At 41.8% G+C, this 128481-nt stretch overlaps 2 protein-coding genes and 1 long non-coding RNA gene across 13 annotated transcripts; all 3 read right to left on the minus strand.

Annotated features, from left to right (window-relative positions):
* Window positions 1–4344: 4344 nt before the first annotated feature.
* On the minus strand, window positions 4345–8221 carry znf511 (zinc finger protein 511). 6 transcript variants are annotated; one of them, XM_021580107.2, is made up of 7 exons: window positions 7106–7628; window positions 6456–6529; window positions 5548–5749; window positions 5291–5424; window positions 5001–5140; window positions 4859–4911; window positions 4345–4520 (listed from the first exon to the last, which is right to left on the minus strand). In XM_021580107.2, exons 1-7 carry the CDS (start codon window positions 7298–7300, stop codon window positions 4512–4514), a joined length of 807 nt encoding a protein of 268 aa, XP_021435782.2. In that variant the 5' UTR covers window positions 7301–7628; the 3' UTR covers window positions 4345–4511. The 6 variants fall into 6 exon arrangements, with proteins under 6 accessions (XP_021435782.2, XP_036815941.1, XP_021435781.2 ...); XM_036960046.1 differs by adding an exon at window positions 8180–8221 and having other exon boundaries at window positions 4859–5140; window positions 5291–5749; window positions 7106–7219; XM_021580106.2 differs by having other exon boundaries at window positions 4859–5140; window positions 5291–5418.
* Window positions 8222–24575: 16354 nt separating this feature from the next.
* LOC110502230 (serum response factor) lies at window positions 24576–85425 on the minus strand. Of its 6 annotated transcripts, none has more exons than XM_021580101.2 (8): window positions 84305–85424; window positions 54396–54629; window positions 30730–30973; window positions 27582–27734; window positions 26847–26948; window positions 26372–26593; window positions 25895–25971; window positions 24576–24974 (listed from the first exon to the last, which is right to left on the minus strand). In XM_021580101.2, the coding sequence occupies exons 1-8, from the start codon at window positions 84935–84937 to the stop codon at window positions 24879–24881; spliced, it is 1761 nt and encodes a 586-aa protein (XP_021435776.1). In that variant the 5' UTR covers window positions 84938–85424; the 3' UTR covers window positions 24576–24878. The 6 variants fall into 6 exon arrangements, with proteins under 6 accessions (XP_021435776.1, XP_021435775.1, XP_021435777.1 ...); XM_021580100.2 differs by having other exon boundaries at window positions 54363–54629; window positions 84305–85420; XM_021580102.2 differs by having other exon boundaries at window positions 26414–26593; window positions 54363–54629; window positions 84305–85418.
* A 5589-nt stretch (window positions 85426–91014) lies between these two features.
* On the minus strand, window positions 91015–115139 carry LOC110502229. Its single transcript, XR_002470304.2, has 3 exons — window positions 113430–115139; window positions 108624–108854; window positions 91015–92952 (listed from the first exon to the last, which is right to left on the minus strand). It is a non-coding gene; the product is annotated as an uncharacterized LOC110502229 (long non-coding RNA).
* Window positions 115140–128481: the final 13342 nt, after the last annotated feature.

The raw sequence follows: 128481 nt of genomic DNA on the forward strand, positions 1-128481 counted from the left end.
CCCGGTTGTTTGTTAGGGTCGTTGTCCTGTTGGAAGGTGAACCTTCGCCCCAGTCTGAGGTCCTGAGCACGTTTTCATCAAAGATCTCTCTGTACTTTACTCCATTAATCTGTACCTCGACTGGTCTCCCAGTCCCTGCCATTAAAAAAATCCTGACAGCATGATGCTGCCACCACCATGCTTCACCGTAGGGAAGATGCCAGGTTTCCTCCAGACGTGACGCTTGGCATTCAGGCCAAAGAGTTCATTCTTGGTTTCATCAGACCAGATAATATTTTCTCATGGTCAGAGTCCTTTAGGTGCCTTTTGGCAAACTCCAAGCGGGCTGTCACGTGCCTTTTACTGAGGAGTAGCTTCCGTCTGGCCACTCTACCATAAAGTCCTGATTGGTGGAGTGCTGCATAAATGGTTGTCCTTTCTGGAAGGTTATCCAATCTCCACAGAGGAACTCTAGAGCTGTGTCAGACTGACCATTGGGTTCTTGGTCACCTTCCTGACTAAGGCCTTTCTCCCGCGACTGCTTAGTTTGCCGGGCAGACAGCTCTAGGAAGAGTCTTGGTGGTTCCAAACTTCTTCCATTTTAAGAATAAATGGAGGCCACTGTGTTCTTGGGGACCTTCAATGCTCTAGAAATGTTTTAGTACCCTTCCCCAGATCTGTGCCTCGTCACAATCCTGTCTCGGAGCTCTACAGACAATTCCTTTGACCTCACTGCTTGTATTTTTTCTCTGACATGCACTGTCAAATGTGGGACCTTATATAGACAGGTGTGTGTCTTTCCAAATCATGTCCAATCAATATAATTTACCATAGGTGGACTCCAATCAAGTTGTAGAAACATCAAGGATGATCAATGGAAACAGGATGCACCTGAGCTCAATTTCGAGTCTCATAGCAAAGGGTCTGAATACGTATGTATGTAAATATAATAATATATGTACAGTGCCTTGCGAAAGTATTCGGCCCCCTTGAACTTTGCGACCTTTTGCCACATTTCAGGCTTCAAACATAAAGATATAAAACTGTATTTTTTTGTGAAGAATCAACAACAAGTGGGACACAATCATGAAGTGGAACGACATTTATTGGATATTTCAAACTTTTTTAACAAATCAAAAACTGAAAAATTGGGCGTGCAAAATTATTCAGCCCCTTTACTTTCAGTGCAGCAAACTCTCTCCAGAAGTTCAGTGAGGATCTCTGAATGATCCAATGTTGACCTAAATGACTAATGATGATAAATACAATCCACCTGTGTGTAATCAAGTCTCCGTATAAATGCACCTGCACTGTGATAGTCTCAGAGGTCCGTTAAAAGCGCAGAGAGCATCATGAAGAACAAGGAACACACCAGGCAGGTCCGAGATACTGTTGTGAAGAAGTTTAAAGCCGGATTTGGATACAAAAAGATTTCCCAAGCTTTAAACATCCCAAGGAGCACTGTGCAAGCGATACTATTGAAATGGAAGGAGTATCAGACCACTGCAAATCTACCAAGACCTGGCCGTCCCTCTAAACTTTCAGCTCATACAAGGAGAAGACTGATCAGAGATGCAGCAAAGAGGCCCATGATCACTCTGGATGAACTGCAGAGATCTACAGCTGAGGTGGGAGACTCTGTCCATAGGACAACAATCAGTCGTATATTGCACAAATCTGGCCTTTATGGAAGAGTGGCAAGAAGAAAGCCATTTCTTAAAGATATCCATAAAAAGTGTTGTTTAAAGTTTGCCACAAGCCACCTGGGAGACACACCAAACATGTGGAAGAAGGTGCTCTGGTCAGATGAAACCAAAATTGAACTTTTTGGCAACAATGCAAAATGTTATGTTTGGCGTAAAAGCAACACAGCTGAACACACCATCCCCACTGTCAAACATGGTGGTGGCAGCATCATGGTTTGGGCCTGCTTTTCTTCAGCAGGGACAGGGAAGATGGTTAAAATTGATGGGAAGATGGATGGAGCCAAATACAGGACCATTCTGGAAGAAAACCTGATGGAGTCTGCAAAAGACCTGAGACTGGGACGGAGACTTGTCTTCCAACAAGACAATGATCCAAAACATAAAGCAAAATCTACAATGGAATGGTTCAAAAATTAACATATCCAGGTGTTAGAATGGCCAAGTCAAAGTCCAGAACCTGAATCCAATCGAGAATCTGTGGAAAGAACTGAAAACTGCTGTTCACAAATGCTCTCCATCCAACCTCACTGTCAGTCTCTCGATGTGCAAAACTGATAGAGACATACCCCAAGCGACTTACAGCTGTAATCGGAGCAAAAGGTGGCGCTACAAAGTATTAACTTAAGGGGGCTGAATAATTTTGCAAACCTTTTTCAGCTAAACCTAGGGTGAGCTTCAACTTTATTTTTATGAAGTTGAAGCTCATTTACTGCATTTCTATACAATGTAAAAACTAATAGTATTTGGATTACAAAAACAAGCTACATTTACTCCAAACATTACGTTAGCTGCTGTAGCTTCATTCAACTCAAGTCGATAGGGGACTTAACATTCTACAAACGTCATAAAGCAATTAGCTGCTACGCACTAGCTCAGCACCGGGATAAAAAACTGTTTAGGTTCATGCTATGTCAAACAGCAGTTACCAAGACATCTACAGCCATCTCCACCTCTGCACTGTTTTGAGAGATAAGTTTTGCTCTTCATTGCAGCTGCATCCATGTACTCTCCATAGTCCTAAAGCCAGCCAGGCATACAGCCTTCCCACCTGCTCCGAGGAGTCCACATGGTCTTAAAACATACTCTCTACTACCGCTAAACAGCCTGCCCTTCAGCATGGTCCTAAAGCAAGCCTCTAGTAACACTAATCGCAGACCTGACAGCACTGTCAAACTTTTTAGAGTACCAGACGCACAGGGTAAATTGGAGATTCATGTGCTTAGACATTATGGATCACACCTGGTTCAGATCAGTCCTCTGAAAAGCTATTTACAGAACATAAATAACAGATTCATACTGATGAGTACAGAACAGAATACAGTACAGTACAGAATACATTTATGTTTTGTGGAATTAACAGACTGTCTATGTTTAATCCATTACATGTACAGTGTAGAATGGAGATAAGAAAAACATTGTAGATAATTAGCACATGCCCCTAAGTTTAGTCTCTATAGTAGAGGAACGCATTGTCACCTCTCAAACAGGGCCAACCACTAGGGCCAGCTCACAAGTATTGGCTTTTTAGACACGGTTCCTAATCAACACTAAAAGCTAAATCATTTTTGGGGAAAAATAAATAAATAATTAAAAAAGAAAATTAAACATTGCATCGACACAGACCACAAACTGGCTACACAAAGCTTAAGTAGGCTACTGCAAAGGGAATCTGAACACTGTTCACTAGAAGAGTCTGATGCTTCAGCCTATGTAAAGGTGCCTAATTGTATTTCTTTGCTGCATATACATCATTTCAGATTTTCGAAATTGATCTCAAATCTAGTACAAAGGCATTTTAGAAGCATTGCCTCTATAGCTAACACCGGACACTCATTCATTCTTCATCGCCCATTCTTCTAAACTCCCGACTCCATTTAATGCCATGATGTTTACATTTATTTTTGATTATACTTTTGTAATGCTTTTTGTGACGTGGATCACAGTTAGTCTATCAGGTTGCGTGATCCTCAAAATGTTATGTGGAAAATACAACTAATGGGACACAGAATTAAATGTATATCACACTCACACAAATGCGACCAGTTCTTTTTCATATTTGCATTTAATTTCTTTCACTAACAAATGTGAGTGAATTGCTGGCACTTTAGAGCCCACTGAATGTCCATCTTATGTTCGCTAACTTTAGCTTGAAGCAATTAGTGTTTACCTTTCCACAACACACAGAGTCGAAAAGGGATTTGTCCATGTGTTTACGTACAGCTGACAGTCGGCAAACCTGGCATCACAACAAACAGGAGGGGCAGACACGGGGTAGCTACGTCGAGTAATGATGTATTAATCTCCATGTCCGTTGACACAAACTCCGTACATGTCTGTGTGTTGCAGCTCGAGAATCGTGATGTTAGATTTACTCAGTGGATTTATTTTTTATGAATTTTGTTTTTACAAAAAGGTACACATTTAAAAAAAAATAATAATAATCTGACTGTATTCATTTCTGCGTACTTTTAACTTGGATCTCGTACCTGCATACATGGACAGAGAATTGCGTAGCTGGTACGCAAAATGCGTGTATGTTGGCAGGTCTGTAATCGCTTTTGCCTTTTCAATCTGGATTGGAATGATTTTAGTAGCTTATTTTAAATTGGTGTAGAGCTAGCTAGGGTATTACCAGTGCTATAACATTTGACACATCACCTTGAGTTAAACAAACATGATTTATTGTATTATTTTTAAAACACACGCCAGACCAGACCGATGCAAGGGTCGCATCCTGTCTGAGACTCATCACCTTTAAAGATTCTCTAAATCCTCCTGCCATGACCTCTGAACCCTTGGACAGAACCCTGGCCGAAACACACCGTCCTAGGAACCCTGGTGGAACAGAACACAGTCCACTAAACATACACAGTCCGTTCCTGAGAAGTGCACTACCGTGTCCCACGACAGTGTTTATGTAGATCCAGCTATACCCCTCCCATTGTCGTGGGACTTGGCTTCATTTTGCATAGTCTGCAATTTTTGTTATATTTTTTTTAACTATGTAAAGGCATTGCAGTTCACCAGTCCCACTTGAAATATATTATTCTATATTCATGTATGCATTCAGGGTCATTACACATCGACTGTAGGTCTAAGGGAAATACATTAGAATCATGTTGTGCACCATGTAGGAAATAGTGTGCCATTTGAGATTTGAAGTGAATACCGACCTGTAGGAATGTCTCTCTCTGTTGTGCTGTGGTCTCTGTTGGTTTGTGGTGGGCTGGATGGTGACAGAGAGGATTGGGGCAGTATCATGATCTGTGGACAGCTCTACTGTGTTAATTGGGTTACTGGCAGGGTCCAGGATACCTGGTTCGAGAGAGTGATTTATCTCCATATATTCCTCTTCCTCTGGTTGGTCAGACAACACCTCACACACACCCTCAGGTTCACTCACACTCATGGACACCTCCATACTTGTGCCTTTCTGCAGCATATTATTCTTTGCTCTGTAAGAAAGAGGGGAATGTTTTATCCTCTACACACACATACTTCATTCACAGATTTTACCCAGTCCTGAATGCTGAGAGATGACTCATTCTGACACGTTTCCACCACCTGTTGGACACAGTGAGAACAACCCTTGAATTTGTGTTTACATTTTGATATTCTTGATCCTCTTCACCTTGTCGAACATGAAGTCAGAAGGGTACTTATGGATCTTGATCACATGGTCTTTCCTCTGTTCTCTGGTTCTGAACTTCGAACCACACCCCTCCACTAGACACTGGTACTTGGGGGGGGGGGGGAAGAGAGAGTGAGAAACAGTGTGCATAGACTGGTCCAAGTCCAGGCCAGAGTGAGCAACATAGTGAGTGTGTGTGCACATGCGTTTGTGTGCATGTATGTTAGCTACCATGTCCTGCCTTTCAGCCAGAATGCTGAAAAGCGAGTCATGCCACTCCTGGATGTGGATGTCGAGCAGGCGAGCGGAGGGCAGCGACCTCTGGCAGGAAGAACACACGTGTCTGTGGAGCGTGTTATAGTGATGCTCATAGTCCTCCACAGTACTGAACACCTGGCTACAGCCAGATATATAACACCTGAACTCACACTGCCTGAGAGAAAAAAAAGGAGGGGGGGGGGGTGAAATACAGAAAAGTCAACATGAGGGTTATTCTAATGACTTCAACGCCAAATCTGGTAACCTAACTAAAAACTGTCTGAAGTACTATGTCAGTGTTTCTCCAGATATCACAGAACACAGTCTCATGATTCCCTCCACAATTTAACCTTGAACTAATTTAAACTGCTGATCTGTATTCTGGACACCATGGAACAGAAATAAAAAGTAGTTGAAGTCAAAATATTATTTTGGTTCCATGTGAGAAGGCAGAAGCTGAAGATAAGCTCTCTATCAATTAGGCCTAATGCCATTTAGCAGAAACTAGACACTGACAATACATGTATGTTTTGTGCCAGGAAGACATTGAAAAATCAAGACTGAGGAAGCCATCATATCTTGAATGTGACTTGTCTTAGCATCTTGAATTTGTGAATGTGACTGCATGCACCCAGAACACTGTGTTAAAGCTGCTACTTCAACCGTGCCTCTTGACTTTCTTAAAACTTTTTTTTAACTGACTCAAGTCTATCACCTGACTAAGTAAACTTATCTGAAAATACTGCTCTTTAACAGTCATCAGCTATTTGTAACATTAAGCCACATACATAATTATTTCCCATGCCCCACTGTATTACCATGTGAATGGGTTACACTGTGAAATCTGTTGTTGATCACCATGGTGATGATAATATTGTTACCTGGCTGTAGGTGAGTCATGAGCTGGGCAGGTAGAGAGGTTCTGGAGGTACAGGTGTCTATGTATGTCCCCATCCTAACACACACACACACACACGTCAGTATTTTCAGTTACACTGCTGTAGCTTCTCTGCATGTGACTATAACACTGCTTGTGGTGGTAATGATGGTGTATTACCACACTGTAATTTTTTGTTTTGTTTTAGTTATTATAAACATACATTTTATTACCCCGAACAGCCCATCTTATATAGCATATAATACAATTACTATGGTCACATAAGACAGATTGATACCCTTCCCCTAACCTGAACTATTTTAGAGTTTAGCCTGGCTAAAGTTAGCCAGCTAGCCACCTAACTAGAATCTGAACATATCATACGTTTAGCAAATACTTAAAATATTGAACGTTTTGAAAATTCGTAACATAATGGGAATTTGTTACATATACGAAATGAGTGATGGGCATCCACAAATGAATACAATACTACTTTAAATGGACAGAATAATATGAAACGCTCTTAAGACCTGGTTGCATTTCCTTATCTGCGGTCATCAAAATGCTAAAGAGAACATTGGTGAATAACACAGAACACATAGTCTACATTCAATTTTTCAGCAGTTATAGATTTAGCAGCAGCAGCTAGATTACCTCAAACAACTCGTGGTCCTTGTTGAGCAGTATTTGTTGTGGAATGAACGTTAACTTCGCCTCCCCGTCCTGTGATCTGAACGAACTGAAGAAACTCCCCGGTCTAAAGCCCACCTGCAATTTAGGAATTGCGTCGATTCGTAAATCAGCCAAATCACTCGCTGTCAAAAGCTGTATCAATCCAGGCTGCAGCATTGTAGCTAGTTTGCGAAAGAGGATTTTATGTCACTACCAAGTTCTCGGACATTACAAACAGATAAAGACAAAAATGGGTTGTTTTGAACGTCATGGCAGTGTAAATGCCAAGGCACAGTTGCCGCGTTCAAAACAACTGGGAACTCGTAAAGTAGGAAGTCAAATAAAAAGAAAGAGGCCCGGTTGGAATTCGGAGTTGGATGACCGTACAAAATTATTTTTCCCAGACTGAGTTGTTTTTCCCGAGCTCCCAGTTGTTTTGAAGTGAACTGAAGTCGGAGCTTCACGAGTACCTCGTTCCCAGTTGTTCTGAACGCGGAAAGTGCCTCCGCGTCACAACGGCCATGACGTTCAAAACGTGCGACAGTTCAACCGTTACCTACTTAGTCGACAACAAACGTTCGTCGTTATCAGTTAGAAATTGACATAAAATATATTTAAAGGTCCGTGTACTTTTTGGCCAATTAGTATTTCATATTAGACATGATACAAAACGATCGTTCTTTGTTTATTTGATTTGAATCTGAAGTCAAACAACACGAACAATTTAGTTTTTGTTTAAATTAAAGGAAATATTAAATTACGAGAAACTGAATAATGGTTTGATTATTCAAATATATTGTTTTTAATTATAAGTTCTGGTTCAACCCATGCACCACACGTTTTGGCAAATTAATAGTTGTGACTTTCTAACTACACAAATTGTAAATGGGTTCTTCATGATTTTTATCTTACGTATTATGTAATCGAATAAACAGGTAAAGATTATTTATTATTCAATATTATCGCTTGCACAGTGCTCCTTGGGATGTTTAAAGCTTGGGAAATATTTTTGTATCCAAATCCGGCTTTAAACTTCTTCACAACAGTATCTCGGACCTGCCTGGTGTGTTCCTTGTTCTTCATGATGCTCTTTGCGCTTTTAACAGACCTCTGAGACTATCACAGTGCAGGTGCATTTATACGGAGACTTGATTACACACAGGTGGATTGTATTTATCATCATTAGTCATTTAGGTCAACATTGGATCATTCAGAGATCCTCACTGAACTTCTGGAGAGAGTTTGCTGCACTGAAAATAAAGGGGCAGAATAATTTTGCACGCCCAATTTTTCAGTTTTTGATTTGTTAAAAAAGTTTGAAATATCCAATAAATGTCGTTCCACTTCATGATTGTGTCCCACTTGTTGTTGATTCTTCACAAAAAAATACAGTTTTATATCTTTATGTTTGAAGCCTGAAATGTGGCAAAAGGTCGCAAAGTTCAAGGGGGCCGAATACTTTCGCAAGGCACTGTATGTGTTGACTGAATATAATCAAAGGATGTCTGCTAAATAATCAAGTTGATGGCGCAGTCATATAGCCCCCGCACCTACATAAAGCTGAGTGACTCAGCTTTGGATCAAAATAAATAAGTACCAACATTCTTTCTGATACTCTTTAATAAAGAAATTTTTTGGTTATTTTCATAGCCCATTATGGGTTATTAGCAGGACAATAGACTCTTTCCAACACCCCTCTGTATTGTGATACTTTGTGCAAGGCAATTGATCAGCGTTAAAAACTTTGAAATCATCTCCACAATATCACTATGGTTTTAAACAAGCCATAGAAAGTTGCTTGCAATTTCAGTTTAGTCCACCAGAAAAGACAGAACAAATAATATAACAAATATTGTGGTTAAACTCAAATAAATATACTAATTGGTTAAAACAAAACATTGGCTGTACTAGATTTTCCGTTCATCCTGAAGGCCCTAATCTGCTCACTTAAATTAATAGAGATCCTGGTCATGTTGCTACAGTGTGCTGTTACAGCATAATCAATGTGAGGACAATCGGCGATCTGCTGTATACTTATGGCCTATTGTCAGCTGAAAGTCACACCTTACCAGTACTCCTCGAGCCGTTTATCTTTAAAAAATGACATTCCAACCAAAGAGAAGAGACGAAATGGACATTGTTTTCATCAAGCCAGCTTCTTTCTATGGTGCTACCCATTCCAGGGTTAGGACCGTAACCACCAGAGGACTTGAAAATGAGCCAGAGCTGAGAGGATCACCAAAACTAAAAGTATTTTGGTTTCAGTGCATTTTCTTAAAAAAAATAAAAGATCAATTTGTAGCCTTACTGTGTAATAAAATTGATAGTTAAATAAAGGTGAAATAAAAAATGATTGCGTACTAAAAACGTGAATGTGTTTTTGCAGATCATACAACCAACCATCCGTGGAGATCAGTGGACAAAAGGGCTGGACAATGGGCCGCACCGAAAAAACGCATGGTTCCCATAAAAAGCTGTTAGTTTTGCTGGATCCTTAAAATGTGTTTCTGTACGCAGCATTTGTGTGTTGGAGTCACTTTTAATTCTTAGTTGATCTACCGTTTCTATCATAGGCCACTAATCGATGGTGGCTCAGGGCGGTACCATTCTGCTCATCTGATGAAGGTGCACATGTATCAGATTCAAACTTTGAAGACCGAGATCGAGTCATTGAAGACAGACCAGCAGAAAGAGAAACATTATCTGAGGGCAGAGATACGAGGGACAGCTGATGCATTGGTCCAGAGCCAGGCAGTATTGGCAGAATGTCACTCGTCATCGACAGAGAGTCTGGCGGCATTGGCGGAGAGTCAGGCGGAGAATGACGCGTTGAAGAGGGCGATTAAGGAGATGGAGTCACAATCCATTAAATGCTTTATTCAAATGTTTAAAGTACATGTGGGCAACCTCATACAACCGCAAAATGTCAGATAAACCATATACTGTACAGTTCTGTATTTCTTCATCAGCATCTTTATGCTTTCGTTAATGAAAAAATACTCTTTCAAAAAGCAAATGTTTATTTCGTTATGGATCCATAACAAATTATTTTATGGGATTAAATATCACTGAATGACAGATTGGAACAAAGTAGGCTAATGAAGGTAAACAAAGTGCTTACTGGAAAATACTCTTTAAATATTAATGGAAGAGACCGCATTCAGAGGTCAAGATATAGCGCTGCTCTGAGACAAGCATGGGGACTGGTCTTGATAAATCAACAAGATTTTTATTTTCACTGTATCTCCGTGTGGGTATTGGTTAGACTACAATTAGGCTGTGGAAATGTTAGGATTATTTTGCTCTTACTGTAGTACTGTAGCCTACTCCCGACCTGTCACATTGTACAGCTCCATTATGTTCTATTAGCAGGACAACAGACTATTGCCAAGAAGGAGGGTATCGTCAAATTTATTTCTTAGTTAAGTTGGCTGTATCACAACCGGTGTAGGCCGTCATTGTAAATAAGAATGTGTTCTTAACTGACTTTCCTTGTTAAATAAAGGTCACGTTGTACAGGGTTTCATTTTTTAGAATTAGAAACACCATAATATGATTCACGTTAATTAATCGTAATTTCTAAAAATCAATCCCATATACTATGTTTTTATAAAAGGTTTTATGAGGTGACAGTGTACTTTTGGTTTATCTTCCTCTAAAAACAGAAATAAATCATTCTAAATAATAAACTGGCTTTATTTACAAATTAGTAAGAATGTCTCACCTCATGTTCAATAATGGCCTTTTTCTCGCTCACTTTTGGTAATTTGAAAACAAAACAATCTCCAAAATATCGTTATTTTTTAAATAAGCCATAGAAATTTGGTTGCAATTTCAGTTTAATCCACCAGAAAAGACTGACTAAATAATACAACAAATATTGTGGTTAAATTCAAATATACTAATTGATAAAAATAAAAAAAACGTTATCAATTGGAACATTTTAACATGTGGAAGGGAGGAAAAGTATTATTAACCATGTTTTTCACAAGCCTAGCAGGCTGTGAATTCTGCAAACAACGTTTCTAGGACAATATATATTGGTGATGGCTCCCGAGTGGCGCAGGCACTGCATCTCAGAGCAAGAGGCGTCAGTACAGTCCCTGGTTCGAATCCAGGCTGTATCCCATCCGACCGTGTTTGGGCGTCCCATTGGGTGATGCACAATTGGCCCAGCGTCGTCCAGTTTAGGGGAGAGTTTACCCGGCCAGGATGACCTTGTCCAAAAAATGGTTGGTTTCTCTCCCTCTAAAAACAGAAATATTTTGGCCTTTATGAATATTATTTTGGCCTTTTATTCAGATTACAATCGTTCACTTTAGGTTATTTGAAAACAAAATAATGTCAAATGTCATTATTTAAAAAATATATAGCAATGGATGTTATAATGGCGCCGATGGAGATGGCAACATCGCGACTAGCTTTTAATCCACCTGGCGTGTCAGATTTCAAAAAAGCTTTTCAGCGAAAGCATACCAAGCGTTTATGTAAGAACATCTCTCTCAGCAGACAAAACATTACAAACAGCTAGCAGCAAAGTAGATTGGTCACTAAAGTCAGAAAAGCAATAAAATGAATCGCTTACTTTTGATGATCTTCGGATGTTTGCACTAACGAGACTCCCAGTTACACAATAAATGTTCCTTTTGTTCCATAAAGATTATTTTTATATCCAAAATACCTCCATTTGGTTGACGTGTTATGTTCAGAAATCCACAGGCTCGAGCGGTCACGACGGGGCAGACGAAAATTCCAAATAGTATCCGTAAAGTTTGTAGAAACATGTCAAATGTTTTTTACAATCAATCCTCAGGTTGTTTTTACAATATATAATCGATAATATTTCAACCGGACTGTAGCTTCTTCAATAGGAGAGAGAGATGGCACCCAGCCATCCAATGATGCGATGTGATCTTTCTCGCTTATTTTTCAAAATAAAAGCCTGAAACTATGTCTAAAGACGGTTCACACCATGTGGAAGCCATAGGAAAAGGAATCTGGTTGATATCCCTTTAAATGGAGGGAAGACATGCAATGGAACAGAGAGGTTTCAGGAAAAACAGAACTTCCTTGTTGGATTTTCCTCAGGTTTTCACCTGCAATATCAGTTCTGTTATACTCACAGACAATATTTTGACAGTTTTGAGTGAGTGAGTGCTACGAAGCGATACTGCCTTTTACTGAGGAGTGGCTTTCATCTGGCCTGATTGGTGGAGTGTTGCATCTACACAGAGGTACTCTAGAGCTCTGTCAGAGCTTTAAAAATGTGTAATACATGTGCACGAAAAAAATATTTTTGCTTTGTCGTTCTGGGGTATTGTGTGTAGATTATCCTTTTTATAATAAGGCTTTAACGTAACAAAATGTGGAAAAAGTCCAGGGGTGTGAATATTTTCTGTAGGCACTGTAAATAAAGGACTCCTTTCCAAAATGAAGCAAAATTATTTTTCAATTGTTTCCTCCGAACAATACCATCATTTTTTCCGTTCTGATCAGCAAAATATAGTTCTGAACCAATTCGAACCCCGAAAAAGTACAGATATATATCATTCCTTTCTGTTTCTTTTTAAACCTCTGAAATCAGCAAAACAAATGTACATCTAGCTCGACATAAAATTACTTCACCAATCAGTGCGGCTAGAGCAGTTTGCTATGGAGCAGGTAAGCGATTTAATCTCTATAGGAAAGTCGTTAAGAGCAAATTGTATTTTGCCTTAACAACATGGTTTAATCATAATAAAAGACAAACAAGCACACACATTGTGCTGCCAATCACAGTGTATGGCGCGAGGTGCAACAGACATTTTTCGGGTGAGGAAAGAGCGAGATAGGCTGGAGGAAGCTTGCCTTGAAGCGCTGGTCATCTTATGACATGCATTGTCTAAATTAGGCCCACAGAATTATACAGTACCTACAGAGGAGTGGCTTCTATGGAGGATCTTTAAACTTCAGAGTTGGTTTAACATTGAACCAGAGCAAATGCTAAGTAGCTAGCTAGCTAATAAGCTTGTGTGTGCAGAAAAAAACATCTTACCTTTTTGTAGTTAATAAATCCAATGTGAAACGTGATAACTATAGTATCCTTAACTAGCGTTAAAAAGGTGAATCCAATCTTCTCTAATTAAACATCTCTCCCTAATTTATAAACCACGCTTGTAACGTTGTCAGTAGGCTTCAGAGGGGGAGGGGCAAGTAGTCTACACACACAAGCACTGGCACTTGGAGTCAAATATTGATATAATGTCGTCCAAAATAGTATCATGATATGTAAGTGTATGTCCCCCGCCATCACTAGGGGAAACAAATATTTTTTTAAATGTTTCTAAATACGAGATTCATAGGCAAATAAGGCACATCTCTCCTTCCATGGGCAATGTGGATCATGGCTGGATAGGCTGCGCTTCCGCTCTCAAAATCCATGGTCTTAAAACTTCCCATTAGCGCTGCATGAAATTGTCACTTTTGCGCTTGTTTGTAAGGACATACTTCAAATATTGCCATTCCTCCCAACTCAGCGAGCTGATGTTAGACGATAAATTGACAAACCTGGCATTTGGGCTGAAAAATGCCAGTGTGCCAGTTTTTACATGATGAAATTGCAAACTAATGTCTCCTAAAGTTGATTCAGCTGTGAGATCGGGGCACCACCAGGCAGCTCAGGAATGGCAGCAGGTAGGTGTGAGTGCATCTGCACGCACACTGAGGCAAAGACTTTTGGAGGATGGCCTGGGTGTCAAGAAGGGCAGCAAAGAAGCCACTTCTCTCCATGAAAAACATCAGGGACAGACTGATATTCTGCAAAAGGTACAGGGATTGGACTGCTGAGGACTGGGGTAAAGTCATTTTCTCTGATGAATCCACTTTCAGATTGTTTGGGGCATCCGGAAAAAAGCTTGTCCGGAGAAGACAAGGTGAGCGCTACCATCAGTCCTGTGTCATGCCAACAGTAAAGCATCCTGAGACCATTTGTGTGTGGGGTTGCTTCTCAGCCAAGGGAGTGGGCTCACTCACAATTTTGCGTAAGAACACAGCCATGAATAAAGAATGGTACCAGCACATCCTCCGAGAGCAACTTCTCCCAACCATCCAGGAACAGTTTGGTGACGAACAATGCCGTTTCCAGCATGATGGAGCACCTTGCCATAAAGGCAAAAGTGATAACTAAGTGGCTCGGGGAACAAAACATCGATATTTTGGGTCCATGGCCAGGATACTCCCCAGACCTGAATCCCATTGGGAACTTGTGGTCAATCATCAAGAGGCAGGTGGACAAACAAAAACCCACAAATTCTGACAAACTTCAAGCATTGATAATGCAAGAATGGGCTGGCATCAGTCAAGATGTGGCCCAGAAGTTAATTGTCAGCATGCCAGAGCAGATTGCAGAGGTCTTGAAAAAGAAGGGTCAACACTGCGAATATTGACCCTTTGCATCAAGTTTATGTAAAAAGCCTTTGACCGTTATGAAATGCTTGTAATTATACTTCAGTATTCCCATAGTAACATCTGACAAATATCTAAAGACACTGAAGCAGCAAACTTTATGGAAATGAATATTTGTGTCATTCTCAAAACTTTTGCCCACGACTATATGTAGAACTTTGTTTCTATTGAACATGCCATACAAATAAAGGCATTTTAATTAATTATATGAAGAGTACCTTCTGACAAAGAGTACATTTTACCAAAGAGTACCTTCTGTCTACCAAAATGTACTATTGTGTACCTTAGTAGCGCTTACCTTCCTCCTTTTTCAATTTGCTCAGCATATGTGGGAACTTCAAGACTGTTGGAAAAGCATTCCAGGTGAAGCTGGTTGAGAGAATTCCAAGTGTGTGCAAAGCTGTCATCAAGGCAAAGGGTGGGTACTTTGAAGTAAATAAAAATGTAGGTGTGTCCAATCTTTTGACTAGTACTGTTAATATGTTTTTAATAAACCCCCCAAAAATTTGGATGTACACTTATATGACCAAAAATATGTGTACAACTGCTGGGTATTAATATGGAGCTCGATTTTATACACCTGTCAGCAACTGGTGCGGCTGAAATGGACATATCCACATATTTTTGTGTATATATAGTGTAGCAGTGACCTTTCTATTTTAATAGAAGAAAAACATTGTCTTAATCATGCACATTTGTTTGTCAACATTTCCAACTTTTCTAGACCTGCTGCTGGGTATAAATGCATGCATATCATTTATAGTAATGAGGAAAGCAGCCTCTACCCTAGCATAGTCCCAGCTCAGTTTGTGCGGTCTGGCCAACTCCTACGGCCATTGTCACGCAAATGACCATAGGAATTGGGAAGACGGGCTAAACAGATCTGGAACCAGGCTCTCTTCCCATCCATAATGATTTCTTAGCTGTCAGCACTGCTCCTCTTCTGAAGACACTGACAGGGAAATAAAACAATGCCTTACTTCACACTGTGGTTCTCAATGACAACATTTAAAAATAGACAATTGTTTCCCTGCTTGGGTTTGTTTGTTACACAGGATGCACTCTTTTGTGTTTGATTTGTGAAGGTATACAGGACTTGTATTTCTTTGTCTGGGCAAGATTCTAGCAGTATTATTATTGCAAAATCTGATGCCAACTTATTTTTTTTCCTTTCCTGTTATGTATCACCTTAGACCTTAAAAAACATCATACCCCATTTCACTCCATGTTAAGCAGCAATGGAGTTAACAATTAAATGCAGCAAAGATTTACTGTATATCTTTGATAAAAAAAAATCTTTGCTGCATTTAATCGTTAAAACCTCCATGGAGTGAAATGGGGTATGATGTTTTTTAAATTGGTTTGATGACCAGTATGATTTATTCAGTGATTAGTGCAATGCTATTTAAATGTAAGAAATTGCATGCTCATTCCTCATCATGCCTCTCGATGCCTATGATCAGTGTCGAAGGTGACTATCTCTGATGGGTGGGTTATTTTCTACAGTTTCTCTCATGCACATCACATCTTTTTCTCACATCTGCCATTTCTGCTTTATGCCTGCTACTTTTCGGTGTGTATTATAAATCATACAGGACATTATGGCTAACATTTTCCATCCCCAATAAAGAGCGCTTTCATCAAGTTGTTTGGTTGTTATTGCTGAATGAAATTGTGGGATTATGGACAAAATACATTCAAAAGGTTTAATTCGGTTTTTATTACAAAAGTTTTGGACATATACATATACATTTAGATTCAAAAGTACTAAAACAAACCATTTATATTTTGCCATGACTGAGTGGACTGCACATTCCATTTATTCATAATCTCCTTTAAAATGCACTATTCTTATGTTTTTAAGAACTATTGGCGGGACCTGAGTATCTGATATAACAAGTGTCAACTTCTAACACACAAGCGACTTTGGACGGGATTCAATCCAAAACCACGCTAAAGCACGCTTGACATTTAAATATTTTCTCCAATTGAGCCGACATCTGCGAACACAGTAAGTGCCTGTAAAATACACATTGTCTTCAAACGCGACCGGATTGGTTCCTGGTCTTTGCAACTTCAGGAAAATAAAATCTAAGCATTGCATGACCCTGCTCAACAGATCTTGTCAGCCCAGTCCATACACAATAAAAAACTGACTTCATAAAGACTCCACTGGTAATTTGTGGTTTGGGAGAAAAACATGACAGTTTCAATATACAGTATAAGGTAAGGGCCAAGGCTCTTGTGATGGTTTGCAGAATAAAGATGTTTAAATTCCCTTCATGTAAACATAAACCCACACTTATGAAAGAGGCATTGTGGTATATAAAAATAAAATGGTGCTTTCACTACACCCAATCCACCATAACTTCTCCAAATAAATACTATGAAATTATGGATATAACCGCTTTCTTTAATACTTGTTTGGGGTTGACAGTAGATGTATAACTTTATGAAGTACTCTTTAAAACATTTTTCCTCAACACAGTTAAGTTAATATGGAGTTGGTCCCCCCTTTGCTGCTATAACAGCCTCCACTCTTCTGGGAAGGCTTTCCACTAGATGTTGGAACATTGATGCAGGGACTTACTTCCATTCAGCCATAAGAGAATTAGTAAGGTCGGGCACTGATGTTGGGCGACAGTCGGCGTTCAAATTCATCCCAAGGTGTTCAATTGGGGTTGAGGTCAGGGCTCTGTTCAGGCCAGTCAAGCTTTTCCACACCGATCTTGACCTTGCTTTGTCCACAAGGGGCATTGTTATGCTGAAACAGGAAAGGGCCTTCCTCGAACTGTTGCCACAATGTTGGAAGCACAGAATCGTCTAGAATGTCATTGGCTATAGCGTTAAGATTTCACTTCACTGGAATTAAGGGGCCTAGCCCGAACCATGAAAAACAGCCCCAGACTATTCCTCCTCCACCAAACTTCACAGTTGGCACTATGCAATCGGGCAGGTAGAGTTCTCTTGGCATCCGCCAAACCCAGATTAGTCTGTCGGACTGCCAGATGTTGAAACGTGATTTATCACTCCAGGGAACGTGTTTCCACTGCTCCAGAGTCCATTGGCGTCGAGCTTTACACCACGCCAGTTGATGCTCAGCATTGCACATGGTGATCCTAGGCCCGTATGTGGCTGCTCAACCATGGAAACCCATTTCATGACCCATTCAGCTCTCGACGAACCGATCTTGTGCTGTGGCAGTTTGGAACTCGGTAGTGAGTATTGCAACTGAGGACAGACGATTTTTATGCGTTACACGCTTCGGCACTCGGAGGTCCCATTCTGTGAGCTTCTGTGACCTACCAATTAGCAACTGAGCCATTGTTGCTCCTAGACTTTTCCACCTTACAATAACAGCACTTACAGTTGACCGGGCAGCTCTAGCAGGGCAGATATTTGATGAATTGACTTGATGGTGCCACGTTGAAAGTCACTGAGCTATTCAATGCGGGCCATTCTACTGCCAATGTTTGTCTATGGAGATCTCATGGCTGTGTGCTCAATTTAATATGCCTTTCAGCAATGGGTGTGTCGGAAATAGTCGAATCCACTATTTTGAAGGGATGTCCACCTACTTTTGGCTATGTAATGTAAATGGTCCAGAGGCAAAAGAATGACAGATTGATTGATTAACCATGTTACTGTATAAGCAGACCTGGGTCCAAACACTATTTGAAGTCATTTTAAATACTTAAGTTGTGCTTGAGTGAGCTTGCCTGTTGCGATGGAACCAATAGAAAAGTCCCATAAGTGCAAAGCACACCCACCTAGCACTCCAGACAGGCTAACGCAAATGCTTAAAGTATTTGAAAGATACTATGTATAATACCTGAACCCTGGTATGGTTAAAAGGACACTAACAAACCCATAATACAGTAGTGACACCTATAGAACGTGGATAGACCCTTTTTATTTCAGTTTATGAGAATAGCAGAAAACCATTGAAAATGACAGCGTTTTATCTTGGCATTATGTCTAACTCTTAAACGGCACAGGAGTAGAGGTCGTCACAGGTCCGTGTGGACCCAATATACCAGAGCCCCGCCCCGGGCCCCATTGGGTTCGGGTCTGAAATTCTAACTTGTCCCTCTGGTCCTGTTTATTTGTTATCGGGTCTATGGAACTACAGCTGATAGATCCGACCACTGCTCTGCATAGCCTATAGCAGTGGTTCCCAACCAGGGGTACAAGGACTCCTGGGGGTACTTGGCCTAGCCACAGGGGGTAGTTGAAAAGACTCACGAGACTATATGCTTACTGGTAAAATGCACATGATGGGGTACTTCAGTGGTACTCCGGTCGGGTCTAGGTTGAGTTGTCCTCTGGTCCATTTGGGTTCAGTCTGATTGTTCTCGTATCCGGGTCCCCATGTATTTTTAATTATCCATTCTGGTCGGTTCGGATTGTCCTCGGGTCCAGGTCCAACTTTTTGGACCTGTGAATACCTCTACACAGGAGCTTGCCAGTGTCCTGCTCACATCTGCCCTGATTAGAGAACATAACAGTATCTTTCAGTAGCCTACATGGCAATACAGGCACCAGTAGACCCAGTCCTTCAGCAAGGCAAGGGGTCATTGTGGATCACTCTAGAAAGAATTCATCACTAGGGAAAATGCATTTCTTCACCACTATCATTGTCAGTTTGGCACAAGCTGGTTTGCATTTCAAAATGCAGGATCATTACATTATCCAACTAGCTCATTATTTAAACATTTTTATCATGCCCGTTTCAAGTTTATCCTACTCAATATTCATGTTTATACTTTAAGATTCATAAATTTATGTAAAAATAGTTATTGAAATCAAAATACTACTCATTACAGATCAAGCAGGAAGTCCAGTAAGTGGCTGTTTCAGACTATTTTATTTAGTGAGGTTTAGCCAACTCGTTAATCCTGCTTTAAGAAATACCCTCAGATGTCAAAATGTAAAACGTCAACAAATATCCAGCATCTTTGCACTGACTTGTAAAGAATACATTGTCCTGGATGTCAATTCCCATCCGCATATATAAATCAACATAATATGCACGAATATTACATTAATTTACATACATAGTGTGTAAATAATTTATGTATATGCAAATTAGTTGCATATACATATATATATATAATATATATATATTATACATATATATATATGTATAATATATATATATGTATATATAATATATATATATATATATATATGTATATATATAATATATATATATATATATTATACATATATATATATTATACATATATATATATTATACATATATATATATTATACATATATATATATTATACATATATATATTATACATATATATATTATACATATATATATATATATATATATTATACATATATATATATATATATTATACATATATATATATATATATATATTATACATATATATATATTATACATATATATATATTATACATATATATATATATATATTATACATATATATATATATATATTATACATATATATATATATATATTATACATATATATATTATACATATATATATATATATATTATACATATATATATATATATTATACATATATATATTATACATATATATATATATTATACATATATATATATATATTATACATATATATATTATACATATATATATATATATTATACATATATATATATATATATATATATATATATATATATATATATATATATATATATATATATATATATATATTATATATATACATATATATATTATATATATATATATTATACATATATATATATATATATATATATATATATATATATATATATATATATATACATACATACATACACACACACACACACACACAAAACAACTAAATAGAAAACAACTACATGCCATCGCACAAACAGGCTAAAAATACAATTTGATTCAATTTAAAAAATAATTATGTACATTTCCAAATGCCTTTAACCTCAATGTCCCGCATTACCCACCCATTTATAAATCCCCCCCACACACACACGCACACACACACGCACACGCACACGCACACACACACACAGACAATTAATGTATCTTTGGCTGACGTGTGAAGCTGCAGCACCTGCAGCACCTGCATCGTGTTCACATGGCAATTACTTACAGATCTTCCAAAAAAAGATAAACAAAAAGAAAAAACACCCAATAGAAAAGGGGATGTAGTGAATACCTCAATTCCTTCCTCTGCTTTAGTGAATGAATACATATATGTTTTTTTCAAACATCTACTAACATACAAGGGTTAACAACACACACCCTTCCGTGCTTGTGTACGGAAATTATTCAGACCCCTTGACTTTTTCCACATTTTGTTACATATTCTAAAATTAATCAAATAAACATTTTCCATCAATCTATAAACAATACCCCATAATGACAAAGCGAAAACAGGTTTTTTGATTTTTTGACTTATTTACCTAAATATGCAGACCCTTTGCTAGGAGACTCGAAATTGAGCTCAGGTGCATCCTGTTAACATTGATCATCCTTGAGATGTTTCTACAACTTGGAGACCTGTGGTAAATTCATTTGATTGGACATGATTTGGAAAGGCACACACCTGTCTATATAAGGTCCCACAGTTTACAGTGAATTATCAGAACAAAAACCAAGCCATGAGGTGGAAGAAATTGTCTGCAGAGCTCTGAGACAGGTCACTCTGTGGAGAGGGGAGAACCTTGCAGAAGGACAACCATCTCTGCAGCACTCCACCAATCAGGCCTTTATGGTGGAATGGCCAGACTGATGTCACTCCTCAGTAAAAGGAACATGACTGCCCACTTGGAGTTTGCCAAATGGCACCCAAAGGACTCTCAGACCATGAGAAACAAGATTCTCTGGTCTGATGAAACGAAGATTGAACTATTTGGCCTGAATGCCAAGTATCACCTCTGGAGGAAACCTGGCACCATCCCTACGATGAAGCATGGTGGTGGCAGCATCTGTGGGGATGTTTTTCAGCGACAGGGACTGGGAGACTATCGAGGCAAAGATAAACAGAGAAAAGTACAGAGAGATTGTTGATGAAAACCTGCTCCAGAGTGTTCAGGACATCAGACTGGGGTGAAGGTTCATCTTCCAACAGGACAACGACCCAAAGCACACAGCCAAGACAACGCAAGAGTGGCTTCGGGACATGTCTCTGAATGTCCTTGAGTGGCCCAGCCAGAGCCCGGACTTGAACCCGATCGAACATCTCTGGAGAGACCTGAAAATAGCTGTGCAGCGACACTCCCCATCCAACCTGACAGAGGTTGGATGAGGAGAATGGGAGGATCTTCAGAGGATCTGTGGGGAGAATGGGAGATACTCTCCAAATACAGGTGTGCCAAGCTTGTAGTGTCATACCCAGGAAGACTCGAGGCTGTAATCACTGCCAAAGATGCTTCAACAAAGTACTGAGTAAAGGTTCTGAATACTTACACTACCATATAAAAGTTTGGGGTCACTGAGAAATGTCCTTGTTTTTGAAAGAAAAGCAAATTTGTTGTCCATTAAAATAACATAAAATTGATCAGAAATACAATGTAGAAATTGTTAATGTTGTAAATGACTATTGTAGCTGGAAACGGCTGATTTTGTACGAAATATCTACATAGCTTGTACAAAGGCCCATGATCAGCAAACATCACTCCTGTGTTCCAATGGCATATTGTGTTAGCTAATCCAAGTGTATCATTTTAAAAGGATAATTGATCATTAGAACACCATTTTGCAATTATGTTAGCACAGCTGAAAACTGTTGTCCTGATTAAAGAAGCAATAAAACTGGCCTTCTTTAGACTAGTTGAGTATCTGGAACATCAGCATTTGTGGGTTCGATCACAGGCTCAAAATGGCCAGAAACAAATAACTTTCTTCTGAAACTCGTCAGTCTGTTCTTGTTCTGAGAAATGAAGGGTAAATTTCCAAGAAACTGAAGATCTCGTACAACGCTGTGTACTACTCCCTTCAGAGTACAGTGCAAACTGTCTCTAACCAGAATAGAAAGAGTGAGAGGCCCCAGTGCACAACTGAGCAAGAGGACAAGTATATTAGAGTGTCTAGTTTGAGAAACAGACACCTCACAAGTCCTCAACTGGCAGATTTATTAAATAGTACCAGCAAAACACCAGTCTCAACATCAACAATGAAGAGGCAACTTCGGGATGCTGGCCTTCTAGGCAAAGTTGCAAAGAAAAAGCAATCTCTCAGACTGGCCAATAAAAAGAAAAGATTAAGGTGGGCAAAATAATACAGACACTGGACAGAGGAAGATTGGAAAAAAGTGTTATAGACAGACAAATCTAAGTTTGAGGTGTTTGGATCACAAAGAACATTCGTGAGATGCAGAAAAAATGAAAAGATGCTGGAGGACTGCTTGACGCCATCTGTCAAGAATGGTGGAGGCAATGTGATGGTTTTCTGGTGCTTTGGTGGTGGTAAAGTGGGAGATTTGTACAGCGTAAAAGGGATCTTGAAGAAGGAAGGCTATCACTCCATTTTGCAATGCCATGCCATACCCTGTGGACCGCGCTTAATTGGAGCCAATTTCCTCCTACAACAGGACAATGACCCAAAGCACAGCTCCAAACCATGCAAGAGCTATTTAAGGGATAAGCAGTCAGTAGTCTGTCTATATTGGATATTATATTCTGGTATTCTGTCTATAATGGAGTGGCAATCACAGTCACCGGATCGCAACCATATTGAGATGTTAACTCTTGGAACTACCCATCCCGGATCTGGGAGAATTGTCATCAACTACACTAATTAGCATAGCGCAGCAGTCAAAAAAATATTACTAGATTCATATTCATGAAATCACAAGTGAAATATAGTGAAACACAGCTTAGCCTTTTGTTAATCACCCTATCATCTCAGATTTTGAAATTATGCTTTACAGCCAAAGCAAGACAAGTGTTTGTGTAAGTTTATCGATAGCCTAGCATAGCATTATGTCCAGCTAGCAGCAGGAAGCTTGGTCACAAAAATCAGAAAAGCAATCAAATTATCTTTGATAATCTTCAAATGTTTTCACTGACGAGACTCCCAGTTAGACAGCAAATGTTCCTTTTGTTCCATAAAGATGATTATTATACCCCAAATTCCTCAGTTTGTTTGTCACGTTATGTTGAGAAATCCACCGGAAATAGAGGTCACGACAACACCGGAAAAAATTCAAATTATATCCATAATATCGACAGAAACATGGCAAACGTTTTTTATAATCAATCCTCAAGGTGTTTTTCAAATATCTATTCGATAATATATCAACCGGGACAATTGGCTTTTCAGTAGGAGCGAGAGGAAAAATGACTCAGCTGGCCACTTACGCAATGTAGTCGTTTACACTCATTCTTCAACATAAAGGCGTGAAACTATGTCACAATGCTGTAGACACCTTAGGGAATAAGTAGAAAAAGGAAACTGGTTGATATCCCTTTCAGTGGCCAAAAGGGGAACACAACGGTTTCAAAACATGAGTCACTTCCTGATTGGATTTTTCTTAGGCTTTCGCCTGCAATATCAGTTCTGTTATACTCACAGACAATATTTTGACAGTTTTGGAAACTTTAGAGTGTTTTCTATCCTAAGCTGTCAATTATATGCATATTCTAGCATCTGGTCCTGAGAAATAGGCAGTTTACTTTGGGAACATTATCTTTCCAAAAATAAAAATAGTGCCCCCTAGTTTCAAGAGGTAGGGAGCGGCTTGACCTTAAGAAGTGCCTATCAAACCAATACAACTTGTGGGAGGTGCATCAGGAAGCATGAGGTGAAATATCCTCAGATTACCTCAACAAATTGACAATTAGAATGCCAAAGGTCTGCAAGACTGTAATTGCTGCAAAAGGAGGATTCTTTGATGAAAGCAAAGTTTGAAGGACACAATTAAAATCATTATTTATAACCGTGTCAACATCTTGACTATATTTCCTATTCATTTTACAACTCATTTCATGTATGTTTTCATGGAAAACAAGGAAATTACTAAGTGACCCCAAACTTTGGATATTTCAGTTTTTAATTTGTAATAAATGTGTAAACATTTCTAAAATCCTGTTTTTGCTTTGTCATTGTGGGCTATTGTGTGTAGATGGAAAAGAAAAAACAACAACAATTGAATCAATTATAGAATAAGGCTGTAATGTAACAAAATGTGGAACAAGTCAAGGGGTCTGAATACTTTCCGAATGGACTGTTTACTTACAGTATTCTACTGTAAAGCAACAGAGGTGTAAAATGAAGTGCTAAGGCGTCAATAAATAGAGAGTCTTGTCTATTTGGCCGGTTTTCATGTGTTTCTCTGTCAGTCGTTCTTAGCGCTCTGTGTGGTGTCCAGGTTGACCATCTGCAGCTCTGTCAGGTTACTGCTGCTGTAGCTCGACTTCTGACTAATCACCATCTGCAACACAACACATCAACGTCAGCATGCGCCACTGAAGACCTCAGTTCCACTTTGCATGCTTTAATTTGTGATTGTTGAGTAACCTTCTGTCACACAATACAAGGTTAGGGTCAACAAGGTTAGGGTCAATTTAATTTCAATTCCATTCCTGTAAATTCATGAATTAAACCAAATTCAAATGACAATTTTTCCTCATTGAAAAGCATTGATACCACCCGCACACACGCCTGCACACATACACACATCCACTGTTTTTTTCGTGCTGTATTTGTACTGTTGCCAGTTTCTTCGGTCTGTGTTGTCCGTTTTGTCTAACATTGTTGTTGTTTTTCAGTCCCTTTTGCCTCTTGCCAGGCCTTCACTGTAAATACGAATTTGATCTTAATTCACTTAATTTATATTTGTTAAGAGAATATCCTGAATTGACTGGAATTGAAATGGAATAGACTCCAACCCTGCTGCCTAAGCACCAAATTATTGACATTAAATTTACTAACTTAAATAATCTCTTTTAGATAAGAAAGCCTTTTCTAAAAGTATCACTTTGCACAAGATTGGTCATTTGTGTTGTTACAGTGTAACTATGTACTCTAACTAGGGCTCTTGAAACACAATGGCTTATATTCTGTTCCTAAACTTTAGTCAATCTGAAATTTCAATCTTGCATGACTTTCTCAATTATAGTAACAAAACCAGTCTTCCAAATAACATATGGTTTTGCTTGTGTCACACGTGTTGTCCAAATGTCATAGGACTATATCATCCACATACAGTAACAGTACAGGAGGCAGGACAAACCCTACCCCTCCACAGTGAGAAGACAGTGCTCTGTCCGGATGCATTAGTGCAGGTCAGTGGCATGCTGGTTGCAGATAGAATATGAAAGTTTCACTTGTAAAATGTAGGTCTTGCCGTACTGGGTGTAGCTGCACTGCCGAGACTGGGATCTGCATGGTGCCCGAGGGTGCCGTAAGGAATACCTGAGGGACAGCACCTAGCCAGAGAGAGACGGACACAAACAACATGAAGAACACAGCACTCTCATCTAAACTAACATTTTATCACTGAATATATACATACACTATGTGCATGGTGTGTAAGGTATACCACCCCACTTTGGGTCATGATCAAACTCACTAGCCTGTCAAAATCAACGTCCTGACTATATAGCTATATTCATACCAGACCTGGGTTCAAATAGGATGCGTTTTCATCCTTTGAGCACTTGATTGAGCCTGCCTGGAATGGGAGCATTTTGAAAGTTCCAAGCTCAATCTGCCCAACTAAAAATATTGGCAAGAAAAAAAATACTTATTGAACCCAGGTCTAATTCATACGTCAATCAACCTCCCCCTCCCTGGTTCCCCATTAGCCCATGACTGATGTAGTCTCACCTGTGTCCCAGCGTAGCCTACTGTAGTCTAGCGTGGTCTCACCTGTGTCCTGGCATTGTCCATGGGACACCTGCATGGCCGAGGGGCCCTGGGAAAAGGTATTGAGCACAGCCAGGCCACCATCGGCCAGCGTGGGCGTGGACGCATACATCACTGTATGGGGGCTGGTGTACATCATGTGACCCGCCATAGATGTGGGCACTGACGATGTGACGATGGTCGCTGGGGGGAGTAGAAAAGAAAGTGTGTGAGACAAAGAAAGATTAGTTTATAAGAGACATTGCCCACCAGATGGCACCACCAGATGGTCCATTCTGTTCAACCTTAGTTGACCCCTCCTAACAGTATTGTAGACTACAACCTTCACCCACTCAGCTCACTCAGAGAGATACGTTAGAGTTAAGTTAGACTATTGCTTCAGCTTCTCACACATAACCAGAGTTGTACAGCCCTGTGTTAATCAAAGGATAGTTACCAGTGGAGACAGAGGAGGTCTGGGATATCTCCGAGCTGCTGTCGTTGGCATGTGTGGTGGGGTGCACCTGGATGGCCTGCAGCTGCTGGGTCATCCCTCCCCCTGGAGGAGAACAGGCAACACCAAACACCTGTTCACTCACCTGTACACTATTCTATCTTAATGTCAGAACACATAAATTATAATAATACTACAATTTCGACCCATACAGTTTTGGACATGGTTTCATACACCTACGTATAATCAACTAAAGTTCATGCCTGCCTCATGCCTGTTATCCATTGTACATCCCCTCTGCAGACAGACAGACTAGTCTCCCTATTTTTTCCCGGAGCACAAATCAGAACATGAGTAACTACATCCGCACAAATGAAAGATAAATACTAGCCATTTATGGAAATATGTAGTAAGGCCTATAACCAATTCCCCCCTATTACAATCACATTTATTTTATAAAGACCTCAAGACATCGGCCTTATCATCCCACGAATCTCAAAAATCACAACTGGGGCAGGGGATGCCCGCTTACCCATTGATATAGGAAGGGGAGAAAAAGGGCTCTGTGTTTCTGTAGCGCACATCTTATACCCAGCACCACACTGACTGGACTGCGCCAGGCTCTAGCAGTGTGCAAGACTTCTCTCTCAACAGACAGACTAGTCTGTGTCTGCCTGTGGAGACTAGTCTATCGACAGACAGACTATTCTCTTTCTTTCTCTCGACAGACGGACTGACCTAGGGAGACTGCAGTGGGGAAGCGGAAGACGGCCTGCTGGCCCTGCTGTGTCAGTTGCGATGAGGTGAGCGTCTGCCCCTGGATGGCCAAGGAGTGCTGGTGCAGCTGGCTAAGAGGAATGGTGGGCGTGCCGGGGGGGAGCGAAGTGCCTGCTGCCGGTTGGAGAGGAGAAAAGGAAGAGTTAAACAGGGGGAGGGTGTTGCATAGACACACTTGGTCATATGGTCCATTGACAGTTTCTTTAGTTGCCCTATTAGGGTTTGAGATTTCAGAGTTTTTTTTGTTTTTTTAAGTTGTTTGTTGTTCCACCTGGCACTGGTCATGTACCAGACAGGTGGTGCAGAGAGAGTGGAGGAAAGGGATAGAGAGGCTCCCAAGCTGCCCTTCAGCCTGCTGTCATAATGGGAGAGTAAAGACAGATGGGAAGAATGATCTGCTACCTCAACTAGCTACAGCTTCAGCCACACTGTCACTACATACAGACTTCACCCAGCAACAACAAGGGTAATACCTTACCATCAGTGACTGTACCACTACATGACATAAGACTTTCTAAGCTTTAAGGTGGTTATTGCCCAGTACTGCATAGTTGTAAGAGACCTGGACCTCCTGTACTGATTTTACCTATTTTAATATCAATATTCCAGTGAGAGTAATACAATGAAATCATGGCAATGCAAATATACAGAATCAAAGATTCCTTTATAAAGGCGACAGCCCCCTTATATTACAGTTTTCACAAATCTGAACCAGAATATATACAAATCAAATCTAAATGTATTAGTCACATGCGCCGTATACAACAGACCTTACAGTGAAATGCTTTCTTACGAGACCCTAACCGACAGTGTAGTTTCAAAAAATACGGATAATAATAAGAGAAATAAAAAAATAACAATATATACAGGGGGTGCCGGTACAGAGTCAATGTGCGGGGGCACCGGTTAGTTGAGGTAGTATGTACATGTAGGTAGAGTTAATTAATTAAAGTGATTGTGCATAGATGAAAAAACAGAGAGTGGCAGTGGCAGTGGTGTGGTGTGGAGAGGGGAGGGGAGGGGGGGGGGCAATGTGAATAGTCTGGGTAGCAATTTGACTAGATGTTCAGGAGCCTTATGGCTTGGGGGTAGAAGCTGTTTAGAAGCCTTGTGGGCCTAGACTTGGCGCTCCAGTACCGCTTGCCGTGTGGTAGCAGAGAGAACAGTCTATAACTAGGGTGGCTGGAGTCTTTGACAATATTTAGGGCCTTCCTCTGACACCGTCTGGTATGCGATATACAGTGCATTTGGAAAGCATTCAGACCCCTTCACTTTTTCCACATTTTGTTACATTACAGCCTTATTCTAAAATTGATTAAATAAACAATTTTCCTCATCAATCAATACACAATACCCTATAATGACAAAGTTATTATGTTGTTTTATTTTTTTTATGAAAAAAAAAAAAAATGAAATACCTTATTTATATAAGTACTTAGGACTTTGTTGAAGCACCTTTGGTAGCAATTATGACCTCAAGGTGGTTCGTTGCAGTAGCGTGACTTGCGTCTCCACATCAACTGTTTACCTTATGGAGCATTTCACATCTCCAGGAAGTCCTCTCAGTTTGGCTATGTTTTACATGTATAACAAAACACCAGTATCCAGGAAGAAAACGTCTACATCTATGGGCTCAGCAGCTCCTGCCTTTGATTTCCATTGTAATAGAGGGATAATTGGAAGGTCCAACACAATGGCCATCGTGGAGAGGGCTGCCGAGCTCTGCCTATAATTAGTAATGAATATTCAATGAATATTGGGCAGCTAGTGCTGAGATTATTATTTAGTCCTACTTCATGGAGCCCCGGCTCAGACAGAGTGTTGAGGAACCAGGCATTACATTACACCCCTCATTACATCACATCGCATCACATCGTGCCAGAAAAGCTACAGTATCCATCTAGAGAGATGGTGTATAAAATGTGCCCCTTGTATAACAGGATTTGCTATACAGTGCATTCGGAAAGTGTTCAGACCCCTTGACTTTTTCCACATTTTGTTACGTTACAGCCTTATTCTAAAATGGATTCAATTATTTTTTCCCCCTCATTAATCTACACACAATACCCCATAATGAAAAAGCAAAAAATAAAAATATGTCGACAACCAGACCTGGATTCAAATACACGCTTATTTAAGTATTTCTATTCTACATATTTATTTTTTGTGTATTTTATTTTTTTTATTTTTTATAATTTAGCAGAATTACATACTTCTATTTGAAGTATTTAGAAATATTTCCTATAAATATTATTTGAAACTATTTTCAAATACTTGTTTCCAAATACAATTGAAATACCCCTAGGACCAAAAAGACCTGGGTTCAAATGCATGGAAGTACTTTAATGTTTGTATTAAAAAATGTACTTGAGTATTTTCAAATACATTGCAATTTACCAAGTGTATTTCCAAATACATTTCCAAATATTCAACTACTTGTATTTTTTAAGAAAAAATATCCAAATACTTACTTTGAAAGATATGTGAAAGTAATTTAGATACTTTAAAAAGTATTTGAACCCAGGTCTGTGAAGAACTAACCCTCTTGAGTGACACACAAGCATGTGTCACCGAGTTGATCCCGGTGAACACCAACTCCATTGTAGAGAAAGATGTCTATGTATCCCAGTAAACAAACAAACTGCAGTAAATGGTATGCGTTTCTCCTTAGAGATGGGTTGTGTTCATTAAGACACAGACAGACCAGTAGGATTGTCGAGCTTCTACTGTCCGAGAGTACTTAGTACCTCTGAACAGAGTGCCAGACATAATTTGCTAACCTAGTGCCAACTAATTCTACATGTAGAAGTGGGCAAAAAGGAAATCCGTCAGTCGTCCACTGGCGGATGGTGCCTATAACACACCGCGCACAGTCAGCAAGCGAACGAACGGCAAACTAATGGCCCCCTACTGTACAGACAAATATTTGGTCTGGTGAGTTTTCTCCTTTAGCCACCAAGCAGAAGAATACAGGCGCTCATTTTCATTTTCTGTTGCAAAAAATGTCAAAACATGACCCTGGATGCTGACCGGTTATGGTATAGTACAGCATAGCATAGTATTTCTTATTAAAGTATAGCATAGCATAGCATAGCATAGCTATAGTTACCTGACATGAAGGTGAAGCCGCTGGGCAGCTGCATGACCTGCCCTCCGGAGGCACCGGTGGTCTTGAGAATGGTGCCGTTGGCATTGACGTTGCTGCTGGCCGAGACGGGCGCCAGGTAGTTGGTAATTGGGAAGGAGGGCCCGCTGCTTACCTGCATGCTGGTAGAGGTGGTGGGGGCCGTGGGCGTGTGGGTACTGGTGGTGCCCGGGAGGCTGGCCACCGTGAACGCAGGCTTTAGCTGGTCCTGGGAAAGAAGGGAAAATATGAATTATGAGTGGGGCTGTCAAAATAGCAGTTTCATGTTTCCATCAGGAAGTGCAAAAATGTTGTATTTTTTGGCTCTTATCCACGGGACTTACTGACTAACTCAATTACTGACAGACATATTTTAATGAACAAACCAAGCCCATGACAGCACTATTCACTAGAGCTAATGGGGTAGAGAGGAAGTTCATAGCCAAGCAATTACTATTGATTTACTCTAGCAGGTAGCCATTTCCACCCTTTAATATATTGTATGTATATGGTTGGAATTGGCTAAACTTTGAACATTGAGATATTAAATGAATGATAGGAAATGAAAGATACTGGGTTATGTTAGAAGTTAATGGTTCTCAGAAGAAAGAAGAAGGCTTTGGAATGTGTTTGATGGAGGAGAGGAGAGCGATGTGTTGAAACAGGGAAGACAGATGTACATCTGTATATTAGATGAAAGAGGGGTTGAGGTCAGGAGGTGAGGACAGATTCTCCTACGAGAGTAATGAATGTTTGGAATTCTGTTACCCTCTTTATTAGCTTCTGTAGAACCATAAAATGTAAGGATTGGAGAAAAAGGCGAGCGTCTTAAGTAGGATGCATATAAACTGCAATAAAATGCAAATTAATTACTTAAAAATCATACAATGTGATTTTCTGGACTTTTGTTTTAGATTCCGTCTCTCACAGTTGAAGTGTACCTATGATAAAAATTAAAGACCTCTACATGCTTTGTAAGTAGGAAAACCTGCAAAATCGGCAGTGTATCAAATACTTGTTCTCCCCACTGTATGTATGTATGTATGTATGTATGTATGTATGTATGTATGTATGTATGTATGTATGTACAGTTGAAGTCGGAAGATTACATACACTTAGGTTGGAGTCATTAAAACTCGTTTTTCAACCACTCCACAAATGTCTTGTTACAAACTATAGTTTTGATAAGTCGGTTAGGACATCTACTTTGCGCATGACACAAGTAATTTTTCCAACAATTGTTTACATACAGATTATTTCACTCAAAATTCACTGTATCACCATCCAGTGGGTCAGAAGTTTACATACACTAAGTTGACTGTGCCTTTAAACAGCTTGGAAAATTCCAGAAAATGATGTCATGGCTTTAGAAGCTTCTGATAGGCTAATTGACGTAATTTTTGTCAATTGGAGGTGTACCTGTGGATGTATTTCAAGGCCTACCTTCAAACTCAGTGCCTCTTTGCTTGACATCATTGGAAAATCAGCCAAGACCTCAGAAAAAGAATTGTAGACCTCTACAGGTCTGGTTCATCCTTGGGAGCAATTTCCAAATGCCTGAAGGTACCACGTTCATCTGTACAAACAATAGTACGCAAGTATAAACACCATGGGACCACGCAGCCGTCATACCGCTCAGGAAGGAGACACGTTCTGTCTCCTAGAGATGAACGTACTTTGTTGCGAAATGTGCAAATCAATCCCAGAGCAACAGCAAAGGACCTTGTGAAGATGCTGGAGGAAACAGGTACAAAGTATCTGTATCCACAGTAAAACCAGTCCTATATCGACATAACCTGAAAGGTCGCTCAGCAAGGAAGAAGTCACTGCTCCAAAACTGCCATAAAAAAAGCCAGACTACGGTTTGCAACTGTATATGGGGACAAAGATTGGACTTTTTGGATAAATGTCCTCTGGTCTGATGAAACAAAAATAGAACTGTTTGGCCATAATGACCATCGTTATGTTTGGAGGAAAAAGGGGGAGGCTTGCAAGCCCAAGAACACCATCCCAACCATGAAGCACGGGGGTGGCAGCATTATGTTCTGGGGTGCGTTGCTGCAGGACGGACTGGTGCACTTCACAAAATAGATGGCTTCATGAGGAGGAAAATTATGTGGATATATTGAAGCAACATCTCAAGACATCAGTCAGAAAGTTAAAGCTTGGTCTCAAATGGGTCTTCTAAATGGACAATGACCCCAAGCATACTCCCAAAAGTTGTGGCAAAATGGTTTAAGGACAACAAAGTCAAGGTTTTGGAGTGGCCATCACAAAGCCTTGACCTCAATCCTATAGAACTTTTGTGGGCAGAACTGAAAAAGCGTGTGCGAGCAAGGAGACCAACAAACCTGACTCAGTTACACCAGCTCTGTCAGGAGGAATGGGCCAAAATTCACCCAACTTATTGTGGGAAGCGTGTGGAAGGCTACCCAAGTTGACCCAAGTTTAAATTGTTTAAGGCAATGCTACCAAATACTAATTCAGTGTATGTAAACTTCTGACACAATGGGAATATGATGAAAGAAATACAAGCTAAAATAAATCACTCTACAATTATTCTGACATTTCACATTCTTAAAATAAAGTGGTGATCCTAACTAACCTAAGACAGGGAATTTTTACAAGGATTAAATGTCAGGAATTGTGAAAAACTGAGTTTAAATATATTTGGCTAAGGTGTATGTAAACTTCCAACTTCAACTGTGTTTGTATGTATATATATATATATATATATTTATGTATATATATATATATATGTGTGTATATACACATATGTGTGTATGTATATATAAATGTATTTGGCTAAGGTGTATGTATATGTATTTATTCTGAAAGTATTCAGACCCCTTGACTATTTCCACATTTTCTTCATTACAGCCTTATTCTAAAATTAAGTCGTTTTTTCCCACCCTTCATCAATCTACACGCAAAACAGGTTATTAGAAATTCTTTACAAATATATTACAAAAAAAACTAAAATATCACATTTACATAAGTACTCAGACCCTTTACTCAGTACTTTGTAGAAGCACCTTTGGCAGCGATTACAGCCTCGAGTCTTCTTGGGTATGACTCTACAAGCTTGGCACACCTCTATTTGGGGAGTTTCTCCCATTCTTCTCTGCAGATCCTCTCAAGCTTTGTCAGGTTGGAAGGGTAGTTTTACTGCACAGCTATGTTCAGGTTTCTCCAGAGATGTTCGATCGGGTTCAAGTCCGGGCTCTGGGTGGACCACTCAAGGACATTCATAGACTTGTTCCGAAGCCACTCTTGCATTGTCTTGACTGTGTGCTTAGGGTCATTGTCCTGTTGAATGGTGAACCTTCATCCCCAGTCTGAGGTTGTGTGTGTTCTGGAGCAGATCTTTCTGTGCTTTTCTCCGTTCATCTTTCCTTGATCCTGACTAGTCTCCCAGTCCCCACAGCATGATGCTGTCACCACCATGCTTCATCGTATGGATGATGCCAGGTTTCCTCCAGACGTGACGCTTGGCCAAAGTGTTCAATCTTGGTTTCATCAGACCAGAGAATCGTGTTTCTCATGGTCTGAGAGTCCTTTAGGTTTCTTTTGGCAAACTCAAGGCCCTTCTGGAAGGTTCTCCCATCTCTACAGAGGAACGAGACGTGGTGTGATCATAACAACATACAGGAACTCAAGTCATTCTGTTCACCTGACTTAGAATTCCTCACAATCAAATGTCGACCGCATTATCTACCAAGGGAATTCTCTTCGATCATAATCACAGGCCTATATATTCCCCCCCACGAAGACACATCGATGGCCCTGAACAAACTTTATTTGACTCTATGTAAACTGGAAACCACATATCCGGAGGCTGCATTCATTGTAGCTGGTGATTTTAACAAGGCTAATCTGAAAACAAGACTCCCTAAATTCTATCAGCATATCGATTGCGCAACCAGGGCTGGTAAAACCCTGGATCATTGTTATTCTAACTTCCGCAACGCATATAAGGCCCTCCCCCGTCCTCCTTTTGGAAAAGCTGACCACGACTCCATTTTGTTGCTTCCAGCCTACAGACAGAAACTTAAACAAGAAGCTCCAGCGCTCAGGTCTGTCCAACGCTGGTCCGACGAATCTGATTCCACGCTTCAAGACTGCTTATATCACGTGGATTGGAATATTTTCCGCATTGCGTCCAACAACAACATTGACGAATACGCTGATTCGGTGAGCGAGTTCATTAGAAAGTGCATTGACGATGTTATACCCATAGGAACGATTAAAACATTCCCAAACAAGAAACCGTGGATTGATGGCAGCATTTGCACGAAACTGAAAGTGCGAACCACTGCTTTTAACCAGGGCAAAGGTGACCGGAAACAAGACCAAATACAAACAGCGTAGCTATTCCCTCTGCAAAGCAATCAAACAAGCTAAACGTCAGTATAGAGACAAAATAGAGTCGCAATTCAACAGCTCAGACACAAGAGGTATGTATGTGGCAGGGTCTACAGTCAATCACGGATTACAAAAAGAAAACCAGCCCCGTCGCGGACCAGGATGTCTTGCTCCCAGACAGACTAAATAACTTTTTTGCTCGCTTTGAGGACAATACAGTGCCACTGAAATGGCCCGCTACCAAAACCTGCAGACTCTCCTTCACTGCAGCCGACGTGAGTAAAACATTTAAACGTGTTAACCCGCGCAAGGCTGCAGGCCCAGACGGCATCCCCAGCAACGTCCTCAGAGCATGCGCAAACCAGCTGGCTGCTGTGTTTACGGACATATTCAATCAATCCTTATCCCAGTCTGCTGTTCCCACATGCTTCAAGAGGGCCACCATTGTCCCTGTTCCCAAGAAAGCTAAGGTAACTGAGCTAAACGACTACCGTCAACACCTCCGTCATCATGAAGTGCTTTGAGAGACTAGTCAAGGACCATATCACCTCCACCCTACCTGACACCCTAGACCCACTCGAATTTGCTTACCGCCCCAATAGGTCCACAGACGACGCAATCGCAACCACACTGTACACTGCCCTAACCCATCTGGACAAGAGGAATACCTATGTGAGAATGCTGTTCATCGACTACAGCTCAGCATTTAACACCATAGTACCCTCCAAACTCGTCATCAAGCTCGAGACCCTGGGTCTCGACCCCGCCCTGAGCAACTGGGTACTGGACTTCCTGACGGGCCGCCCCCAGGTGGTGAGGGTAGGTGACAACAACTCCACCCCGCTGATCCTCAACACTGGGGCTCCACAAGGGTGCGTTCTCAGCCCTCTCCTGTACTCCCTGTTCACCCACGACTGCGTGGCCATGCACGCCTCCAACTCAATCATCAAGTTTACGGACAACACTTCAGTGGTAGGCTTGATTACCAACAATGACGAGACGGCCTACAGGGAGGTGGTGAGGGCCCTCGGAGTGTGGTGTCAGGAAAATAACCTCACACTCAACGTCAACAAAACAAAAGGAGATGATTGTAGACTTCAGGAAACAGCAGAGGGAGCACCCCCCTATCCACATCGACGGGACAGTAGTGGAGAGGGTAGTAAGTTTTAAGTTCCTCGGTGTACACGTCACTGACAAACTGAATTGGTCCACCCACACAGAACCTCAGGAGGCTGAAGAAATTCGGCTTGTCACCAAAAGCACTCACAAACTTCTACAGATGCACAATCGAGAGCATCCTGTCGGGCTGTATCACCGCCTGGTATGGCAACTGCTCCACCCACAACCGTAAGGCTCTCCAGAGGGTAGTGAGGTCTGCACAACGCATCACCGGGGGAAAACTACCTGCCCTCCAGGACACCTACACCACCCGATGTCACAGGAAGGCCATAAAGATAATCAAGGACAACAACCACCCGAGCCACTGCCTGTTCACCCTGCTATCATCCAGAAGGCCAGGTCAGTACAGGTGCATCAAAGCAGGGACCGAGAGACTGAAAAACAGCTTCTATCTCAAGGCCATCAGACTGTTAATAAACAGCCACCACTGACATTGAGTGGCTGCTGCCAATGTCACGCCCTGACCCTAGATTGCTTTGTATGTTTCTATTTTTCGTTTGGTCAGGGTGTAATGTGGGTGGGTATTCTATGTTGTATGTCTAGGCGTTGTATTTATATGTTTAGGCCTGGTATGGTTCCCAATCAGAGGCAGCTGGTTATCGTTGTCTCTGATTGAGAACCATACTTAGGCAGCCTGTTTTCCCACTATGGGTGTGGGTAGTTGTTTTCTGTTTTGTGTGCATCACCTGACAGAACTATATCGTTCTCGTTATTCCTCATTGTTATTTTGTTTAGTGTTCAGTTTTGATCAAATTTACAACATGAACACTTACCACGCTGCACCTTGGTCCTCTCCTTCTACCTATGACAACCGTTACAGCCAACATACTGACTCAACTCCAGCCACTTTAGTAATGGAAATTGATGGACATTTCTGTAAAAATGTATCACTAGCCACTTTAAACAATGCCACTTAATATAATATAATATAATGTTTACATACCCTACATTACTCATCTCATATGTATATGTATATACTGTACTCTATATCATCTACTGCATCTTTATGTAATACATGTATCACTAGCCACTTTAAACTATGCCACTGTGTTTATATACCCTACATTACTCATCTCATATGTATATACTGTACTCGATACCATCTACTGCATCTTGCCTATGCCGTTCTGTACCATCACTCATTCATATATCTTTATGTACATATTCTTTATCCCCTTACACTTGTGTGTATAAGGTAGTAGTTGTGGAATTGTTAGGTTAGATTACTCGTTGGTTATTACTGCATTGTCAGAACTAGAAGCACAAGCATTTCACTACACTCGCATTAACATCTGCTAACCATGTGTATGTGACAAATAAGATTTCATTTGAACTAGAGCTCTGTCAGAGTGACCATCGGGTTCTTGGTCACCTCCCCCGATTGCTATGTTTGGCCAGGCGGCCAGCTTTAGGGAGAATCTTGGTGGTTCCAAACTTATTCCATTTAAGAATGGAGGACACTGTGTTCTCGGGGACTTTCAATGCTTTTTGGTACTCTTCACCAGATCTGTGCCTCAACGCAATCCTGTTTCGGAGCTCTACGGACAATTACTTCAACCTCATGGCTTGGTTTTTTGAAAAAGTCAAGGGGTCTGAATACTTTCCGAAGTCACTGTATATATGGAAAAATACACATTTTAAAATATTGAACAGTCGATTGGTCGAAAGAACAGACTACTCTTGGTCGACCACCATTTTATTTTTAGTCGGAGACAGTCCTAAGATGCATTTACACACCTGAAAATGTCCGTAGCCGAATGTCAGTCAATACAGTTTCATGTACACTCCCCTTGCTTGAACCAATCAAATGCTTGTAAATGCATGGGGGGATTGAACGAGTCCAATACACACATCTCATTAAAGAGAATCGGAACCCAACCACTTACTGCACTTAGGCCTACTGGACATCAATACCACAGCATTTACTCCAGTGTAAACACATGTCAGTGGATGGAAAAGTAGTGTCAAGTACTCCGCTTGTATCAGCATAATAGGACTAATGACATGTTTTAACAGAGCCTTATTGTTTTGCCTTGATTGTCTCTCTGTCCTCAAAATCATCGGAGTGGAATCATACCAATCGAACAACAAACAGAAATAACGAATGCAAATTATTTAACAAAGCTGTGTAATAAGTTGGCAAGAAGTGGTAGTATAGTGTACATCATAATAACATAACATAAGCATGATTATGTGAGGGTACACAATAGGGTCGGGATGATACCTGTATCACAATACTCATTAGTATGCTGGCAAGGAAACAAAACACAAAGATTTAACTCCTTTAGGAAAAGCCCTGATGTTGAAAACAGCCCTAATGTTGGAAACAAACATCATTATGTTTCCATCCAGAGTCACATTTATTTATTTTCCAAATTATAGGACACAATATTTTACATACAGCAGGTTTTTAAAAGGCCCAAAGAGTTATTGTGATGTGTATCGTCACAACCATAGTATACAACAGTAAACATTGTTGTGAGTGGGCTGCAAGGAAAGATTGTCTACATATACAGCAGGTTTTTAAAAGGCCCAAAGAGTTATTGTGATGTGTATCGTCACAACCATAGTATACAACAGTAAACATTGTTGTGAGTGGGCTGCAAGGAAAGATTGTCTACATATCAGACACACACACCCACCCACACACACACCCTGTTGATAGGGCTATTTCAGAAATCCTTAACATCAGTATTATTACAAAACACACTGGTTGGATGGACTGTCATTGTGATCTAGATTATTTTCAACTCTGAGGGAGGGTTTCCCGGACACAGATTAAGCCGAGTCCTGGACTGAATAGCAAACTCAATGGAGAATGCACATGCTTTTTAGTCCAGGACTAGGCTTAATCGGTGTCCAGGAAACTGCCCCCAAAAGTTTGATTTCATACTGCCACTGCCATTCATATAAGACAGACAACACTACCAAAAGACAGGAAAGGCAGAGCAGACTGCACACTGAATGCAGAAGAAATAAATGTCCTATGACAGAAAAAAGCTTTTGGATTTGGATGAAGATTTACACTTCAACAGGTCAGCGGCACAGGACATACTGCTCAACACAGACCAGGCCCTAATCCCCAACACTCGGAAGAGAAACAGACGGCAATATAGAAGCCGATGTGCGGGCACCCTGATGAAACTCGTCTGCTCGTAAATAAACTACCTCTACCCTCTGGTCTATTGGGTCTAGCTAAGGAACCTGGGACTAAACACCTCCTACTGCGACTGGATCCTGGACTTCCTGACGGGCCGCCCCCAGGTGGTAAGGGTAGGCAACAACACGTCTGCCATGCTGATCCTCAACACTAGGGCCCATCAGGGGTGTGTAATTAGTCCCCTCCTGTACTCCCCGTTCACCCACTGCGTGGCCAAACAACTCCAACACCATCATTAAGTTTGCTGACAACACACCGACAACGATGAGAGGTCAGAGAACTAGCAGTGTGGTGCCAGGAAAACAACCTCTCCCTCAAAGGAGCTGATCATGGACTACAGGACAATGCGGGCTGAACAGGCCCCCATTAACATCAACGGGGCTGTAGTGGAGTCGTGAAGGGGGCACGACAAAACCTTTTCCCCCTCAGGAGACTGAAACGATTTGGCATGGGTCCCTAGAGCCTCAATTTTTTTGTTTTTTTTTTACAGCTGCACCATCAAGAGCATCCTGACCAGTTGTATCACCACCTGGTATGGCAACTGCTCGGCATCTGACCGTAAGGTGCTACACAGGGTAGTGTGTACGGCCCAGTACATCACTAGGGCCAAGCTTCCTGTCATCCAGGACCTATATAATAATAATAATTGTCAGACTCCAGTCACCCAAGTCATAGACTATTTTCTTTGCTTCTGCACAGCAAGCGGTACGGGAGCTCCAAGTCTAGGACCAAAAGGCTCCTTAACAGCTTCTACCCCCAAGCCATAAGACTGCTTAACAATTAATAAAATGGCCACCAAACTATTTACATTGACACCCACCCTCCCCCTCCACTTGTTTTGTACATTGCTGCTACTCGCTGTTTATTATCTATGCATCGTCACTTCACCCCTACCTAAATGTACAAATTACCTTGACTAACCTGTACCTCCGCTCCGTACCCCCTGTTTATAGCTTTGTTACTGTTATTTTATTGTGTTACTTTTTATTATTTTTTACTTTCGTTTATTTGGTAAATATTTTCTTAACTCTTCTTGAACTGCACTGTTGGGCTTTTAAGTAAGCATTTCACTGTAAGGTCTACACTTCGGCGCATGTAACAAATAGTTTGATTTGATTTAATCCACAACATCACCCCTGCCAAGACCCAGCGCCCACATCACTCTCAGCCACATGGCCTAAAACAGCACTATTTTTTTCTCTCTGTCGCTTACACACTTTCAACATTTTGATAAAGCATTTGACCATTCCATTGTGTTAAAAATTTAGTATTGGTTAATTTCCAGTTTTTATGTATGCATTATTTCAAGATTGATGAGAAAAGTATCATCCAACCCATCAGTATTTCCCTGCACCCTGATATACCATGTCTTGAAATATGCAGACAGATGGATACAAATTTAATTTACGTTGTAATACTTCTAACAACCAACTTTCGAACTCCACCCATAACTTTTGGACTTTATAGTATTCCCAGAAGGCATGGATTATTGAGTGGTTATTAGTTTTACACTTCAGAAATGACTCTGCCGTTGTGCTGTAGAATGTGAATTTTGTCTCTGTAACGGTTTTCTTGAGGTGATGGAGAGGCGGACCAAAACGCAGCGTGGTGGTTATTCATGGTTCTTTAATATAGACACTATACATGAATAAACTAACAAAACAAGAAACGTGGAAAAACCAAAACAGCCCTATCTGGTGCAAACACAGAGACAGGAACAATCACCCACAAAACCCAACACCAAACAGGCTACCTAAATATGGTTCCCAATCAGAGACAATGACTAACACCTGCCTCTGATTGAGAACCATATCAGGCCAAACATAGAAATAGACAAACTAGACATGTAACATAGAATGCCCACTCAGATCGCACCCTGACCAAACAAAACATAGAAACATACAAAGCAAACTATGGTCAGGGTGTGACAGTCTCGTGTAATATATTTGATACATTCATTTATACTGGATTAAGCGTACATTTTCATGAACTGTAATTTTGTTGGTTATGTTCCAATATCCCATCAATTAGTTATTTTTAAGTCTTGCTTCCAATAGTTTATCATTTTTGTTCTACAATATTGTCTGTTGGATAGACTCTCTGCAAGGTTTTGTATATCTTACTTATCATATGAATATCCTTTTCTAACTCAAATAGGATTCCCTCAAATTTGCTCTGATGTCCAAAAGATTTCAAATAAAAATGTCTTGATATGAAACTTAAGTTGCATCTACTGTATTTAAAAATATCTACATTGGTTAGTCCAAAATGGCTTTTTAATTCTATCATGGAATAAATACAGTTTCTTCAGTTTCCCATGTGGACCAATTTATCTGTGATTTCTGAAAAGCTATCCAAGGATTGTTCCATAGGATTGTGTTTTTAGGTCATCCTAGTTGTTATCGACAATATACCATTACTACCACTATGTCACAGTATTTTTTACTAGGTGTCTTCGGGACTTGCCTCAAATTAATATTAATGATGTACATCAAATTGTTAAATCAGCCTCCGAAACTCCAGCTAGCAAGAATGAAAAGGGATTCAAGATGTATATAGGAAGCTACATAGACAACTATGAAGGTGAGTACCAAGTCAGTGACAGATATAACGTTATCTAGCTACAATCATTAGGTAATTTAACAATTAACTGTAGCTAGCTAGTTACATCGTAAAATGATGTAACGTTGACAGAATCTACCTGAGAATGTGCGTATTTTCGTTAGCTTGGTTAAGTTATGCTTGCTAGCTATATTTGCTAGCTAAAAATAATTGTTATTCATGTCTTCTACACAGTATCTAACAAAGATACGTTGACAGGAGAGATCACCGTGAGGGCTGCCTGTCACAGGTCCATGAGGAAGAGTGAAAAGCCGCACAGCATGAGAGCAGGGAAAGGTTATAGATAGCTACTAGGGAACTTGTTAAACATCTCCTGTGGGACACTGTCATCATGGTCAAAATGTGTTGGAGACAGTGTCAACGTTTAATCTTAGGCTCTATGCATTATACCGCCTCCAACGTTCTAATTTACTTCCGATCGGGTTGATGACTTCCGGAGCGAGATCTGCTATTGTTTTTATCATTAGCTTACTAGCCATTATCGATGCATTTCTGACTGAAATAGTTCGCAATGACTACGTTTAAATTACAGCCCCGCGAAGGAGGTGCTAATGAACATTGTTCAGTGCCTCTGTGTTCAGTTTCTTCCAAATGTAATGGTATTGTGAGCTATCATTATTTCCCGGTATTACCGAGAATAAATATAAAAACTTTAGGAGCCATGCCATTCTGAAGAGATTTATGGAAATATTATTCCATTTAATTAGATCTACTTTCATATTGTTAATTAATGAAATAAAGTTCTTTATATATTTGTTGTCAATTATTAAGCATCCTACGTATTTTATACTTATTTGTGGTCCACTGTAGATCATGAGTTATTATTTTCCCTGTTGATATTATTTACGTTTTTTCCACATTCATTTGATATCCTGAGATTTTAGAGTATTCTGAAAATATTCTTATCAAGGGGGGCATTGCGTTTTCAATATTGGTCAGGTATATCAGGAGATCACCTCAATTAGGTTTAGTTTATATTCATGTTTACCAATACCGGTTATGTTTAGGTCCTGTCTAATTATTTCTGCAAGTGGTTCAATTGCCAGTGCAAACAGGAGGGGTAGAGGAGACATCCCCGACGTGTGCCCCTTTCTAAAGCAATTGCATCAGATAAATTATTTGGTATATTTTTGCTTTAGGAACTGTATTTAATATTTTTTTAATAAAATGTATTATTTCAGCTGGAAAGTAACCTGTTTGGGATAGGGGGCAGCATTTTCACTTTTGGATGTATGGCGTGCTCAGAGTGAACTGCTTCCTACTCTGTCCCAGATGCTAATATATGCATATTATTATTTGTATTGGATAGAAAACACTCTGAAGTTTCTAAAACTATTTGAATGATGTCTGTGAGTATGACAGAACTAATATGGCAGGCGAAAACCTGAGAAACATCCAACCATGAAGTGGGAAATCTGAGGTTTTTAGTTTTTCAAAGCTTGGCCTACCGAATACACAGTGTCTATGGGGTCAAGTTGCACTTCCTAAGGCTTCCACTAGATGTCAACAGTCTTTAGAAACTGGTTTCAGGCTTTTGCAATAAAGGAGGGGGGAATGGGAACTGAATGAGTTAGTGGTCTGGCAGAGTGTCTCAGGCTCGTGAAGCACGCTCCCGACAGACTTAGGTCTCGTTCCAGTGCTTTTCTACAGACAATGGAATTCTCCCGTTGGAACATTATTGAAGTTTTATGTTAAAAACATCCTAAAGATTGATTCCATACATCGTTTGACATGTTTCTATGACCTGTAACGGAAATGTTCGAGTTTTTGTCTGGACATAGTGCTCACGCCTCATGATGATGGATTACTGGGCTGAACACACTGAACAAGTGGCTATTTGGACATAAATTATGGACTTTATGGAACAAATCAGTCATGTATTGGTGAACTGGGATTCCTGGGAGTTTCTATGGCTTCCCTAAGGTGTCAACAGTCTTTAGACATAGTTTCAGGCTTTTATTCTAAAAAATGAGCGTGAAAGATCACATTGCGTAAGTGGATAGCTGGGGGCTCTCTGCGCTAGAGTAAAGCGGCCATTGTTTCTCCCGGTGTTATTGAAAAACCTACACACCCGGTTGATATATTATCGAATATATATATTAAAAACAACATGAGGATTGATTATAAAAAAACGTTTGACATGTTTCTGTGGACATTATGGATATTATTTGGAATATACAGTGGGGCAAAAAAGTATTTAGTCAGCCACCAATTGTGCAAGTTCTCCCACTTAAAAAGATGAGAGGCCTGTAATTTTCATCATAGGTACACTTCAACTATGACAGACAAAATGAGAAAAAAAATCCAGAAAATCACATTGTAGGATTTTTAATGAATTTATTTGCAAATTATGGTGGAAAATAAGTATTACCTCAATTACCTCGTACCCCTGCACATTGACTGGGTACCGGTACTCCTTGTATACTGTAAAGCCTTGTTATTTTTTTGTGTTGATATTTCCTTTTTTTAGTTGCTAATTCTTACTTTTTAACTCTGCATTGTTGGGAAAGGGCATGTACAGTTGAAGTCGGAAGTTTAACATTTAGTTGGCTAAGGTGTATGTAAACTCAGGTTCTCACAATTCCTAACATTTAATCCTAGTATAAATTCCCTGTTTTAGGTCAGTTAGGATCACCACTTTATTTTAAGAATGTGAAATGTCAGAACAATTGTAGAGAGAATGATTTATTTCAGCTTTTATTTCTTTCATCACATTCCTAGTGGGTCAGACGTTTACATACACTCAATTATTATTTGGTAGAATTGCCTTTAAATTGTTTAACTTGTGTCAAACATCTCAGGTAGCCTTCCATGAGCGTCCCACAATAAGTTGGGTGAATTTTGGCACATTCCTTTTCTATAGGATTGAGGTCAGGGCTTTGTGATGACTACTCCAATATCTCAACTTTTTTTGTTGCTCTTAAGCCATTTTGCCACAACTTTGGAAGTATGCTTGGGGTCGTTGTCCAACTGGAAGACCCATTTGCGACCAAGCTTTAGCTTCCTGACTGATGTCTTGAGATGTTGCTTCAATATATCCACATAATTTTTCATAATTCTATTTTGTGAAGTGCACCAGTCCCTCCTGCAGCAAATCACCCCCAAACATGATGCTGCCACCCCTGTGTTTCACGGTTGGGATGGTGTTCTTCGGCTTGCAAGCCTCCCCCTTTTTCCTCCAAACATAACGATGGTCATTATGGCCAAACAGTTCTACTTTTGTTTCATCAGACCAGAGGACATTTCTCCAAAAAGTACGATCTTTGTTCCCATGTGCAGTTGCAATTCGTAGTCTGGCTTTTTTATCATGGTTCTGGAGCAGTGGCTTCTTCCTCGCTGAGCGGCCTCTCAGGTTATGTCAATATAGGACTCGTTTTACTGTGGATATAGATACTTTTGTACCTGTTTCCTTCAGCATCTTCACAAGGTCCTTTGCTGTTGTTCTGGGATTGAATTGCACTTTTCGCACCAAAGTACATTCATCTCTAGGAGACAGAACGCGTCTCCTTCCTGAGCGGTATGACAGACGTGTGGTCCCATGGTGTTTAAACTTGTTCATCTGTACAAACAATAGTACACGTGGTACTTTCATGCGTTTGGAAATGGCTCCCAAGCATGAACCAGACTTTTTTTTCCTGAGGTCTTGGCTGATTTCTTTTGATTTTCCCATGAGGTCAAGCAAAGAGGAACTGAGTTTGAAGGTAGGCCTTGAAATACATCCACAGGTACACCTCCAATTGACAAAAATTACGTCAATTAGCCTATCAGAAGCTTCTAAAGCCATGACATAATTTTCTGGAATTTTCCAAGCTGTTTAAAGGCACTTAACAATTGTTGGAAAAATTACTTGTGTCATGCACAAAGTAGATGTCCTAACTGACTTGCCAAAACTATAGTTTGTAACAAGACATTTGTGGAGTGGTTGAAAAACGAGTTTTAATGACTCCAACCTAAGTGTATGTAATCTTCCGACTTCAACTGTACATACATACATACATACATACATACATACATACATACATACATACATACATACATACAGTGGGGAGAACAAGTATTTGATACACTGCCGATTTTGCAGGTTTTCCTACTTACAAAGCATGTAGAGGTCTGTAATTTTTATCATAGGTACACTTCAACTGTGAGAGACGGAATCTAAAACAAAAGTCCAGAAAATCACATTGTATGATTTTTAAGTAAATAATTTGCATCTGTGTTTGTGTTTGAAAAATGAGTTTAAATGACTCCAACCTAAGTGTTTGTAAACTTCCGACTTCAACTGTAAGTAAGCATCACACTGTAAAGTCATAGACAGTTCTCTCTGCTACCGCACGCGAACCGGTACTACAAGTCTGGAACCAGAAGAACCTAGAACAGCTTCTACCCTCAAGCCATAAGACTGCTAAATAGTTAGTCCGGGTATCTATTTGGTTATCTGCATTGAACCTTTTTGCACTAACTTATCACATACGCTGCTGCTTACTATCTGTCACTTGATTCCTAGATATAACTACCTCAAATATCGTGTACCCCTGCAAATGGATTCGGTACTTGTACCCATTGGAAATATACAAGTTATCATTACTCATTGTGTATCTATTATTACTTTTTTTATTATTATGCGTTTTACTTTTCTATTATTTCTCTTTTTTATTTCTCTCTGCATTGTTGGGAAGGGCCCATAAGTAAGTACGCTTCTCACTGTTAGTCCACATCTATTGTTTACAAAGCATGTGACGAATAACATTTGATTCGTGATCAGTGCAGGCTACTGCAGCAGCAGCAAACCAGAGTAACACCCCTGTTGGTTTTTATATGTGACTGATTGAGTGGGTGAGAGGTACTGGATGCACCATGGACTACAGAAGCTTTACTGATAGGGCCCTCCTCTCACTCACACACACTTGCAACCCCACCAACATAAACCCACAGTCCCATGTCGCAGACAGGAAAATAAGGAAGGCATTTTGGGGCTATCACAAAATAGAGGTAGAGGTTCAATAAATGACATCTACTCTCAAATATTTCCATTGAGAATATAATGTACATACTAAAACGCATAGTATATGAGTCGTGTCCACTACTAGACATTAATAATTTGTAAACATGCTCCTTATCAGAGACTAGACAAATGAGTATTCCTGACTGCCAAACAGACAGAAGGGAGCAGCATAAGCATGGCACAAATGCAAAGCAGAGCAGTGTCCATACTCTCCAAACCTCAAGTCTAATCCACACAGAGAAAGAGAGCTCTACTAGGCCAAGGTCCTTTCCCTCTCTAGTTAAACAGCACAGGGGGGGGGGGCGTGAGATGTGTGTTGTGCTGCTTCTCTACTTGAGAGCTTATCTCGTCTGCAGCCGGCTTGGTAGCAATTGAGCCTGAGGTCGAGAGTGCAAAAATTGGTTAATTTATACATAATTTAGTCTTACCAATATGTGCCATCATATCATGTAATCACAGTTGTGTGTCTATCATATGGCCAATATTTATGTGCATGCATGTCTGTATGTGTGGGATAGGATAGCAGTAGATCTAGACAAAAGAACTCTGTGCCTCTGGTGTTTGGGTTCAATCACATCAAATCAACAGAGATATATCGACCCGAGAGGAATAGCCCAAAATGCACTGAATAACTACTATAGTGCTTCTGCCAGGGGCTAAAAGGAGAGAGTGACAGGGTGAGGACCAGTTGTTAGCCGGCAAGACCACAGGGTGGGAGTGAGGGTGTGAGGAGTGTCTGAGGTATTCAGGAGGGAGGGCCATGAGGGCCAGGGTTGGGACAGGGGACAGAGAGAGGACAAGGGTGAGTGTATGAACAGCTGAGGGGGCAGTAGACAGCTGGTGGGAGGGAGGGGGGGGGGGGGGGGTAACCCAAGCACCTCGGGAGGGGAGTTAACCCTTTCCACACCAGCTGGGTCGACAGGGCAGGAGGCCAGCCGGCGTGAAGAGCCACAGGCACAGCCTGAATAGATGTCATGTCGCAGCCCTTTGGTCTGACATGAGTGGTATGAGAAGACTGCGTTCTTGTGACACTCAAAAGCATCCTTCTTCAGTAGTAGCAGTAAGTAAGCCTTGTCTGAACCATAGGGCAGGAGTGAATCTCCTGTTTCTGAAGTGTGAGGTAGCTTGATGAAGTACATCCCCTGGACAGGACGCTAGTCTGTCTCAGGGCCTTACCCCCAATGCCAAACAGAGAGACATTGGTTCCCAATTTTAAAGTCCACCAACCTTGCAATCTCCGGGCAGACATTGCTTCAGTACAGACCTGGGATTCAAATACCACTAAGTATTTCAATTACTTTCACATAAGTTTCGATGTAAGTATTTTGAAAAAAAATATTTGAAAGTACAAGTAGACGAATATTGGAAACTATTTGGAAATACATTAGGAAAGTATTGGCATGCATTTGAAAATAGTGAAATGCACAGATACAAATATTTAAAAACGTCATGCATTTGAACCCAGGTCTGCTTGGCAGTGTCGTGTTCAATACCACCTAAAGCAAGACCGATTCAAGACCAAACCCGGAGAGGGGTGAGACAGAGTCGAGACCAGGAGGGGAACAAGGGGTCCGAGACCCCTCGCCACCATAATAAGAGTTAAAAATGTCCAGTATTTCTGTGTTCATATTTCAGAAAAACATATGGATTCTTTAGACATTCAGAATGTTGGAAAAATGCATGCTGAGGGAAAATAGAGCCACTCAACAAATTATTACTACCCCTCTTCAGTTTTTGTTTGAAAGGAAAGGGTTAACACTGAAGAGAAAAAAGATCCAATCGGGATTTTTCTTTAGTGGTCTCTGGGAAGATAAATCTAACTAGCATAAGTCAACAATTGGCTTGGCCATCAGAAGCTAGATAGAAGGTGTGTGCCATTCAACTGTATTAGGGCAACAGTTGGAGTGACAGTGGACTCAACCAATGACATTTTGACTTGTAATTGGTGGGACACTTTTTACAAAAAAAACATTGGTCTGTGAGCTGTCCCATGCCAAAACCAGTTGAGAGCTGTGCGCTCTTGATGCCTGCAGATGATGTTCAGCTGAAACTAGGCTATGTGTTGTTTTGCAACTGTGTAGGCTACTTTGTGCATGATTTCTCTATTGTGCTACATAATTGATAAAACGTATACCTCCACCACACTACTTTGATAAGCATCAGTAGGGATTAAGAAGTGCATATACGCAACGCCCATTGATTTTTTGGGGGGTATACGGCACCTGCGTATAGCCTCCACTACGCCACTGGCCCTTTGTGTTTTACAAAAAGTGCACTCTTCTACAGGAGTGTATTGGTATTACCGTTGCTGTACTTTCAGCATCACAAACCTGTCACACACTGAAGGCCTAGGACCAATAGGATCGCTATTGCACAAACATGTCTATAATAGATATAAAGACTGCACGTATTAATGTTTCAAGAAAGGAGTGTATATATTTGACCCAGAGACAAGACCGAGACACTCAAAATGTTGTCTCAAGCCCGGACTCGAGTACTACAACATTGCTGTTTGGTCCTAGGGGTATTTTAAACTTATTTGGAAACAAGGAGGCTATTTGAAAATACTTTGAAATACTTAAAATAGAAGTAGTTGATTTGAAAATACTCAATTTACTATAGGGCAGCTGACCATGCTGTAAGACACATCATTATCAACATTACGTGATCACATTTTCCATAGGCCTTTGTCTGAGCAGGAAACTCCTACAGAAATGGGGGCATTGGACTGAATCGAAGTAAGTCAAATATTGCCACCAGTTGCACTAATACTCTTTCAGTTTAGCCACGCTATCTCTATGGCCAACTTATCATTGTTCCTCAAACATGTTTGTTTGACCATCTCACTCTGCCTCTACTCTCTCCTCTGAAGAGAGGCTTTTTGGCTTTTGGTTCAGACCGACCTGGAAAAAATATGTTAAACCAAGTTTCTTTTCAACATACTGATGTTGAACATCAGTTATAGTTTTGGTTGAAAACACTAAAAAAGTGGTGAAATATACTAATTTGAACCAGATTTCAACCACAGCCTTGCATTAGTCTCTCCCCAAAGCAACGAACTCTGAGGCTGCAAGCCAGGCTAGCAGTGTATTAAATGTAGCCTACCACAGTGCACTCGAGTTACTCCTTCAGTCCGGTGGTACAGAAGAAAACATCTGTCCATGACATAAAGATTCCACTTATGGGAGCCAACTCTACGAGAGCAGCATTACATTTTCTTGAAACTCTCCTCCAGTAGTATTCTCTACCTGAAACCTGTCTCTTTCTGTCATTCAAGCAAACACTACTCATGTCACACAGCTGCATTTATTTATGAAGGGTGCACTATATTCTTTTGTCATTTTTACATAGGACCTTGGTGAGAGAAGCTTAGTCACTAATGGAACCTCAGCCCCCACACCCCCTACTCATTTTTTTTCATCTCCAGCACTGCAACCATCTCTAAGGAAACCAAGACTGACGCAGAGAAAAACACTGACGCAGAGAAACACACCACTTAATATAATGGAGCAGCAACAGGACTTAACAAAGTACGTCCAAATAGATTGTTCGGGGTAAAAAATTAAATAAAAACGTCTGTGCTAGCAACTAGTTGGGACAGGAGTTATGGATGGGCTAATGTATCGATCTGCCCCCTCCAGTGAGAATGCATGTACTTAAATACCCTCTTACATCTGAGGAACAATATTATACTACTTAAGCCAGGAGAGATATTACCAATAATTTTTACACACACAGACATGGTCAAATTTCTACGTAACACACGCACGCACAGCGCACACACATACACACAATGGCCTGTCCTTGTGCTCGTTCTTCTATTTAACTGAGGTGACAATCTATAAGTAATGTTGTGATGATAGATAAAGTGAGGGGAAATGAGAATTCCCCCCCCCCCCCCCCCCATTGGAGGCTTGTGAGATGATTCAGTATTCATGGGAGGTTAAACAAATCTCAAATGAAGGTGACAACTGGCAGCCCACCACTACATCAGATCCTTTTCTGCTTTGAGTGTCCATCGTAGCTAGCTACAACTTCACTGGTAGCTGTCTGTCCCCCTAATAATCTCCCATTTGCTGGCTCAGAAACTCACGCACTGGCACCCTGCCAGCAACATGGAATTCACGGCTCCTTTTGGGGGACTTCTAAAAAAGGCAAGGCAGCCCAAGTGGAGGAGGTGCAGCCAATGGCAGCTGGCCTGTCCACTTGCTCGCTGTAAAATAAAAGGGGGGGTAACATAATGTCACACACAGCCCTCCCTCTCTTGCACAGCGACACATTGCGCTCACCTTCCCCCCATCCACCCACTTCCACTAAATGTGTCACAGACTCCCTATTTAGGAGTAACCTTGTGATAAGGCTACATATCTCAGTAAATTAACTTTCCATTATCTCAATGACACTCAATTGTCACAGAATGCCCCCTGCCCTGCTGCAGCCCTCCACAGCCAAAGCTCACCTTGTGTCCAGAGAGACACAGTGGTACAGTGGTGGGAGAGCAGAAGTAGAAAAACTTAATTTACCTACAGCAGTTTTCCATCAACTGGAATAATATAACAGACCTGATTCATTACTATGGGGAATGAGGACTAAATAGAGAAAATTAAGCTTTAAATGATTTGAATAATGAGAACATTATAATTCAATATTATTAATCCCTGAGTGGCAATTATTGTACAACTGAACTAATTGATCACCAATATCTAGAAAAACAAACATTTTAAATCTTAGTTTGCATTCTCTGGCCTAGTGGTGTCTTTGTGTGGGAGCTCTGGTGAGAAGAATGCAACAATGTTACAACAGTGGTGGTGAGGAAACACGATCTGCGCTAACAACCGCTGCACTAACAACCACCCCAATTACAACTACGACAATACTAGCAGCCAGGCAGAGAGAGCGGGAGGGAGGGAGTGCAAGAGAGGGGGCATGGTGTCACTAGGATGCTACCCTTACACACAGATCTAGGATCAGTTTACCCTCCCCAAATTATAACCATAGCTGTTATGGAGAAAAAAAACACATGCCTTAGATCAGTGTCTTGAGTAACCCCACTAACAGGGAACAGGGAAATACACAGAAAACTAAAGGAGATAGAAGTGACAGATGTAGAGAAAACCTATTGAAAGTAATCATATGATGTACAGTAGTACACACATTAAGCTACGACAGGTTTCCAAATGTCACATGATGTTCGCAGCATGGCTCGACTGCATCTTGTCACGTGGGTGCTGCTGACCTAACTCTTCTGTTTCACCTTGCACCCGTCCCTCCCTTCATCTCCCCCTCTCCCTCCACCAACCAGACCAAAAGGTGAAATGTTTAGACTAGTTTCTACAGTATGTATGACATAGTGTTCTCAAGACCAATGGTATCTAGAGACTTCAGGGAAGCACAAAGCAGCAGCCTTGAAAACTAAAGCAAAGGGATCCAGAGTTCATCATGGCTACAGTAACCATCTGCCAGCGTCTAACAATACAAGTGTTGATCCCCCACATGTATTAAACTTGGATTGCCTTTACAATGAAACCATACTCAAGAGTCTCTCTCTCTCACACACACATTGATCTTCCACACGATAACTGAACTGAGGCCCCATCACCAACCATCCACAGTCTCAATGACAAATGACATCCAAGTGGACATATCACTGATAACAGCCAAATGTTTCCATTCCATTGGTCTTCTTAAATAATATATCCCTATCTACACCCCCCATCCCCCCACTCAAATGTACATACAACCCACCACCACATCACTGTTGCAGGACTCCAAAGACAGCTGCAGCTTATAAGGAATGTGAGGAGCCTCAGCCAAGAGAACAGGCAGGGAAACCATACCATATATGGCCTTGGAGGCAGAATCCATTTTTTTTTTTTTTTTACCAATGAGTGAAGCGGGCATTAGTGACTTAACAACCCAAAGGTTGATCACCATCCTCAAGGTAGACAGCAAGTAACTGGCTTGTGAAAACATGAAATGAGCACATAGTGTATGGTTCTCTTCAAAGGAGGTCCTCTTCAAAGGAGTGTACTTAAATCAAGTCAACAGCGGAGGAAATCCCGGTGGCTAGCACGTGACTATGTAAGCAACAGCACCACAGTGTTCCATTGGGTAATGAAGCACATCTGACTATAAAGAACGTCCAAATGGCTTTAAAACATTGCAATCTCTTTCCACTGCACATCACAAAGCCTACTACCTTTTTAGAACAGTATCAGGTATATCACTGCACAATTAGAATAGCAATATTGAGTTTCTCATGAAAAACCCTTCTTCCACTAATACAGTGAGTAACTACAGTGAAGTGCTCATGCTGAATCAGCATGCAAAAAAACAAAAACTATTATTCTAAAAGGTAAAAAAAGATGTATTGTATTATAGACATTATAGGACGACATGAATAATCATACTGTAAAAAAAAAAACATCCATACATCCATACATACATATACAACCGGCTGTACGCTTCTCATAATACAACCCCGACCTGCCTTGACCTACAGGTTTTTCGTCAGGGGTTTGAGAGCTTTTCTGTGCCAAGTTCAGCGAGGTAGATGAAGATGACTTCTAATCCATTCTGTCGAGTGGTTTCGTGTTCCACTACTTTGGTCTGTCTTTACACCCCTGCTTCCTGCCACAAGAGACGTAACCAGGCTGTTTGAGCCAATAAAAAAATATTTAGTAGATAATCAAACAAAACCGCGAGCAACAAGCCAAAAGAGGTTGCCTTGAGTTTACACAAAGGTTTAAAACAGGTGACAAACCACAGCTCATTCTATACATACCAGTAAGCTCATTCTATACATACCAGTAAGAGTTTCCATAACTGAATGTGAATCTGATGAACTAGTCTAGTTCTCCTCTGCTGTGCTTGGCTATAAAATTCTGGGGGGATTTGACTGAGAATCTATTATAGTAACTCTCTGGTGCAATATCTTTTTTAAGTAAGTGGCTATGTTGACTGCAATTACTGTATTCCTTTAGCATTGAAATACAGACAACAGTTAACAAACAAAAAAATAGCAATGCCATTCTTTGTAAACACTTGGGAACCGGACAGCATGTACAGTACAGGTAAAGTGATAAGCAGAACATGCAGATGTGTTCTGTTTCTGTTCCAAAGCCAGTTTGTTCTGGGTCATTTTCATTAGGGCACTCTGTAGCAAAAAGTTTTGCAACGGAAAATGAAAATGAGGGTTCATGTACCTTGTTTCAGTCCATTTTTTTGTATGTTCGGTGCCTAATGAATACGACCCTGGTCCTTATGGTGAAGAGCAGCAGCAGAACTCACCTTGGTCTCCCCAAGGCTCTCCGACTCAGACACCTGGTAGGTAAGGTCCGTCTCCTCGAAGCCTGTGGCGCTCATACGCTGGTCAGTGGAGGGGTCGTTGCGGGGCGGGGAGTCCGGAGAGTTGAGGCACGTCTGGATGAGGGCCTTGCCTGTCTCGCTGGTGATCATGGGCTGGAGCTTCCGCGTGGCGAACGTGTAGACGTGGCCTGTCTCGCTGGCCACCAGTAGCAGGACCTGGGTTCCTGTCAACGTGGAGAGCTCATAAGCCTGTCATGGCAGGGAGGGAGAGAATCAGCATCAACATCCAATATCAGTTTCAACATCCATATCAGCTTCAGTTTTAGCATGAGCATCAACATCAGTCTGCATCATGTGCCAAAATAAACAAAGTAAGCTGACATCCCACCACATTCTTAATAACTGAAACAAATTATTTAAAACTTTCCTTACCAACACAGACAAGACTTAATTGTAATAGGAAAAAACATAGTTATTGGTGGTGTTACCCACAGATAACTGGTTGAAATTGCAGCCAACTAGCCAAGAAACACACTGCAAGTCTAAAAATACCTCTCTGGTGAATTCTGGACATATAGCACAAATGTAGCTAAAATATCATGAGATAAAAGGTCCAAGAATACAGTGTGTTATTGTGAGAATAATTGCATTCCTTATGATGGGTGTCTTGGTTGTAAGGGAGAGAAAGGAAAGGGGGAGTGGTAATAACCATGTACAGTGCCTTCGGAAAGTATTCACACCACTTGACATTTTCCACTTTGCTACGTTACAGCCTTATTCTAAAACAGATTTTTTTTTAAATACATTTCAGCAATCTATACACAATAACCCATAATGACAAAGCGAAAAACAGAAATACCTTATTTACTTAAGTATTCAGACCCTTTGCTATGAGACTCTAAATTGAGCTCAGGTGCATCCTGTTTCCATTGATCATCCTTGAGATGTTTATATGGCTTGATTGTGGTAAATTCAATTGATTGGACATGATTTGGAAAAAAAACTAGCCAGGAGGTCAAAGAAATTGTCCATAGAGCTCAGAGACAGGATTGTGTCGAGGCACAGATCTGGGGAAGGGTACCAAAAAATATCTGCAGCATTGAAGAAGGTCCCCAAGAACACAGTGGCCTCCATAATTCTTAAATGGAAATAGTTTGGAACGAGCAAGACTCTTCCTAGAGCTGGCCTCACGGCCAAACTGAGCAATTAGGATGAGAAGGGCCTTGGTCTGGGAGATGACCAATAACCCGATGGTCACTCTGACAGAGCTCCAAAGTTCCTCTGTGGAGATGGGAGAACCTTCCAGAAGGACAACCATCTCTGCAGCAGTCTACCAATCCAGCCTTTATGGTAGAATGGCCAGACGAAAGCCAATCCTCAGTAAAAGGCGCATGACAACCCACTTGAAGTTTGCCAAAGGGCACCTAAAGGACTCAGACCATGAGAAACAAGATTCTCTGGTCTGATGAAACCAAGATTGAACTCTTTGGCCTGAATACCAAGTGTCACCTCTGGAGGAAACCTGGCACCATCCCTACGGTGAAGCATGGTGGTGGCAGCATCAAGCTGTGGGGATGTTTTTCAGCGGCAGGGACTGGGAGACTAATCAGGATTGAGGCAAAGATGAATGGAGCAAAGTACAGAGAGATTGTTGATGAGGTCCTGAACACTCAGAGCAGGTTATCAGACTAGGTTAGACAATGCAGGAGTGGATTCGGGACACGTCTCTGAATGTCCTTGAGTGGCCCAGCCAGAGCCTGGACTTGAACATCTCTGGAGAGACCTGAAAATAGACCTGATAATGCTCCCCATCCAACCTGACAGAGCTTGAAAGAAAAGAATGGGAGAAACTCCCCAAATACAGGTGTGCCAAGCTTGTTGCGTCCCAAGAAGACTATGCTGCAATCGCTGCCAAAAGCTGCTTCAAAGAAGTACTGAGTAAAGGGTCTGAATACTTATGTAAACCTGATATTTCAGTTTTTTATTTTTAATAATTTAGCAAACCTGTTTTTGCTTTGTAATTATGGGGTATTGTGTATAGATTGATGAGGAAAATGTTTAGGCTGTAACGTAACAAAATGTGGAAAAAGCCAAGGGGTCTGAATATTTTTTCAAAGGCACTGTAGATCTTAAATAGAGCACATGAGCAATGACTCCACTCACAAGCTGTGAAACATTAGAACATGAGCTGTCCCGCCTTGTCATACATTACACCAGACATCACACACACACACACACACACACACACACACACACACACACACCAGTGGTATAAGTAACTAACCTTGCACGAGCGAGCCGGAACAGCTCATAGGAGCAGGGGCCTATCTCCTGTTTCTGTGGCGTGAGGCATCTTGATGTGCAAGTACACTCCCTGGACAGGACACTAGTCTATCACAGGCCCTTTCCCCCAATCTGTCTCCTTAATATGGAGTGCCAATCAGGGACGCATCAGGCCCCATTTTTGGTCTTTGGTATGACTCGGTCAGAGATCGAACTCCCAACCATCCAAACTCAGGGTGGACACTAACCACAAAGCCAGTTGTATAGTGTTCCACGAATACAGCACAGGTCTTGCATCAGATATGCAACCCACACCATGAGCTATTCTCACACAGACTTATTGTTGCACTTGGAGTGAACCTTGTGCACTCCCTAAGAGAGCCTTTTGATTTACTTGAGTGATCAGTAAAGTGTAGGATGCTTCTGGTGGCACGTTTTTCAGAGAGAAAGGGAGAAAAGGAGAGAGATGTAGAGTAGGCAGACTACCATTACCATCACCTTAATGAATACAATTTCTGTTGGCTGATGAATGATTTCATTGCTAGCCACAGGGTATCATTCTGGCAGAAATGCAGAGTAGGAAGGAGGACTAGAGGATGGCTGTCATTCACACAACCAACAATCGCTTCTTTACCTTTATCAAATAGCCTATGCTAAATCATAGGATCTATACTGTTAAACTACAGTGCTGTTACTACATGAGAAATTTCTGTCAAACAGTACTCGCATCAAAAGTATCAATACAGTTACTTTAAGTTACATTCTCTCAAGGAACTTACCGGTTCCTAGCTTTCAAGGGACTTTCAGACATCACAAGGTTTGGAAGTGTGGCAACATGTTACTTTGTTCATTGTTAGCCTGTCATCTCATTTTCAGATATGATGTACTGCATTCATTTAATGCAGCAATTGGACAATGCTGAAGCTACTCAGATGATTAGATAATCATTTGGCAGGAGTGAAATGCAACTCCACATGAAATAAAGGTAGAAGGGCCTCCCGAGTGGCGCAGCGGTCTAAGGCACTGCATCGCATCACTACAGACCCGGGTTCTATTCTGGGCTGTATCACAACTGGACGTGTTCGGGACTCCCATAGGGCACAATTGGCCCAGCATAATCCGGGTTAGGGGAGGGTTTGGTTGGGGGGAGGGGGGGGGGGTCGTCTTTACTTGGCTCATCGCGCTCTAGCGACTCCTTCTGGCGGGCCGGGCGCCTGCAGGCTGACTTAGGGCGCCTGCAGGCTGACTTTGGTCACCAAGTGAACAGTTTTTCCTCAGACACATTGGTGTGACTGGCTTCCGGGTTAAGCAGGCAGGTGTTAAGAAGTTTGGTTTGGTGGGTCATGTTTCAGAGGATGCATGACTCGACCTTCGCCTCCGGATCCCATTGGGGAGTTGCAGGGATGAGACAAGATCAAAATTGGAGGGAAAAAGGGGAAAATAAATAGAGGGTCAATGAGTGTATGAGCAACTTCCAACACTCTTTCTGTGGGTCTGTCATACTTGCTAGGCCAACGGTGCAGGCTTCACTTCTAGAGCTGATGTGTCTAATGAACGAATCAAAGACAGCCAGCTTCTGGAAATATATGCATGCTCTGAAAAGCAGCGAAGATGAGACCTGTGGTTGGCTGGACTCACTTCACCATTTAATTATTCAGCTTCAGTGGGCCCTGCGGAAATATTCTTAGAAATGGAGTGCATAGAGTATGCAGCGCTCAGTAACACTTCCAATTGATTTTATCCATAATTCAATGAGAGGATGTCTTGCTGTACCAAGAACTGTGTGATCAGCTTGTCTCAGCCATACCAGGGCTATATGTGTGTGTGTGTGTGTGTGTGTCAGGGTGGCTTGGCCAATACCCAAGTGCACGGCTTGATAACTACATAGTGTTGAAAATGGGAGTTTGTTCATTCCTATTTGTACCCTCTGTCATTCTAGCTTGTTTGCTTTATAGTCCAGGGCCTGAGCAAAAAAAAACATTACGTGGTGGATTAAAGCATGAAATTTGGTACAAACATTCTTCAGGCGATATGAAAACATCCCAGAAGGGGTGCCCATTTCAAACTTCACCAGGAAACGTGTTATTGCAAAAATACTAAATGGTTGCCATAATAGCTGGTATTTGACCCGAAGAAAATGTATGCAAGTATGATGCAACAGATAAAATCATGACATTTAGTGACATATCAAATCGAGGTTTGTCACATACACAGACTAGCAGATGTTAAAGCAGGTGCAGCGAAATGCTAGTGTTCCTAGGTCCAGCAGTGCAGTAAGTGTCTAACAGTACAATACAAAAAAAGCAGTACAAATACTAATACACAAATAATCCCCCCCCCCCCCCCCCCCCCAAAAAAAGAGTCAAAAACAAGAAATTAACAAGTATCAGAATGAGCAATATCAGAACAAGCAATGTCAGAGTCTAGAATACTAATATGTGGTGTGTATAGACAGTATGGACAATATACAAGTAAGAAAAGGTATCTATGGCAGTGGTTATATAGGGTGAGCTATGTTGAGAATGCAGTATGTACATATAAACTGTAATGATTTGAGTAAATAAATCAACAAAACAATATTTCACAAATGCTACTCTTATCTGTTTCCAACTACAGAAACGATTTCAGAACAACAATAATTAATAAGTGATCAGTGTTCAATGACTATATATACATAGGGCAGTAGACAAAAAATACATGGTAGAGTACCGGGCAGTAGCCGGCTAGTGACAGTGTCTAACGTGCAGGGCAGGGAACCGGGTGGAGGCTGGCTAGTGATGACTGTTCAACAGTCTGATGGGCCCAGCTTTGATGCACCTGTACGGTCTCAGTCTGGTAGCAGGGTGTGACAAGCCGGGACTTGGGTGGCTGAGGTCCTTGATTATCTTTTTGGCCTTCCTGTATCACCGGGTGCTGTAGATGTCCTTAGGGTAGGCAGTGTGCCCCCGGTGATGTGTTGGGCTGACCTAACCACCCTCTGGAGAGCCCTGCAGCCCGACAGAATGCTCTCGATGGTGCATCTGTAGACGTTTTGGAGGGTCCTTGGAGCCCAGCCGAATTTCTTCATCCTCTTGAGATTGAAGAGGCGCTGTTGCGACTTCACCACGGTGCCGATGTGGAGGGAGCATTTCAGGTCCTCAGTGAGAAACTTGAAGCTTTTGACTCTCTCCACTGCGGCCCCATTGGGCATGCTCACTGCAGCCTCCTCAGTTCCTTCGTTTTATTGACATTGAGGTTACACCTACTCCTTGTAGGCTGTCTCGTTGTTGTTGGTAATCGGGCCTACCACTGTTGTGTTGTCAGCAAACTTAATGATGGTGTTGGAATCTTGTGCGGCCACGCAGCATTGGTGAACAGTGAGTACAGAAGGGGACTAAGCACATACCCCTTAGCGGCCTCCGTTTTGAGGATAAGCGTGGTGGAGCAATTTTGTTGCCAACCTTCACCACCTGGGGTCGAGGTTCAGACCCAGGGCTCTGAGCTTAGTGATGAGCTTGGAGGGCACTATGGTGTTGAAGGCTGAGTTGTAGTCGATTAACAACATTCTCACATATGTATTACTCTTGTCAAGGTGGGATAGGGCAGCGTGTAGTGCAATGGCGATTGTGATATGAAAACATCCTAGAAGCGGTGTTCATTGTGAACTTTAGGCAGGAAGCGGAATTCAGAATGGCTGCCAATGTAGATGTAATGAATCCATAGTCATGTTTAAAATAGCTTAGTAAGTGTTATTTTCAGAAAAATAACATTAAATTAAGTGATAAAACATCAAATGTATTCCTTAGAGGCAATCAACAGTTGAAACAATAAAGCAGCCTCCTCGCCCCTGTTGTTTCAGTAAAAAGCATGATGGAGCTGGCGAAATGTAACCAATTATATTCAGAAACAGATTTGGATGCACAGACTGACCATACATGATATCAAAATTATAGTTTAACAATGTTTTGTATAGTGTTTGTTTATTTTTTACTTTGTTTACAAACAAGCTTCCCTATTGATCTTGAGGGACAATACAATTATCCTGCCTAGACTAGTCTACCACACCACAATGCAATGAATAATTGCATTATTGTTTATAAGGGAGTACAAAATTCTACTGCAGTGAAAATGTCATTTGAATAACGGTGCAAAAGCCCAGTGATTTGAGTGTTTCATTCCATTTGGATCAGTCGTGGATCTACTCGACAGTTTAAGATCTAGAAAGGAACAGTAGCATGCCAGTTTGCCTGTAATTTTACTTCTGATACCCATGACTGCGTGGCCAAGCACCTCTCCAACTCAATCATCAAATTGGCTAACGAGACAGCCTACAGGAAGGACGGGAGGTCCTTGGCAGAGTGGTGCCAGGAAAATAACCTCTCCCTCAATGTCAAATAAAATGAAGGAGCTGATCATGGACTTCAGGAGACAGCAGAGAGAGCTCTCCCCCATCCACATCGACGGGGCAGCAGTGGAGAGGGTGAAAAGCTTAAGTTTCTTGGCGTGCACATCACTGAGGACCTGAAATGGTCCACTCACATAGACAGCATGTTGAATAAGGAGGCAGGAGGCTGAAGAAATTCTGCTTGGCCCCTAAGACACTCACAGACTTCTACAGATGCATCATTGAGAGCCGCAGGGCTCTCCAGAAGCTGGTGCGGTCAGCCCAACACATCTCCGGGGGCACACTACCTGCCCTCCAGGACATCTGCAGCACACAGTGTCACAGGAAGGCCAAGAAGATTGTCAAGGACCTCAGCCACCTGAGCAATGGCCTGATCACCCCACTACCATCTAGAAGGAGACAGTACAAGTGCATCAAAGCTGGAACTGAGACATAAGCTGTTTTTCAATCTCCAAGCCATAAGACTGTTAAATAGTCACCACTAGCCGGCCTACACCCAGTACCTTGCAGGGGTCTTCATGGGTCCAAAAAGTTACACCCGAGGACAAATCAGAACTGACCCGAATGGACCCCCAATTTTTTTAAATAAAATAACAAAAATGGGGACCTGGACGGACCAGAGAATAATCAGACCTGAATGGACCCGAGGAACACTCGACATAAGGTACTGGTCAGGTCTAACAGGTCCGGGTCTAGACCAGAATGGGCACGGGTGACAAAAAATATGTTTATCAACTAAGTTGCTTTTCTGGTTAATGAATAATTCTTTATAGATGTTGGCTAGGCCTTCTATATGTCAATAAATTCACCTTATTAGCAGAACCGTGGAGCCGTGGTCGGGTCTATCAGCTGTAGTTACATAGACCCGAGACCAAAGTTAGAATTTCAGAGCCAAACCCAATCGAGCCCAGGTCGAGTCTTGGGTATATCAGTTCCACCCAGACCCATAACGACATCTAGTACCCTGGCCTGAACCTTAGTCACTGTTACTAGCCATCTACCACCCTGTACTCTACCCTGCACCTTAAAGACTGCTGCCCTATGTACACTGGTCACTTTAATAAATGTTTACATACCGTTTTACCCACTTGATATGTTTTTCCACTTCTCAATTGACGAGTGTTGTTGATTGTGTGCCCACTGGCGCCACTTTTTTGTTTTTAGCTGACAGGAGTGGAACTCGGTGTGGTCGTCTGCTGCAATAGCCCATCTGTGACAAAGGTCGACTAGTTGTGCGTTCCGAGATGCAATTCAGCACACCACTGTTGTACTGAGCCATTATTTGTCCCCCCAAAAATGTATTTGCTGGTTTTAACAATTCAACTTTCAAATATCTCTTTGTTGACTGTTGCTGGGTGCTATCGTCCACCATCAGCACCAGCCTGACTTTGTCCTGCTTCGTGACCTAAACTGACACACTTAAACCACCTGACCAAGTCCTAAAGCAATGGGACTCCCTGAATCTTTATCAGATTATTACCAATCCCACAAAGTGTGACTTCAAACACCCAGGCAAGGCTACTCTCCTCGATGTTATCCTCACAAATAATCCTGATAGGTATCAGTCTGGTGTTTTCTGTAATGGCCTTAGTGATCACTGTTTTACTGCCTGTATTCATAATGGCTGCTCAGTGAAAAACAACGGTCCTGATTTGTGATAGGACGTTTGCTAAAAAACTTTAATGAGCAAGCCTTCGTTCATGAACTGGCCTCTGTAAAATGGTATGAATCAGCTTGATACCCTCTGTCGAAGACACTTGGCTATTCTTGTTTGATATTTTCAGTGGTATTGTTAACGCCCCCATAAAGAAAATGTAAAAAAAATAGGTTCAGCCCCTGATTCGACCGTGATGTTGCATAGTTACTCCACCTCAAGAATTGCATTTGGTGAAAGGCTCGGCACACGCATACTCAGGCTGACTGGCTATCCTTCAGGCAAATGAGAAATAAGTGCACTCAGGCTATCCTGAAGGCCAAAGTTAGTTACTTTAAGGAGCAGTTCTCCCTCTGTGCGTCTAACCCCAAGAAGTTCTGGAAAACGGTTAAAGACCTGGAGAATAAACCCTCCTCTTCACAGCTACCCATGTCCCTTAATGTTGATGATGTGGTTGTTACTGACAAGAAGCACATGGCTGAGCTCTGTTATAAGCCTATTTCTATGTCGCCCTGTTTATAAAAAGTGTTAGAAAAACTTGTCAATAATCAACTGACTGGCTTTCTTAATGTCTATAGTATTCTCTGGGGTATGCAATCTGGTTTCCTCTCAGGTTATGGATGTGTCACTGCAACCTTAAAGGTCCTCAATGATGTCACCATTGCCCTTGATTCTAAGCAATATTGTGCTGCCAGTATTATTGACTTTGTCAAAGTGCCACCAAAAGAAGCTCGTCAAAGGTAAGGCATGAATTATATTTTTGTTTCTGCGTTTTGTGTCGCGCCTGCAGATAATAGCATTGTTTGCTTTCGCCGAAAAGCCTTTTTGAAATCTGACATGTTGGCTGGATTCACAACAAGTGTAGCTTTAATTTGCTATCTTGCATGTGTGATTTAATGAAAGTTTTATTTTTATAGTAATTTATTTGAATTTGGCACTCTGCATTTTCCCTGGCTTTTGGACCAGAGAGGTTAAGGAGAAGTCTATCTTTAATTCTGTGAATAACACTTGTATCATTTATCAATGTTTATTATGAGTATTTCTGCAAAATCACCGGATGTTTTGGAATCAAAACATTACTGCACGTAACGAGCCAATGTAAACTGAGATTTTGGATATACATATGCACATTATCGAACAAAAAACATACATGTGTTGTGTACCATGATGTCCTATGAGTGGCATCTGATGAAGATCAAAGGTTAGTGATTAATTTCATCTATATTTCTGCTTTTTGTGACTCCTATCTTTGGCTTGAAAAATGGCTGTGTGTTTGTTGGCGATGATCTAACATATGTTGTGCTTTTGCTGTAAAGCATTTTTGAAATCGGACACGATGGGTAGATCAACAAGAAGTTTCTTTCATTTGCTGTATTGGACTTGTTAAATGTGTGAAAGTTATATATGTCCCAAAAATATTTTTGAATTTCGCACACTGCCTTTTCAGCGGAATGTTGTCAAGGGGTTCAGCTAGCGGAATTAAAAAATATATTTAAAAAAACATTTAGGCTTGCCATAAAGGGGTTGAATACTAGACTCAAGACATTTCAGGTCTTCATTTTTTATTAATTTGTAAACATTTCTAAAAACATAATTCCTCTTTGACATTATGGGGTATTATCTGTTGACCAGTGGCACATAATTTCCTTTTTTTATTCAGGCTGTAACAACAAATTGTGGAGAAAGTCAAGGGTTGTGAATGCTTTCTGAAGGCACTGTATGCTCTATTTCTGGCCTTACATAATAAAAAAAAAAGTGGTCAGATGAAGCAGATGCTAAGCTACAGGACTGTTTTGCTAGCACAGACTGGAATATATTCCGGGATTCCTCCTATTGCATTGAGGAGTACACCACATCCGTCATTGGCTTCATCAATAAGTGCATCGATGACGTCGTCCCCACAGTGACCATATGTACATATCCATGGCTTCTGGATGGGGTTACAGAGTTGCCTCTTTCAAGGAGCAGGACTTTAACCCGGAAGCTTATAAGAATTCCCACTATGCCCTCAGACGAACCATCAAACAGACAGTGTCAATACAGGACTAAGATCGAATCATACTACACAGGCTCTGACGCTCGTCGGATGTGACGGGGCTTGCAAACCAGTACAGACTACAAAAGGGAAGCACAGCCGAGAGCTGCCCAGTGGCACAAACCTACCAGACGAGCTAAACTACTTCTATGCTCGCGTCGAGGCAAATGACACTGAAACATGCATAAGAGCACCAGCTGATCCGGAAGACTACTACCTTTAAACAGGTCAGCATTCACAAAGCCGCAGGGCCAGACGGATTACCTGGATGTGTACTGTGAGCATGCGCTGACCAACTGGAAAGTGTCTTCACTGATATTTTCAACCTCTTCCTGTCCAAGTCTGTAATACCAACATGTTTTAAGCAGACCACCATAGTCCCTGTGCCCAAGAACACGAAGGTAACCTGCCTAAATGACTACCGATCCGTAGCACTCGTCTGTAGCCATGAAGTGCTTGGAAAGGCTGGTCATGGCTCACAACACAATTATCCTAGAAACCCTAGACCCACTCCAATTTGCATACCGCCCTAACAGATCCACAGATGATGCAATCACTATTGTACTCCACACCTGGACAAAGGCAACACTTACGTGAGAATGCTGTTCATTGACTACAGTTCAGTGTTCAACACCATAGTGCCCTCAGAGTTGATCAATACGCTAAGGACCCTGGGAGCAAACACCTCCCTCTGCAACTGGATCTTGGACTTCCTGACAACACATCCGCCACGCTGATACTCAACACAGGGGCACCTCAGGGGTGCATGCTCAGTACCCTGCTGTACTCCCTGTTCACTCATGACTGCACAGCCAGGCATGACTCCAACACCATCATTACGTTTGCCAATGACAACAGTGGTAGGCCTGATCACCGACAAGACAGCCTCAGAGACCTGGCCGTGTGGTGCCAGGACAAGAACCTCTCCCTCAACGTAAGGCAACAGCTCGGCCTCCGACCGCAAGGCACTACAGAGGGTAGTGCGTACGGCCCACTACATCACTGGGGCAAAGCTCCCTGCCATCCAGGACCTCTATACCTGGCGGTGTCAGAGGAAGGACCTAAAAATGGTCAAAGTCTCCAGCCACCCTAGTCATAGCCTGTTCTCTCTACTACCGCACGGCAAGCGGTGCCGGAGCGCCATGTCTAGGTCCAAGAGGCTTCGAAACATCTTCTACCCCCAAGCCATAAGACTCCTGAACATCTAATGAAGGGCTACACAGACTATTTGCATTTCACCCCCCACCCCTTTTACACTGCTGCTACTCTGTTGTTATCATCTATGCATAGCCACTTTTATAACTCTATCTACATGTGCATATTACCTCAACTAACCGGTGCCCCCCTGTATATAGTCTCGCTATTTTACTGCTGCTCTTTAATTACTTGTTACTTTTATTTCTTATTCTTTTTTTTAACTGCATTGTTGTTTGGGGCTCATAAGTAAGCATTTCACTGTAAGGTCTACACCGGTTGTATTCGGCGCATGTGACTAATCAAATTTGATTTGCATGTAAAGCTTTGGGGCATGTGGCTCCATTGAAGCAGTCACACAAATTAGCACTGTGGTGATGAACAGTCATTCAGATCTATTTATACATTAAAGCTCAGGGGCATGATAATTTTGAGCAGTAGTAAAATCCTGGTTTTGGAGAAATAGACTTGCTGGAGGGTGTGCAGGCTTGACATGCCTTTGAATGAGCCTGCAGATCCTTTTCTGAACCAGAGGCAGATTTCAGATCTAGAAATCCATTAATTTCAACCATTTTACACTGCCCTGGCCTGCACCCTCAGAGATCTGAAAACAAAATGATGAATGCTGTCATACTTTGTCAAAACCAGAGTGCACAGAACAATCAGTCATGCTGCTGCCTACTGTACAATATACAGAAACCTCAGTTTCCACGACAACAGTGGAGGATGCCAAAAGGAAACAAGCACAAGCAAGGTAGGGACTTGCTCATCAGTCAGAATTCAACCTTTTTACAAAGATCAAACAATGCAAAGAGTGGCATTCTAATTATTTATTATAATAATGACATTTAAATGAACACAAACCCCAACATTGTGCCATTATGCAATACATACAGTACCAGTCAAAAGTTTGAACACACCAAGGGTTTTTCTTTATTTTGATTATTTTCTACATTGTAGAATAATAGTGAATACATCAAAACTATGAAATAACACATATGTAATCAAACAAGCGTTAAACAAATCAAAATACATTTTATATTTGAGAGTCTTCAAAGTAGCCACCCTTTGCCTTGACAGCTTTACACACTCTTGGCATTCTCTCAACCAGCTTCATGAGGAATAATTTTCAACAGTCTTGAAGGACTTATCCCATATGCTGAGCACTTGTTGGCTGCTTTTCCATCACTCGGTGGTCGAACTCATCCCAAACCATCTCAATTGAGTTGAGGTCGGGTGATTGTGGAGGCCAGGTCATCTGATGCAGCACTCCATCACTCTCCTTCTTGGTCAAATAGCCCTTACACAGCCTGGAGGTGTGTTTTGGGTCGTTGTCCAGTTGAAAAACAAATTATAGTCCCACAAAGTGCAAACCAGATGGGATGGCATATGGCTGCAGAATGCTGTGGTAGCCATGCTGTTTAAGTGTGCCTTGAAATCTAAATAAATCACAGACAGTATCACCAGCAAAGCACCCCCACACCATCACACCTCCTCCATGCTTCACGGAGGGAACCACACAAATACGGAGCTCATCCATTCACCTATTCCGCGTCTCACAAAAACACAGCTGTTGAAACCAAAAATCTCAAATTTGGACTCAGACCAAAAGGACATATTTCCACCGGTCTAATGTCCATTGCCCGTGTTTCTTGGCCCAAAGGTGCAGTTAACACGAATTAACTTATCCTCTGCAGCAGAAGTAACTCTGAGTCTTCCTTTCCTGTGGATGTCCTCATGAGACAGTTTCATCATAGCGCTTGATGGTTTTTACGACTGCACTTGAAGAAATGTTCAAAGTTCTTGAAATGTTCCGGATTGACTGACCTTCATGTCTTAAAGAAATGATGGACTGTTGTTTCTCTTTGCTTATTTGAACTGTTCTTGCCATAATAGGGCTATCTTCTGTATACCACCCTACCTTGTCACAACATAACTGATTGTCTCAAACACATTCAGGAAAGAAATTCCACAAATTAACTTTTCACAAGGTACACCTGTTAATTGAAATGCATTCCAGGTGACTACCTCATGTAACTGGTTGAGATAATACCAAGAGTGTGCAAAGCTGTCATCAAGGCAAAGGGTGGCTACTTTGAAGAATCTCAAATATATTTGTTTAACACTTTTTTGGTTACTAAATGATTCCTTATGTGTTATTTCATAGTTGTCTTCACTATTATTCTACAACAGTAAAAAGAAAAGAAAACCCCTGGAATTAGTAGGTGTGTCCAAACTATTGACTGGTACCGTATATGTGATTTGTTTAAATTACCTACTGTCACACATCACAGGAAAGGTGAACGTAAACCATTATTAAAATCAAAATGGATTTTTGGGCAGAAATGCCCTCTGGAACATGTGAACGTTCATGTGCCTTTATAGCAAACTTGTATTCCATCCTGTAAATAAAAATATAATTGTTAAAATTACGAGCCTAGTTGGTTTAGCCACGGAAAAAGTAAGGAACCTTCCAACTAGCCATGATTGGCTGAGACAATGGATGGGATGGACATTCCAGGAGTGTTTCCCAGAGACGGTGATGTGACCTGCACCAAAGTCTGATTAGGATATATGTCAAGGACTAAATAGTGTATTTTTATCTGGAGATTTTCCTTATTGTAGGCTACTACTTTCACCACTCTTAGTCTTGCAATCTTTGTTTGTTTGTTTACTATACTAATTCAGGTCTCACCTGAATCCTAAAAGAGATGGGTGGGTCTAAGGCTTTAAAGGGTGTGAACGATGCTGAATGGGTATAGACAAAGAAGAGTTCCAAAACATTCAAGGGCCATTTTCTCAAAAGTGGGGTTACAAGTTCATCAACTTTCAAAGCAGAATTACTGTCCCAGTGTTCTTCCGCTGCAGTGTATGACATACAAATTCCTAGCTCGGAGTCTCTACTTTTAGCCAATGTAAAAAATAGAATTTCAATGTTTGCTGCACAAGACTGAATCGAGGCAGTCAGTCACATATGATATAGGCTATTGCACATTACGCACAACAGAAAATTATAAAAGCCCATAGATGTAGCTAGCTACAGTATTTATGATCTTTGGTAAATAAATTAAACTAGGTCCAGTAGGCTAATCGTTTTGAGTGTGTACCGTCTTACTGTACTGTATTATATGGACTGGAATTACACACATTGTTCAAACCATGATAAAGCAGAAGATAACATGTTCTCTGCCTACAAAGTTACAAATATAGGCAAGCGAATTTGATATATAATAGGGCCTATTTGTATAATTAGTAGGCTGTCCCATATATAGCCTTCATAATATTTCCCCTAATGTTAGCCTACCTCCCCTTTTGCTCTCGATTGTTGCTTCATTCCTTTCAACAGTTAAATTAAATAAGTTTCATTGTCCTCATCTTAATCATTCTAATGACATCCTTGAATAATATAGGACTAGAATTAGATGCAGAAGGCTTTCACTTCTCTTCACGGAGATTGAAAGGTTATGGGTTAACTGCTATAGCCTACCGCCATCACGCGTTCGCTCTTCTTTCAAACTACCTGTGAGTTATTGGCTGCTGTATTTAACATTCAGCAAAAAAAAAGAAAAAGAAAAGAACTTGCCTCACTCCTCAAATATTGGTATAAGAAATGCTAAAACAAAAATAAATGTTCAGCAAGCTATTCTAGTCTAGCTTTTCTTGCATGGGACTCCAAGAGCTTCTCCAAGGTGCTTGCGTATTGCGCAAGAGACAGAAGCTATAACTTAAAAGCATATTATGTATCATCATTAATTAGCTAAATATAAAAGACTAATACTGCATTGACTATGTTACCGGAAAGAGGTAGTCTAGGATATCTAAATAAGGCAACATATCTACAAAAGGATGCACTATTTTAGATGCGATTTGAATGGAGTTGGAGAGAAAGACTGCGAGAGCACTCGTGCGTACACTGATTTAAAGCAACGACATTCGATAGTGATAGGCTGTTAAAACTTGAGCTGCAATTAACAACGTATATATATATTTTTTTAAATTAACAAGGTGACCCCCGAAAGCCAGATGAAGATGGGTCAATTAGACGCACATTCTGTCTTTATATTACTGTAGCATAGGCTAAGCTGCAGCAAATTTAGGCCTGCCCGTGACAATATTTTTTTACCATGAGATGATAGGTCTACATGCATTGTGAAGTGTGCTCCATACTGAGATAGGTCTGTTCCCACCCTGACCACACCACTCACGTGTGGTCAGCATACGTGTTATTCAAACACTGCACCCACACTGCTCGTGAGCGTCTGCGTGGCCAAGTGCTAAAATAAACCTTGGTTCTATTTGTGACCCTGCAAGTCCTGCTTTTCAAATCTCCTCATTGTTTTTTAGAAGCATATAGCCACGTGGGTGATTGAAAGATCAACCGACTGGAGTGTGGACGTCAGTTCTAGTAATGCACCGTGAAGTTGGTTGCCAACCGCCATATGAAGTCCAAAGAAGATAAAGAAGCCTGTAGGGAAGGAGGAGAGATGACAAGAAACGTATTCGTTTTATCTGTGGATTAATTGTCAGAGTAGAGGACCTTGTGCATGTCAGGTAAAATAACAACCCAATGTTTATATCCCAGGACAAATTACCTAGCCACAGCAAGCTAGCTAAACAGGACAAATTACCTAGCCACAGCAAGCTAGCTAGCTAAATTGCCATAAATGTTTAATGCTCTCGACCTGTCCACAAATTATTATAATTAGTTCAGATTGTGTTTTGATATTTCAACCTGCGTGTCCTGAACAAAATCAACTTGCGCACGTTTGGTCAGCATGTGAGCATTGATTCATCATGCAGAGGCCGTAGAAAAACCAGATTTAGACATCACATATAATTTAACAATTCCATTTCACGCCATTCTGTTCATAAACACTGAACAAAAACATAAATGCAAAAGATTTGACTGATTTAAGGAAATTAGTCAGCTGAAATAAATTCATTTAGGCCCTCATCTATGGATTTCACATGACTGGGAATACCGATATGCATCAGTTGGTCACAAATCCATTTTTTTTTTAAGTAGGGGCGTGGATCAGAAATCCAGTCAGTATCTTGTGACCACCATTTTCCTCATGCAGCGCAACATCTCCTTCATATAGTTAATCAGACTGTTGATTGTGGCCTGTGGAATGTTGTCCCAATCCTCTTCATTGTTGCTGGATATTGGCGGGAACTGGACACGCTGTCGTACAAATCGTTCCAGAGCATCCCAAACATGCTAAAATGGGTGACATGTCTGGTGAGTATGCAGGCCATGGAAGAACTGGGACAATTTCAGCTACCAGGAATTATGTACAGATCCTTGCGACATGGTGTTGTTATGCTGAAACATGAAGCACGACAATGGGCCTCAGGATCTCGCCATGGTATCTCTGTGCATTCAAATTGCCACCGACAAAATGCAATTGTGTTCGTTAACACAACGTTAACATCAGAAAACATGATGCCATACACACGGTCTGCCATCTGCCCGGTACAGTTGAATCCAGGATTCATCTGTGAAGCGCACCCTTCTCCAACATGCCAGTGGCCATCGAAGGGGAGCATTTGCCCACTGACGTCAGTTACGATGCTAAACTGAAGTCAGATCAAGACCCTGGTGAAGACGACGAGCACGCAGAGGAGCTTCCCTGAGACGGTGTCTGACAGTTTGTGCAGAAATTCTTTGGTTGTGCAAACCCAGTTTCAACAGCTGTCCGGGTGGCTGGTATCAGACTATCCCACAGGTGAAGAAGACAGATGTGGAGGTCTTGGGCTGGCATGGTTAGCCGGACTGACAAATTCTCTAAAAGGACATTGGAGGTGGCTTATGGTAAAAGAATGAACATCCAATTCTCTGGCAACAGCTTTGGTGGACATTCCTGCAGTCAGCATGCCAACTGCATGCTGCCTCAAAACTTGAGAGATATGTGGCATCGTGTTTAGAGTGGCCTTTTACTCTCCGCAGCACAAGGTTCACCTGTGTAATGATCATTCTGTTTAATCAGAATCAGCTTCTTCATATGCCACACCTGTCAGGTGGATGCATTTTCAAATGTGCACAAAATGAAAGAAATAAAACTTTTGGAAATTTCTAGGAAATGTTATTTCAGCTCATGAAACATGAGGACCAACACTTTACATGTTGTGCTTATATTTTCATTCGGTGTAGATTAAGATCACGCTGTAATGCAGATTAAGTACAGTTAGACAGCAGGTCAGAATTTGCTCAAATAACATATGGAGACCAAGGGAGGGCAATAAATTCCCATTAGCATTAGATAGGCATTTTTACCAAGTCCCACATTTAGGTCTAGACATTCAAATTGCTTTGAGACAGAGGTGGTGATGGATACAGAAACATTTCAAATGGCTCTTTATGTAATTTGCGACACCCCTTCCTCTGCCAACTCTATCAGATCTAAAAACATTAAAACCAGCCAGTCAGATACGCAGAGTCCAGCATACTGCTTTAGCTAAGTTTCAGTTATAACCAGAATGTCTGTGTTGGTTTGAGATGTCAGACTAACAATAACATTTAAAAAATTGAAATCAAAACTTCTCGCATTTACATGAATCAGTCAAAGGCTGCAGCTAGGGCTGCTGTGGTGACTGTATTACCGTCACACCGGCGGTCAGGAGTCATGAAGGCAGTCAAATTCAACGTGACCGTTTAGTCAGTTACAACTAGAGTGGCCAAATAACTTATTAAAATGAAGCACATTAATCCACTTTACAAGGGGTGTAGAGCCTAACTGGGATACATAAGCAGCACATGAGTTTCAAGTTTGGGGAATATAATTTGCATGCATAAATCACATTTATGGTCGCTTTTGAGAACGTTGTTTTCTGCTAATGGAACATTCGTGCTTATAGCCTGCTGCTGTGTGCGCATTGCTGCGCTTATAAATGTGAAGAAATAGCCTAATAGTTTAAAAACAGCTTAAGCTAAACGTTCTGATCGGCTGCATCAGCCTCATTGCGTAAAAAAGTGTTTTGATGTTAGTGCTTGTACTCATTTGGGATCTATCGCATCCCACAACTGTCCCAGACTGTTTGGGAATATTTATTTCTCACACAGAACAGCACAACTTTTGTACTATGGTGGATAGTAGATTGACATAGGCTAGTGCTTTTGTTGTTCGTTAGACCTACTCATCTTGTTGGCTGACAAAACGTAAAATGTGGACAGTTCTTCCAATATCTTCAATATGCACCTTGGAATTGGATAAGGATGTGCGTAGTTGCGTCCCCGATGTGTCAGTCTTCACTTGTAGCCTGTGAGAAAGACCCGATCACTTGATGGAGAGCCGTGTGAGTGAGATGAGCTTTGGAGCAGGCAGAACTCAGGGAGCAGGGCTGCAAAAGGCATGGATTTTTTAGGGTGCATTATGGCCACACAAAGGGGATGCCCCCAGGATATTCGAGGCATTATCAAGTGCTTCTCAAATTGTGAATGAGAGACTGACGAAGTGTGTACAGCCTGCGCATTAAAACAAAGCAGAGCTCATGCCTTTCAAGCAACTTTTAAAAAACTCATGTTGCATCATGCAACCTTACAATAGATTAAAAATCAAAACACACAGCCCAACGTTTGTAGAACAACTAAAGTTACAGTAATAACTCTAAATTTAGCATATAGGAGTACCTATTTCTTTGTTACCCACTCAAATCGTTTGGAGAAAATATCCTTTTGATTTTATTCAGCTTTGTTCAATTTAATTCTTCATACTATAAAACAATGCCACGGAATTCTAAGCAAATATTGTCTACTAAATGAACTTGTGTAGCACACAGCCATATGGCATAGCCAGATCAGGACAACTAAGGGTACGCTATTCTGTTCTTCTGAAATAGACTACATTTTCTCCATATCATGGTGTTTCTTTAGACCCGCCTAAAATAAATCAGGGATTTATTGTGAAGGTGTAGACTACATTCCATGGATTTAGACGTTTAAAAATGTAGACATTCCAAAAAGTCTGCATCAGTGGCTTGTAGGCTGTGAGTGGAAGCCAGGAGATACTAAATGTGTTTCTATTAATTAAAAATGGTCAATTACCGTGAGACCGACAGTTATTTGCTTGACAATCACCAGACAAAATTGTGACCGCCACAGCCCTAATTGCAGGATTTCAGATCAAATGGAGATTCTAATACAAACATGCCATGTTAAACAGATAACCCCCCCTAATAGAAAATACCATGGTTGGCTTGAATTGTTGCAGACCTTCAATATGATGATAATACTAAGAATTTATGGTTGGGATTACCAAAGTGGGACTTGGGGTGTTGATAAGTCAACGTCTCAGCGCAACCTTAATAGGCAAGGACAGGGTCCAGGCACCAAGATGATTTGGATGGACCCCATCCTCTCTATAGAACATCTTCCATTTCCAAAAGGTGTCAAAGTTATCCACAAAAGTAACTCCAACAGAATTGCAGTAGACTCATAGCCAGTCATGTAGTGCCAGCAACCTACTGAATCTTTCGCTGCCATGCTCAGTGATGGCACTGGGCCTGAAATAATTTGATTTTAATTTATTTATTTGAGTCTTTCAGAGTTCCAATCAGTTCTATAAAATCCAGATTCAGACATTCCGAGCTAGCCATCCTAATGTCATTAGATCGCACATGGATTACGACAGCGACAGCCTCCATATTCTGGCATAAAAAGGTAGGAAGAGATGGCAGAGGGGATCCGGCAGTTTTTTCACCTCGTGCCGGCCGCAAAACCCATTGTGGCTGACAGAGGAACCAGTGCATCAGACACCCTCAAGGTCCAGTGATCTGAATCCAAGGTAGAATCCGGGTCAGAATCTCCCTGGGAAGGAGTCAGGATAGGGGCCGATGGCGCTGGAACCTCCAAAGCCAAGAGGACGAAGCTGTTTGACAACTGGATTTGGGTCAGGCTCCCAACACCAAAGAAGGCACAATCGCCACAGGCTGCTTCCCTCCATTTGGCAGTATCACCCACTAAATCCATCCGAAGCGACAGTCCTGCTTCATTTTCCAGGGAAGTGGGAGATTTCTTCGGCGAGGGGTCCCTGGAAGGCATTGGCCATGTAGTCAATGAGTGTTGACATGGCGGTGATACTCTCAGCACATCGTCCAGACTGTGGAATAGAGGAGAAAGTAGGCGAGGGTACTTTCCCCAGTCGATTTTGCAAGCTCTTAAATCTATTTGTTAATAGTAGCAACTTCTTCTCTATAGTCCTCTGTGGGTAAACAATTGTTGCATTGGAACTCCAGTTGGTGCACATTGTCCTGGAAGAGCGCGTAGTAAATACAGCTCCTGCAGCGCACAAAATGCTAAATTTTACATCTGAACAGGGAAGCCTCCATGAGAAGAGACATTGCAACACGGATTATGTTGCTGAGATAACGATTTACAGGTAGAGTAAAAAAAGACAGGTCATCAGTAAATACACCAAAAACTTTAAAAAATGTAATGAAACAAATAGACTAGCCTGTTAACCATAACTTTCTGCAACAATTTGTGCACTCGCTCTCCTTCCAGTGTCCCTAGAAATCAAATGTTACCAACCCTTAGTAAACTTCTGGGGGGAAAAAACCTGTTTGACCAGATACAATGCTACTTCACAGTAAACACATTGACAAAACAGAATTTCAGTATTCTTATAGGGAAGGACACTCAACAAGCACAGCACTTACACAAATGACTGATGATTGGCTGAGAGAAATTTATGATAAATGATTGTGTGGGCTGTCTTGTTCGACTTCAATTCAGCTTTTGACATTATCAAGCATAGTCTGCAGCTGGAAAAACATGTGTTATGGCTTTATACCCCCTGCTATAATGTGGATAAAGAGTTACTTGTCTAACAGAACACAGACGGTGTTCTTTAATGGAAGCCTCTCAAATATAATCCAGTTAGAATCAGGAATTCCCCAGGGTAGCCGTTTAGGCCCCTTGCATTTTTAAATGTTTACTAACATGCCACTGCCTGAGTAAAGCCAGAGTGTCTATGTATGCGGATGACTCAACACTATACACGCCAGCTACTACAGCGAATGAAATGACAGCAACACTCAACAAATAGTTGCAGTTAGTTTCAGAGTGGGTAGCAAGGAATAAGTTAGCCCTAAATATTTCTAAAACCAAAAGCATTGTAATTGGAACAAAAACATTCACTAAACCCTAAACCTCAACTAAAACTTGAAATAAATAAATGTGGAAATTGTAAACTGTAAACGTATTAATGCAGCTAAGATGGAGAGAAGTATGTCTATAATAAAGCCATGCTCTGCCTTAACACTATCAACAAGGCAGGTCTTCCTGGCCCCAGTTTTGTCGCACCTTGACTACTGTTCAGTTGTGTGGTCATGTGCCACAAAAAAAGGACTTAGGAAAATTGAAATTGGCTCAGAACAGGGCAGCACTGCCTTAATTTTGGTGGACCCCAGGAAGTGTAACTGCTGCTTTGGTTCACACCCTTTTAAGCTAATGGGGATCCATAATAAATAGAAATAGCTACTTTAAAAGGTTGAATGAGAAACATTCAAACATACTGAGCACAAACTGCTCTTTGAAAATGTGTTACTGCAACTATGCCTACCGGACACAGAGATGTATAGTGGAGGTGACGTTGTGGTTAGAAATAGGAATGTCAGTTGCTCTAGTCTATTTAAAACACAAATCCAGACATGATTGTTGTGACTTCCAGTCACTCAGTGCCAGGACAGAGATGGCATGTCCCACTTGGTTCTTTACACATTATGTCTGCGAGTCTTAATACATCAGATTATGGCAAATTCTGTTGGATTTTGGGTTGAATTGGGTCTTCCACGGGTTAAATAATGTATAAGTCAAAGTGACACAAGGGAAGGATATTGTATAGGGAAGTTGAAATCTACCTCATGATGACATTCTTGGTCAGTGTAGCCTATAGGTCAGGGCTCCCCAACTGGCAGCGTCGGCACCCCCCCAAAATATATATTTTTAATTGTTGAACATAAAACTAAAAACAAGCGCCAAGTGATTATAATTTTTGAAATCTATTCCAAAGTATTTTCATGCATAATAGAGAGATGTGAACGTATACACATGGAAGCAAAGTTTGAAATGATTCAATTATATCCGTTTGGGCTTCTTGCGTTCAATTTGCAGCCTACAAATTATTTGTATTTATGTTCCAGCCCCCTAACCATCCGCCCTTGAATATTTTATTACATTTTTTAAATGGCACGCAGCTAAATCTAGTTTTTTTTTTTTTTTTAAATCTAGCTTTTTTTTAAAAATGTTTTACCTTGAACTACGTGAGTCATGTAAGAACAAATTCTTATTTACAATGACGGCCTACCCCGCCCAAAACCGGACGATGCTGGGCCAATTGTGTGCCACCCTATGGGACTCCCAATCACAGCCGGATGTGATGCAGTCTGGATTCAAACCAGGGACTGCAGTGACGCCTCTTGCACTAAGATGCAGCGCCTTAGACTGCTGCGCCACTCAGGCGTTTTACAGACTCACAGGACTTGATGATGCCCCATACATATCAAGCAATGCAACATCTAGTCTGATTAATCAGGCTGTAACACACACACACACACACTAGGCTTGGATGGTATACCGGAGAACTTGGAAATAGCCAAGGGGTGGTTTTGAAGTTTTTTTAAATACATTTGAATATTTGTAGCTACTTTTAAATTAAATACCTGCAGTCAACTTCTGCAATACGTTAGGATATAAAGCAGATCATGTTCTTTATTTCAACAGTCACATTATGAGGCTTAGAGATAGTCCCTAGTCACGTTTGTTGACAAGCACACAACGATGAGAGACCGGAGCCTTGTGAGTAACTCACTCACTGTTGTGCACCACACACTGATCTAGTTACAGTATGGAATTCACAGCGAAATATTTGCCAGCTAGATGTCATATTAGGCAGGGAAAACCAGTTTGGGTGATTTCAGGTAAATCAAAATAAAATCACAACATGTTTTTGAGCTCATTCAGCAGTTTTTACCTGATTAAGTACAATATCATTGTAAATTAAATGTTGAAAGTTCATTTTTAACTTAAGAATATACATTGATGCGGTCGCTGCTTCCTGTTGAAAACAACCTACACGTGCAATAATAGTAATCATATTGCTTGGGGGGGTTAAAACTAACACAGCTCAAAAACAACACGGAATCTGGCAGTGGTGGAAAAAGTGCCCAATTACCCAAAGATACCTTCATAGAAAATGACTCAGGCAAAAGTGAAAGTCACCCAGAAAAATACTACTTAAGTATCAAAAGTATATGTAATTGCAAAAATATACTTAAGTATCAAAAAGCATAAATCATTTCAAATTGCTTATAATATGCTAAATCAGACAGCACAATCTTATTATTTTTTATTTATTTACGGATAGCCAAGGGAACACTACAACACGCAGACATAATTTAAAGTACTTCAAAGTATTTTTGTACATCACTAGTTAGGGGACAATTCGTATAAGACAGCAAGCTACATTTAGAAGTGTTGCATTTTGAATCAAGTGGGTCACCAATGTGGTAAGTGTAACAACACTTTTGTTAAATCACTTCCATCGATATTACGCAGAGATCAATAGTACAGTGGGCAAACATTTGGGGTGCAGCGCTGTTTAAACTAAAATTATTCAAAGGCCGCACTGAAACTTGGAATAACCTATACATGGTTGGTTAGCTGAACATTTGTAGAAGGCTTCCATCTATATTTTGGAATGGGGGACGTTGATTTCGGGAGGCTGCCATCATGGAAAAGGGAAGAAAAATGTGTTGTTAGTCAACTTCAATGAATCCCGAACCGCCACAGGATATTAACCTGTTAGAGCTCTAGGGGCGCTATTTCATTTTTGGATAAAAAACGTTCCCGTTTTAAGCGCGATATTTTGTCACGAAAAGATGCTCGACTATGCATATTCTTGACAGTTTTGGAAAGAAAACACTCTGAAGTTTCAGAATCTGCAAAGATTTTGTCTGTAAGTGCCCCAGAACTCATTCTACAGGCGAAACCAAGATGATGCATCACCCAGGAATTAGCAGAATTTCTGAAGCTCTGTTTTCCATTCTCTCCTTATATGGCTGTGATTGCGCAACGAATGAGCCTACACTTTCTGTCGTTCGCCCAAGGTCTTAGCAGCATTGTGACGTATTTGTAGGCATATCATTGGAAGATTGACCATAAGAGACTACATTTTCCAAGTGTCCGCCTGGTGTCCTGCGTCGAATTCGGTGCGCAATTGCCAGCTGCTTCCACTTTACCATTTGATTCAGGGGAGAAAGCATGTGTCCAAGAACGATGTATCAATGAAGAGATATGTGAAAAACACCTTGATGATTGATTCTAAACAACGTTTGCCATGTTTTCAGTCGATATTATGGAGTTAATTTGGAAAAAAGTTTGCGTTTTGAGGACTGAATTTATGGATTTTTTTTGGTAGCCAAATGTGATGTATAAAACGGAGCTATTTCTAATACACAAGGAATCTTTTTGGAAAAACTGAGCATCTGCTATCTAACTGAGAGTATCCTCATTGAAAACATCAGAAGTTCTTCAAAGGTAAATGATTTTATTTGAAGGCTTTTATGTTTTTGTTAATGTTGCGTGCTGGATGCTAACGCTAATGCTAACGCTAAATGCTAACTCTAGCTAGCTACTTTTACACAAATTATTGTTTTCCTATGGTTGAGAAGCATATTTTGAAAATCTGAGATGACAGTGTTGTTTACAAAAGGCTAAGCTTGAGAGATGGCATATTTATTTCATTTCATTTGCGATTTTCATAAATAGTTAACGTTGTGTTATGCTAATGAGCTTGCTGATAGATTTACACAATCCTGGATACAGGGGTTTTTTCATAGCTAAACGTGACGCAGAAAACGGAGCGATTTGTCCTAAACAAATAATCTTTCAGGAAAAACAAAACATTTGCTATCTGAGAGTCTCCTCATTGAAAACATCTGAAGTTCTTCAAAGGTAAATGATTTTTTTGAATGCTTTTCTGTTTTTTTGTGTAAATGTTGCCAGCTGAATGCTAATGCTAAATGCTACGTTAGCCATCAATACTGTTACACAAATGCTTGTTTTGCAATGGTTGAGAAGCATATTTTGAAAATCTGAGATGACAGTGTTGTTAACAAAAGGCTAAGCTTGAGAGCTAGCATATTTATTTCATTTCATTTGCGATTTTCATGAATAGTTAACGTTGCGTTATGGTAATGAGCTTGAGTCTGTATTCACGAACCCGGATCCGGGATGGGGAGATCAGAAAGGTTAACAGTGACAACAGTTGGCTGCTATTTAAGTGATAGTTTGACGGTCAACTCCGTATTGATGTGTGGCCAACGACTTTTATAGAGAGACCTCCCCCAGAATTATCCAGTACCATTTGAGATTTAGTTTTTTATAACTGCGTTCTAAGTTCCAGCACGTTTGATCAACTCAACACTACAAAACCAAATACATTAAGCAATTGATTGTGTCACTATGTTGACTAAAACTCTTATACTAACATCACGAATCTGAGGTAAAAGGGTTAACCACTCCCCCAATTCAATGTGATCAAAACTTTCGCTTCTGTGCACATACAGCCCCATCAGGGAAAGAAGCGTAATATACAGGGGCTTCCAGAAAGTATTCATACCTCTTGACTAGGGTTGCACATTTTGGGGAATAGTCAGAGGTGGAAACTTTCCGTGGGAATTAACAGAAACAGAATGCAAATTAATATTAATACCATTTAAAATGTAAATGTTTTTTGCATTGGATATATTTACAATATCATATGAAGACAGAAATAATAGCAAATTATTTCATCCTTCCAATAGAAATAAAACAATTTAATTGCGAATTTAACTTTAATTAAATGAGTTGACTCACCACATGGGATGATTTCACTGAACAACAAAAGGGAATATTGAATGATCCATCGCATCTCACAATAACATTTTCAACATACATCTGTAAAATGATAGTCTAGAATCTAAAGCTTTGCTTGTCTTCCTCTCAGGCTTACATGTCTTCTCCCTGGACCTCCTTAATTGTTCACCTCTTGAACATCAGACTGAGGCCTCACCTTCACTGTCACTTTCCAACCTTGTTGTGGATGGCTCGAATTTGCCCGGATAGCCACCAATTTTTCAACCCTTGTATTGGTCAGCCTGTTGCGTGCTTTGGTGTGTGTGTTCCCAAACAAGGACCAGTTGCGCTCTGAGGCGGCTGATGTTGGTGGGATTTGGAGGATGATGGAGGCAACAGGGGAAAGAGCCTCCGATTCACAAAGTCCCTTCCACCAGGTGGCTGATGAGATATGTTGGCATGACTGCCATATTGCATCTCCATCCCAAAGCCTTTGCTTGGAAGTGTACTCCAGACTGTCAAGAACCTTGACCGCATCCAGGCCAAGGTGGCAAGACACAGTATTGATGACACCATAGGCCTTGTTGATCTCTGCACCAGACAGGATTCTCTCGCCAGCATACTTGGGGTCCAACATGTACGCTGCGGCATGTATGGGCTTCAGACAGAAGTCTTCACGCTTCTTGATGCATTTCAGAGCTGCAGATTCCTCTTCTTGGAGCAACAGTGTAAGGGGCATCGAAGTACAGATTTCTTCTCTTACATCTGCAAGCAGAGTCTGGACATCAGACGGGGTGGCATTGTCTACCTCAATCCGCGCAATGGCTACTGCTATAGGTTTCAGGATTTTCAGGCTGCTTACCACTCTCTCCCAAAATACATAATCTAGGAGGATCCTCTTGATGGGGCCCTCCATAATCGGCAGACTGATATGGCCATTTATTGGAGACTCCTTCCCCTCCAGGAGACTGTCAAACATATTGACAACACCACCTCAACGGGTGTTGCTGGGCAGCTTCAATGTGGTGCTCTTATTCTTCTCACTTTGCTTGGTGAGGTAGATTGCTGCTATTACTTGATAACCCTGCTAAATGCTCTACAGTTGTGCATTTGGTTTTCTAACTTAGTCATTAGTTATCTAAGTGGTTAGCTTCTTGCAATCAAGCTCTTCTTGGTAACAGCAGAGAATCCCGCCAACTGGATCAAGAGACTTGCGGTCTAATATTTGTTGTGTGTGTGCAGCAAACTGTCAGTAGCATTTATAAGTCACTTTATGAGCTGGGATGTCTGCCCTGCAAACAGTTTGTCAGAGAGTGCTATGGGATTTTATATGTACTTATTGTGCCCCTTGTGTTCAGTGCCGGTATTACATAATATCCCAGGATGGCACATGGTTGACATGACAATCTGGATACCGCCCAAGCCTAGTATACACACAGCTTGAAACTAATGTCTGCAAAATCGTTTAAAATCAGTAGAGGCTGCTGAGGGGAGGACGGCTCATAATAATGTCTGGAACGGAGCGAATAGAATGGAAACCATGTATTTGATACCATTCCACTCCAGCCATTACCACAAGCTATCCTCCCCAATTAAGGTGCCACCAACTAGAGGTCGACCGATTATGATTTTTTAATGCCGATACCGATTATTGGATGACCCAAAAAGCCGATACCGATTAATCAGACGATTTTTTTAAAATGTATTTGTAATAATGACCATTTCAACAATACTGAATGAACACTTATTTTAACTTAATATAATACATCAATAAAATCAATTTAGCCTCAAGTAAATAATGAAACATGTTCAATTTGGTTTAAATAATGCAAAAACAAAGTGTTGGAGAAGAAAGTAAAAGTGCAATATGTGCCATGTAAGAAAGCTAACGTTTCAGTTCCTTGCTCAGAACATGAGAACATATGAAAGCTGATGGTTCCTTTTAAAATGAGTCTTCAATATTCCCAGGTAAGAGGTTTTAGGTTGTAGTTATTATAGGAATTATAGGACTATTTCCCTCTGTACCATTTGTATTTCATTAACCTTTGACTATTAGATGTTCTTATAGGCACTTTAGTATTGCCAGTGTAACAGTATAGCTTCCGTCCCTCTCCTCGCTCCTCCCTGGGCTCGAACCAGCAACACAACGACAACAGCCACCATCGAAGCAGCGTTACCCATGCAGAGCAAGGGGACCAACTACTAGAAGGCTCAGAGCGAGTGACGTTTGAAACACTATTAGCGCGCGCTAACTAGCCATTTCACTTCACGTCACACCAGCCTCATCTCGGGAGTTGATAGGCTTGAAGTCATAAACAGCGCAATGCTTGAAGCACAACGAAGAGCTGCTGGCAAAATGCACAAAAGTGCTGTTTGAATGAATGTTTACGCGCCTGCTTCTGCCTACCACCACTCAGTCAGATACTTGTATGCTCAGTCAGATTATATGCAATGCAGGACACGCTAGATAATATCTAGTAATATCATCAACCATGTGTAGTTAACTAGTGATTATGATCGATTGTTTTTATAAGATAAGATTAATGCTAGCTAGCAACTTACCTTGGCTTACTGCATTCGCGTATTTATTTTACCTTTATTTAACTAGGCAAGTCAGTTAAGAACAAATTCTTATTTTCAATGACGGCCTAGGAACAGTGGGTTAACTGCCTGTTCAGGGGCAGAACGACAGATTTTTACCTTGTCAGCTCGGGGATATAACTTGCAACCTTTCGGTTACTAGTCCAACGCTCTAACCACTAGGCTACCCTGCCGCATAACAGGCAGTCTCCTTGTGGAGTGCAACGAGAGAGAGGCAGGTCGTTATTGCGTTGGACTAGTTAACTGTAAGGTTGCAAGATTGGATCCCCCGAGCTGACGTTCTGCCCCTGAACAAGGCAGTTAACCCACCGTTCCTAGGCCGACATGGAAAATAAGAATGTGTTCTTAACTGACTTGCCTAGTTAAATAAAAAGGTATATATAAAAAATATTTAAAAAATAACGTTTTTTTTTTTATTAAAAAAATAAATAATAATTAAATCAGCGCCCAAAAATACCGATTTCCGATTTTCAAGTTTTCATAACATGGCCCTAATTAAATCGGCCATTCTGATTTGTCGGTTGACCTCTCCCACCAACCTCCTGTGGTGAAAATGTTCCTTACAAGCCAGAATGCTTAATAATATTGCATTTTAACTTACTCTACCGGTTGAAGGTGTGGTTTGTCCTTCAGCTGCTTGAAATGAGATAAAATATCCACAGGAAAGTATTGTTTACTAGACTTTTTAGAGAGCCTGTAGATATGGTTCAGTTCAACAAGGTAAAATTAGTTTCATATTGGATAAATCGGTTCTCTCGTCAAAGCTATGGAACCAAGCATGCCATGACAATGAATATTTTATATTCTGAATCAGGGGAGGATGAAGAACAATTAACTTTTTTTACAACATTGAAATCCAAATTAAACATTTAAAATTCACATCAATTGTCACGTGTGATGAGATGCAACAGCTGGAAATTTCACTGTGATTACTCACCTTCTTCATTATGCCTGTCTTCCTCTTGCTAAAAGTTGTGTATCGTCTCAACTTGTTGTCGATAAATTCCATTTTTATCTTTACACGTCCACGTGTCTTCTTCCCCGGTTTTGCGCCAGCAACACCTCCGGGGACTAAACCATAAGCCCCCGGTGGTACCCCAGTCCCCTTCCCTGTCACCGCAGCCTCCATCTCCAGTCTCTCCCGCTTTACACCTCTTCTGTTGTCTCTGATTGATCCCATCATGTCGTCATCATCCCCCGAGTCCGAATCAGCGTCTGACCCACTGCATCCCATGGGCGCACACTTTTTGTCTGGGTCGTACCGGCTCCCTCCGTGAACCCCAACTCCCGTATTCAGACTTCCGATGCCTCCCTGGCCGGCGGTCTGTAGAGTCGTCAGTCCCGTCCCGCTCACTGGTCTTGCCCCACCTCTTGGACCCACTTCTGGACCGTTGCCCCCCAACATCCCAACCGCACCGGTGCTGTCGCTGACCCCAGTTGTCGTCTGCACTGCTCTGACCAACACGGGGCGAATTCCACTCCCAATAACCACAGAACCGTGACCTGTGTTACCACTGACATACGCTGATCCGTTTCCAGATGGTGCTGATCCAGCCTGGCTTGGTAACATTCTATTTAGAGGACCCGGTCTCTGAAATCGCCAGCCGACTGCTGGAGCGCGTGTGTTAGTAAAATTACGGCACAGCTCATGCAACCCAACCACCCAAAAGGTAAACAAGCAGAGAAAATGAGGACATTGCGAAATTGGCGTCTGTTTGAAACCACCAGCGTAAACTTTAAAAAGTGATGCTGCCCCTAGGACTCTTCAGCCCGGTCCAGCTTGGCTCAACCTTCTCAATTTCCAAAACTCCGAGCAATTTCTCTAAAAGGAAAAAGCTTAGAGCGCATTAGTTATTACTCCGCCATGTCATGTAGTTCACACCTTAAACGCTTTAAGTGTCATCGGTATCCGCCTTCAATGCACAAACGCTGCAAATATTTAATCGAATATCACGCAGTATTTTCGCCGTGCATTTGCACACAAACCTGATGCCGTTTGAAATAATGTATCAGATAGTGGACTAATATTACAACCCAAGAACTACTTTCCTCCTTATAAAGAGATACAATGTTTCCTTTTATGGAGTTGTCTCTCCTTATTTGGCGAGTCAAAGCGTCGTCTACGGATTGGCCGATGAGGATCTCAGTAGAGCTACCATTGGTCAATATAGCATGTTTATTAGAATAAATACCAAAATGGTTGCGCTGTACACGACGTCAATGTGGTCATGCGTTGAGATATTGAAATATCAAAACATGCATGCCCTCAAAGCAGCATAGTATTTAATTTGTATCAAGACAGTAAATTAAAGGGTATAATAAACGTGTTATAGACGATAATAAAAGTGTTGTGCCTAAGAACAGGATAGTGGGTTTTAGAATTTACTACATTTATCATAGCTAAATAAATGGTGGTACTATCTAAAATATCACATTTAGAAAATAATTCAAAAGCAGATTGAATCGGAACATTACATGTTCCAAATTTTGATAAATACTTTATCTGATGGTAATAGCCTAAATAATTTTGCTATAATCTTGTTAGAATGAGCGATATTGGATGTTGTTAAATACTTAGTAATAACATTTTATAACTTTACATATTAGAGGTAATTAACACTCCCCCTTTATCAAATCACCTTCAATCAAGGGCCATGGACAACAAGCCCAGTAGATCATTGTAGAATAAATCAGGCCAATCAAGGGTCAATGTCATCATTAATCATAAGCAGTAGGCCTACATATCACAGGCAACACAATATTGGGAGCACAGTAGGATCACAGTATTACACCTAAATATCCTCAATACCTATGCAAATACGCAATGGAAAAAGTATTCGTAAGCATGAGTCCAACTAGCTCTCCCATATCAGTACCCCCCCCCCCACAGATTTGTTTTCTATATTTTTTTTTAGGATAAAGTTTGTACACAAATCAAATCAAATCAAATGTTATTTGTCACATACACATGGTTAGCAGATGTTAATGCGAGTGTAGCGAAATGCTTGTGCTTCTAGTTCCGACAATGCAGTAATAACCAACAAGTAATCTAGCTAACAATTCCAAAACTACTACCTTATACACACAAGTGTAAGGGGATAAAGAATATGTACATAAAGATATATGAGTGAGTGATGGTACAGAGCGGCATAGGCAAGATACAGTAGATGGTATTGAGTGCAGTATATACATATGAGATGAGTATGTAAACAAAGTGGCACAGTTAAAGTGGCTAGTGATACATGTATTACATAAAGATGCAGTAGATGATATAGAGTACAGTATATACATATACATATGAGATGAATAATGTAGGGTATGTAAACATTATATTAGGTAGCATTGTTTAAAGTGGCTAGTGATATATTTTACATAATTTCCCATCAATTCCCATTATTAAAGTGGCTGGAGTTGAGTCAGTGTGTTGGCAGCAGCCACTCAATGTTAGTGGTGGCTGTTTAACAGTCTGATGGCCTTGAGATAGAAGCTGTTTTTCAGTCTCTCGGTCCCAGCTTTGATGCACCTGTACTGACCTTGCCTTCTGGATGATAGCGGGGTGAACATGCAGTGGCTCGGGTGGTTGTTGTCCTTGATGATCTTAATGGCCTTCCTTTGACATCGGGTGGTGTAGGTGTCCTGGAGGGCAGGTAGTTTGCCCCCGGTGATGCGTTGTGCAGACCTCACTACCCTCTGGAGAGCCTTACGGTTGTGGGCGGAGCAGTTGCCGTACCAGGCGGTGATACAGCCCGCCAGGATGCTCTCGATTGTGCATCTGTAGAAGTTTGTGAGTGCTTTTGGTGACAAGCAGAATTTCTTCAGCCTCCTGAGGTTGAAGAGGCGCTGCTGCGCCTTCTTCACGATGCTGTCTGTGTGGGTGGACCAATTCAGTTTGTCTGTGATGTGTACGCTGAGGAACTTAAAACTTACTACCCTCTCCACTACTGTTCCATCAATGTGGATAGGGGGGTGTTCCCTCTGCTGTTTCCTGAAGTCCACAATCATCTCCTTAGTTTTGTTGACGTTGAGTGTGAGGTTATTTTCCTGACACCACACTCCGAGGGCCCTCACCTCCTCCCTGTAGGCCGTCTCGTCGTTGTTGGTAATCAAGCCTACCACTGTTGTGTCGTCCGCAAACTTGATGATTGAGTTGGAGGCGTGCGTGTCTCTATACTGACGCGTAGCTTGTTTGATTGCCTTGCGGAGGGAATAGTTACACTGTTTGTATTCGGTCATGTTTCCGGTCACCTTGCCCTGATTAAAAGCAGTGGTTTGGGCTTTCAGTTTCACACGAATGCTGCCATCAATCCACAGTTTCTGGTTTGGGAATGTTTTAAGCGTTGCTGTGGGAACGACATCTTCAACGCACATTCTAATGAACTCGCTCACCGAATCAGCGTATTCGTCAATGTTGTTGTCTGACGCAATAGGTCCACACCTACTCATTCAAGGGTTTTTCTTTATTTTTACTATTTTCCACATTGTAGAATAATAGGGTGGACATCAAAACTATGAAATAACATATATGGAATCATGTAGTAACCAAAAAAAGTGTTAAACCTCCCGTTGTCCTCCTATTATGCCTACCACACAGTGTTCCCCCGGGTCACCCTGTCCCGTCTTGGCTAAAAGCCCAGTGGGCACAAGTGTGACATTATGCGTGTGAACAGCCTTTGCAGATGTATTTCTTACACCTGCAGCACGCGGTGTGTGTCTTGGCGTCCTTCTTGGGTGGGCAGAGCTGACACGTCTTTCTCTTACTCGCCCCCGGCGGGGCGGCTGGGGCGTCGGCCGGGCCAGCGGCTTGCTCCCGGGCTTGCGGACGAGCCTTGGCGGTGGCACTCTGTAGGACTTTGACAAGTGCGGACGCGGCTTGGGTGCGGGGGAGACGCTGCATTCTTTGGATCAAGGCCTAAAGAGTGCCTTTCCGAGCTGCTCCAGGAACACCCTCCTCTTGTTCCGCTTCCCAGGCATCCAGTCGGGCTTGATCTCTCGCCATATGACAAAGGCGTTGTAGGAGGACACGTCGAGGATGTTGTGGAAGATAACCAGGGGCCAGTGGGCGGTCATCCGTCTGTAGCTGTAGGTCCCGACCACCTTGTCTAGGTTGTCCACGCCGCCCTTGTTGCAGTTGTAGTCTAGGATGAGGGCCGGCTTCCGGTCGCGGCGATCGCTAACGTCGGGCTCCGTGTGCAGCGTGCTCAGAAGTAGCATGTTCTTATTTCTCTTTGCCAGGTAGGACACTAGAGTGGCGGTGGGCGTGAAGGCAAACCTGGAGGACGAGACCTGTCTGCCCTTTGACTGGAGCAACGCGGGAGGAAGCTCGGGCTTGTTCTTTCGCACCGTGCCGACCATGGTGAGGTTCCTCTCGAGGAGCCGCTGCCCGAGTCCGTAGGAGGTGAAGAAATTGGCTCTGAGCCACACAGACACGGGGAATCAACTCGTAACGCTGCCCGGGGTCACTCTGACCCGTCGAGACAACGGGAAGGTTAAACAAATCAAAATATATTTTAGATTCTTCATAGTCGCCACCCTTTGCCTTGATGGCAGTTTGCACACTCTTGGTATTCTCTCAACCAGCTTACATGTGGTAGTCACATGAATGCATTTCAATTAACAGGTGGAAATGCATTTCTGAAAGTTAATTTGTGGAATTTCTTTCCTTGTAAATGCGTTTGAGCCAATCAGTTGTATTGTGACAAGGTAGGGGTGGTATACAGACGATACAGCTTTGCACACTCTTGGCATTCTCTCAACCAGCTTCATGAGGAATGCTTTTACAACAGTCTTGAAGGAGTTCCCACAATGCTGAGCACTTGTTGGCTGCTTTTCCTTCACTCTGCAGTCTAACTCATCGCAAACCATCTCAATTAGGTTGAGGTCATGTCATTGTGGTGGCCAGGACATCTGATGCAGCACTCCATCACTCTCCTTCTTGGTCAAATAGCCCTTACACAGCCCGGAGGTGTGTTGGGTCATTGTCCTGTTGAAAAAAAAAAATGATAGTCCCATTAAGCGCAAACCAGATAGAATGGCATATCGCTGCAGAACGCTTTGTTAGCCATGCTGGTTAAGTGTGCCTTGAATTCTAAATAAATCACAGACAGTGGCACAAGCAAATCACCCCCACACCATCACACCTCCTCCATGCTTCACGGTGGGAACCACACATGTGGAGATCATCCGATCACCTACTCTGCGTCTCACAAAGACACAGCGGTTGGAACCAAAAATCTCTAATTTGGACTCGTCAGACCAAGGACAGATTTCCAGCAGTCTAATGTCCATTGCTCGTGTTTCTTGGGCCAAGTAAGTCTCTTATTATTGGTGTCCTTTAGTAGTTTTTTTTGTTGCAGCAATTCGACCATGAAGGCCTGATTCACGCGGTCTCCTCTGAACAGTTGATGTTGAGATGTGTCTGTTACTTGAACTATGTGAAGCATTTATTTGAGCTGCAATGTAAGGTGCAGTTAACTCTAATGAACGTTTCCCCTGCAGCAGAGGTAACTGGGCCTTCCTTTCCTGTTGCGGTCCTCATGAGAGCCAGTTTCATCATAGCGCTTGATGGGTTTTGCGACTCCATTTGAAGAAACTAGAAGTTCTTGAAATGTTCCGGATTGACTGACCTTTATGTCATAAAGTAATGATGGACTATCATTTCTCTTTGTTTATTTGAGCTGTTCTTGCCATAATATGGACTTGGTCTTTTACCAAATAGGGCTATCTTCTGTATACCACCCCTACCTTGTCACAATGATTGGCTCAAACATAATAAGGAAATAAATTCCACAAATGAATGTTTACCAAGGCACACCTGTTAATTGAAATGCATTCCAGGTGACAACCTCATAAAGCTGGTTGACAGAAAACCAAGAGTGTTCATAGCTGTCATCAAGGCAAAGGGTGGCTACTTTGAAGAATCTCAAATATAAGATATATTTTGATTTGTTTAACACTCATTTGGTTACATGATTCCATATATGTTATTTCATAGTTTTGATGTCTTCACTATTATTCTACAATGTAGAAAATAGTAAAAATAAAGAAAAACCTTGAATGAGTAGGTGTGTCCAAACTTTTGACTGGTACTGTACATTGACAGCCTGGACTATACACTGCTTAGGCTCTCATTACCTGTTTTTTCAAGCTCTGTCCTTCTAGGAAGAGGTAGCAACATCATGGGGCTGTGAAGTTCTGTGAAAAGTTCTGTGTCAGACCAAGATCCTGTTGCCTCCAGCCTCGGTCCTGTGTGACCGTCCATTCATGTAAACACACATCTGAGACAACACAGCTCTTATAGACCCACAGAGTACAGGCCTACAATGACACGTCCCTAAAGCCTCAGAGGGGCAGTTGTCAAACAATCTTTCTTTAACTTCTACAAAGTTCCTTACACTGCTGGCTCTTCAGTATCTCCAATCTCTCCAGTCTACATACCCTTTTTGGTTTCAGGTAGAAGAACCCTTTTGGGGTTCAAAGGGTTCTCCTATGGGGACACCCAAAAAAACATTTTAAGTTCTAGATTGCACCTTTTCTTCTAAGAGTGTACATGTAAAACGTGTTGCACATCAGTTTCACAACTTGAGTGTGTATGGGGCCAATCAGAGTGAGTTCTATGTAACACAGAAATTAGAAAGACGAAACACCTTGTTTAAAAACACATGAAACTTTATTGGTAGCAGCTTGTATACATCATGGTTACTGTGGCCATTAGCTGAAGCGGATTCAAAAACAGGCCTAAGTGTAAGCACATAGCCTTCATAAAAAACAAACATTTGGGGATGCTTTGCTCCCTCAGGACCTGGACGACTAGTCTTAATAGAAAGAACCATGAATTATGCTCTGTATCAGAGAATTCTACAGAAGAATGACAGGCCATACGTATGTGAGCTGAAGCTGAAGCGCAGCTGGGACATTCAGGAAGACAATGATCCAAAATACAAAATCAAGTCTACATGAAAATGGCTAAAAAGCAACAAATTTGACATTTTGGAATGGCTTAGTCAAAGTCCAGACCTAATTGCAATTGAGATGTTGTGGCAGGAATTGAAACAAGCAGTTCCTGCTTGAAAACCCACAAATGTCGCTGAGTTCTGCATGGGAGAGAGGGCCAACATTCCTCCACAGCGACGTGAAAGACTGATAAACAACTACATGAACAGTTTGTTTGGAGTCATTGCAGCTAAAGGTGGCAGAATCAGTTATTGAGTGTAAGGGGGAAATTACTTTTTTTCACACAGGGGCATTGTGTGTTGCATAACTTTCTGTATGAAATAAATGAAATAAGTACTGTATGTCATTGTTGTGTTATCTGTTCACTCAGATTCCCATTGTCTAATATTTGGTTTTGGTTGAAAATCTGTTAACATTCAGTATCAAAAATATGCAAAAGTAGGGCCTCCCGAGTGGCGCAGCTGTCTAAGGCACTTGAGGAATCACTACAGACCCGGGTTCGATCCCAGGCTGTGTCACAGCCGGCCGTGAATAGGAGACCCATGAGGTGGCGCACAATTGGCCTAGTGTTGTCTGCATTAGGGGAGGGTTTGGTCCGCCGGGATTTCCTTGTCCCATTGCACTCTAGCAACTCCTTGTGGCAGGCCAAGCACCTGCAAGCTGACCACGGTTGCCAGCTGGACGATGTTTGGTACGGCTGGCTTCCGTGTTAAGCGAGCAGTGTGTCAAGAAGCAGTGTCGCTTGGCAGGGTCGTGTTTCGGAGGACGCATGGCTCTCGACCTTCACCTCTCCCGAGTCAGTGTTGCATCGATGGGAGAAGACTAACTTCCAATTGGATATCACGAAATTGGGGAGAAAAAGTAGTAAAAATACAAATTTGTATTTAATAAATAAATATATATGCAAAAGTAGAGAAAATTAGAAAGGGGGCAAATACATTTTCACGGTACTGCACATACAGCATTCAGGTGGTGAGTCCAGTGCAGCACATACACAATGTGCCCCCTGCTGGACAAAAGTAGTTTAAATTCTCCTCCTGGATTAGTTGGGGGGATTTAAGGGTTGGTAGATTGAGGTCCTGGTAGGCAAGGAGAGGCACTGTAGTTCCTATGGTTCCTGTGCTGCAGGGTCATAGAGTAGAGGGAGAGCGTCTCTAGGACACACCCTGAGAGACCCATGCCAGGCATGGGCACAGTGAAACCACATGAGCAAAGAGGGACAGCGTCAGCGGGCATGCCTTCCATGCTGCAATTAAGGCAAAGGTAAACTCCTGGCACTCCTCACATGAAACCATCTACACACACGCAAGGGTATAAAAAAGTATTATCTTCTTCTTATCCACACGTCCTTAGAAATAATAACTCCTTGCCACGCACCTCGTCCCTGAAATCTGTGACTCAGAAAAATCCAGCATTTCTGTGTTCATTTGGGAGGGGGGCAGAGATGGAGGTGGGGTGGGGTCAGTTGTCCTCCTCTCAAGCTTAACTGTCCGAGGACAGCTCCCCCAGGGCATTGACGAACTCACTGGAGGAGGGGCGCTCTTTGAGACTGGGTGCCCAGCAGTGGCACATGCGCTTGTAGACTTCAGGGGCAGCCATCGGGCATGGGCAGCTTAATCTTGCCTGCTTGCAGACCTGGGGAGAAAAGAGTGGAGCAGAGAGACAGGGGAGGTTAGACTTGGGAGACAGAATGTACAGGTCAATGTGATTTGACTCATTCACTCCATTCTTATAGAGCAATAAGTCAAATCATAATAAGAATAGAGTAAAACTGGTTCTGGTAGGGAATTCATAAGAATTATTGGGCAGACAGCCTGCCCTCAGCTTGATCAAATAAAATGATGATACTGTATGTGCCACTTAGCAGACACTTTGTCAAGGTGACCTACAGTACAGTCTATCTCAATACAATGTCAAGCAAATACAAGTTATTCTCCTAACAGAACCATAAAAATGATTAATCACAGTCCTGCGATTGACACTCGAGAATAGCTTGAAGTTACCCCAAGAATAGGAGAGTGGCCGTGTCCGAAATCTGTCTTGCTTACTACTTACTAAAACTGCATGCTGTGCACTAATTGTACTACATACTATTTAGAATGTACTGTATAGTAGAAACAGAATTAACTATAGTTTACTTATGTAAAATATCAACATACTAGGCTCATCCATACTGAGATTGTGTAATCTAATGCACAATTGCTTTGCTACCAGCCATCCGTTCATTTTGGTACAGCTCATCACCTTATCTGATTATTGGCTGTTGTCAAACGCACATGGGTCTGGAAAGATGATTCTCATACTAGATGAAAAGGCCAAATTAGTTTGACATCGTGGCATTTAACATTTTAGAAATTTCACATACTATAAGGAGGATAGGAAAGGATGAACTTTAATGTCCCTAGGGGAAAATTGTCAGACACACAGCACTACTGTACACAAAATAGACACTACATTAGACACTCAACATAATACATACATTGCACGTTACCATTATCATCATACAGTTCTCATATAGCCACATAAGTAATACTTTGCTTATTCCCTTATTCTGTCAGTCGCGTACTAACAGCTCAGCTTTACTTATTGTCGTTTAGGTATTTGAAGGACATGGGAAGGCTTACACCTGTTCAGCTTACATGTGGGGACCCTATAGCGTATGTCTGAGGGGAGGAGGTATCCTATAGCGTCTGCCTGAGGCGAGGAGAGACAGTGTCTGCCTGAGGGAAGGGGGGTCCCTATAGTGTCTGCCTGAAGGGAGGAGGGACCCTATAGCATCTGAGGTGATACTCAGAGTAAAGGACATGGGAAGGATCTGGTTTTATCTGATCTACAAAAAAATCTGTGCTTGTCTGTTCAAAAATAGTCTGCAGGGAGGGATGTAGCCTCACACCCATAACCTTCATGGCAGTTTGTATCAGGCAGGTAATTTGGGATTTCAGTTGGACTGATAAATTGTCAAACTACACTGTGATGCCGTATCTCAAGATACTCTATGGCCGCATAGTATAACAGGAGCATTATTTTCAGCATTGTGGACAACCATAGGTGCGTGGTCGCCGACAGATTTGGGGACAAACACCATCTCCTGTTAACTCTAACCTGTTGAGTATGGATAGTCAGGAATGAGTGGTAACACCTTATGGTATAGGAGTTAACACGCATCTGCTTTAACTGGCTGAGTAGGACATGTGGCAGTATTGTCTTAAATGCTGAACTGAAATCAATAACTAACAGTCTAGCTTAGGCCTTGGGGTTTTCCAGATGTTGATTGCATGATGAGTCCCACAATTTTTCTTATAGGCAAAATCAAACACAAAATCGAACACAGGGTTCACATCTGAACGGAGCTCCCACACCATGGTCTTTTCAAAACACTTCATTACGATGGGGGTCAGGGAAACAGGTCTAAAGTCATTTTTCTTTTGGACAAGGCTTTTTCGGGACTGGAGTGATAATGGCCTTTTTCCAAATGGATGGGAGAGGATGGGAGTCTACAGACCACTGAAAGATATGGCACCAGGCCGGAGTCAGTTCCTCTGCATGTTTTTAGAATAAATATTGTCCGCTATTATCCTGTCATTTTCCATCCAAGTTGTCAGATCCCGGTGGCTTGTCATTGTTGATAGACAACAATCATTTTTTCACCTCTTCCACACTCACTTTACGGAATTCAAAATTAAAATGTTGGTCTTTCATATTTTTGCCAGATATACTTGGATGTGTAGTGTCAGTGTTTTTTGCTGGCATGTCATGCCTAAGTTTGCTCATCTTTGAAGTAGTTGGCAATATCAGTCGGTTTTGTGATGAATGAGCCATCTGATTCAATGAATGATGGAGCTGAGTTTGCCTTTTTTCCCCAAATTTCATTGAAGGTGCTCCGAAGCTTTTTACTATCATTCTTTATGTCATGTCATGTATCTTTGTTTCATAGTATAGTTTCTTCTTTTTATTCAGTTTAGTCACATGATCTCTCAATGTACAGTGCATTTGCCAATCGTTTGTGCAGCCAGACTTATTTGCCATTCCTTTTGCCTCATCCCAACCATACAATTTTTAAATTCCTTATCAATCCACTGGGATTTAACAGTTTTTACAGTCATTTTCTTAATAAATCTTCTTCAGGCTAGGGTCTATTTTTCTCCATTTCCGCCTGATTGACATGCCCAAAGTAGCTGCCTGGCTTCAGGGCCTAAACTTGCTCAGGCCCTGAAGCCAGGATATGCATATAATTGGTACCATTGGAAAGAAAACACTCAGAAGTTTGTAGAAATGTTGCAATAATGTAGGAGACAATAAAACAATAGATATGGTAAGAGAAAATCCAAAGAAAACCAACCATAATTTTTTGTTTCTTTGAGAGCCAATGCTCTTCCATTAGAACGTATACGGAAAAAATTTAATCTAGCTCCCAGTATGCAATTCCTATGGCTTCCACTGGATGTCCAAGGTTTGTTCAAGGTTTCAGGCCTGTTTCTTCCCAAACGAGGAAGAATTATGAGTTTTAGTACTGGGATACAGACTTGGAAATCAGTCTGTGCGCACGCGACGAAGAGGACACGCACCTGCTAATATCGTTTTCCTGTTGAACATACTTCTTTCTGTACGAAATATTATAGTTGAATTACATTTTAGGGTACCCAAGGATGAAATAGAAATGTATTTTGACTTGTTTTAGCAAGTAGCTTTTTGGATTCCTTTCTCTGCATGTTGAACGAGTGGATTCCTCAAATCGATGGTGGCAACTAAATAGACTTTTTGGGATAAAAAGATGGATTTTATATAACAAAATGACACTACATGTTGTAGCTGGGACCCTTTGGATGACAAATCAAATGAAGATTTTCAAAAAGTGAATATTTAATCGCTATTTGTGAATTTATGAAACCTGTGCTGGTGGAAAAAAATATTTTGATGTGGGGCGCCGTCCTCAAACTATCACATGGCATGCTTTCGCTGTAAAGCCTATTGTAAATCGGACAGTGCAGTTAGATTAACAAGAATTTAAGCTTTTAACCAATATAAGACACTTGTATGTTCCTAAATTTTAAGTATCCATAATCTTTATGATTATTTATTTGAATTGCATGCCCTCCAGTGTCCCTGGAAGTTGTACTGCTAGTGGGACGCCTAGCCTTAGGGTGCATGTTTATTAGTAACTGGGATAAGCAACGTTTATTTGCCCCTCATTACACACCACGGACCAACAAATATTCTTTACATCAACAACATAGGAATCACTACAAAACTTATTGTATGACCTCTTATACACTATATTAAACCCAGCCTCTGGAACGTTGGTTTTCCTAGATATGGCTACTATATTGTGATCACTACATCTGATAGATCTGGATGTAGAATTACCCTGGTAGGTTGACTGATAACCTGAACCAGGTTGCAGGCACTGGTTACAGATTGAAGCTTTTTCTTGAGTGGGCAGCTTGATGAAAGCCAGTCAATATTGAAATCACCCAGAAAATATACTTTCTATGAGCACAGTCATCAATAACAATGGAATCAATCACATTATCACACTCAACAGAGAAGTCATGTACATCAAATTTTAAATGAAATAAAAAACAATTCATTAATTGGTCTTGGTCTGCTCATCTGGTGTGTGCAATGATTTTTGCAGGGTTCATGTTGGTGATTGTTGTCATCGACTCCAACAGTTTTTTGGAGTTCATGTTGGTGATTGTTGTCATCGACCCCAACAGTATTTTGGAGTTCATTGTAAAGAACTCTTTTTTAATTGATTCCATGTGTTGTTTCCTTGTCTCCCTGAGCTTTTGGCTGAGCTCCTTTTGCACACATTTCAGTTGTTGTGGGTCCTTATTTTTGAATGCTTGTCTCTTGCAGTTGATACAGTCCTTTACCTCCTTTGTGATGTACGGTTTGATGTTTGGATATGCCTTTGTTGCTTTTTTGGGGGTACAAAGAATTTGTATTGATTTGTGCATGTCTAACTCATAAAAAATATCCTGTACACAAAAAACATCCTTGAAGTGATTCTATTCTGTCCTCAGTCCACACATTCACAGATTTCACAAGGGGTTTACTGCTCGATCTGTACGGTAGGTGGGAATGAGCTCGAGAATGTTGTGATCAGAGTTAGACAGGGATGGTTTGGCTCGGCTCTAGCAGTATATGCATTTTTAACATTTCCGTAACATATTTCTATTTTCAGATTTAATATATTGTTCATACCCAGGTAGTGACATTTCCAGTTTGAAATGATTGAAGTCCCACAAAATATTAGGGGCTTTTGGGATGTGTTGTATACAATACAGTACAGTACAGCATGTTGGTGGACAGTCAGCCACTTGGGCAGCAGCCCTCGCAGCCTTGGCACTAGAGGGTACAAAAAACAGTCCTATCATTTTGGGAATTCTGGATGCTCCCTGACTTTCTACCTTTCATTTCAGGGATTATTAGTGAGCTGGACACAGTCAAGAATAATTTCTACATAGTGCCAATTTGGTTTTAGTCATTTTAAAGTATATTGAAACAATTCAAACCCCTCGCGGATCCGTGTATGTTTGACACTGCTGGTCTATATGAATGAGAGTCTGTTATATGGGTATGTAATTGTTCAGCATCTATCATGTAGTGTGTGTGTTGTGCATGTACAGGGTTGGGCAGGTAATTTTTTTCAATGTAAGCCATTACTGTTACTAGTTCCCTGTAAAATTGTAATTAGTAACGTAACTTTTGGATTACCTAAACTCAGTAATGTAATCTGATTACTTTCAGTTACTTTTGGATTATATCATTTAAATTCAGTTTTGCACAATTCCTGACATTTAATCCTAGTAAAATGTCCCTGTTTTAGGTCAGTTAGGATCACCACTTTATTTTAAGAATGTGAAATGTCAGAATAATTGTAGAGAGAGTGATTTATTTCACATTCCCAGTGGGTCAGAAGTTTACATACACTCAATTAGTATTTGGTAACATTGCCTTTAAAATATTTAACTTGGGTCAAACGTTTCGGGTAGCCTTCCACAAGCTTTCCACAATAATCCAAGATGGCGTAGCAGTGCAGACGTGTTTTGTTCGTCCTCTCGTGTACTTTTGTATTTTTTCTTATTTTTTTATTTGTATTTCAATTTTATTTTCAATCTCTTCTCCATTTTAGTTCAATTATACCTTCCGGTAACCTGCCTTACACAATGTGATACGGAACCGCTATTATTTTTAAACCTCATAGCAAGAACCTCCTAGCCATCAGAAGCTAACCAGCTAATTAGCTACAAGCTATTTAGCCGCTGCTAGTGGCCTTTACCTTCGCATAGGTACCAGCCCTTTTTTTAGCTTGGATAATACTCGCCAACCTACCAGTAACGGACTGTATCTCCACTACAACGCCGGATTCCTGCCGTAATCCCTGGACCATTCTCCTGATTTTCACAGCTAGCTAGCACCCACCGAGTTACCCAGTACCGAAGCTATCCCTGAGACCCACCTCCCGGCCTACTCAGTTGTTCACCCGGACTCCACCCAAACACGGCTAGAACACACTACTCCACCGGATCCTTGCTGTAAACTCTGGACCTTGGCACCGGATCACCGCTGCTAACGAGTGGCTATAGTGGCTAACGCCCCTGCCCCGAAACTAGCACCAGTTAGCCATGAGCCAGGCGCATCTCCCGGATAGAAAACTAAGTTACTACAACACATCTTTTACCATCGGGCTTGGATCCTTAGTCGACACCAGGTCTACCGACGAATACTCCATCCGCTGTGCCTTCAACCGGCCTCCGTTGGAGCAGACACTTCTACTAACTTTAAACGCCGCGTCGCCCGCGTCAAAGCGTGGTAGCGACTACTCCGTGGCTCCCCTGTTCCTTCTATTGCTGCCCCCTGGAACCTATGATCACTTGGCTACATAGCTGACGCCCGCTGGACTGTCCATTAATAACGGTACTCCATTCTGTTTATTTATTTGTAAAAAAAAATTTAAAAAATATCTGTCGGCCCCTGCCGCGAACTCAGGCTCTGTGTGTAGTTAACCGACCCTCTCTGCCCAGTCATCGCCATTTTACCTGTTGTTGTTTTAGCTGATTAGCTGTTGTTGTCTCACCCGTTGTTGTCTGAGTTAGCTCGCCAAAATCAACACCTGTGATTACTTTATGCCTCTCTGTATGTCTCTCTCATAGGTCAATATGCCTTGTATACTGTTGTTTAGGTTAGTTATCATTGTTTTAGTTTACTGCGGAGCCCCTAGTTCCACTCATTATACCTCTGATACCTCCTTTGTCCCACCTCCCACACATGCGGTGACCTCACCCATTATAACCAGCTTATCCAGAGACACAACCTCTCTTATCATCACTCAGTGCCTGGGCTTACCTCCTCAGTGCCTGGGCTTACCCACCCCATACCCATCTGCACATTATGCCCTGAATCCATTCTACCACGCCCAGAAATCTGCTCCTTTTACTCTTTGTCCACAACGCTCTAGGCGACCAGTTTTGATAGCCTTTAGCCGTACCCTCATCCTACTCCTCCTCTGTTCCTCGGGTGACGTGGAGGTAAACCCAGGCCCTGCATGTCCCTAGGCACCCTCATTTGTTGACTTCTGTGATGGAAAAAGCCCCGGTTTCATGCATATCAACATCAGAAGCCTCCTCCCTAAGTTTGTTTTACTCACTGCTTTAGCACACTCCGCCAACCCTGATGTCCTTGCCGTGTCTGAATCCTGGCTTAGGAAGGCCACCAACAATTCTGAGATTTCCATACCCAGCTACAACATTTTCTGTCAAGATAGAACTGCCAAAGGGGGAGGAGTTGCAATCTACTGCAGAGATAGCCTGCAAAGTTATGTCATACTTTCCAGGTCTATACCCAAACAGTTTGAACTTCTAATTTAAAAAATTAACCTCTCCAGAAATAGGTCTCTCACTGTTGCCGCCTGCTATCGATCCCCCTCCGCTCCCAGCTGTGCCCTGGACACCATTTGTGAATTGATCGCCCCCCCATCTAGCTTCAGAGTTCGTTCTGTTAGGTGACCTAAACTGGGATATGCTTAACACCCCAGCAGTCCTACAATCTAAGCTAGATGCCCTCAATATCCTTTGGCGGACTGCAATAGCATCGAATACTTCCCACGATATACAACTGTTCAGGGAAGTCAGGAACCAATACACGCAGTCAGTCAGGAAAGCAAAGGCTAGCGTATTCAAGCAGAAATTCGCATCCTGTAGCTCTAACTCCAAAAAGTTTTGTGACACTGTAATTTCCATGGAGAACAAGAGCACCTCCTCCCAGCTGCCCACTGCACTGAGGCTAGGTAACACGGTCACCACTGATAAATAATACAATTTCAATAAGCATTTCTCAACGGCTGGCCATGCCTTCCTCCTGGCTACTCCAACCCCAGCCAACAGTATCTCTACTTGCACATCATCATCTGCTCATTTATCACTCCAGTGTTAATCTGTTAAATTGTAACTATTCGCTCCTATGGCCTATTTATTGCCTACCTCCTCATGCCTTTTGCACACACTGTATATAGACTTTCTTTTTTCCACTGTGTCATTGATTTGTTTATTGTTTACTCCATGTGTAACACTGCTTTGCTTTATCTTGGCCAGGTCGCAGTTGCAAATGAGAACTTGTTCTCAACTAGCCTACCTGGTTAAATAAAGGTGAAATAAATACAATTAAAATTTAAAAAATAAGTTGGGTGAATTTTGGCCCTTTCCTCCTGACAGAGCTGGTGTAACTGAGTCAGGTTTTTTAGGCCTCCTTGCTCGCACACGACTTTTCAGTTCTGCCCACAAATTTTCTATAGGATTGAGGTCAGGGCTTTGTGATGGCCACCCCAAAACCTTGACATAGTTGTCCTTAAACCATTTTGCCACAACTTTGGGAGTATGCTTGGGGTCATTGTCCATTTGGAAGATCCATTTGCGACAAAGCTTTAACTTTCTGATTGATGTCTTGAGATGTTGTTTCAATATATCCACATCATTTACCTCCTCATGATGCCATCTATTTTGTGAAGTGCACCAGTCCATCTTGCAGCAAAGCAGCAGAACATGATGCTGCCACCCCCGTACTTCGCAGTTGGGATGGTTTTCTATCAGAGCCAACACAGTCTAAACTTTGACACGGTAGCAGATGTCATTTTTGCTTCATGGGTGCAAACCGGCAGTCTACAGCCTCAATGACCGCAGTGATGATATGTGCAGTGAATGTCGCAATAGGTATTTTCTCTGAGAGCATAGACTTCAAGCTTAGGATTGTTGGGATAAGAAAGCCAAGAAAACACTTCTCTCCCTAAAGAAGATCAATAGAGAATGTGAGTGGCTGTAGAACTGTACTGTACTCCTTGAGAAAAGCAATTTCACGAGGATGTAGTTTGCTGCTCACACCCGGGTCTTCACAAATTTGCCCCAGCTGGTCATCTGTGAGGGCTATGAGTTTGGAGATGGCTCTATCTTGTCACACATGGAACAGTTACTTTCATGCTTGCAATGTCCTCTATTGCCTCTGAAGCTAATGTGGACTTGTGTGCATTGACATTGCACTTCTGTACAATTTTCGTGATGGACCTTGGGATGTAGCTTTGTCCAGGAGGTTGAGGGTGTGTGCCACACAATGTTCAAGAATCACACCCACATCAAACCTCACTCCATCATCCGTCTCATCTTGTTCCTCTTCATTTTCACTGATCGCCTTATCAAACTTGGCAGCAATCACATCGTAGGTATGACGTCCTCTGTCTCACACAAGCCAAAGCAGCTGACTTCCTCAACAAGGTGCCCTCCTCGATCCAGTGGCATGTCATGCCGAAGAAGCTTCTGTTATGGACAGACCATATGTCTGTTGTGGTGCAGACTGACTTTATGCTCTGGTGGAGAGAGCATATTTCATGGACTCAAATTCCCTTCAATTCGTTGCATTAGTCTTTCGACACATGACCTTTCTCCCACCACTGTTTCCTCTTCTACTAACTACTAGCTTGTGGAATGAAGGCACCTCTACTAGTGAAAAGGGTTGCAAGTCCTCTATGATGATGTCAAATACCAGGTGATTAACCCGGCTTTGTGAGGTGTGTGGACCTCCTGGTTGTAGTTTTGCTTGTTTCAATGGTGTACAAGATGTCCCTTTTTGGCCATCTGTAGATAGCTGTGCATCTCTGCACTCAATCATGTCATCTGGCTGCCTTTTCCTGCTCAAGGTCTTCCATTGATTGCATTGCATCCTCTGAAAAAAATAGTAATTACTTAACTATGACACTACAGTATAATGTAAGTATTATAACATTGGCGTGAGCACCTTGTTATTGTTTCAATTAAGGATTGTAGCTTTACCCAACTTTTGCCCTCCTTTTGAAACATATGTTTCACTTTCTATAGCCTGCCACTGTCTGATGAACACATGGCTGGGGTTGGGACATGGAACCACTCACACATGGATAAGGCTATGGATGCAAGGATGTCTATGGTGATTTATATTGTTTGTCTAGAAATACTCAAATATAAAAAATATATATATTTTAGTTATGATTGAATAATACAGGCCATTATTTGGGTTGCAAAATCTATTGAACAGCAAGAAAACTGCAGTGTGGCTTTGATTTGGGTAGCATGTTAATCTGAAACCATAGTTAGCAACAACCCTGACAACCCTGACAGTGAGCATCTTGTTATGTTGAGTTATAGAGCGTTCAAAACGTAATTTTTTTACTTTTGATTTAGATAGCCAACTAGGCTATTTAGTCCAGTGAGGCAACCCGCCTCACCCAACGTAGCTATTTTTCCTAAAGTATTTATATTTACTTCAGACCTTGGAACCCCTCAACTGAAGCTAGCCAACGAACTACCAGCTTCAGCAAAACATTGCTAGCGGTCTTCAGCTAACCGGTCATCAGCTAACCCTTAGCTCGGAAAGCTCTCGCCAGTTCGAACAACGCGACTCTAACCAGAGCATAACGGACCTATTTATTATTTTATTTTATTTTTCATCCCCGGATTCCCATCGCAAACGGAACATTTTGAGCTCCTGGGCTACAATATCCAGACCCACGACCGGTCCATCGATGTCACTGCATGAAGAGGAATAAACAGATACCCCCATCGCGACGTCCCCAAAGGCTAACTCTCTAGCCCTTGCTATCTCCTTGCTTGCAAATTCGGCCTGCTAACTGCTAGCTTGTTTAGCCCGGTCCGCTAACTGCTACCGTGTTTAGCACCGTCTACTAACTGTTAGCTTGTTAGCACAGGCCTGCTAACCGTCTGAATCGCCGCGTCCCAAACACTCACTGAACCCATATTTACTTTCTATCCCTTTTCGATTTTTAATTTGTTTATACCTTCCGGTAACCTGCCTCACCCAATGTGATACGGAACCGCTATTATCTTTACATTTTTAGAACACACTCAAGAACCTCCAGAAGCTAACCAGCTAACTGGCTACAAGCTATTTGGTCATTGTTAGTTTTCTAACCTGGATAACACTCGCCAGTCCAGCTTCCCTGCCCCATCCACCGCTGCCCCTTGGACACTGATCACTTGGCTACATAGCTGATGCATGCTGGACTGTCCATTAATCACGGTAATCCATTCTGCTTGTTTATGTTTTATCTGTCGGCCCCAGCCGCACTTAGGCTCTGTGTGTAGTTAATCCGACCCTCTCTGCCTAATCAATCGCCATTCTACCTGCTGTTGTTGTGCTAGATGATTAGCTGTTGTCTCACCTACTGTTTTAGCTAGCTCTCCCAATTCAACACCTGTGATTACTGTATGCCTCGCTGTATGTCTTTCTCAAATGTCAATATGCCTTGTATACTGTTGTGCAGGTTAGTTATCATTGTTTTAGTTTACAATGGAGCCCCTAGTTCCACTCTTTATACCCCTGTTACCTCCTTTGTCCCACCCCCCACACATGCGGTGACCTCACCCATTACAACGAGCATGTCCAGAGATACAACCTCTCTCATCATCACCCAGTGCCTGGGCTTACCTCCGCTGTACCCGCACCCCACCATACCCCTGTTTGCGCATTATGCCCTGAATATATTCTACCATGCCCAGAAACCTGCTCCTCTTATTCTCTGTCCCCAACGCCCTAGGCGACCAGTTTTGATAGCCTTCAGCCGCACCCTCATACTACTCCTTCTCTGTTCCGCGGGTGATGTGGAGGTAAACCCAGGCCCTGCATGTCCCCAGGCACCCTCATTTGTTGACTTCTGTGATCGAAAAAGCCTTGGTTTCATGCATGTCAACATCAGAAGCCTCCTCCCTAAGTTTGTCTTACTCACTGCTCTAGCACACTCTGCTAACCCTGATGTCCTTGCCGTGTCTGAATCCTGGCTCAGGAAGGCCACCAAAAATTCTAAGATTTCCATACCCAACTATAACATCTTCCGTCAAGATAGAACTGCCAAAGGAGGAGGAGTTGCAGTCTACTGCAGAGATAGCCTGCAAAGTAATGTCATACTTTCCAGGTCCATACCCAAACAGTTCGAACTACTAATTTTGAAAATTACTCTCTCCAGAAATAAGTCTCTCACTGTTGCCGCCTGCTACCGACCCCCCTCAGCTCCCAGCTGTGCCCTGGACACCATTTGTGAATTGATCGCCCCCCATCTAGCTTCAGAGTTTGTTCTGTTAGGTGACCTAAACTGGGATATGCTTAACACCCCGGCAGTCCTACAATCTAAGCTAGATGCCCTCAATCTCACTCAAATCATCAAGGAACCCACCAGGTACAACCCTAACTCTGTAAACAAGGGCACCCTCATTGACGTCATCCTGACCAACTGGCCCTCCAAATACACCTCCGCTGTCTTCAACCAGGATCTCAGCGATCACTGCCTCATTGCCTGTATCCGCTATGGAGCCGCAGTCAAACGACCACCCCTCATCACTGTCAAACGCTCCCTAAAACACTTCTGTGAGCAGGCCTTTCTAATCGACCTGGCCCGGGTATCCTGGAAGGACATTGACCTCATCCCGTCAGTTGAGGATGCCTGGTCTTTCTTTAAAAGTAACTTCCGCACCATTTTAGATAAGCATGCTCCGTTCAAAAAATGCAGAACTAAGAACAGATATAGCCCCTGGTTCACTCCAGACCTGACTGCCCTCGACCAGCACAAAAACATCCTGTGGCGGACTGCACTAACATCGAACAGTCCCCGCGATATGCAACTGTTCAGGGAAGTCAGGAACCAATACACACAGTCAGTCAGGAAAGCTAAAGCCAACTTCTTCAGGCAGAAGTTTGCATCCTGTAGCTCCAACTCCAAAAAGTTCTGGGACACTGTGAAGTCCATGGAGAACAAGAGCACCTCCTCCCAGCTGCCCACTGCACTGAGGCTAGGTACCACGGTCACCACCGATAAATCCATGATTATCGAAAACTTCAACAAGCATTTCTCAACGGCTGGCCATGCCTTCCGCCTGGCTACTCCAACCTCGTCCAACAGCTCCCCCCCCCCGCAGCTACTCGCCCAAGCCTCTCCAGGTTCTCCTTTACCCAAATCCAGATAGCAGATGTTCTGAAAGAGCTGCAAAACCTGGACCCGTACAAATCAGCTGGGCTTGACAATCTGGACCCTCTATTCCTGAAACTATCCGCCGCCATTGTCGCAACCCCTATTACCAGCCTGTTCAACCTCTCTTTCATATCGTCTGAGATCCCCAAGGATTGGAAAGCTGCCGCAGTCATCCCCCTCTTCAAAGGGGGCGACACCCTGGACCCAAACTGTTACAGACCAATATCCATCCTGCCCTGCCTATCTAAGGTCTTCGAAAGCCAAGTCAACAAACAGATCACTGACCATCTTGAATCCCGCCGTACCTTCTCCGCTGTGCAATCTGGTTTCCGAGCCGGTCACGGGTGTACCTCAGCCACGCTCAAGGTACTAAACGATATCATAACCGCCATCGATAAAAGACAGTACTGTGCAGCCGTCTTCATAGACCTTGCCAAGGCTTTCGACTCTGTCAATCACCGTATTCTTATCGGCAGACTCAGTAGCCTCGGTTTTTCGGATGACTGCCTTGCCTGGTTCACCAATTACTTTGCAGACAGAGTTCAGTGTGTCAAATCGGAGGGCATGCTGTCCGGTCCTCTGGCAGTCTCTATGGGGGTGCCACAGGGTTCAATTCTCGGGCCGACTCTTTTCTCTGTATATATCAATGATGTTTCTCATGCTGCGGGCGATTCCCTGATCCACCTCTACGCAGACGACACCATTCTATATACTTCCGGCCCGTCCTTGGACACTGTGCTATCTAACCTCCAAACGAGCTTCAATGCCATACAGCACTCCTTCCGTGGCCTCCAACTGCTCTTAAACGCTAGTAAAACCAAATGCATGCTTTTCAACCGTTCGCTGCCTGCACCCGCACGCCTGACCAGCATCACCACCCTGGATGGTTCCGACCTTGAATATGTGGACATCTATAAGTACCTAGGTGTCTGGCTAGACTCTAAACTCTCCTTCCAGACCCATATCAAACATCTCCAATCGAAAATCAAATCAAGAGTCGGCTTTCTATTCCGCAACAAAGTCTCCTTCACTCACGCCGCCAAACTTACCCTAGTAAAACTGACTATCCTACCGATCCTCGACTTCGGCGATGTCATCTACAAAATTGCTTCCAACACTCTACTCAGCAAACTGGATGCAGTTTATCACAGTGCCATCCGTTTTGTCACTAAAGCACCTTATACCACCCACCACTGCGACTTGTATGCTCTAGTCGGCTGGCCCTCGCTACATATTCGTCGCCAGACCCACTGGCTCCAGGTCATCTACAAGTCCATGCTAGGTAAAGCTCCGCCTTATCTCAGTTCACTGGTTACGATGGCAACACCCATCCGTAGCACGCGCTCCAGCAGGTGTATCTCACTGATCATCCCTAAAGCCAACACCTCATTTGGCCGCCTTTCATTCCAGTTCTCTGCTGCCTGTGATTGGAACGAATTGCAAAAATCGCTGAAGTTGGAGACTTTTATCTCCCTCACCAACTTCAAACATCTGCTATCTGAGCAGCTAACCGATCGCTGCAGCTGTACATAGTCTATTGGTAAATAGCCCACCCATTTTCACCTACCTCATCCCCATACTGTTTTTATTTATTTATTTTTCTGCTCTTTTGCACACCAATATCTCTATCTCTACCTTTACATAACCATCTGATCATTTATCACTCCAGTGTTAATCTGCATAATTGTAATTATTTGCCTACCTTCTCATGCCTTTTGCACACAATGTATATATAGACTCCCCTTTTTTCTACTGTGTTATTGACTTGTTAATTGTTTACTCCATGTGTAACTCTGTGTTGTCTGTTCACACTGCTATGCCTTATCTTGGCCAGGTCGCAGTTGCAAATGAGAACTTGTTCTCAACTAGCCTACCTGGTTAAATAAAGGTGAAATAAAAAAAATAAAAAAATAAAACTATCTACAACTGATTTGATCTTAGTTCAAATAGACTTAATTAGCTCAATTGTTAGCATAGCAAGTATGCTATTGTGCTAATTTGTTATCTTTCTAACTACAATAGCTAGCAACCGACAGAGCAACTTTAAGTGAGCAGCATACCCCATAGTGTAGGAGAGTTGGCAAATTAGCAAACTAAACAGGCTAGCTAGAAATCTGACTAACTAGTTAGCTAGTACTTTCTGACCTATGCTGGAACATTGGTAACATTGTGAAGACATCCTGTCTGCCTCTAGAGACTAGCAAGCTAATGCGCCACACCTGCCAATTTTCATCCTTACCTCCAAGTGTTTCTTCAGGTTCGAAGTCAAGTCTCTGGATGTTGACAGCAGCTTTACAGTGGGCAAACATAGTTTGCATTGAACTGTTACATTCCTGCCCTTTTCTTCTTTGAACACAAATTGTTATTTGAAGCACCATCCAAAAAATGCATTGCGTTGGCACGCCATACCATTTTCTTTTGTGACCGTGTATGTTGCTCAGGCAGAAAGATCAAGTAGTACTTTTTCAGTTAATGATTGACGTCAATATAAAAGGTCATTAAGAAAACAAGCAATTGTTTCATGGACATTTTTTTTCTGCAAACATCCCTTCTAAATTTGAAAGTAATCCTAGAAGTAATTATCTTTTTTTTTTTTTTAAGTATTGGTAATCTGATTACAATATTTGTGCTGGTAATGTAACAGATTACATGTAATCCGTTACTCCCCAATACCTGTGTGTGTGTGCGCTCATTCTCACTTGTGGATGTGTCTGCATGTGTGTGCATGCGTCTGTGCTGTATCTATGTGTGTGTGTGTCTTTGTGTGCACGTGTGTGTGTCTTTGTGTGTGTGTGTTTACCAGCTCATAGTACTCCAGAATCATATAGTGGGGCTTGGCCTCCCTACACAACCCCAGCAGTCGCACCACGTTGCCATGGCTCAGCTTGGAGAAAATGTTGGCCTGGCGGCTGAAGACTAACTGCAGCTGCTCGTCTCTGCAGGCTCTTCACCAGCACCACTGTATCCTCCTCGCCCTCCTCGATGGCCTTCGCCTTGGCCAGCAGCACCTCGCCAAACTTCCCTTTCCCTACTGTAACGGTTTTGACTTGAGGTTATTATTTATAGGGGTGCCAGGTAGGTTGTGCCTACCAGAGAAAACATTGGTTTCTCCTTTTGGTTTGGGAGGGAATGAGTCCCATCTGGTCCGTCAAGTCTACACCAATACAAAGGACGTATGTAAAAGTCAGGATGGAAATAAACCCTTAAAACATTGGAAAGAACTTACAAAACAACAATATTATTATTATTTTGCGTGGGTTGTATTAGCAACATCAATGATTACACACACATATAATAATATAACACAATGAGTTCTGGTTCCTCCAGAAATGTCCTGTACCTCGGGCCTAAAAAGAGTCCAGCCCGGTAAAGGAGTTCAGTGAAATCAAGTGACTTTTGTCACGCAATGTTTGTCCGTTCATTCCGTGTAGCGTAAACCCAGTATTAATCATACAAGCAATATAAAGCCTATCAACTCTAACTAAGTCCTCCTCTACACCTAACTACACAAATCAACACAGTATAAATCACATCAAAACAAATTAATTACAGTATACAAAAAGGTTGTAGTCAGTCGGAGAAAGGCCACGAAGAACGGAGAGGTGTAGTCCACGGACGCAAAAGAGTGGATCAGATCCTGGGTAAACTCTATTAAGCTACAAAACACACGTTTAACGGCAACAAAACAAATGGAATAGAGAAGCTTCGGACCTGAGGGTTGAACACATCCTCATTCACGTCTCCATCACAACCCCACTTTTGCGCAGCTGATGCTGGTTATTTAATTGGGAATTAAAGGGAAAGCGTCCTATTGGAAGGAGAAGCACTGAGACGGTTCAGAAAAAGTTAGGGCCGTCACACACCTCCTCCCATGGAAAAAGCCGACCATTGCCCTGGAAGGCACATCTTGGTCGGGGACACCGAGAAAGGTCTCCTCATCACTTTCCTCTACAAAAATATTCATGACTTTTTGGAGCTCACGCTCCTCAGCTGAGGGGTCACAGGCCTTAAGGTGTGAGACTTCTGGGTCTGGGAATCCGAGAAAAGTCTCCTCACTTTCCTCTTCAGAGATATCCAGGACCTTGCGGCGCTCAATCGCCTCCTATTCCTCAGCCGAGGGGTAACAGGCCTTAAGGCGTGAGACATGGACAACGCGCATATCTTCACCTGTGTCCTCTTTCACCACTCGGTAGTTCAAAGGGCCCATCTGCTCCACAATCCTATATGGTCCTTGCCATTTAGGAGCGAGCTTGGCCGAGAAGAATTGTTCAGCTTTCGAGTAAGGATGAGAACGATGAACCGCTTGTAGGTTTTGAACCTGCCCAAATGACCAGCTAATGGGTCTTCAATGGAAATGTTGAAGCAGTTGAAGGCGTAGAGTTTCAGGTACAGTGCCTTGCGAAAGTATTCGGCCCCCTTGAACTTTGCGACCTTTTGCCACATTTCAGGCTTCAAACATAAAGATATAAAACTGTATTTTTTTGTGAAGAATCAACAACAAGTGGGACACAATCATGAAGTGGAACGACATTTATTGGATATTTCAAACTTTTTTAACAAATCAAAAACTGAAAAATTGGGCGTGCAAAATTATTCAGCCCCTTTACTTTCAGTGCAGCAAACTCTCTCCAGAAGTTCAGTGAGGATCTCTGAATGATCCAATGTTGACCTAAATGACTAATGATGATAAATACAATCCACCTGTGTGTAATCAAGTCTCCGTATAAATGCACCTGGACTGTGATAGTCTCAGAGGTCCGTCAAAAGCGCAGAGAGCATCATGAAGAACAAGGAACACACCAGGCAGGTCCGAGATACTGTTGTGAAGAAGTTTAAAGCCGGATTTGGATACAAAAAGATTTCCCAAGCTTTAAACATCCCAAGGAGCACTGTGCAAGCGATAATATTGAAATGGAAGGAGTATCAGACCACTGCAAATCTACCAAGACCTGGCCGTCCCTCTAAACTTTCAGCTCATACAAGAAGACTGATCAGAGATGCAGCCAAGAGGCCCATGATCACTCTGGATGAACTGCAGAGATCTACAGCTGAGGTGGGAGACTCTGTCCATAGGACAACAATCAGTCGAATATTGCAGAAATCTGGCCTTTATGGAAGAGTGGCAAGAAGAAAGCCATTTCTTAAAAATATCCATAAAAAGTGTAGTTTAAAGTTTGCCACAAGCCACCTGGGAGACACACCAAACATGTGGAAGAAGGTGCTCTGGTCAGATGAAACCAAAATTGAACTTTTTGGCAACAATGCAAGACGTTATGTTTGGCGTAAAAGCAACACAGCTGAACACACCATCCCCACTGTCAAACATGGTGGTGGCAGCATCATGGTTTGGGCCTGCTTTTCTTCAGCAGGGACAGGGAAGATGGTTAAAATTGATGGGAAGATGGATGGAGCCAAATACAGGACCATTCTGGAAGAAAACCTGATGGAGTCTGCAAAAGACCTGAGACTGGGACGGAGATTTGTCTTCCAACAAGACAATGATCCAAAACATAAAGCAAAATCTACAATGGAATGGTTCAAAAATAAACATATCTAGGTGTTAGAATGGCCAAGTCAAAGTCCAGACCTGAATTCAATCGAGAATCTGTGGAAAGAACTGAAAACTGCTGTTCACAAATGCTCTCCATCCAACCTCACTGAGCTCGAGCTGTTTTGCAAGGAGGAATGGGAAAAAATGCCAGTCTCTCGATGTGCAAAACTGATAGAGACATACCCCAAGCGACTTACAGTTGTAATCGCAGCAAAAGGTGGCGCTACAAAGTATTAACTTAAGGGGGCTGAATAATTTTGCACGCCCAATTTTTCAGTTTTTGATTTGTTAAAAAAGTTTGAAATATCCAATAAATGTCGTTCCACTTCATGATTGTGTCCCACTTGTTGTTGATTCTTCACAAAAAAATACAGTTTTATATCTTTATGTTTGAAGCCTGAAATGTGGCAAAAGGTCGCAAAGTTCAAGGGGGCCGAATACTTTCGCAAGGCACTGTATGTACATTTGGTAGAGTGTTCTGTGAGGTAGTTGTACAACTCGGTAGACTTTGTCTTCAATGATGGTCAGCTTTGTGGTAGGATTGACCTTCTTTTCTCCATCTTCCAGGATAGTCTGGTACAAAGCCTGTACTTCTGGATCATCCTGTTGGGCTTTCCATATGGCCTCATCAGAGATGGGAAAGTCCGTTTTGAGTCTCGCCTGCTTGACAGGACAGTAGCACATGTAAGATGAGGGCCACCGTTATCACAAGCAGGAGCTCTGGATAAGGCATCTGGAACAGTGTTGTATTTTCCTTTCCTGTATTCTACTCAATCATGTCATCTGGTTGTGATGGAGACGTGAATGAGGATGTGTTCAACCCTCAGTTCCGAAGCTTCTCTATTCCGTTTGTTTTGTTGCCGTTAAACGTGTGTTTTGTGGCCTAATAGAGTTTACCCAGGATCGGATCCACTCTTTGCGTCTGTGGACTACACCTCTCCGTTCTTCGTGGCCTTGGATTGGATTGTCTGACTGACCGACTGACTACCACCTTTTTGTATACCGTATTTCATTTGTTTTGATGTGATGTATACGGTGATGATTTATGTCGTTAGTTGTAGTTGAGGACTTAGTAAGAGTTGATACGCTTTAAAGTTCTGTGGTAAAATAATTGTTATATTGATTGTATGATTAATACTGGGTTTACGCTACACTTGAATGAACGACAAACATTGCGTGACAAAAGTCACTTGAGTTCACTGAACTCCTTTACCGGGCTGGACTCTTTTTAGGCCTGAGGTACAGGACATTTCTGGAGGAACCAGAACTCATTATGATATTATTATATGTGTGTGTAGTCATTGATGTTGCTAATACAACCCACGCAAAATAATATAGTTGTTTTGGAAGTTTTTTCAATGTTTTAAGGGTTTATGAAAAGTTTATTTCCATCCTGACTATTAAGTCCTTTCTATTGGTGTAGACTTGACGGACCAGATGGGACTCATTCTCTCCCAAACCAAAAGGAGAAAGGAGAAACCGTTACATAAAAAATCATGTTCTCAGCTATGGTGTGGCTATTCTCCCCTTGAATTGCGTTCCCATGCAAAACTAGACAGATAGCTAACAACTAAGTCTTCAATAAAACTCCCAAGGTGTGACTTTTCTTGACTGGATATATTGAAAACGTTTATGTTGTGAAACTGTAAAATACAGAAAAGAATATACTTTAGTATTCAATTCAAATTGACATATTGTTGCTGTACATTATACATTTCAAGTTGAAGTTGCATGAAAATACAAAGCACGTGCCAATGTATCATGCATCTGGCATGACGCCAAACCATATAGCTAATTGTTACTCATATAGAAATTGGCTAACTGCTTTCATTACTTTGATAATATACAACCATCTCTGTAGAATAACAAAGCATATTTCACTAGAAACAGTAACAAAACTACAGTATTGTATATTTTACAATTTGTTTGCATGATGAACGAGCAAGGTAATACAGCTGCAATGCAATTTGTGTGAGTAAATGCAACGAGCATTGATATGTAATTATAACAATAACAAGATTATCATCACTAGCTAAATGCTTGAATCGAACTTACAAACAAATATTTTGAAGCGTGACAAAAGACTGTAGCGTTGTTTTTAGCTGCTTCTCGGCGTCTCTTCCTGTTTCCTTCTCTGCGTGTCTCTTTCTGTTTTCCTTACAGTCTAAGTACCAGAAAGCTCCACTAGGGGGCGAATAACACCATGGAACACAATGAAAATCCATCTTAACCATTGTCATAAAATTAATGATTCGTTATCTTCTAGCAGGATGGCAGCACAGTGGCCATTCTGCTGCACAGCTCTTCCTGGTGGACAGCAACCACATTACACAATTTGCATGTTTGAGATTTACTATATTGCATTCGGACTGCAAATTACAAATCACCTTGCATCCCAAATTACTACTCATTATGTGATCAAGATAAGCAATACTGCTCGCCTTGGCCAAAATGATCCCCCGAAACACTGTGTCATGTGATTTGAAATCCACAAGAACTAAGCATAGTAAAAAGTGCAGACAGTAACATGGGCAGATATTGCCCACTACAAATTAAACATACTCAGGCCTTTATGATTGGAAACATGATAATGATCATATTTTGAAATCCATATTTTGAAAAAGTTTATTGAGTGCACAACCCCCACTTTAAGAGCTGAGCACTTTAGGGCCAAAACTGAGATTAGTACTGGGTTGTACAGATGAGAGGGAACAAGTGGAGACATTATAGGTGGATTAACTTCACAAACAAATGCTTTTAGTTTTTAAAGAGAGCACACCAGTTTACTTTCCTTAATCTTTAAGACTCTCACCAAATTACAAGACTACGCAACACTCCAAACTCAGGTTTGTGACTATGGTGACTATTGCATTTTCCTTGCAATGCTCTTGGTAGCCACAAGGTGGTGGCATGTCAACTGGATATGAGTGAGTACAAAATGTTCAACATAGGGGCAGAGTATGATGTAGGTAGGAGCATTCAGACACACATCAGACTAATAAATAAATGTTTATTCTGTGACTCACATGGACACAACTACTTGCCAGACACGTAGCCTACACAAGATGATAGCAAACAGTGCATTTACTCAGAAACCCACTGTCAATTGACGCTCCCTTTCTACCTATCCATACTATTAAACACACACACACACACACACACACACACACACACACACACACACACACACACACCTATCCACCCACCCAGCACCATGTTACCCAACACACTCCACACCTACCAACCCCCTACTTAATTGGCATCTTAATTGGGGAGGAGGAGCTCATGGTAATGGCTGGAGTGGAATAGGTGGAATGGTATCAAAAATACATCAAACACATGGCTTCCATGTGTTCAGTGCCATACCATTTGCTCCGTTCCAGACATTATTATGAGCAGTCCTCTCCTCAGCAGCCTCCACTGCCCCACACACACACAGTCATTTAAATAGTGCTCTTTTCCAGTCATTTGGGATTGAGATACACAACAGATGACATGAGACGTGGTTGGAGCTCAGCTTGGAATGTTTTTTAATCAGGTACCTACTTACTGCTTGAGAAAATAGTGTTGTGTGTCCATCCAAGTAAAATTTAATACACAGCATATGGTTCATTCAAGTTCAGAACTGTACTTTCTTTTATGTCTTTCTTATTTTTGTATCTTTATTTAACTAGGCAAGTCAGTTAAGAACAAATTATTATTTTCAATGACGGCCTAGGAACAGTGCCTGTTCAGCGGCAGAAGGACAGATTTGTACCTTGTCAGCTCAAGGATTTGAACTTGCAACCATTCCATTACTAGTCCAACGCTCTAACCACTAGGCTACCCTGCCGCCCATTCATGTGTGGGGTTGCTTCTCAGCCAAGGGAGTGGGCTCACTCACTTTTCCCTAAGAACACAGCAATGAATAAAGAATGGTTCAGCAAACTGGCCCAGATAAAAAAAAATCCAAAGATTTCACACACATCATCAATTCATAACTAGAGTTTTAAAAACTAGAACAAAATGCTAAATGAATTGTCTCTCCTACAATGAACTACTTCTGCAAAATAAATTGTTTGCTTACCTTAACTCCTCAAAGGGAGAGGTTTGGATAATAAAATACCCTTTTCAACCTATTTTAAACTACAAGCCAAGCACAAGAAGGCGTCACAGTGTATGAGAGTGGGTTGATTAAATCTAGGGTCTGTCCAGTCCATGTCACCTCACTGATGGCCCTGGCATCACAGGTTATTAGAATGCTCAGATGGCTGAGTGGTTAATTACAGTCCTCATCCAGTCTTCGTGATTACTGCACACACACACACACAGTAACATGGTGTTGGTGGCATCCCGTTTCAGCTGTGTGTTTGTGTGTGTGCGTGTGAGGGACAGAGACTCACCCACTACATATACTCGTGGCCAAAAGTTTGCCACTAGCACAGTCAGTGTAGTCAGCTCAGCTATCCCCATTGAGACCGTGCCTGTGCCTCGACCTAGGTTGGGCCAAATTAAACATTGCGGGGTTCGCCTTAGTAATCTCACTAGAATAAAGACCTCCTCCATTCCTGCCATTATTGAAAGAGATCGCGATACCTCACATCTCAAAATAGGGCTACTTAATGTTAGATCCCTCACTACAAAGAAAGTTATAGTCAGTGATCATAATCTTGATATGATTGGCATGACTGAAAAATGGCTTAAGCCTGATGAATTGACTGTGTTAAATGAGGCCTCACCTTCTGGTTACACTAGTGACCATATCCCCTGTGCATCCCGCAAATTCGGAGGTGTTGCTAATATTTACCATATACAGCTTTCCTCACTGAGTTCCCTGAATTCCTATTGGACCTTGTAGTCATAGCAGATAATATTCACATTTTTGGTGACTTTAATATTCACATGGGAAAGTCCACAGACCCACTCCAAAAGGCTTTCGGAGCCATCATCGACTCAGTGGGTTTTGTTCAATATGTCTCTGGACCTACTCACTGCCACAGTCATACTCTGGACCTATGGAATAAATGTTGTGGATCTGAATGTTTTTCATCATAATCCAGGACTATCGGACCACCATTTTATTATGTTTGCAATTGCAACAAATAATCTGCTCAGACCCCAACCAAGGAGCATCAAAAGACGTGATATAAATTTTATCAAAATCATCATTTTGACCCCATGGGGTGAGATCTTGCGTGGAGCCCCAGAGCGAGGGAGATTATCAGTGGTCTTGTATGTCTTCCATTTCCTAATAATTGCTCCCACAGTTGATTTCTTCAAACCATGCTGCTTACCTATTGCAGATTCAGTCTTCCCAGCCTGGTGCAGGTCTACAATTTTGTTTCTGGTGTCCTTTGACAGCTCTTTGGTCTTGGCCATAGTGGAGTTTGGAGTGTGACTGTTTGAGGTTGTGGACAGGTGTCTTTTATACTGATAACAAGTTCAAACAGGTGCCATTAACCTCTTGAACCTCTGGGGGCAGTATTTCATTTTTGGATGAAAAACGTTCCCGTTTTAAACAAGATTTTTTGTCACGAAAAGATGCTCGACTATGCATATAGTTGCTTTGGAAAGAAAACACTCTGACGTTTCCAAAACTGCAAAGATATTGTCTGTGAGTGCCACAGAATTAATGCTACAAGCGAAACCAAGATGAAATTTCATACAGGAAGTGAGCCAGATTTTGAATGCGCTGTGTTCCAATGTCTCCGTATATGGCTGTGAATGCGCAAGGAATGAGCCTACACTTTCTGTCGTTATTGGAAAATCGACCATAAAGAGACTACATTTACCAGGTGTCCGCTCGGTGTCCTCCGTCGAAACTATTGCGTAATCTCCAGGTGCGTGCATTTTTCCATTTTGTTCAGAGGAGAAACCAAACTGCCACGAGTGATTTATCATCGAATAGATATGTGAAAAACACCTTGAGGATTGATTCTAAACAACGTTTGCCATGTTTCTGTCGATATTATGGAGTTAATTTGGAAAAAAGTTTGCCTTTGTAATGACTGAATTTTCATTTTTTTTTAACAAAACGGAGCGATTTCTCCTACACAAATAATATTTTTGGAAAAACTGAACATTTGCTATCTAACTGAGAGTCTCCTCATTGAAAACATCCGAAGTTCTTCAAAGGTAAATGATTTTATTTGAATGCTTTTCTTGTTTTTGTGAAAATGTTGCCTGCTGAATGCTAGGCTTAATGCTATGCTAGCTATCAATTCTCTTACACAAATGCTTGTGTAGCTATGGTTGAAAAGCATTTTTTGAAAATCTGAGATGACAGTGTTGTTAACAAAAGGCTAAGCTTGTGAGCCAATATATTTATTTCATTTCATTTGCGATTTTCATGAGTAGTTAACGTTGCGTTATGGTAATGAGCTTGAGGCTATAATTACGCTCCCGGATACGGGATTGCTTTTTCACAACAGGTTAATACAGGTAACGAGTTGAGGACAGAGGAGCCTCTTAAAGAAGAAGTTACAGGTCTGTTAGAGCCAGAAATCTTGCTTGTTTGTAGGTTACCAAATACTTATTTTCCACCATAATTTGCAAATAAATTCATTAAAAATCATACAATGTGATTTTCTGGATTTTGTCCCCTCATTTTGTCTGTTATAGTTGAAGTGTACCGATGATGAAAATTACAGGCCTCTCATTTTTTTAAGTGGGAGGACTTGCATAATTGGTGGCTGACTAAATACTTTTTTGCCCCACTGTGCATGTATAAACAACTTTTTCTTCTCAATACAGCCCCCCTTTGTCCCTATTTTCCTGTCATGAGTGGCCTGGTAAAGAAATATCAGTATCTCAATACATTCTTAGTCTAAATAGTTAGCAGGACGTATACTGTTATATAAATATTCATACACATAGCTCATATAAACAAAGACATTCCGTCGTAAGAACACATACACCCAGCCATAAGACTGACCCCCTCTTCCTTATATAAACACACATCTCATCTCCCTCTAACTGGCCGGTCCCAAGAGCAAAGGACTTTTGCTGTGCACCAATGGGGCCCGCTCTGGCTAGAGCAAGGCCCGCCTCCAACCCTCCGACCAGTCAAGAAGACCGAAACGACAAGACTCCAACCTACTTTATTCTATGTATAAAAATGAATGTAACCGTAGTATAAGGCCTCTTTTTCACCTGGCTCCTTGCCGAGTTATGTGAACTAGGTCCGTGCACGTAAAACTGCGGGACAAGATATCTCTGACTCATTAAAACTGTCTTTTGTTACAACTGAAATCCACTCTGTCCAGCGTCCGTGATTTGGTCTCAACTCTCCAGTATTTGAACACTAACAGAACTTGGTAGCAGAGTTTGGTTATTCTTGAATTCAATCTATTATAAGTTAGTGTGAGAGGACGAGACTGATCACGGCTAAAAAAATCAGAAGGAAGAGTGACTTCCCCAGCCATTCATCTTGCCTCAGGAAATCTGATCGGAGCGCTCTATATGAGGTGAGCAGAGCCTGTTATATCGAAATCTGCATATTGTATTATAGCCTAAACCAAATTTTGATCAGAAAGTACTGGGCGTGAGTATGAATCGGTGCCAAATTTTTACATAAGAACCTAAGACATTGATCAGGGAGATCTTGTTTTGCTCGTTTTTATTTTTTATTTGTATTTTTTATCAATTGGCCTATTATTAGAAGTGTAGTATGCATGTAAAAGATCCTATTAAATAAGTGCTTACTGTTTAATTGGTTGTGTTTTAGAAGTGTAGTATGCATGTAAAAGATCCTATTGAATAAGTTCTAAACTGTTTAATTGGTTGTGTTTAGAGGTGTAGTTAATTAATAGATCGACTGAATCTGCATGTAAAAGATCCTATTGAATAAGTTGTAAACTGTTTAATTGGTTATGTTAGAGGTGTAGTCGAATAGATATAGGATATGTAAGTTTGGCCTTCCACAAGACAGAGATCGGGAATGATGTGGCTATTGCACATCAAACAATAAACATAATATGAACCAGAGTTGACATTCCATGATTTGGAGATGGGGGAAATTAAATTGAAAGAAATGTTTGTCGCGGAGTAGGTTGGGATACGTAACTGGGCTATTAGGCACACGTGCTGATAGACAAAGCCACCTTAGTATCGAATGGCCGTGCAACTTTGATTGACAGCAGCCGGGCTGGAATACTGATTTTCGCTTTTTTTTTTTTTTTTTCCTGTTGATATTGCCTAAAGTTTAAAATTATTCTGACAATTGCTATAGAATCGCTGGAATTTACTGATATAAGTTTATAAAGGAATTTACCGAATTGTTTACAGAAAGTATTTAAATAATTCACTGAACAACTCTTAGTTGTCTAGAAATTCTATCTATATTTCCTAAAGAGCTAGAATTACTCTGAAAATTGTTATAGAACCGCATATATTCACTGATATATTGTTCCAAAAGGAAATCGCCGAATCATTTCTAGAAAATACCTAAACGAATCGCTGAACAAATTAAAATAAAATACCGGAGAAATACACACGTGGCGGGCGTCACATACTGATAACCCCCTTTGTATGCGAGGGTGGGGGCGGAAGAGATAAGCCATTGCCAGTATAGCAGTACATCCCTGGTCTCGACCAGGGACAGGCTAAGCATACAACGATAGAAATAAACACCACATAGTAAGGATTGAATATACCTAAATAACGCATTATACACATTATCAGACGAACTAGATAAAATGTCTGCAGCTACCACGCCCAAACTAAAATTCAATGAATATTTAGATCAGAGTATGATTGATAGAGCGGGAGGTAAAGAACAGTATGGGAAAGTGGAGAAAGTGTGGAAAGGATTACGGATAAGATGGACACAAGCAGGTTATTTTAGCGGAGGACCACCTACAGGGGGGAAACTCCAAGATATGCAGACAGAATTAGAGGACGCAGTAGAGCATGCAAAAGCGAGTGAGGCGGAGAGAAACAAGATATACAGGTTCAAAAAAGTAGGTACAAGAGAGAGAGAGAGAGAGCGGAGGGGGAGCTCAAGATAGGTACATGGGCCATACAGGAGAGTAGGAGGGTGCTACCCAAAAACACACCAGACATGATGTGCGTGGCTATTGTGGCGTCGGGGGATGTTAAAGCTCCGCCTGAGAACTTGCCCACGGCTCCCCCTGTGGCCGTTTCTCCCTCACTATATCCACAATTGACAATGGAGGCAGTTCAGCCCCCGCCATACTCAAAGGGACAAAATCACCGGAGCCCGTCACACAACCCATTCCTGCCCAGGGCACCTCCCACAATACAGGCTCCAGTTCTGAGAATAGACCAAGGGGAGTTAAAAGGGGAAATTGCACTGGGGATAACGGCTGGCCATATGGTATGTGAACAGTTCGAAACTGGGATTCCAGGAGCAGGAGACCTCCCCCAGGAACGGAGGCCGCAATGCTCCTCTGTGAACTCTCTCACCTCTGAAACCAGAGGACACCTACAAACAAGATTAGATTCAAACCACTTCTATCAGACGGATAGGGAGGACTGTCATCAGAACATGGATATCGAAAACAAAGAAGAAATTGACATGGTGCTCACCCCAGCTCCGATGGGAGCTCTCCAAACGTGACTAAGATGCAGGAGCTGCTGAAATCATCAATAGCTCGAGCTAAGGAACTCAGGGAGCTAATAGCTAACCAAGATAACAACAGAGAGGGAGCCTACCGTGTGGAAGGCATAATGAGAGGAACAGTAACCAAAGTTGCCGAATCAATGGGGTCCGAAACACTCCGTCGGTCCTCCAGAATTGCTGATAGAAGAGAGCGAGAGCAGGAGATGGCAGGACAGTACCCCCTGCGACCGACACCAGGTGATGCACACACTGTGGAGTACCAGCCCTGGAAAATGACTGATTTAACAACACTGATGGGACAGATGCCTAGCCTACATGGAGGAGCTTCAGCGTGGCTACTTCAACTGCAGACACTTACGTCAGGCCTGCAACTCTGCCTAGGAGACATGAAAGCACTTCTAGCAAGAGCCACCGACCACGGAACCATGGAGGCCCTCATGACAGCAGCTGACCTTGGATGGCGGGCCCCAACACTGCCCATAGACCACTTCCGTAACAGATTATGGGAAGTTCTACGGAGAGCATACCCTACAGAAAGAAACCATGCCACCTTATCCTCCTTTACAATCAACCCAGGTGAGCAACCTGCAGCATATCTGGACAGGGCTAAGACCACATGGAGATCGGTCCACGAAGAACCATTCGATCACACTGATACCACACTCAGCATGTGGAAGGAAATGGTGGTCAACGGGTGTCCTGGAGATGTTAAAACCAAACTCAGAGGAACGGTAGGGTTGATTGCACTTCCTCTGACCCAATTCAATACGCATGTGCACCACCATGTGACCCACCACAACAAGGAAAGAGGGGGTGCTGAGAGCCAGGTGCAGTCCCTCCAGGTACAACTCCTGAAACTCCAATTGAAGGAAGCACAACAAGGAGAAAAACCTAAGAAACAGATGGTGGCGGAAGAAACGAAGGAGACAGGCACCAAAACAGACATCTCTCAAATAGTGGCCCAGACTATCTCCCAGATGATTCAACAGCAGGCCGGTCCTCAACCAGCCAACCCGGGGCCTACTCCAGTGGGGCAACCTGGAGTTACTCAGCCTTGGTATCCCCCGCAACCACAATTTGCATACCAGCCGCAATGGATACCAGGCCATCCAAGAGGAGGGGTCTGTTTCAACTGTAGAACTCCAGGGCACTACTCACGAGAGTGTCCATACCCACTCACACCACAACAACGCCAGTGGAACTCTACGAGAGGTCCATATGGGAAGGAAAGGGGTGGAACTAGACCTCAACAGTACGAACATCAGCAACCAGGACCCACACCCATGCATCAGCAACCCGCATACAACCAACCGCAGTTCCAGGGAATGACTGGGAACACCATCCCCTGGCCATAAAAATGCCCACCACCCACGGCAGAAGAAGGAAACAGCAACTCCCAGACGGTTCACATGTCACCCTTCAATCAGCCATCATCCCTCAACCAGCATCGGCCAAATTAGCTGAAATCATCGGATTGACGCAGGTCCTCATCAGAGGTTAAAGGAAAGACTGAATATCTACACAGACTCAGCCCATGCCCATGAAGCAGGCCACACTGATGGACCCAGAACTTTTATGAGAAACACATGGCCCCACACACGAAGGCAAACTAAAGACCCTCCAAAAAGGCCTCGCACATCTGGTGGCACCCTCACATAAAAAATATGACTGACTTATTTTATGACGATGATTTATTTTGTGACGAATGCAATGGTTGTGACAGACACAACCCAAAGAAACCATATCGAACACCAATGGGCTCATACTTAATACCTAATGCATGTTTTCAGGATATTAGTATAGGCTACACCGACATGGGCCCCGACAATTTATCTAAAGGCAAACGCTATCTCCTAGTTATAGTAGATAGGTTCTCCAAATGGGTAGAGGCAATACTAACAAAAGGGGAGGATGCTAGGTCAGTCTGAGTGGCTACAAACCAAACTAATACCCAGGTATGGCATCCCAAGACAAATCAAATTTGACAAATGGCTTACATTTAACAAACACCTGAGACAGGTGGAAGAAAGATTTGGCATAACCCACAGATTTGGATCTGTGTACAGGCCCCAATCCCAAAATCTGGTGGAACGTCAAACCAAAAGCAAAAGCTAAGATAGCTAAAGTATGTGCCTCATGGGATAATGACTGGTAGAGTCATGCATGGTTCACCAAGGGAGGGAGGTCATATGCCCACCCTTGATGTACAACAAATTGTAATGTCTAATTATGTGAAAAAACTGACGGTTCTCTCTGCAGCACCCTCTACCCAGGTTCACAAGGTCCAGGAGGGGGAGCTGCCGGGGGACACGCCACTACTGAAGGTAAAGGTTGGTGACTGGGTGAGGGTTACAGTCCACAAGAGAAAGTGGCTGGAACCCAGGTGGACTGGACCGTACGAAGTGAAGGAGGTTACTTCACACTCAGTCCAGGTCAAAGGTAAATCAGGCACACCTTGGCACCGCCTTACACATTGCACCCCAGCCCCAATTCCTTCTAGAACACTGACTGAAGTCAGAGCTGATTTGAGCGGCCTAAATTCGATTCCAAATGAAGACACTCCTTCCTCAGGTGATGCGGCATCAAACTCCGCCTCCCCTGAGAAGGGAACCTCGCCCAGTTAGAGGGAAATTTCTCCCTCTCTGGGTGAGGCTGGGGATATCTGGTCCCTTATTTGTGATATTCCTACTGATATTTGGAGTAACCCTAGGACTTTCACATGGTTAATTGAACAACTATTTCACCCTGCCACATCACGTACACCAACCCCTACACATGTCCCTAACTCTTTTCCTGATATCACTCCCTCCAATCACTCCCGTCCCAAACGTAGCACTACACCTACAGACCCACCATACACACCAGACAAGGTTAGAAGCACCACGAATGCAACCACCACCATTGCACTATAGTTTTCACGTCTAATAGATGTGAAGAGGGGGATTTGTTATATAAATATTCATACACATAGCTCATATAAACAAAGACATTCCGTCGTAAGAACACATACCCCCAGCCATAAGACTGACCCCCTCTTCCTTATATAAACACACATCTCATCTCCCTCTAACTGGCCGGTCCCAAGAGCAAAGGACTTTTGCTGTGCACCAATGGGGCCCGCTCTGGCTAGAGCAAGGCCCGCCTCCAACCCTCCGACCAGTCAAGAAGACCGAAACGACAAGACTCCACCTACTTTATTCTATGTATAAAAATGAATGTAACCGTAGTATAAGGCCTCTTTTTCACCTGGCTCCTTGCCGAGTTATGTGAACTAGGTCCGTGCACGTAAAACTGCGGGACAAGATATCTCTGACTCATTAAAACTGTCTTTTGTTACAACTGAAATCCACTCTGTCCAGCGTCCGTGATTTGGTCTCAACTCTCCAGTATTTGAACACTAACAATACCACTACCCCCCCTTTCCTTCACCTGGCACTTATCATTTTAGCGTGTCTTCTTCAGATATCGTTTACCCAATGTCACATGTAACTTTTGCCGGTCACATTTCGTGTCCCTTGATAATGTCTCAATTTTAATATCCAAGTAGATACTTCCGTTTCTCCCATGTACACAAGTCTCTCACCTGAGCTTGTTCTCTGTCTCCACTCTCACTCCACACGCGCTCTCAGCACCCCGACCCTGGTTAATGGCTCGGACTCAGATAGGAGTGGTAAAAGTCTCATTACACGCCTTTGTCGCTCTTTCTTCAGTCGGTTAGGGAGGGTTTTGAGGTTTACACACTGTCTATGGTCAAATTATTCCTACCATGCATTGAGACACGATCTGACGTCACCTTCCATGATAACCTCAAAAAAGCACAGACCATAACAACAGTTAAGTTCATTACATTTCTGTTTAACTTCTTGCAACTAGGGGGCGATATTAAAATTTTTGGATGAAAAACGTTCCCGTTTTAAACAACATATTTTGTCACAAAAAGATGCTCGACTATGCATATAATTGACGGCTTTGGAAAGAAAACACTGACGTTTCCAAAACTGCAAAGATATTGTCTGTGAGTGCCACATAACTGATGTTACAGGCGAAAACCAGATAAAAATCCAACCAGGAAGCGCCGCATTTTTTGAAACCGCCTCATGCCAATGACTCCTTATATGGCTGTGAATGAGCTACGAATGAGCTTACGTTTTCCACGTATTCCCCCAGGTGTCTAAAGCATTGTGACGTCTTTTTACGCATTTCTATTGAAGAATAGCCGTAAGGGACCATATATAGCAAGTGGTCACATCGTGTCTCCCGCAGAAAATCTTGCGTAAAATACTGAGGTAGCCATTTTTCCAATCACTTCTTATGAGAAACCAATTGCCTCGATGGATATATTATCGAATATATACAGTGCCTTGCGAAAGTATTCGGCCCCCTTGAACTTTGCAACCTTTTGCCACATTTCAGGCTTCAAACATAAAGATATAAAACTGTATTTTTTTGTGAAGAATCAACAACAGGTGGGACACAATCATGAAGTGGAACGACATTTATTGGATATTTCAAACTTTTTTAACAAATCAAAAACTGAAAAATTGGGCGTGCAAAATTATTCAGCCCCCTTAAGTTAATACTTTGTAGCGCCACCTTTTGCTGCGATTACAGCTGTAAGTCGCTTGGGGTATGTCTCTATCAGTTTTGCACATCGAGAGACTGACATTTTTTCCCATTCCTCCTTGCAAAACAGCTCAAGCTCAGTGAGGTTGGATGGAGAGCATTTGTGAACAGCAGTTTTCAGTTCTTTCCACAGATTCTCGATTGGATTCAGGTCTGGACTTTGACTTGGCCATTCTAACACCTGGATATGTTTATTTTTTAACCATTCTATTGTAGATTTTGCTTTATGTTTTGGATCATTGTCTTGTTGGAAGACAAATCTCCGTCCCAGTCTCAGGTCTTTTGCAGACTCCATCAGGTTTTCTTCCAGAATGGTCCTGTATTTGGCTCCATCCATCTTCCCATCAATTTTAACCATCTTCCCTGTCCCTGCTGAAGAAAAGCAGGCCCAAACCATGATGCTGCCACCACCATGTTTGACAGTGGGGATGGTGTGTTCAGCTGTGTTGCTTTTACACCAAACATAACGTTTTGCATTGTTGCCAAAAAGTTCAATTTTGGTTTCATCTGAAGCTTTCACCTTCTTCCACATGTTTGGTGTGTCTCCAAGGTGGCTTGTGGCAAACTTTAAACTACACTTTTTATGGATATCTTTAAGAAATGGCTTTCTTCTTGCCACTCTTCCATAAAGGCCAGATTTGTGCAATATACGACTGATTGTTGTCCTATGGACAGAGTCTCCCACCTCAGCTGTAGATCTCTGCAGTTCATCCAGAGTGATCATGGGCCTCTTGGCTGCATCTCTGATCAGTCTTCTCCTTGTATGAGCTGAGGGAGGGACGGCCAGGTCTTGGTAGATTTGCAGTGGTCTGATACTCCTTCCATTTCAATATTATCGCTTGCACAGTGCTCCTTGGAATGTTTAAAGCTTGGGAAATCTTTTTGTATCCAAATCCGGCTTTAAACTTCTTCACAACAGTATCTCGGACCTGCCTGGTGTGTTCCTTGTTCTTCATGATGCTCTCTGCGCTTTTAATGGACCTCTGAGACTATCACAGTGCAGGTGCATTTATACAGAGACTTGATTACACACAGGTGGATTGTATTTATCATCATTAGTCATTTAGGTCAACATTGGATCATTCAGAGATCCTCACTGAACTTCTGGAGAGAGTTTGCTGCACTGAAAGTAAAGGGGCTGAATAATTTTGCACGCCCAATTTTTCAGTTTTTGATTTGTTAAAAAAGTTTGAAATATCCAATAAATGTTGTTCCACTTCATGATTGTGTCCCACTTGTTGTTGATTCTTCACAAAAAAATACAGTTTTATATCTTTATGTTTGAAGCCTGAAATGTGGCAAAAGGTCGCAAAGTTCAAGGGGGCCGAATACTTTCGCAAGGCACTGTATGTTAAAAACACCTTGAGGATGGATCCTAAACAACGTTTGCCGTGTTTCTGTCGATATTATGGAGCAAACTTTGAAAAAAGTTTGGCGTTATAGTTGTAGCATTTTCCGGTCGATTTCTCAGTCAAGCATGATGAAGAAACGGGAGCTATTTCGCCTACAAAAACAATATTTTTGGAAAAAAGGAACATTTTCTATCTAACTGGGAGTCTCCTGAGTGAAAGCATCTGAAGTTCTTCAAAAGTAAATTATTTAATTTGGTTGCTTTTCTTATTTTCGTGAAAATGTTGCCTGCTGCCAGCAGAGCCTAGCATAGCATTATGCCATGATAAACTTACACAAATGCTTGTCTAGCGTTGGCTGTAAAGCATATTTTGAAAATCTGAGATGACAGTGTTGTTAACAAAAGGCTAAACTTTGTTTGAATATATTTATTTCATTTCATTTGCGATTTTCATGAATAGGAAAAGTTTCTAGGGGTATTTATGTCCGCTGCGTTATGCGTTTGAGGCTATGATTACGCTCCCGGATCCGGGATTGCTCGTCGCAAAGGAAACTAGACAAACATTGACTATATGACAAATTATGACATTAACCTTTTCTTAATAACATCTCTAAGTTAAATGTCAAAAAGCATAACATACTGTTACTGCTAAAACCATTTCCTAAATTAGTCCATACTCTCTTATTCTACTGTCAACCTCTAGGAAGAGTTACCAGATCATGAAGATAACATCCTAACCCCTCGCAGAATTCCCACTCCAGGATCCCAATCTGGTCATATTTGTATCAGGTTTGGTTTGCACTTTTGGGACTTTTCAATGTGTTACATAAACTTCAGTTAGTGCTAAATACGGCTGCTTAGAATCCTGACTAGAACCAAGAAAATTGATCATATTACTCCAGTGCTAGCCTCCCTACACTGGGGCTGAGTCACTGGCTTACTAGAGCTCTTTCATACTGTCCCTAGGAGGGGTGCGTCACTTGAGTGGGTTGAGTCACTGATGTGATCTTCCTGTCTGGGTTGGCGCCCCCCCTTGGGTTGTGCCGTGGCGGAGATCTTGTGGGCTATACTCGGCCTTGTCTCAGGATGGTAAGTTGGTGGTTGAAGATATCCCTCTAGCGGTGTGGGGGCTGTGCTTTGGCAAAGTGGTTGGGGTTATATCCTTCCTGTTTGGCCCTGTCCGGGGGTGTCATCGCATGCGGCCACAGTGTCTCCTGACCCCTCCTGTCTCAGCCTCCAGTATTTATGCTGCAGTAGTTTGTGTCAGGGGGCTAGGGTCAGTTTGTTATCTGGAGTACTTCTCCTGTCCTATCCGGTGTCCTGTGTGAATTTAAGTATGCTCTCTCTCTTTCTCTCTTTCTTTCTCTCTCGGAGGACCTGAGCCCTAGGACCATGCCTCAGGACTACCTGACATGATGACTCCTTGCTGTCCCCAGTCCACCTAGCCGTGCTGCTGCTCCAGTTTCAACTGTTCTGCCTGTGATTATTATTATTTGACCATGCTGGTAATTTATGAACATTTGAACATCTTGGCCATGTTCTGTTATAATCTCCAACCGGCAGAGCCAGAA

This window comes from Oncorhynchus mykiss, chromosome 23 (genome assembly GCF_013265735.2).
Source record: "Oncorhynchus mykiss isolate Arlee chromosome 23, USDA_OmykA_1.1, whole genome shotgun sequence".
NCBI classification, from domain to species: domain Eukaryota; kingdom Metazoa; phylum Chordata; class Actinopteri; order Salmoniformes; family Salmonidae; genus Oncorhynchus; species Oncorhynchus mykiss.

Coding starts and splice junctions, on each gene's coding strand:
- znf511 (XM_036960045.1), bottom strand. CDS start 7,300: ATGCTGCAGCCTGGATTGATACAGCTTTTGACAGCGAGTGATTTGGCT. Junction 5,750..6,455: donor CATGACTCACCTACAGCCAG/GTAACAATATTA, acceptor TTTTTCTCTCAG/GCAGTGTGAGTTCAGGTGTT. Junction 4,521..4,858: donor AGAGAGAGACATTCCTACAG/GTCGGTATTCAC, acceptor CTGTTCCACCAG/GGTTCCTAGGACGGTGTGTT.
- LOC110502230 (XM_021580100.2), bottom strand. CDS start 84,937: ATGTTACCAAGCCAGGCTGGATCAGCACCATCTGGAAACGGATCAGCG. Junction 30,974..54,362: donor AGAGCCTTGGGGAGACCAAG/GTGAGTTCTGCT, acceptor CTTCTTTCCCAG/GACCAGCTAAAGCCTGCGTT. Junction 26,594..26,846: donor GACCTCCTCTGTCTCCACTG/GTAACTATCCTT, acceptor TACTCCCCCCAG/CGACCATCGTCACATCGTCA.